The 134,329-nt window shown below is 44.8% G+C and overlaps 2 protein-coding genes across 5 annotated transcripts; one reads left to right on the forward strand and one right to left on the reverse strand.

Annotated features, from left to right (window-relative positions):
- Positions 1-16,614: 16,614 nt before the first annotated feature.
- Positions 16,615-88,285, forward strand: ACSBG1 (acyl-CoA synthetase bubblegum family member 1). Of its 4 annotated transcripts, none has more exons than XM_083183473.1 (15): positions 16,615-16,807; positions 25,946-26,119; positions 27,824-27,918; positions 32,777-32,994; positions 38,086-38,174; positions 59,330-59,450; positions 63,477-63,557; positions 74,658-74,807; positions 80,473-80,649; positions 82,923-83,104; positions 85,038-85,271; positions 85,991-86,208; positions 87,323-87,462; positions 87,536-87,782; positions 87,949-88,285. In XM_083183473.1, exons 2-15 carry the CDS (start codon positions 26,085-26,087, stop codon positions 88,023-88,025), a joined length of 2,064 nt encoding a protein of 687 aa, XP_083039599.1. In that variant the 5' UTR covers positions 16,615-16,807; positions 25,946-26,084; the 3' UTR covers positions 88,026-88,285. The 4 variants fall into 4 exon arrangements, with proteins under 4 accessions (XP_083039599.1, XP_083039600.1, XP_083039601.1 ...); XM_083183474.1 differs by having other exon boundaries at positions 16,615-16,795; XM_083183475.1 differs by lacking the exon at positions 25,946-26,119 and having other exon boundaries at positions 16,616-16,807.
- A 1,038-nt stretch (positions 88,286-89,323) lies between these two features.
- On the reverse strand, positions 89,324-117,662 carry IDH3A (isocitrate dehydrogenase (NAD(+)) 3 catalytic subunit alpha). The gene is made up of 11 exons (XM_083183477.1): positions 117,458-117,662; positions 115,216-115,278; positions 112,776-112,859; positions 109,366-109,480; positions 107,879-108,066; positions 106,529-106,662; positions 105,255-105,357; positions 105,067-105,131; positions 93,689-93,773; positions 91,286-91,438; positions 89,324-91,087 (listed from the first exon to the last, which is right to left on the reverse strand). Exons 1-11 carry the CDS (start codon positions 117,650-117,652, stop codon positions 91,004-91,006), a joined length of 1,269 nt encoding a protein of 422 aa, XP_083039603.1. The 5' UTR covers positions 117,653-117,662; the 3' UTR covers positions 89,324-91,003.
- Between the last annotated feature and the right edge of the window lie 16,667 nt (positions 117,663-134,329).

Here is a 134,329-nt window from a genome sequence, read left to right on the forward strand (position 1 = left end):
GCAGTTATTAATGCAATAATGGAGGCAGTTAATGAAACACCTATTTAACAAATGATAAAAAGCAGTCTTACACTTTAGACTTCAGCAAGACAGTGGTAGGCTGTAAATCACTCCTTTCACAAATATCGATAACATTTTCAGTAGGAAATAAACAGTGTAGCACAGGTACTCTGAGAGCCAGTGACACTGGCTTCCAACAAGTGTGTTTGCTATATAAGAAACTGTGGTACTTGTGAGTTATCCGGGCTGCCGATTTCTAAATCGGGTCGGATCGGGCACATCGCATCGCATCGCATGCGACCATCGGATGCGATGCGATGCGATGCGATGACCCGATTTTTCCATAGGAATCAATGTTAAAATGGACTGAGTCCATTTTAACATGGAATTCAATGGGAAAAAGGGGTCCTTTTCAAACCCCTACTATCCAAGTGGGCATGGAGTTGGATATAAACCTGTGGCGAGCGTAGCGAGCCACCGAGCCCGAAGCGTGGCGAGCGTAGCGAGCCCCGCGAGGGGACACAGAATACCGTCCCCTCGCGGGGCTCGCTTCGCTCGCCACGCTTCGGGCTCGGTGGCTCGCTACGCTCGCCACAGGTTTATATCCAACTCCATGCCCACTTGGATAGTAGGGGTATGAAAAGGACCCCTTTTTCCCATTGAATTCCATGTTAAAATGGACTCAGTCCATTTTAACATTGATTCCTATGGAAAAATCGGGTCATCGCATCCGATGGTCGCATGCGATGCGATGCGATATCGCATCGCATCGCATCTGATTGTATGCCTTAACTTAAGGCATACAATCAAAAAATCGGCAGCCCGGATAACTCACAAGTACCGAAACTGTTAATAAATAAAATAAAGAGGCAGAAGCAGAATCACATGTGGGATAATACAAGTGTGAGTCTGCCAAATCTCTGGACATATAAGTGGGTATCAGATATGCCCTTTGATTTTTGATGATGGAACAGGGTCTGATTTTAAAGTAGGGACACAGATCTAGGAGCTCATTCTAAGTATGAAGCGAGCAAATCGGTTTTAATATTTTATTCCACTTGTATTCAAAAAACAATGTAGTAGAGTGTATATTAATGCAGGTTAAGTATCCTTTATGCAGATATCCGTTATCCAAATTTTTCCAAAAAGCGTTTCCAGAATGTACTTTTTTTTTCTAAAACCACTACTGTGGACACCTGCATCTGTCACTACTGGGGACATGATATGTGACTGGCACTACTGGGGACATGATATGTGACTGGCACTACTGGGCAGGGCCGCCAAGAGAAATCCTGTGCCCTGGTACAACAACTTCCTGGGACCCCCACGGACGGAGCTCCCCGCACACTCTGTTGACCCTTGTTATGCCACTGCTTCCAAGATGGATACAGGGACAAAGATGTACACCATAATGCCTATTACACATGTCACACACCCATTATATATTATTCCACAAGCCATAATGCTCATTACACGTTATGCCACACCGTAGTGGCCAGTACACATTATACAATACACTGTAATACCTATTACCTATTTGACCACATGCCATAATGCCCATTACACATTATTCCACACACAGTAATGCTCATCGCATATTATGCCTCACACTGTAATGTCTATTACATATAATACCACACATATTATGCCACATACTGTAAGTTCCACTTACCTAAATGCTCATTGCTATGGGCTTCATGCTTGATGCCAGGGGTTAACATGCTCAACCAGGGGTTAACATGCTCGTTTCCATGGGTTTACATGCTCTGCCTGGAGTTACATGCTTTGCCAGGGCTAAGCATTCTCTACCAGGGGCTAACATACTCTTTGCCATGGGATTAACCTGCTCTGCCAGGGGTTACATGCTCTGCCAGGGGTTATACTCTGCCAGGGGTTAACATGCTCTGCCAGGGGTTAACTTGCTCTTTGCCATGGGATTAACCTGCTCTGCCATGGGTTACATGCTCTGCCATGGGTTACATGCTCTGCCCAGAGTTACAAGCTCTGCCAGGGGTTAACATGCTCTCCTAGGGGTTAACATGCTCTTTGCCATGGGATTAACCTGCTCTGCCATGGGTTACATGCTCTGCCATGGGTTACATGCTCTGCCCGGAGTTACAAGCTCTGCCAGGGGTTAACATTCTCTGCCAGGGGGTTAACATACTCTTTGCCATGGAATTAACCTGCTCTGCCAGGGGTTACATGCTCTGCCCAGAGTTACATGCTCTGCCAGGGGTTAACGTGCTCTTTGCCCACGGGATTAACCTGCTCTGCCATGGGTTACATGCTCTGCCATGGGTTACATGCTCTGCCATGGGTTACATGCTCTGCCCGGAATTACAAGCTCTGCCAGGGGTTAACATTCTCTGCCAGGGGTTAACATACTCTTTGCCATGGGATTAACCTGCTCTGCCAGGGGTTACATGCTCTGCCCAGAGTTACCTGCTCTGCCAGGGGTTAACATGCTCTCCCAGGGGTTAACATGCTGTTTGCCATGGGATTAACCTGCTCTTCCAGGGGTTACATGCTCTGCCTGGAGTTACATGCTCTGCCAGGGGTTACATGCTCTGCCTGGAGTTACATGCTCTGCCAGGGGTTACATGCTCTGCCCGGAGTTACATGCTCTGCCATGGGTTACATGCTCTGCCCATAGTTACATGCTCTGCAAGGGGTTAACATGCTCTGCACGGGGTTACATGCTCTGCCCAGAGTTACATGCTCTGCCAGGAGTAAACTCCCAAATCATGTTGAGGGCTCTCAGCAGGCCCTGGAGTCCCTCTGTGATGCTGCCCCCATGCCGGCCCACATCCGCACTCCCAATGCCGTTGCTGAAAAGTTGACTACGACGCACTCAGACCCAAGACACTCGTCACCAAATAAGAAAAAACTGTGTGTCCCCCTGACAGGCCTGGGCCTGGGTAAACTGTACCTGCTCCCCCCTCTCGGCACCCCTTCTAATGGGGACATCATCTGTACAGTAACTGGCACTACTGTCTCTCCTCCTAGCAGGCCTAATGAAAACTACCCACAAAAAGTGGCCGCCCCCTAACAGCAGACCATTTTTGCGGATGCTAGAGGATCCTCTAGCATCCTCAAAAAGTGTCTGCTGTAAGGGTCCGGCCATTTTTTGAGGGTTATCTTCATTAACAAGCCTGCCAGGAGGAGAGGCGCCCGGGACTGCAGACAAGAGTATAGTAGATCTGCGGGTCCCGGCGGCAGCGAATAGAGGGGCCCCAGCAGCATTGTAGCACATGATGGCCCCGCAGACCCCCAGCGCCCACACTTAACCAGCGCCTCCCTGCGACCGCAATCAATTACTGTACATGGCAAAATCAACCTGGTTTTGCAGTGTAATTGATTGCTGCTTTAAAAAAAGGGGGGGAAACTCTCCCAAAATCTCTCACTTTCTGAAACTCTCACCTTATTACATTTAGCCCCCTATTTCAAATTATTTTAGTTAGATTGTATAAATCTGCCCTTTAGTATCAACTAGAAAAGTTAAAAACATAAAAAATTATATGAATTTCTGAAAAAAAAATGCCAAACCACTCTTAGGTGGTCGATCCTATTGGCCCCAATGATTTTGCCGTGCAGATCATCGGGGCAGTATTTGCACTTTACGGAACTCAAACAAAACTGCCCGAGTGTGCAGGATGCTAGATAGGGTGCCGTGGCAAAAGCACCTTGCACTCCTGCTGAACAGAGCACAGCATTTACATATACCTTGAACTGATTATAGATTTTGAAGACAATAATATTTTCAGGTGCATTGTATCTGTAGGTACAGGAAATAGAATACACATGTACATTGTGCTCACCATGCTAGAACTGACACTGTCTATCTCCTGCTTCCCCAGGAAACCCTCTGTGATTTTGATGATGTTGGGAAAAGAATCATGGAAGTTGTCCACATATTCCTGAAGGGAATACTCTCTCTCTGTCCACTTCACCTGTGCAGTATCCATCTTTGAAAACTGTGACGGAGTCTCCTATGTAGCCAGAGGTCAATCTCTAACAAAGAAACTTAGCAGGAAGTCTTGAAAGAAAAATAAAATACACTGACAAACAGACGTTACTGTCACATGACTAACTACTGTATTAACCTCTTCATTTCCATATATATTAATAAGATTAAGGGTTTAACAAGGCAGTTCATATTGCACAGTATAATGAATGGAAACTTAAATAAACACAGACTGAAAACATTGAAAACTATAGTTTTTAAAATGTTTGTATATATCCAACCTTTCTGTTTTGGTTATTAACAATACCATACCCTCCAACATCTGATGGGCAGAATTTGGTACACATCCAGAAAGGGGCGTGGCCATGGGTAAAGTGGGTGTGGTCACTGGTATAGGGGGCGTGGCCACCCCCTTTCTGAATGTGTACTGAGCATTTTTTTAATTGTATGACGTTAACACACTGTATTCCCTCTCACAGTCATATACATCATCTGTTGCTCGTTCTAACCCCCTAAGAGGACAAAAATGACGAGAAAGTCAGTGTACACAGAGACATCCCCGCCAGACTCACTGTGATGGATCCGGGATGAGACCCTTCCATGTGAACACAGATACACTGCACACAACATGGTCCCTTCCCGGCAATGCATCGGGTCACCTGACGTCACTACTGGGCGGGGCTATATTAAAGAAGCAGATACCCAGTTGCTGCTGATAATCAGGAGTAGGGTGGACAGGTCCCTGACAGAGCCGCCTGACGTCAGCGCGCCACCTGCTGGCCGCAAGCGATGCACGCTGGCCGCAATGGAGCACTGGGAACGGCTGATCGCCGACCAGAGAAAGAAGGAAATTAGAAGAAAGTACTGAAAAATCGGTACATCGGTACACTTTGATTTTTGCCGGTACAGACCGTTAAAAAACGGTACTGTACCGGCAAAATCGGTACAGTTGGAGGGTATGCAATACTATAATTTTTTGTAACACTGTAATAAAGGAAATAATGTACTTTTAAAGTTGAATCTGCAATTTTATTGGTAAGATACAAGTAAGAGCAAACCATGGCATGGATACAAATTTGAAGTAAGACTCATTAACGTACACATGCACACTCACATCCACCATGTAACATTAATGCATATATACTCAGATTACATGAATACACAAACATACGATTACATGAATGTACAGATACCCTGAAGGTACACACCTAAAGATTTATCTGTCCAATCGATCTGTTGAGAACAACATTTTGGTAATGTATGGGCCATGGGGGCATATGACAATCAACCATATGCTCCCTAATGCTGGAAAACAAATAATAGTCATTCAGACCAATTATGTAAAGCCGTTTGATTTATCAATCTAATCCGAACAATCATTTTTATACATTTTCCAGAGTTTGTGAGCAAATGATCGATTGTTATTTTCTCCAATACATTACCAGGTTCTTATTCCCACCAGACAAATTGGACAGATAAATCAGTACTTGTGTAGTTTCATGACGCCACTTACGTAGTCAGCGTAGTGTCCCTGTCAGCATCAGCATCATATTCCCGCAGCCAGCGTAGTCAGATTGTGTCTGCGACTGTGTGTATGTTATTATTATTATAATTTTATTTATAAGGCGCCACAAGTGTTTTGCAGCGCTGTACAAAGGAACAATACAGGGAGACAAAACTTGGCATAACATTGAATAAATAACAAAAATACAGTACAAATAAAGAGCACCACAGTTCAATACACATTACAGCTTAAATGTAAGTAGTGAGGACGAAATCAACATACAACTAGAGGCTTGAGGCCAATGATGGAGATGAGTATGCAGACGAAGATGGTCACTGAGTGTTGGAGTAAAGGAGAGCTGTGAGTGAAATGTGAAGAGAAGTGGGCTTTGACAACAGGAGGGAAGAGGGCCCTACTCGGAGGAGCTTACAATCTAGTAGGAAGGAATGTTCGCACCTAACCGTAGCTTACGCAAAACTGTGGCAATGCATGCTGGGATTTGTAGTTTCACAACATCTGGAGGGCCGTAGTTTGAGGACCCATGGTGTAGACAGTCAGCGTTGTGTCAGCGCTCATAACATTGTATGGGAGCCATTGAACATTTTTAACCTTCCTGACATGACTGGTGTGAATGTGTTCCTGAAACACCCCCACTATCCACTTCAGCCCGGCCCGGTACGTGTCCTTCCGACCTGTTCATACCCCCACTATCCACGCCGCTGTGGAGTTGAATTTACGAAATATGGTGAGCGCAGCGAGCCACCAAGCCCGAAGCATAGCGAGCACAGCAAGCCCTGCGAGGGGACGTGGAAAAGGTGCCCTAAGCATTGCGAGCACAGCAAGCCCCGCGAGGGGACGCAGATTACTTGACGTGAGTACTGCGCATGCACTCACCACGCTTTGGGCTGATGTGAATAGTAATGGTTTGAAATGGAGGCATTTGTCAGTATGTAACATGAAGCACTGGCAAATGCGTCCTTCATTGTGCATGAGACGCACTTGCGCCCAAAACCCCCCTTTGTGCATGAGACGCGCGTGCTACCGAATCCCTAACCCTGACAGTCTCCCTGAAGTGGACACGGGCGGGGTTGCTGTACCCTGCCGCACAAATTACTGAGACGTACTTGCGTATGAGATGATTGTGAGTCTCAGGCAGATGGAGCGCCTCTCCGCTGGTGCCCGCATGATCACCTTTCTGCCGGTGTCCGCCAGTGCAGGAGATCTGGCAGTTACCGGTGCTGTGTAAGAGGTGCTCACTAGGCTTGCCAGGGACGCCAGGGAAGCTGCAGCTCGTGGGGACAGTACAGTGACTATGCTGCGTGATGGGAACACTATGCAGACTATGCAGGGCTGCCACGGGGACACTACGCTGACTATGCTGGGCTGCCATTGCCCTACACTGACAACGTAGCTTAGCCTATGCTGACAACGCAGTGTAGCGTGGCGCCGTGAAACTACACAAGTACCGATAAATTTTTGTGGATAAGAGATGGCACCTTGGGAGGAGGGCCTAGTTAGTTAGCCTAAACTTCAATCTGAGGGTAAATGGAACATAGTGGGACTGGTATACATACTATCAACCTATTGTTTGAGTTGAAGGTAATAGAACCATGCTGGGGGGCCTAGAACAAATTAAACACAAATGTCCTTGAATGATAACATAGGGGATGGGGAGAAAATTTCTGCTTAGGACCCAATTCCAACATATATCTATATATAACTCTCAGATAGGAATAGTGGTGGTACTGTAGGACTAAATAACCTTAGTAACAAGCAGTAATGATAGTGTGGGTGTTATATCCCCCCCCCCCCCCACATCAAGTATTAATAAAAACTGCCCACCAGCAGGGCTGCCATCAGAAACTGTGGTGCCCATTACTGACAAAAAGAGCTGGGCTATCTGGGAGATAGGCGAGGTGGGTAGAACTTTAGATGATGTGGTTGGGGCTACAATGTGAGTAGGACATCAATTTGCACATTAACAAGGCCTCCCTGCCTGAGCCCCGGGCTGACAGAGAGAGGAAGAGATTGAAAGGCAGGGGAGACGACAATGGGTAGAGTGGCAGAGGGTAACCAGAAGTTGATGACAGGGTAAGGATGAGGGTCACAGTTAAGAGGAAAAGTGACAGGGTGAGAATGAATGGGAGAGGAAAAGAGGGATGTGAAGAGGTCACAAAAAGAGGTACAGTAGTGTGATTCCTTGTCATGTTTGGCGCACGAATAGGGACTCACAGCTAAAGCCCTGGTAAAACAGGTAAAACAGGCATAATATTGTTGATAAAAGGTTATGTAAGTGGCAGCCAGCCTTAACGAGCTGCTGTGTCTAAATAGAATTGTTTACTGTTATGTTGATGAGTAGCCAGTGAAACAGGCAGGTGTGTGAGCTGGTCTGTGTTCTGAGTCTGACACATTCTATAAAGCCTCCTAAATTTGTCCACAAGGTGGCTACACCATGTAGTATCCAGCAATTAATGAAAATGTTTGCTTAACTGACTGTAATACGGCCTACACACATGCCGATATTAAGGCATTTTCTAAGCGATTTTGCTTAGTTTGGCAAAGTCGCTTAGCAAATGCCCTCACATCGGTGTATGTGTGGGGGCTATATCGGCATCCGTGCGCGTCCCCGCGCGTCTTTATCGCTGGCCGAGATTGATGGACAGTGTCCATCAATCTCGGCATTGGCAGTGTTCTCCCATCGGAGAACACTGGCGCTGTCTGCTCGCTTAGCACACAGAGCTGACAGCTCACTCTGTGTGTGAGCTGTCCGCTCTGTGTGCTAGGCGATAGCTGCGCAGCACAGCCCGACCTAGCATAGCTAGGTAGCCCTGCACACATCGGCATGTGTGTAGGGCCCTTAATTCAGCAGCACCTGGCTGATAAAAAGAAATCCCAGATTCAGCTGATGTATGAGGAACAGCAAGTGCAAATTAGGTGCTACATAAGTAATAATCCCGAACATTTTGGGGGCAAATCACGGGATCCCGCCGATCCTGGGATTGGCCACCCTATTTGCAACTGTGAAAGTGATTAGTGGTAAAGTGGTTGCTGCTTTGCCAGAGTGTGCACCATATTTTGTGTTGACAAATTATTTGTTATATTGTGTTACCACCTTACAGGGGAGAAGAGTAGATCAGTTGTTAGTTCACCAAAAACTCGAGCAGTTGGTATTGGGAGCTGCACATACGCATCTGTGGGGTGGACATTTAGTGGTGGAGAATACTCTCCAATGCATTCAGTTGAGGTTCTTTCGGCCAGGCATCTATGCTACAGTCAACAGCTATTGTCAGGTATGCCCAGTATGTCAGAAAACAGCACCTCAGAGTTTAGGGCTCCCCTGGTAAAACACCCTATGATTTATGTGCCTATACCACTGCTTAATATGAAATCTGGCACTATTGCCAGAGAGTTACTAACCCTATATACCCACCTAGGAATACCGAAGGAGGTCTATACAGACTTGCTCATTGAGAGAGAAGCTTGCAGACTAAAGTGTAGCTTGAATACCTAAGTGACTTGTGAGTTGGAAATTGAAGCAGGTGAGTTAGAATACTGAAAAAGGTGAGTTTGAACACAGTCTAAATTTTCATATTCTGTTTTATTGTGATATATTCATCTTCTATCTATCCTATTGTAACCTGTTGCTCAATTTTGAGATTTAATTCATTTTATCTATATTTTTCCAACATTGTATTTAATTTTACTCATTCACGGTTATTTTCTCATATCTTTGCCACACATTTATTGCACTCTGTTTCCCTCTTCACGCTTGCTCACATTTGCTTCCCTTCTTTCCTTCTCTGTTCCTTTCATCCTCTCGCTTGTTGTTGTTTCATACTAAATTGGATTACTCAATCAACCTGATTTTACCCACTTGTCTCCTCTCTGACAGTTGTTCCTTGCCTGTTACCTTCTCTCCTCTTTCATATCCCAAGCTCTCTCACTCTGGGCCTTATTCTGGTTGGAGCGGCCGGGCCGTACGCGTACGTCCCGGGGTTTTTAATGATCTGCGCATGCGTACATTCGCTAATGCGCAGGCGCGAACACTCCACAACGCTTACGGACGGGTCTCTACGTGCGAAAAAACCTATACGCGAGTGTACGGGCATTGGGGGCGGCATAGGGGCGTGATGAGGGGAGCGGCCGAAATAATGAGGGAAAATGGGCGTAAATATGGGCGTACACGGGGGTGTGCACCAAAAATGAGCGGTGCTACTACCGCACGATCGACTAAAGCACCGTTCATTTCGGACACAAAACAGGCGGCCGCCAACCGACATCTCAAACCACCCCTACAGATACCGCATGCCAGCGTGCGCCTGGATTTGCTTATTTACGCTGATTACTACCAAACACATACACCTGAATGTAATAACCAATGCTGCAGTCTATTAAGTCCAAACCATGATTTCACTACCTGCAAGCCACACACAGCACTCAAACACATTGGAAGCTTATCTTTCGAAACTTCTCAACATTTAAAGGTTTGTTTAATTTAAGGTAAGAATCTTTTTAAGACCTGCTTATATATGCTAAGGCAGGTATTTGTTAAACAGTTATACACATTCACTACGTGCTTTCATAGACTTTACACAGTAGCACACTCAATCTACACAAGTCGACATGTGTCAACGTGTTCACTCTAATACAAACATAGGTTTTGTATTTATGATACAATAACATAAACCACATCTAACACCTACAAAGGATGTTTCAGCAATGTTTTAAGCCCATGTCCACTATTCTGCACATTAATTAATTCAATCAATTAATTAATTTTCATCATTATAGTTCAAAGGCAAGATTTGCAGGTCCATATATATGAAGGGTATGTCAGCGTACACGGACGTACGCTCACTCTCACGAGCGGTGACATAAGCTGACTTTTCTATTGAAAACAATAGGGACCCGTCCGTGCAAGCTGGCGTACGCTCAGATAGCCGCAAGAAGTCGTTGGGAAGACGGCCGAGAGACGTCCGTAAACGGTGGTGTACGCTCAATTGTACGCCAGTTGTCGGAGTGTAAGGGCTGGCCCGTCCGTGTACGTTGGCGTACGCTCAATTGTAAGCCACTCCCCTTTGCCGATATTTCTGGCCGTACGTATGCGGCTGAGTTGTGGGTGGACTTAACCCCAACGGCCGCGTACGGATAGCGTACGTTGTTTTGGAACGTACGCACGTTTGGCCGCTCCGATCAGAATAAGCTCCTCTGTTTTCTACCACTTCCTCGCAAATCTACTACAGATACTGGAGCTTATTCTGATCGGAGCGGCCAAACGTGCGTACGTTCCAAAACAACGTACGCTATCCGTACGCGGCCGTTGGGGTTAAGTCCACCCACAACTCAGCCGCATACGTACGGCCAGAAATATCGGCAAAGGGGAGTGGCGTACAATTGAGCGTACGCCAACGTACAAGGACGGGCCAGCCCTTACACTCCGACAACTGGCGTACAATTGAGCGTACACCACCGTTTACGGACGTCTCTCGGCCGTCTTCCCACCGACTTCTTGCGGCTATCTGAGCGTACGCCAGCTTGCACGGACGGGTCCCTATTGTTTTCAATAGAAAAGTCAGCTTATGTCACCGCTCGTGAGAGTGAGCGTACGACTGTGTACGCTGACATACCCTTCATATATATGGACCTGCAAATCTTGCCTTTGAACTATAATGATGAAAATTAATTAATTGATTGAATTAATTAATGTGCAGAATAGTGGACATGGGCTTAAAACATTGCTGAAACATCCTTTGTAGGTGTTAGATGTGGTTTATGTTATTGTATCATAAATACAAAACCTATGTTTGTATTAGAGTGAACACGTTGACACATGTCGACTTGTGTAGATTGAGTGTGCTACTGTGTAAAGTCTATGAAAGCACGTAGTGAATGTGTATAACTGTTTAACAAATACCTGCCTTAGCATATATAAGCAGGTCTTAAAAAGATTCTTACCTTAAATTAAACAAACCTTTAAATGTTGAGAAGTTTCGAAAGATAAGCTTCCAATGTGTTTGAGTGCTGTGTGTGGCTTGCAGGTAGTGAAATCATGGTTTGGACTTAATAGACTGCAGCATTGGTTATTACATTCAGGTGTATGTGTTTGGTAGTAATCAGCGTAAATAAGCAAATCCAGGCGCACGCTGGCATGCGGTATCTGTAGGGGTGGTTTGAGATGTCGGTTGGCGGCCGCCTGTTTTGTGTCCGAAATGAACGGTGCTTTAGTCGATCGTGCGGTAGTAGCACCGCTCATTTTTGGTGCACACCCCCGTGTACGCCCATATTTACGCCCATTTTCCCTCATTATTTCGGCCGCTCCCCTCATCACGCCCCTATGCCGCCCCCAATGCCCGTACACTCGCGTATAGGTTTTTTCGCACGTAGAGACCCGTCCGTAAGCGTTGTGGAGTGTTCGCGCCTGCGCATTAGCGAATGTACGCATGCGCAGATCATTAAAAACCCCGGGACGTACGTGTACGGCCCGGCCGCTCCAACCAGAATAAGGCCCACTGTCTGTCCTCCCAAATCCCTGCTCTCTGTCTGCTTTCACTAACCTACCCTCTCACCTCCTGGTCCTTATGGCTGTTAATCTCTCAACTTCACTTTATCCTGCCGCTCCTCCCCCCTCCCATTCCATACCTATACTGACCACTCGCCCCCGCACCCCCACCCTCCCAACGACCCCCCCTCGCTTCTGCAATCCCAAAAACCTTATCCACATAAATACACAACCCACCCCCCCTCTTTCCTGTGCCCTATGGAATGCCAGATCCATCTGCAACAAACTCCCTGCCATCCATGACCTATTCATCTCTAGCGCATTCCACCTCCTTGCTATCACTGAGACCTGGCTCTCCACCTCTGATTCTGTCTCTCCAGCTGCTCTCTCCCATGGTGGCCTCTCTTTTTCTCACCCCCCCAGGCCTGACGGTCGCCAAGGTGGCGGCGTGGGTTTTCTCCTCTCAGCCTCATGCACCTACAGTGTCATTCACCCTGAACCCTCTCTCCTTTTCTCCTCCTTTGAGTCTCACTCCATCTGTCTGTACTACCCCTACCACCTCCGTGTCGCTGCAATCTACCGCCAACCTGGCCCTATCTCCCAATTTCTTGACAACCTCGCCGCCTGGCTTCCACACTTCCTCTCCTCTGACCTGCCATCTGTCATTCTTGGTGACTTTAACATCCCCTTGGATAACCCCGCTGATCCTGGCACCTCCAAACTCCTCTCTCTCTCTGCTTCTCTCTTGGCCTATCTCAGTGGACTACCTCTCCCACCCACATCCAAAGACACTCCCTGGATCTCGTCTTCTCTCGCTCTTGTTCCCTTACTGACTACACTATCTTGGCTTTTCCTCTTTCTGACCATCACCTCATCTCCTTCTCCCTCACTGTTTACCCCTCTCCCACCCCCCCTCCAAAGCGCATTGTCTCACGGCATAATGTCAACACACTTGATCTTGCTGCCTTCTCAAACACGCTGTGTCCTCTTCTCGCCCCAATCACCGTCATGTCCTGCCCGAACCTCGTCGCCTCCCTCTATAATGACACCCTATCATCGGCATTGGACTCTGCCTGCCCTCCCTCCTCTATCCCCCTTCGATGCTCCAACCCCCAACCGTGGCACTAGCCTATCACCCGATTCCTTAAAAAGTGCTCTTGTACTGCTGAGCGCTTCTGGAAGAAATCACACTCCCTCGCGGATTATCTCCATTTCAAATTCATTCTTTCCTCCTTCAGCTCTGCCCTTGCTCTGGTCAAGGAATCCTACTTTAAGTCCCTCATCCTTTCCCAATCATCCAACCCCCGCAGGCTCTTCGCCACCTTCAACTCCTTGCTCTCCCCCCCTCCTCCAGCTCTTCCGTCCTCCATCGTAGCCGCTGATTTTGCTACCTACTTTTCAACCAAAATCTCCTCTCTCAGGACTGCCATCACTGCTGCCATTACCTCTCCCTCCTCCCCTCCTACATCTCCACTCCCCTCCTTCCCACCCCTGTCCTCATTTTACCCCACCACTGCCGCTGAAGTCCACTCTATCCTTCAATCCGCTTCTCCCTCCACCTGCCCGCTCGATCCTATCCCCTCCAATATTATCCGTCGTCTCAGTCCGTCAGTCTGCTCTTACCTGGCTCACCTCTTTAATCTTTCCCTATCCTCTGGGATCTTCCCTTCCTCCTTCAAACATGCTCTTGTCTCCCCAATTCTCAAAAAAACAAATCTTGACCCCAACTCTCCATCCAACTACAGGCCCATCTACCTCCTTCCTTTTGCCTCCAAGCTCCAAGAACATCTGACCTATAATAGTCTCCTAAGCCACCTTACTGCTAACTCAATTCTAGACCACCTCCAATCCGGGTTCCGCCCTTTACATTCCACTGAAACTGCCCTGACCAAAGTCACTAACGATCTACTTTCGGCTAAATCCAAAGGCCTCTTCTCTATCCTCATCCAGCTTGATCTGTCGGCTGCCTTTGACACTGTTGACCACCCTCTCCTGCTCAACACCCTCCGCTCCTTTGGCATCAATGGCACGGTCTTCTCCTGGTTCACCTCATACCTCTCCGATCACTCCTTCTCCGTCTCCGCTCTGAGCTCCTCATCTCCTACTACCCCGCAGACAGTCGGTGTTCCCCAAGGGTCAGTTCTTGGCCCTCTCCTCTCCTCTACACCACCTCTCTGGGCACCCTCATCAGCTCCTATGGTTTCCATTACCACCTGTATGCTGATGATACCCTAATCTATCTCTCCTCCCCCGACCTATCCCCATCACTCCTGTCCAAGGTCTCCGAATGCCTCACAGCCATCTCAGCCTGGATTACCCAACGCTTCCTGAAACTAAACATGGCTAAAACTGAACTTCTAATCTTCCATCCCCCGAACATCCCCTCTTCTCCCACTATCATGCTAATTTTAGTTCTACCAGCTACAGTATACCCCTATTTATGCTGTATTTTATCAACACACCCTGTACGTTACCTTGTAATTTGTTTTTTGTTTGCTATGTACGGCACTGCGGACACTTTGTGGCGCCTTATAAATAAACGTACTACTAGTACTACCAAGGTACCCGTTTACCACCCGCAAACAGATGGCCTGACAGAAAGGTTTAGGCCAGTGTCTCAAGAACAGCGAGACTGGGATTTACTCCTACCTTATTTGATATTTGCAGCTAGAGATTAACCCCAATCCAGGGCTGGCACCACCATTAGGCAGCATAAGGCATTTTTTGCCTAGGGCGCCGGCCCCTGGAGGGCGATATTAAGCAGCAGAAAAAACAGCAGCAGCGGCAAAGCTCCTGAGGAGAGCAGGAAGAAAGAAGGAGCTCTCTCCCCCCTGGAGCCCATCCCCCTCCCGTGGAGCGCAGCGGTGGCAGCGGCCGCATCACCCCTCTCCGCCCGTGGAGTGTGTGAGCGCTGGGGTGCCCCCCGCCCCCGCCTGCCCCAATCCTCTACAGGGATTAGTCCTTTTGAACTTCTCTATGGGAGACAACCCAGAGGGATTCTGAATCTATTAAAAGAAGGGTGCCAAGAACCTAACGTTGTTCAGTTTGTGTCCCAATTGTATGGCTGACTCATGGATGAACACATGGAAGGGCTCAACAGCTTTAAAAAATTAATTATGACAATTAATTATGACATCAACACAGTCATCCCATCCTTTAAACTGGGAGACAAGGTGCTAGTGTTTGTGCCCACTACTAAAAGCAAGATGTATGCACAGAGGTACAAATCTGCCATATATATCTGTTGAAACCTTGGAAAGAAAGCTCTGTTCTTGTGTAGTTTCATGGCAGCAGTTACGTAGTTAGCGTAGCGTCCCTGTCAGAATCAGCAAAGTGTTCCCATGGCGTAGCGTAGGCAGCGTCCGTGTCAGTATCAGCATAGTGTTCCCACCCATTTGCGGCTAGCCGGAGCTTATGTAGCTAGCGTAGTCAGTCATGCATCGCTTATGTAGCTCGCGTAGTCAGTCATGCATCGCTGTCAGTATCAGCGTTGTGTTCCCACCCATTCGCGGCCAGCCGGAGATTACACAGTTAGCCTAGTCAGTCAGCGCTTATTACATTGTGTGGGAACCATTTACCATTTTAACCTGCCTTACATGACAGGTGTGAATATGTTCCTGAAACACCCCCACTATCCACACCAGCCTGAAGCATAGCAAACGTAGCGAGCCCCGCGAGGGGACGGTAATATTGTGTGTAGGAGACTTTGACACATAGGGCGAGAGGTAATGCGGTGCAAGTCCAGTGGCTGCAGGGGATGCCGGACAAATTCAGAGGTTTTTTTTTGCAAAGGGGCAGTCATTTAATATCCATGGTTTTGCCTTGTAAATGACTGGCCCTTTTAAAATCTTCCAAGTTCAACTTGTATCACAATACATTGGACACATATGGTTTTACATATATGGGAACAACTCTTTATATTCTCCCCTTTAATGAGCAGTATATATCCTGTGGTATGTTGATCTCTATTCATCCATAAGTTGAGATATGCTTGAAATGCATGCAACTTTCTGGTATATCTTGTACTTATGAAGGCCCCGTTTATGCCCATATTTGTGGTGTGTTTGTGGAAAACCAGGGCCCATTGCCTGCATTTGTCCCCTAGGCTAAAAGTTGCCAGTCAGCCCTGCCCCCTGATCAAGGCAATTGTATTCTGCAAAATAACCGCAGGTAACGGATTAATGTTTCCTTTACCATTGGTATAAAGAACAAGGGTTATGTCCATTCTGGCAACTAACTGTGTTAATTACCAACGAAGTGTTAACACTTCAGACTATAAAGTAAAATGACTATTTTTCCATCTGCTGGGTACCAAAACATATTTTTTACTGAAAATAAAAATATCAGTATTGCCCTGATAATAATGAGCACATTTTGGAACAACTGGCTGCAATTCAGCGAAGGCAACTGGGAAAAGATTGTAAGCCTCACAGTCACACAAAGATCTGCTTGTTCAGCGCTCTAAATCTCATCCTAATTCCACTGTGTATCTATTATCCTTACACACAATGACTTATAGAGAGGCACCGATCTCCACAGCTCAGAAAAGATTTCTTATTGGCCAGAATGCAGACAAAGGTTGGATTTGCATGTAAAAGAACTTAAACTTCATTGAAATTCCTCACACGTCCAAAATAGGGAGAAAACAAGAACCTTGAAGGAACGAAAACTTATTTTTGACATCCACCAACTTCCTCTGTGAGAAAGACAAGGGACACTTGTTGTCCATCTACAGTGAATTTCTGCTTTTTGGAATATAAAAATCAATGTTCAGACATCATTTAAGATGATGGTTTCCCAACAAGTCTGAAAGATTCCAGTGAAAAGCGTAAGTGTCCAGGTAAATATACTGGGGGGTTTTGGTGCACACATCGCTATGCTTATATTGTATATTTTGTTTGCAAAAATAATATTTTATTTCCAGAACTTGCAATGCTCAGCATTGTATTTGTGTGACTTGGAGACATGTAGGCATGTAGCACATGTGAACATGCTTTAGGCCAGTTCCTTACAATGTTGTTGTAAACTGGAAATTCGGCATAGTGTGTTAGTTATACTCTGTAATCTTATGAATATATAGTGCAAAGTTCCTTCCTTGTATTCTGTGCAAATGGCAAATTGTTCCATTATCTGCAGGAACAGTACATAACATGACATATTATTTTTGTATGCACCTATATTCAGTAATATCTGGGAACATAGTATAAAAGTGAAGTTCCCTGAGGAAAGTTCACTAAAGCACTGAAATGGTGGATAGACCCAGCTTATCATGGCTCCTTGCTTGAAATACTGAAGTCCCTTGAGTGCAACTTGATATGGCTTTGCTGTGGTTTTCCAGGAAGGCGCCATTTCCATAGTATATCATTCTGGGTGCATGAGTGCCAGTGCCAGTATATACAGTATGTTTTTTATTATACATATAGGGCCAGATGCACTAAGCTTCAAAAGTGATAAAATGGAGAGTGATAAACAGCCAGCCGCTGCTACCTGCCATGTCACAGGCTGTGTTTGAAAAATGTCAGGCAGGAGCTTATTGGCTGGCTGTTTATCACTCTCCAATGTATCACTTTTGAAGCTTAGTGCATCCGGCCAATAATCCTTAAATAAACCTGGAAAATATTACAGTATTTTATTATTTATTTATTTATATAGCACCAGCATATTCCATTATAATTTACAATTGGGAATAAAGCAGTGATAAAACTGGACTGTGTAACAGCAAACAGGGAAAGAGAAGAAGAGGCCCCAAGTTACAAGAATCATTTTATGAATGAGGATAAGTTATATACCTTTCTTTAGCTTCTCTCCGTGAGGAGACGCTGCTGTACATTTCAGGGGAAAGGACAAATGCTGGTGTCAGCAAACTCCTCCCCCATTCTTTAACCCTTCGTGTGCCAACAGCTCTGTGAGAGATGCACAAAATATGTGAGAGATGTGCAAAATATCAGCTAAAAATGCCAACATCGCTCTCATTTGTTATATGAATCCAAATAAATGTTGTGTAAAAAAAGATAATATTTCCTATAAAAGGTAAACATTACAGGTCATTATGATGAAAAAAATGTTTGACAAATTCACTTGGCACTCGAAGGGTAAGAATGCTGCGTTCCGTGTGTGAAATGATGCAAAATGACACAATTTTTATCATTTTAGTTCCGCCTCCTCCTCATCTCCCAGAGATTGGAGGTATTTGTTTCGCTATCCTGCCTGCAGGGGGTCTTTCCATTCTTCTGGGGTGTAGGGGACTCCCCGATAAATCAGTATTTTTCCACAATTTCCTGGAGAGTAGGGAAATGATGCATAAGTGTTATTAGAGTATTTTAATGTCCATCTGTCATACAGCTCTGCTGTACTGTATAAGTTGGAGTTTTACTAATACTACTGATACATTCCATTTCTCATCCTTTCTGTCATCAGCACAGAAATGCTATATACTGTAGTGACTTTAATTGCCAAAACACATATTTGTATAGTAAATGACCTGATTATTTAATCAGTCACTAAAGTCTTATCGTATTATCTTTAGTAAATGATTTCTAATGTCTCTGGATATAACATGTGCTCTGTAGGAAAGTACATCTAGGACAAATTTGCTGATATAATATAATGTAAGTACTGAACTGAGAAATGTAAAACTTACAATGCATGATCTCCTGATTAGGGAAAATAGGGGAAGATGTATGATGTGTCGATATGTGGGAGAAGGGTATCAGCGCACGTTATGTGCACTGATACCGCTTCTCCCCCATGTATGAAGCAGCCGGGATGTATGCGCCCCTGTCCATATCGGCGCTGCTATCAAAATGATAGCAGGCCGAATGTATGAACGGTCAGCATCGCTGACCGTTCCGCAGGAAGCCGGGTTTGGCTTCACCAGCATCAGGCTGGCGAAGCCCTATCTAAACAGCAGGGACAGCGCTGTCCCTGCTGTTAGGTCTGGGCTGCGCTGGGGATCTCGCGTGAACAGCGAGATCCCGCGCATGCCTAGTGCGGCCGGCCGGGGGACAGGAGATAGTGCATTAGTATTAACTGATGCGCTATCTCCAGAAAGGGACATCGCCGAAGGGGGGAGTTAACGCTCCCCCGCTTCGGCAGACAAGATGTTAATACATCTTGTCGATGTCCCTTCCTGCTTCGCCTCGCTATTGAGGCGAAGCAGGAAGTATCATAGCGGCGCGATAAGCGCTGCTATGATACATCTGCCCCACAGTTACATAGGACAGTAGAATATATGGTAGTGACTATATTAAAGTTATAGCAGGGTCATCTGGGACAAACTGTTGAGATATTATGGCTTCTTCTATATTAGCACAGCCCCGGCTGTTGCTGAGATTCTTGATGCATCAGTTGACACTGAAGTATACTGTACATTCTATCAAGTACAGATGGATGTTACAAAGCAGCAGCTGGCAGTGACGTGTCCTTGCTGTGTGTGTGCATTCACTAGTATGACAGTTAGTGAGTCCTTAGAACGACTGAGTATGCATCTAAGCCGCAGCATGGGTGCGCAACCGCACGTACTAACAAAATCAGCTATTTTGTACTCGCAGCCACACTGATTGACAGGAAGTCAGCATTTGTTGGTTGTAAACTGAGGTTTTCGGGGAGTGTTAGGAAAAACGCAGGTGTACACCAGCATTTCAGGGAGAGCGTGTGATGTCAGCTCTGACCTAGATCAGCCTGTGTCAGCCGCAGCGGTGTGAAAGGGTCAGGGTCATGCACGGATTGCACACAGAAAACTAATTCCATGGTGAGTAAGTTGGGAATGGATTTATAGCTGTGCAACTATCTACGATATTTTCCCAAGCTATGTGTATACTTGCTAGGCTGGGATTACACTCTGGCAGGTCAATGGCTACTGCATTTGATGGCAGGATGCTGCGATTTCACACAGCAGAGATCAGGTCTGAATAATGGGCCCCATTTATCAGCAATCACAATTTATGGATTTCCAGATACAGGGATTTTTTGGCCAGATAAATGGATTTTACAATCTATCTGACTTTGCCCACACATTACAGATTTATTTCAGTGATCGGCAGATTTTTCCATCTAAAGATTGCATCTGCATATCTGGAAATTGCCCCAATCGATTGTCATTTCAGCTGTTCATAATGTAAATAGATGAAGAAGACGAATTGGGAATGCCCACACATATAAAAAAGATCTGCAGGTACTTGTGTATTTTGGTGGCGTCCATCGCATCGCATACCATAACGCATGCGATGGTATGCGATGCGACGCGATTTCGTGCCATAGTGTGCGATGGCATACAATTTTCAAATTATATGCCATTGTACATGGCATACAATGCCATACGATGCGATGCGATTAAACATTGTATAAGCACCCTAATGGGTGCTTATACAATGTTAAGCACCCTAATGGGTGCTTACAATGTTAAATGCACCCCCACGCCACCCCCCCACTATAAACGTGAACCCGAAGCGTGGCGAGCGCAGCGGTACGCGTCCTACGACCTTTTCATACCCCCACTATCCACGTCGGCGTGGAGTTGAGAATAGAAAGTGTGGCGAGCGCAGCGAGCCCCGCGAGGGGAAGCGGATACCTTCACAGGTATCCGCGTCCCCTGGCGGGCTTCACAGGTGTCCGCGTGGCGAGCCACGCGAGGGGACGCGGACACCTGTGAAGCCCGCCAGGGGACGCGGATACCTGTGAAGGTATCCGCGTCTTCTCGCGGGGCTCGCTGCGCTCGCCACGCTTCGGGCTCGGTGGCTCGCTGCGCTCGCCACACTTTCTATTCTCAACTCCACGCCGACGTGGATAGAGGGGGTATGAAAAGGTCGTAGGACGCGTACCGCCGCTCCTCGCGGGCTCGCTGCGCTCGCCACGCTTCGGATTCACGTTTATAGTGGGGGGGTGGCATGGGGGTGCATTTAACATTGTAAGCACCCATTAGGGTGCTTATACGATTTTTCATCGCATAGGGGGTCAAAATCGAATCGCATCGCATGCCATCGGGTACATGGCATGCGATGCGATGCGTTCATCGTACAATGCTGAAATCGGGCGCCGCCAAAATACACAAGTACCGATCTGCAGATAATACCAGATTATTATACATGTTTAAAAACCTGATTAAGCAATCGATTGGCGATTTTGATTGGGATTGCCAAAAAGGGGAGCCCACACATCTAAAATTAATTGTGGCAATCATCTCCATATCTGAAAATTGTCACAATTAATTGCTGACCCCCACTGCTTCCTGCAAGAAAATGATGGTTTAGAATTTATATTTGCAAGACTCCATTTCATTTTTTCATTGGTGTGACGTACCTGTGATACTGGGGTACTTAGACCTGAACATTTGGCTAGGTGATAATCAAATGACTGCACATGCTTGTAGTAGACATGATCAAGGCTGTTTGGGGGTGGTAACCGGACTAGGAGTGTCAGGGAAAACTCAGACATGCCCAGGCATTGGAAGGGAAATTGTGTGGAGTCAGCTCCAGCCCCGATCACCCTGTTTGCATCGCACCTGCAGAGTAGGTCCTGGGTTAGGCACAGACTGCACACACTGGATAAATCATTAAGTGGTGAGCGGCTTGCGTATGGCTTTGCTGATAGTCGCTGATCAGTGTCATTTTCGCAAGTTATTCACAAGCCTTGCACAGCAATTGGCATGCTGGCACAGGGTGGGATTTCACTCTGGCTGGGTGGTGATTACATGATCGCAGGGCTCTGCAACCATAGGTGTGCACACATTGAGACTTAAGGGTGCAAAGGCACCCCCTAATGCTGTGCCCACCCTTATGAACACCTCCCTACCAGCAATACCTTTTACCAAAGACTTTTGCTTTTTAGAACGGTATTTCATTGAAAGAAGCACCCATCAATCAATTATGTGTGTTTTGCATTGTTACTTGTACCAGACCATTGTCATATCACTACATACCTGTCATCCATATATATTTTTTACTTTATTTGCATGTATTATTATACTGAGAGACGTTTTATATTGTAGCGAGTACCAATAGTTTATGGTAGACACGCCTGATTGGCGCTGTTAGACACACCCAATGGGCGGTGTTATACATGCCCAATATGTGGTGCTAGGTAGACCCCTTTGACGGTGCACCCCCCAATGTGCTGCGCATGCCTATGTCTGCAACTTAGCAGCCCAGCGATCAGGTCTGAATAACCCCCACAGTCTTTGATTTGGCTTTATCATTCCACTTGAATGGTATTCTATATGTTGTTTATCAGAATAATGGTCAAGATGCGAAGGTAGAAGCATGGCCACCATGTTTTAGGTACCAATGGCTGCGTGTAAAGTCATAATAATCACGTACATCATTTCTGTATTTGTGCAAACGTGTTTTGCAGAAACACATGTAAATATTTGATTCAATGACTAAAATATATGGAACTTATGGCCTGATATATAGAGAACCTGCATGGATGTGTCAGGAATCCACTGAGAAAAAAGTGCTCTCTGTAATCAGAGGTTGGTTTTTCTGGAAGGGGGATGTTATGTTAGTGAGTGAGATGTATTATCGTAGAACTGGTACAATCTGGTACAGTCAGCAGCTCACAGGTACTTTATGCATCTCAAGTGTGCAGCAGTGTAATCCTAGAACACATTTCTACCACACATTTCTAATCACTGAAAACATTATGCAAAATACATGGGTTCTTGTTTCCTAGCACGGCGCCCGTCGGGGTTGCATACCTTAAGTTAAGGTACTTAAGGTATGCGATCAACGCGATGGACGCGATTTTCTGTCAATTACCAGCCTTTATTGCCGGCAAAGAGATAATGGCATGCAATGAGATCAACGCGATCAACGCAATTTTACATAGGGTACAATGTTAAATGGCCCCCAGACCCATTGTATGCCCCCCCCCCCCCCATTGTTAACGCCACCCCACTATTGACGCCAACCGGAAGCGTGGTGAGCGCAGCGAGCCCGCGAGGTGCGGCCGTACACGTACTCTGACCTTTTCATACCCCCACTATCCACGTCGGCGTGGAGTTGATATTATATAGTGTGGCGAGCGCAGCGAGCCACCGAGCCCGAAGCGTGGTGAGCGCAGCGAGGGGATGCATAATACCTGTGAAGTAATGCGCGTCCGCTCGCCACGCTTCGGGCTCGGTGGCTCGCTGCGCTCGCCACACTATGTAAAATCAACTCCATGCCGACGTGGATAGTGGGGGTATGAAAAGGTCGGAGGACGCGTACCGCTGCGCTCGCCACGCTTCGGGTTGCCGTTCATCGTGGGGTGGCGTTAACAATGGGGGGGGCATTTCACCCATGAGGGGGCTATGCAATTAAAATTGGGGTTTCGGGGGCTTTTAACATTGGGCCCAATGGAAAATGGTCTCAGGGACCATTTTACATTGATTCCAATGTAAAAATTGCGTCGATAGCATGTCATACGATTTGGCTGCATGCAATGCGATCGACGCGATTTTTTTGTCCCGATGCTTAAGATAAAAATCGCTGGCGCCGTGCTAGGAAACAAGTACCAATACATGTTATTGTCTTATCACTGGACTGAAACAAATGGAAATGTCACTACTGATAGAGGGCACTTAATAAGTCTGATGGAATAATTGTCTTTATATCTTACAGATGGAGCAGGCTCCATCTTTACAGGAGAAACAAACAAATTGTTCTGTGGTGAGCTATCAAACAGCAGCTGGCACAAGGGTTTGTCACGCCCAATGTATTTTTAGTAAAAAGAAAGAGGGTGTGTGCCAGCGCTGGCTGTAATAAATCTATAATACACGGTTCTCAAAAGTATATAACAATTTATTGATTATAATAATATAATAAAAATAAAAATAAAATAATTTTAAAAGATAAATCACTCTAAAAACAAATAGTCCATAGCACACAATCATGAAAGACTATCTCAGGGGATAATTGATCTTGTTTTTTTGAGCTGTTTGGGAAATAGTAAATGAAAAGGCTGTATATTACCATCCTATTTGTGCCTGGTCGGTTTTGGAAGCCAGGATCTGTGACGGAATGTCCTTAGGTTTGTCCTTTAATTTCAAGGACTCAGGATGTCCCAATGAGTATGTCCTCTTGAATAGACTGGATGATTAGGAATAAAGCTGTATCCCATACGATTTTTGAATCCAGAAATTTTGGAGGATCATCTGTGGGAGGGTGGACACGTCACTTGACAGGTGAGGGATGGAAGGGTTTCACAGCAGCATTAGTCACTTGAGCACAAGTGACTAATGCTGCTGTGAAACCCTTCCATCCCTCACCTGTCAAGTGACGTGTCCACCCTCCCACAGATGATCCTCCAGAATTTTTGATTTCAAAAATCGTATGGGATACAGCTTTATTCCTAATCATCCAGTCTATTCAAGAGGACATACTCATTGGGACATCCTGAGTCCTTGAAATTAAAGGACAAACCTAAGGACATTCTGTCACAGATCCTGGCTTCCAAAACCGACCAGGCACAAATGGGATGGTAATATACAGCCTTTTCATTTACTATTTCCCAAACAGCTCAAAAAAACAAGATCAATTATCCCCTGAGATAGTCTTTCATGATTGTGTGCTATGGACTATTTGTTTTTAGAGTGATTTATCTTTTAAAATTATTTTATTTTTATTTTTATTATATTATTATAATCAATAAATTGTTATATACTTTTGAGAACCGTGTATTATAGATTTATTACAGCCAGCGCTGGCACACACCCTCTTTCTTTTTCCATCTTTACAGGGGCTGGCGATTGTATCGACAGCCCCTGCCAGTGACCGGCTCTCGCCAGGGGCGCGCGCACGAGATACTCACACGTCCCATGGCTACGGTGCTTTCTCCGCCGCCCGCCGCCTCCCCCGGTGCCCCCTTGCCACCCCGCCGTCCCCCTATCCCTGCCCGTCTTCCTGAAGAGGAGATGGGCAGGTTGCTGCCGCTGCGCCGTCCTGAAACTGGGACGCAGGCATGCCGGGAGGGTAGGCAAGTATGCTTTATATTCTATACAGAACTATTAGACACAGTTGTCCTAAATCATACAAATCAAACCTAACATTTTAAGTATATCCTTCATTATTATACAAGCCAAGTGTGAAGTGGCAGAGAGCAATCATGCAGACACCTCCAGCTCACAATGTATTGCTAAACCCAGCCATAGTTAATGCATAGAGAAACTGCTACTGAGAATTATATCCCTATTGTACAATCAAAATGCTAGGAAATCTGTCATCCACATGGCACAGAGACAGCAAGGTCCTGATGACCTCAGTACACTGACTACTTTTCAATTAATAACTAGATTTTTAGAAGTTATATTGGAGATTCAGGAGATTGGGTGAGAAGGTGAGGAAATTAGAAGGATGTTGAGGGATCCCCTGTCCTTTGTATTTAAATCAAGTGTATTTTATTGATTTTCATAAAACTTAAAAATAAACAATAAGAAAAAAAATAACAGTGTCAATTTTGTATGCATTTCTCAAACAAGATCAGTAACGGAATAAAACAATCCCAGACGTGCATATAGCAATAAGTATTGGTAGAGCTAAGGGCTGTAGATAGTCATGTGTGTGAGGCCGGATGGCACACCCCAGAGACACTAAGCATGACAACAATAGCCTATCATTCGTTGTGAGTAATATAAAATTGTGAATCTTGCCAGAGACCCCAAACTTGCTCATGTGAAAGGGTAGTACAGGTCGAGTATCCCGTATCCGAATATCCGTTATCCGAATTATTCCGAAATACGGACATTCCAGAAAGTGAAAAAAAAATTTTTTTTTGCTAAAAACTCACTGGGGACATATGTAACAGCATCACTGGGGACATGATATGTAACTGGCACTATATATGTGCAAGACAATGATTGCTTGGCATTCAAATTCAGTGCTGAGATAGTACACACATTTTGTTTCACGTTTTGAAACCTTGTTTTTTGAACAATTAAAATATGTTTGTGTGTATTTTATGTGGTAATAAAATATATTTGTGTGTATATTATGTGTTTATACAGCATAAATGCAAGATACTTCAAAATACATCATTGAAATATTAAAATATTCCGAAATACGGAATAATCCGTTATCCAAAATTCTCCTGGTCCCGAGCATTTTGGATACGGGATACTCAACCTGTATTGAAGAAGGCAATCCATGCAGCAGGAGTTGGGGAATCAGAACTCATTCAGGTATGGGCAATGCAAACTCAGGCCAAAGTAAGGAGGGTACTTGTTTCCTATCTGGGCGCCCGTCGTGGTGATCGCGGGTACATTTATGTCTGGCCGCGACGCGACCGACGCGATGCCCGCGATTTCCCATTGAAACCCATGTTAAACATGGAAATCGTGTCGGTCGCGTCGCGGCCAGACATAAATGTACCCGCGATCACCACGACGCGATGCTCCCGATTTACCATAGGATTCAATGTTAAAAGGCCCGATGGACCCGATTTTACTGTTAAATGGCTCAATGGACCCGATTTGGCCATAGGAATCAATGTTAAATGGGCCACATAGCCCATTAACCCTTAAATGTCCCCCCAAATTTTTAACGCCACCCCACGATCCACGCCAACCCGAAGCGTGGCGAGCGCAGCGAGCCCGCGAGGGGCGGCGGTACGCGTCCTCTGACCTTTTCATGCCCTACTATCCACTAGGGCGTGGAGTGAGAATAGAATAGTGTGGCGAGCGCAGCGAGCCACCGAGCCCGAAGCGTGGCGAGCGCAGCGAGCCCCGCGAGGGGACGCGGATACCTTCACAGTTATACGCGTCCCCTCGCGGGCTTCCCAGGTGTCCATGGCGACGCGGACACCTGGGAAGCCCGCGAGGGGACGCGTTTACCTGTGAAGGTATCCGCGTCCCCTCGCGGGGCTCGCCACGCTTCGGGCTCGGTGGCTCGCTGCGCTCGCCACACTATTCTATTCTCACTCCACGCCCTAGTGGATAGTAGGGCATGAAAAGGTCGGAGGACGCGTACCGCCGCCCCTCGCGGGCTCGCTGCGCTCGCCACGCTTCGGGTTCGCGTTGATGGCGGGGTGGCGTCAACTACTTTTGGGGGGATATTTTTATGTTCAGGGGTGTTTTTGCCCCATTTCCCATTGTTCCCTATGATAATTTGGGGAAATTGATCCATTTAACATTGTTTCCTATGGTAAATCGCGGTCATCGCGGGTAAATTGAAGCATTTAACATTGTTCTCTATGGGAAAATCGCGGGCATCGCGTCTGGCACATCGCACCCGATTTTTTATCAGCCGCGATGCCCGCGATGGCCCCGATTTTACCCCCGATGACCGCGATTATGATCGTGGGCGCCCAGATAGGAAACAAGTACCGTAAGGAGATTTATAACATATAAGCTGAGGTGGCTGGGAAGGGCCTCCTCCAATTCCAAACCAAAAATACATATGCGAGGAGACAGAAGAGGTAGCTGAATACCCATATCCCAGATATTGGACGTGAGGACATTACCATAGCAGATGCCAGAAACCAGTCCCACCCGTAGAGAATTTGGTGTATGTATCTGATGCAGCAAACAGCAAATCTGGAGCAATTTGGTGGGGGTCCAGTAGACCCTGTGAAGAATATACAGTTGGAGTTGCTGGAATCTGGCATATGCCGTGGTACCTCTAGGGAAAGTAAGCACTTGAGCCCATTCCTCATCCACAAGAGTTCCTAAATCAGTCACCCATTTAGTACGCAATGAACATAAACCCCTCGCCCCAGTATAGAATTAAATTTTTTATTTTTAATGAGACCCATTTATTGCTCCCTTCCTTTTTAAAAAGAATTGTCATATACTTGTCCTATATAAACTTGAATACAATGCTCCAACAAATGATTAAATATTTTATTGTTTGTTTCTATGTGATGCAATGTGTTTTTGCCCCATCAGGCAAGAGGCAAAGGAGCCAATAAATTTGGACTCAAAGTTCATGGACTCTCCCATTGCTGACCCACCACTGGAGATTGCCAGCAAGAAGTCTACAGGTGAAAATAGCTTATACACTGACATGATTTACGCCTTGTTTGACAATGTGATTGTGGAGGTAAATGTAATAAACATGATCATAGATGAATATGTGTAAGTCTTCTCAGAATGATTGTGAACAAGTCCCTGCAAATGTGTGCCAGGTTTCTCTGTGGGTATTATGTGAGGGGATTCAGAGCGGTGTGGTGCCCTATGCCGTCCAGGTGTAGCTTGGCCACTTACCTGGCTCAGAACCCTCTCACCTTCAGGCTGTGATGAACCATGGTCCTGGTATCTCACTTGCACCCAGACACAATGACCTAGGGAGGAGAGAAGGTGAGTACTGTCCTTCCTAGACGCCGACTGATGCACCCTCCATCCTGCAACTTGTCTTCAAAGGGAGCTTCTTGGCCTTAGAGCCCAAATTAACACCTATTGGCACTTGTGCACCTTAGGTGAAAACTTGACCTTGCACCGAAGGCCCACGGTCCGCCCAGAAGGAAGGGGTATAGAAAGCGACAAACACATAGAGACAGACGGACAGAGATGATGCTTACAAGCACTTATTTGCAATTCTTCCACTTCTCCACTTGCAGGTCCCTGTAAGGAGACAATGGCAACGCAGCCGTGCAGGGCCTAATTCTACCTAGTGTGGCACAACTAGCTAAACTACATTACATAGCCCTCAACAGTTCTATATCAAACTATACCCTGCATGGAAAACAACATGCACCACAATATCGCAGTGCAAGTACAAGAATGGGACACACAATCCTTTAAATCCGTCTATCATCTGCTTTACACTTCCCTATCTAAGTAGAACTGGCCAGGTCGTACACGCTCTGGATGTTTCCGCTGCTCCTACTTGGGGATCGGAGAGGTGACGGCCGCACGGCATGTCCACTTCTTAACACTCCTGCCTCTGCTGGTATACCTGAAAAAGGTGACAGCAGCAAAGCCTGTACACTTTTCAGTACCCAGGAAAAAAATTTCACTAAACCTAATAGTTTCACTCTTATATTGGACTCAGGCCTGTGAGCCTGCCTTATAGGGCCCTGTCAGTAGACGGCCTAGTGCCCCAGGCCACCTGTTACTCCTCTACAGGGGCTAAACTGCTGGGCCTAGTGCCCCCTAATTGCCTGCAGGTCTATTGCCTCTATGTGGCCAGGAACCAAGTGTCCGACTATGATAACCATGGGTTATCATAGCTACACTGGGCCCACGGGCCTAATTCCTTGCTAAAATGTACCACGGGCTTAGTGCCCAGTTATAAAGGCCTCTGGATATTGTGGCCACAGGCTGAGGGGGCCTGACTTTACCCCACAGGTCTAATGCCCGATCACCCGGTGGTCTAGGGAGGGGGTAGGTGGCCCAGGGCTTTTTTGCATTCCACCCTTGCTGGCCTCTCCAATCTATTGCCGCTGGCCCGTCCTGGCCTGTGACAGCACCACTTTTTTTCTTCTTCCAGATGGCGCCAGGAATCTTGGTCCTGGCGTCTACTTGCCTCTTCGGTGGCCACAAGAATTCTGGTTGCCGCTCCTGTCATCTTCGGGAGCCACTTTTGGCTTATATCTTTGGGAGCTCTTTAGCATTCTCTCCCAGCCGTCACACTCTCTTCTTCACCTCTCAGTGGCGTCTGACATCACGACGATGCCGGGAGCAGGGCCGAGTACAGTGCTGATTGGCTTGCCATGGCCTTTTCTGATTGGCCGCCAATTCGGGAGCCATGACTGGCCCCCGAATGGCACCAGTTTTTGTTGGTGGCAGCATTTTGTATTGGTGGCCGAATTGGCGCCAAGTTTGAAATTCCACTCGGGCCGTGTCACTCCCCACCATGCACTCAACTCTACCCACCACAATGCCAGCGCTGGGATCAGACCTTTGATCCCAATGCTGTCTGGAGCTGGGTCCCGCTGGGGACACAGTTCCCTCTCCCCAGCCTGCCGCTGCTGCTCCGGTGCTGAGAGCAGAGAAGCTGTCCCAGCTTCTGGCAGATCTTTACAATTATGTATATGTATATTTATGAGACTGGAAGAATGTATTACTGTGTGTTCATGTCAGTGGTTTTTCTTCAGTTTCCATACTGTCTGTGTAGTAAATTCAGTCAGTGTTAGAAATTTAGAGGAGTATTCAGACCTAAGGAAAAAACAAACTGTCCACTATGGACTATCAAGCGCTTATTTGGGCTAGATCACTATCAGGCGCTGATTTGGGCTAGATCCCAGCTGCTGTGTGGGGTGGGGTAGTCAGGCCCACTAAAAGGAAAGAACAAACAAATATGGTGACACTGCGCTGCTATTAGGAGGAATAAATTCTATTCACCACCATCGAATAAAAACATACATTTAATTCATAAATAGCTCATTTACACACGTAGTAATCGTAAACAACAATATATTCTTACTAAAAAACCCTTAAAAAAGGTACTTTAAAAAAAAAATAAAGTAAAAGGCAGCACATGTATGGTACTTTATTTTTTTTTTTTTTATTTTTTTTTTTTGTGTGTCAGGAGTTTTATTTGAAATTAATGAGAATACATTTTGCTGAAGGAGGAGCCGGTCGCAATGTTTGATGTTCCATAGAAAGAGAGAGGTTTTCCAGATTTTAAGACCCCATTGCAGTTCAGTATTGACCTTCTGTTACCATTGCATGCACGGGCTTAATGTAGGTGGTTCTCAGTTTGACTGTTAATGCTCAGCAATAAAGGGGCTTAAAAAGAATCCAGTTTCTACTTGTCATGGAAGTGACTTAAGTATGATAATAGCTGATGTGTATCTCTATGTCTAACATATTTTATTCATATTTATACAAATAACAATGTATAAGATTCTCAATAAATGCACAATTTACAAAAAAAATAAAAATAAAAAAAATAATAATATTAATAATAAAATAAATAATAATAATAAAAATAAATAAATAAGTACAATAATACAAGACAACGTCCTCCATGTTATTCAGTGAACATATCACGAGATTGCAAATTGACACATATATTTTGCTTTTAAAATATTTCCTATACCATTTTGAAAGTGTTGTTACCATATCTACTCTTACATTAATGTTTTAAGTTATTACGGATGAATAATGTTGAAGGACATAGTAAATATAAAATTAATAAAAAAAAAAAAAATTTAAATAAAATATAGCCCGGGGATATTCAATTTGTAAGAGTTCTTCAGAGATGCTTTTTCAAAAGAGTTATCATGTAAAAGGTCAAAATTAAAATTTATAATACTAGATTCACAAGATGGTCATGTTTTTTCCTGCCCTGTATAGATTGTGTGAAAACATACCATGGGTTCCATATTTTAATAAATTTTATGGAGTTGTTCTGTAGAAAAGCTGTTATCTTCTCCATTGAAGCTACAAACCAGATCTTATTTGCCACTGTTTGAACTGAAGGAGGGTTTTCATTCTTCCAGTGTGATGCAACTAGGCATCTTGCCGCACTTAGTATGTGGCTTGCTAATTTTTCTGAAAGAGGGTCCCAACAGAAAAGACCATGGGTCCCTAGTTACTTTAGTTAGTAATACTTTACTTAATAAATTTGCTACTTCTTCCCAATAAGCCACTATTTTAGGACAAGTCCACCATATGTGCAGGAAAGTGCCCGACTCACCACAACCTCTCCAGCATAGGGGGGAAGCTGAACTATACATTCTATTTAGTCTAGCTGGTACTAAGTACCAGCGATAATAAATTTTATATGCATTCTCCTTAATCAGGGTTGAGATTGAATTTTTAGATAATCGCTCCCGAATTACAGGCCAAGAATCTTCTTCTGGTGTATCTCCCAAATCAATCTCCCATTGGCGTTCAAAATTTGGTGCAGGGGGTTCTGATGATGTTAATAGTAAATTATATAAAGACGAGATCATTCCTTTCCTGAATGGTTCATCTAAACATGAGCGTTCCAAAGGAGATTTTAGCATCCTGGAGGGAAAATGATGGGTGTCTATATAGTGTTTTATTTGTAAGTATGTGAAGGCATTCAAATCTGGGAACGAATATTTTTCCTGCAAATCGCCTAGACTAATACAGATTCCCCCCTGGAGGACATCTGAGGCAAATGTATGGTACTTTCTAATTTTAAGGAATATACTGTATTGGAATACCAGTCTCTCTGGAAGCATATGTTAGTGGATAGTGTCCAAGTCCTGTTCCTATGGTGACCTCCAATTGCATGTGGAATATTTCCCAAAGCTGTCCTCATACACTCGCTATCTGCAGGTCCTCACTCGCTGAAAGCTTGTATATAGGCAAGGAGTATCCTGGAGTGGAGTAGTAGCTACAGCACAGGAAAGAGCTTTTGATCCATGGTTGGGGCTCAAAAAGTCCTGAATCAATTGTGCAGGTCTGGTCCGGGGCTGGAATATAACTGTAGATGGATCCAGTAAATCAAGTAAATTCTGATTGGTTACCCATAGCAGCAGCCCATCTGAAAAAGAACTCCCATCTTAGTAAATAAACCCCACTGTGTGGTTCGTTTTCTTCTTTAATATGGTCACGTCTATTATCCTAGATTATAGTATGAAGTACAGTATATTAGTACATAAGTAAATTGTAGGGAACAAGAACAATAGTTAAGGGACATGGGGCCAGATTCTCTAAGCTTCAAAAGTGATAAAATGGAGAGTGATAAACAGCCAGCTAATCAGCTCCTACCTGACATTTTTCAAACACAGTCTGTGACATGGCAGGTAGGATCTGATTGGCTGGCTGTTTATCACTCTCCATTTTATCACTTGAAGCTTAGAGAATCTGGCCCCATGTACTGAAATATTTTAACCAAAAATATGATTCTAGTTAGAAATATAGTTATTATGGAATAGTTGATAAATTCTTCTCATCCTTGTATGAAATGTGTCTGTGCAGATAAATTATGGACCACAGTTGCTGATGGATCAGTCCAATTACGCATTGACTCCTCATGTCCGCAGACTCCTATAACTGTCCACCAGATGTTTCTGGAGTGTGTGGCTAAATATGGTACTCTAGATGCCCTTTCAAGCAAGAAGGATGGGGTATTGGAACATGTTAACTTCATGGAGTACTATAACCTCTGTCGTCGAGCTGCCAAAAGCTTCCTAAAGGTGAGAATATTATTTCAGCCCTTCATTTAAAACAATTTAGCCGCATTCATATTTTTTTACACACACATTCATATTCTAATTCTGTACATAAACATGATCTGGGGAATCACTTCAGTTGGCCACATTGAGAGAGTATTGATGAACACAGCAACATAAGGGTGGTAAGCACTTTAACTATTACCCAGTGCGGACTGCTATTTGTATTATGCCAACAGCAAGTCCTGAATTGATCCCTAAGGTTATTCTTACAAAATGTACTATGATCAATGGACTTTATCAGCTTGCATATATGAGCAATTTTAGAGGATACATACTGTAGGTTTTATTTTGACTAAATATACATAAATTGTAAATGTATGTATGGTTTGGTTTTATTTTTGTTTTTGTGTTTATTCCAATTTATTTTATTTAACAGTTTTTTCCACATAAATCTAGTAGAAATAAGGTACCATCTGCACCACTGGGAACAGACACAGCCCGTGCCTTACCACACCTAGCTAAGTGCTCCAGTAGCATCGCTCGGACACTTATTTGTAACATTTATTTGTAACACCGTATTTAAGGCAAGAGTCATTTAGTATTCATTTGCATTGCACAAAATGAGTACACAAACATCACAGAGCGCAGGTCTCTGCACCCCTGTTTATAGTGATGACTACAGGAGACTAGCCCTCTCCCAGAGACCAGCAGCTGTAACAGAAAACCCCTGGAGGTGAGCGCTATACTAACCTTTACTATGTACAGTAGGTGGATGTTTTTCAGATGGCCACCTGTTGATTCAGTTGCATTCTTACAATTTTAATAAATGAAATGTATTAACGCAGTACCATTATCTTCTTAAGTCTGACCCTTCCACAATTCTGCGACAGATAGAGGCTGTAGGAGGCCAGTGCTGACGCCACACACACTCCATTAAAATGCCTGGTATGCCTGCGCTCTTTCTGAGACTCCCAGAAAACAGCAGGTTACCACCTCAAAACGTCAACTTCTTCTCAGTCAAATTGCGGGAGGATTGCGATTAGTTATTTCTGTGGCAGACACCGCGCTGCCGATCCCCTGGGACCTAAAGCCAGCACATACCTCTGCACATATGGTCATATGTGCTAACAGATACCCCCCCCCCACCCCCACCCCCACCCCCAGCACTATGGGCCAGATTCTCTAAGCTTCAAAAGTGATCAAATAGAGAGTGATAAACAGCCAGCCAATCAGCTCCTGTCTGACATTTTTCAAACACAGTCTGTGAGATGGCAGGTAGGAGCTGATTGGCTGGCTGTTTATCACTCTCCATTTTATCACTTTTGAAGCTTAGCGAATCTGGCCCTATGTGTGGTGTGATCTGCAGCCACCACTCGTCTCCATGCAAAAGAATGCACCCATTGCACTGCCAGGTCACTGGTAACTAATCAGTCCTGTTATTGCCATGTAACATTTATTCTCTACAGATTTAAGGCATATGTAAAAGAATCATGGGATGTGTATAAGAATCGCCAGCTCATAAAAGCCCCAACACTTAATCACTCACATTGGAGGCCATAGACAGAAAATCTGTACCTACCATAGGGCTGATAAAAGTTTCCATTGTGCAATTGATGGGTGATTCTAATGCACCAAGCGGTATTACAGCCTCTAAAGATGCACAAAGATGGCGTCTCAGTCCTTGAGCATACAGACGCAGGCTCATACACCAATGGAAGGGCATTCAGTACAATTAACGGGGCAGAAGATGCGAACGCAGAAGCATGTGTGTCCCTGATTCACCAGCATTTAACAGCAAGAAAATCAGGACAAAAACTGCTATTGTGGTAAAAGTGTTGTGTTTGGCTAATGGAACAGGCTTTATCTGTATCCCCCATAGATAAACAGTACGCCTCACTATTGGTGACATCTCATAACAGTGCTAAGAATACTATATTATACAGTATATATTTTATCCCTTAAATAAAGCAATTTTTATTGTTTCAAAAGTTTGAAAAAAAAAATCTTTTTTATAAAAAAATTTTGTCCAGTTTTAACTGTATTTCCAAAACATTTTAGTATTTCTTAGCTGCCTTTGCAAAATTGTTTTGCTAAATTGCTCCGATTAGAAATACTTTATTGCCCCCTGATAAGTGGCAATAAAAAAATAAGGTACTTGTGTAGTTTCACGGCGCCAGCGTGCTACTTCCTGGTGTACGCTCGCCACGAAATATGTCCAAAAAAGTAACTTAACTTCATGCCAACATGGATAGTTCATACCTCCACTATCCAGGTTGGCATGGAGTTGATTTTAAATAGCGTGGCGAGCGAAGCGAGCCACCGAGCCCGCAGCGTGGGCGAGCGAAGCGAGCCCCGCAAGGGGACTCAGACGCACGGCGCCATACACTACACAAGTACCAAAAATAATTCTAGAGGCCTTTTCTGAAACGTTCTTCATAATATATTAACAACCATATGTGTGAGGCCTAACGTTTGTTAAAGAGCAATGTGCAAAAACAAAAGAAGAATTCCTGTGCTTATTAGTATGACTAACGACAAGTGCCACTGTTGCTATAGCAACAGTCTTAGAATGTCGTAGAGTCAGACTGGAAGAATGTTAGAACTGAGCTGTATGAAATCATTAAGTCAATGTGCTGTAATCTTCCAACAAAGAACACTTATGACCAATTACATTTATCCAGAATTCAATGGCACTCTGACCTGTCTTTCATTATATCATACTATATCTTGATGATAGTTGTCAGCATTTAACATTTATTGCCTTTTCTGCAGAAAAGAAATGATGGACAAAGACAGAGGGCGGTATTCAATGTGAATACCTGCGAGGTGCAGCGAATCCTTTTTAGGATTCGCTGCACATTCGCCACGTTCCGGAGCCGGCGGGCTCCGGTATTCAACGGGCGGTATTCAATGAGAATACCTGCGAGGTGCAGCGAATCCTTTTTAGGATTCGCTGCACATTCGCCGCACATTCGCCACATTCCGGAGCCGGCGGGCTCCGGTATTCAACGTGTCAGGGGCTCGCTGCCCCTGACTGGCGAATATGAGCTCCTGCGGCGATTGCCGCAGGGAGCCTGAGGACGGTGCCAGGCAGAGAGATGGAAGTCTCTCTGCCTAGCCCAGAACGTTTGTGGGGGTTAGGTGGGCTCCCCGGGTGCCAGGCAGCACAGGCTGCCCCCCGGGGATGCCAGCAGGGGAGCGTATATTCACTACACACGATCGTAACGATCGTGTGCAGTGAATATATGAATATGTAATGTGCGGCTCGGCTCCGGCGCCCCCTGCTGGCTGCTAAATATATATTCATGTGCTTACAGCACATGAATAAAAGTAGCATGCCCCTCCTCAGAATAAAATTCCCGATTTTTTGACACCAATTGTAAAACACAAAACACTTTATTTTAAAAGTTCACCTTCCACTTCACCATAAAAAAATAGCGATTGCTACTCGGTGAATCATGGCGAAAAAACCTTCAAATGTATTCGCCATGTGGACATTGAATAGGGTGATTCAACGTTTTTTTTGTCAAAAATTTGCCAAACAGCACAAATTCGCCATAAAAACATGGCGAATCAGGCTCATTGAATACCGCCCAGAGAGTTGCATTAAGCATAAATTGTACTGTGTTTAAGAAAGAAATAACAGGTCACACGATTATCGATGGACTGCACATGCGTATGGACCATAGCACCCGTGTGCAAGTCCGTCCTGTGATAAAATCCTTTTTTGAGTGCTGGCCGTACACAAGTTGATTGACAGAAAGTTGGCATTTGGGGGTGATGATACCACGCATTTTCTGGGAGTGTCAGGGAAAACGCAGGCCCGACGTGAGGGTCAGCTACAGCCTGGATCCAATTGTTTCTATCGCAGCCATTGAATAAGTCCTGGGCAATGCACAGACTGCACACACTAGGAAAATCATTAATTGGTGAGTGATTGCGAATGGATTTCATCTATTTGCCAATCCAGATAATTTTCCCAAGCCATGCTAAGAAATTTTCAGGCTTGCACAGGGCGGGATTTCACTCTGGACAGGCGGCGATTACCTGATCCATTTGGAGCCCTGTCCATGCGTGTGCAGGGTGATACATCCACGTGATAGAATCGCATATTACTGGGCGGTAGTATGTAATCCTTAATAAATGGGCCCCCTAGTAGTTGTAAGAGCGGGCAGCAGTAGAGTTGCTTGCAGGTGACAATATTTAAATTATATTTTATTTTTACACAAATTAAACGGCCGACACTCTCTGCCCTGGGCTTCAGCCCTGGAAGGGTGAAGCTTGGTTGGATAGCCAGGGGATCTTGTATAAAAAAGTGTCCCCTGGCTGTGGCATGACACTGCTGGCTATCAGAGCCTGGTGCTGGTTTTAAAATACGGACCCCCAGAACCAGGACCGGTCCAAGAGCTTGGTGCTAGTTTTTAAATGACGGTGGATACCCACGATCCCCCCCCCATATTTGGGGAACCAGGACCAGCTCAAAGAGCCCGGGGCTGGTTAGGGGGGGACCCCACGCCATATTTTTTAAAAAATTTACACAAATCCGCACACTCTCATTACTAAAAAAAAACAATCTTGTCTAATAAACTGCACACTCCCATTACTAAAAATCGCCAGAAATCGCGTGCGGATTCCGAATTTGGCTAAAAAAAATCTAATCCTATTACATTTCCGAATTTCAACCAAAAATCTCAAATGTGACATGTGCGATATGGTGAGATTTTTTTTTAGCTGTCTAAAAAAAATCGCACCATTTTACATTTCACGCTATATCTGCAATAAACAGACAGAAAGCAGATACTGTGGGCAAATGCTGATGCAGCAAAAGGCCTTTAAGACATCCTCAAAAAATGTCAACCCTATTTATTTTTTACACTGATGCAAAAAAATATTTTGCAAATAAAAAACTCTGAATGTGTACAATTGGAGCCAACAGAATAAACAAGTTTATTACAAAATAACAAATTGTATTATTTTATATAAATAATCATAAAGGTTATAGCTAAAATCAAATTATATTTATTGTCTGCATAGAATTGAGTCATCTAAAATTATGCTACATAGTTGCTCAGCGCTACAGTTACTTACAATATGTCATTTCTTTATCTGCAGCTGGGATTGAAAAGGTTTTATAGTGTTGGAATTCTTGGCTTTAATTCACCAGAATGGTTTATTTCAGCAGTGGGAACAGTGTTTGCTGGGTAAGTACATCAGACTTATTATACAGTACTAGTAAGCCCGCTCAAAGCAAAAGCTTAGAAAGCTGGTCTGCTACCCTCTGTGAGATGTGTTTCACTCTCTGCCAGTAGATGGCAGTGTTTTGGAGACTCACGGACACTAGACCTATATATATATATATATATATATATATATATATATATATATATATATATATATATATATATATATATATATATATATTTGAAGGATAAGGGACAGATGTCCCAGAAACGAAATTGCGCTTAGTGTTTGAGCTGCCCAGTAGTTAGGGTTAGTTGAGGAGAATATTTGCTATAAGCAAAGATGAATACTCGGTGCTTGTTTATATGAGAAAGGATACTACCAGATTTAAGGGTGGGGAATAAAGATGAAGGTTAAGACAACATGGGAGTGATACCTAAAAGTATAGGGTTAAGGAAGCAGAATAGTGAGTAAAAATAATGAAAATAGAAATAAAAAATAATAGTTAAAAATTTAAATAAAAATAAAAAATAAAATAAATAATAAAAGAAAAATAAAATGTGCAGCAAATATGTTACAGCTCTTTTTAGAGATATTGAGAGGGTCCAGGTGGGAGCTGACTAGCTTGCCCTAGAATCTACCTAAGTTCAGATGACTGTAAACAACAGGCGGCTCACTGCAGCATGTGTGCCAGTCAGCGGCTCCGGCTTGTAGCGGCGGCTTCAGGTGACGTCCGTCCTCCCGACCTTTTCAAACTCCACTATCCACGTCGGCGTGGAGCTGATTTTATATAGTGTGGCAAGCGCAGCAAGCCACCGAGCCTGAAGCGTGGCGAGCGGACGCGGATTACGTTACAAGTATTCTGCGTCCGCTCGCCACGCTTCAGGCTCGGTGGCTCGCTGCACTCGCCACACTATATAAAATCAACTCCACGCCGACGTGGATAGTGGGGGTATGAAAAGGTCGGGAGGACGTGTTCTAGGAGAGGGATGGCGTGGATAGTGGGGGGTGCCTAAAACTCATTGCATCTCATAGAAGTGTATAGTAAAGTAAATGGCATCGCACCCTATAAAATCGCATGCGATCGCATGCGATTTTGCGTGCGGTACGATCGCATAGCACCGCCCCCGGCCAGAGAGCAGTGAATAAATTACATAGGAAAATTGCATTGCATGCGATCGCACCGCATGCCAAAAAACGCATGCGATGCGATTTTCTTATGCAGAATCGCCCACTAAGCAATTGTGGGCGCCGTGCTAATACACAAGTACCGACACTATCATGGACAACAATTTACAATCTTGAATGTGGTAAGGCAGCGTGTCCTGAGATACATAGCTACATGTTATTAGTTGGTGTAATATATAAAGCAGACAGTGTTTTCATTTGATAACATATTTTAAATAATTCTAATGAGTGAGTCATAAAAGCACATAACTATCAAGATGAAGCAGAACGTGTTCATTGGATTTGGTTATGTACGAACGCCTCCTAACGTCAACGATCTTTAAAGTGGAAAAGGGTCTGCCCATTACATTTATTTATAAAAATAGTACATTTTGAAATGTAATTAAAGGGACTACTTTGCTAAACCCTCTATTAGCTTTCTTTAGTCTATGACTGGTTAGCTGACCCCAGTAAAAATATTGACTTTCGTGTACCTAACAGTATGTATTGAACTTAGAATAACTTCAAACATAGAGCATCACATAACTAGGACGTAATGTGCTGTAGTGATTCTGTCACTGTGCAGAACCCCACATACCTTCCTCATTTTTGTGTGGGCATCAGTTTCCTGCTGGCTAAATTCAGTTGTAGTTGACACCACTTACGGTAAGTAACAGATCAGCTGTTAATAAAAACAGATCAGCATCCAGGCACATTTTCTTTTCCTAGCCTGTAACATGGCAGTTAGGGGCTGATTGGCTGGTACTTTATTACTCTCCACTTTGTCACTATTTAAGGCTTAGAACATCTGACACCCAGTCAGGTAGTCTCTCTTTAAAGCTAAGTACACACTGGCCAATACATTGTCTGTTCCATTGAACAGTCAATATATTATGGGTGGATCGGGAGGTGTGTACCCCCTCGTTCACAGACATATCACATCAGTCCTGCGGCACAGACTATGACTGATATATCTGGTAATATAGCGGTGCAGTGTACTGTGTGTGAAGGTGCCCATACACTACAACAAATTGGGCTGATTTCACCTGATCCATTGGCCCAAATCGGATGTGTGTGACATCTCACCGGGTCAGACCCTACAGATTGAACCCACTGCACATAAAATTTATCGGATCGGACCCATTAGCGGCATATCGCAGGTGCTTTTTAGCACCCACAATGTATTGGTTCCGTAGGTGTGTGCCAGCGGTGAAGTGGGCAACAGCAGGTGCCGACAAGTGGCAGGGTGGGCAGCGGTAGGTGACAGGCAGCTGGCAGAAGCAGGGGCGTAAAGCCACAGCAGAATTTTAAAAAATATTTTTAAAAGACTGGCCAGTCACTGATTGGCTGAGAGAATTCAGTCAGCAGCCGGCCAGTCTTTTGAAAATTCTGCTGCCGCTTCCCATCCAGCGCCCGGCACCTGCTGCTGGCCACCCAGCAAATCACCACTGCCCAGCTCTCTCGCTCCCTGCCACTGCTGCAGCTCCTCCTCCCAGGGAGCTGTCAGGTCAGCTCAAGGGAAATTTGGTCCAACTTGTCCTAGTGTATGGGGGCTTTTAGTGTATGCTTGCTGCAGAGGTCTCCAGTGACTGACGTCACTACAGGATGAGCACATGTAAATGCCTGCCCAGTTGTGACGTCAGGTACAACTCATTGAACTAACAATGTCAGATAGGTTGGTGGGTTATCTGAACTGATGATCCATCGGCCTAGCTGAGAGCCAACATAATACACCAGCACCGTTTTCTATGTAGCACGTACAACAATTCAAAATATCGTTAGAGCACATTTTGTAAATCCTGGAAAACTACAATTAAACCTGAGACTGAGCTGTCAGTGGGAAATAAGAAGTTTTCACAATCAGTGCTTAACGGGGCTGCACTGTGCCCTCTGCACGGCCTTGCCCTTGAATATGCCCCGATGACGTCATGAAGAGGTATGACCACTTATGTTGGTAAATGCAACACTGCCCATAGTGTCCTCAGAACGCACTAGGGGGGCTGCACGAATGGCAGATTGCCTGCCTGGAACGTCTAAATAATGTTTTGGCTGCCACTGTCGTAGAGATCCGGGCTGCAGGGTTCTGCTCAAGGCAACTTTCTAACCATATGCAGGGACAGAGAGTCACCAAAGAATTCACCAACAGAACCATTAGCTCTGTTTGGCGGCACCACTAGCACACTCATATGTACGGCCCTATTGGGATTGGTTGATAATTCAAGTCTGATCATATAGATTTAAGCATAATACTTGGTGCTTCTTCTCTGCCTTCCTGTAACAAAACCATGTGGTGCTTTTATACTTTGTAAAGTACAAATGAAGTGACTAGTTGAGTTTGTGAAAGGTAAACCCAACCGACCTCATTACGTAAATCAGAGAAAGAATACTGAGAATATGAAGAATTTCCTGTTTTGAGTGTACCAGATTACATGTAGAAAAGAGTGTAGCCAATATTCCTCTCACACTACCATGCCAGACAACATCAGCTGTCCAGATCCGTCCTAATCAACTAGACATATTTAGTTCCATATGTCAATTGTCAGTGCATCAAATTTTGCTTATTTGGATCTACTGTAGTAAAAATATGAACAAAATATATCCATGTGTTCAGGTTAAGGGGCACCTGCAGTCCGATTCTGGCTATGGATGATTTTGACTATATGCACTCGTGATTTTTGACTATGTGCACTTGCAATTTTGACTATGGCCAAATTGGATATGGTCATTTGGTCTACAGCATGTTGGTCGACAAGCATTGGGTCGACACCATTAGGTCAACATGGAGATAGGTCGACATGGTTCTAGGTCGACATGGGTCAAGTATGCAGTAAATAGTTGGCTAAGCGCTCACCTTTATAATAATCAGTATGAGGCTGATATATGTGCAAAAAAACTTGTTTATTTATGCTAAAAAACGTGCAATACATATATTTGCAGAGTTTGGAAGGTGTTGGAGAGGCGGTGTGGGGGGAGGGGGGAATGGGAAGATAAACACAGTCTCGGATGGAGAAAATGGGTTGTGGGGAGCTTGCGTCCCAGTCACCCACAGGAGTACCTGTATTTTCAATTGATCAGATTGTAGAAGTTCCGTCCCTCGGCGTGATGTTCTGTCCTGGTGCGCTCGGATCTTGGTAGATCCCCCCTCCCCCCACACCGCCTCTCCAACACCTTCCAAACTCTGCAAATATATGTATTGCACTTTTTTTTGCATAAATAAACAAGTTTTCTTGCACATATATCAGCCTCATACTGATTATTATAAAGGTGAGCGCTTAGCCCACTATTTATTGCATAAATTACCCCTGTGAGCTTGGACAGCACAGGCATAGCAGCCCCTGAAAACACATAGGAGTGAGCGCAGGTTATCTAAAACCACTACATATGACATGGGTCAAGGTCGACATGGTTCTAGGTCGACATGGCTTTGGGTCGACAGGTCTAAAGGTCAACACAAGCTTTAGGTTGACATGGTCTAGGTCGACATTCTAGGTTGACATGGGGTTTTTCACTGTTTTTTGAGCCGACATGTGCCAACAGGCAGTATTTCATGCCCTACCATCCACTAGGGCGTGATGTGCGAATAAAATAGTGCCCGAAGCATCGCGAGCGCAGCGAGTGATGCGAGGGGATGCGGTGCACTTCAAACTGTGTCCATGTTGACTGTGTCGACATTCGGGTAAAAAAAACTGTGAAAAAACCCATGTCGACCTTTTGACTGTCGACCTAGACCATATCGAACTAATACTTGTGTCAACCTAAAGACCTGTCACGCTAAAGCCACGTCGACCTTTCCCCATGTCGACCTTTCCCCATGTCGACCTTATGGTGTGGACCTAATGCTTGTCGACCAACATGCTGTAGACCAAACGATCCCAACCTGGCCAAATACACTGTATGCAACATAGTAAAAATCGCCTTGCCTGCACAGTCTATTTTTAATTGCGATACCGGCCTTGTGGGCCGCATATCAGTAATGCAAGCAGTACAAACACACTGCGATTTTTGGTTAACGTTTCTTACTATTTTGACTACAGTCAAAATTGGAAACCAAAATTGCACCATGGGGCGAAATGTAATGGGAGGCGTTTTGTTTTTTTTCCCGCAAAATATGCCGTTTTCGCCCATTTCCCGAAAATCGCATATTTTATAGGGTGCGATTTGCGGGAAAAATCGCATTTTTTAAAGGTGCGATTTTTAGTTAGACTAAAAATCGCATCCAGATGTTTTCCCATTAAAAAGGATAGAAGTTGCATATTTAATGGGTTGCGATTTTTAGTAAAGCTTACTAAAAATCGCAAAAAAAAATAGACCAGGTTCTGCCTGGCGCTTTTATCAGAAACATGCACAGATCATTGAGATCTGTGCATGCTTCTGTTGTAAAAAAATAGTTAAAACAAAAAAAAAGAAAAAAAAACGGCGTGCGGTCCCCCTCCTAAGCATAACTAGCCCCGGGCTTAAAAAGCCGGTGCTGGTATAATAAAATCAAAGGAACAATCAAGTTGGGGTTCCCTGGATTTTATAAAACCAGCACCAGGCTCAAGGTCCGGCGCTGGTTCCCAAAATACGGGGGACAAAATGACTAGGGGTCCCCCGTATTTTAAGAACCAGCACCGGACACAACCAGCCAGCAGGGTAATGCCACAGCCGGGGGAAACTTATTATATAAGCTCCCGCGGCCAAAGCATTAACCCCCTGGCTGGTCAGCATGGGCAGGGGTCCTGGGGAAGTGGGGACCCCCCCAATGAAGGGGTCCCCCCCCTCCAGGACTTACCAGCCCATGCTGATAGTCCGGGGCTGTCCCCGATGCCCCTGGGCGGTGGGCATCGGGCTGATGGATTGTGTAAAAAAAAGAATAAAAACTATTGTTTTTTACTGGCGAACTATGAGTCCCAGCAAGCCTACCCCGCATGCTGGGACTTGGAGAACCACGAGTCCCAGCATGCGGGGCATTAAAGGGCCCGCTGGCACTTGTAGTTCAACAGTAGAAAAAATAGTTAACAAAAACACACTGACACACTGTAAAATAAAAGTTTAATACACACATAACACACACACACTGATACTTACCTACCTTGAGCCCGTAGGTCGGTCCCTGGATCCTGGGTCCGGGCTCCGGGGCTCCAGGGCAGAAGAGTCCGGTTCCGGGGCCTTGGTCCTGGTTCCGGGGCTGGTCCTGGGGTTCCGGGGTTCCAGGGCAGAAGAGTCCGGTTCCGGGGCCTTGGTCCTGGTTCCGGGGCTGGTCCTGGGGTTCCGGGGCTCCTGGGCTGAAGAATCCGGGGTCCAGGATCCGAGGTAGTCCCCAGGGGTACCTAAGGAAGCAAATCCTACTCACCTGGTCCCCGGCGACGACCTCGGCATCCTCTTCGGTGACAGCGCTGCTCCCATCTGGTACCCGGCTCGCAGGACTTTGACAGGCGCAGAGATGTTTCCTCCTCGGTGTCTCTGGCCAGAATGATTTCTGGCCAATCAGGAGCCGAGAAAGTCGGCTCCTTATTGGCCAGAAATCATTCTGAATACAGACGCCGAGGAAGGAACATCTCTGCGCATCTAGAGGGGACAGCCCCGGACTATCAGCATGAGCTGGTAAGTCCTGGAGGGGGGGGACCATAGGCGAATCTAGGGGGTGGTCCGGGGGTGCACAGGACCACCTATTAGCCCATTTTGTAGCTGAGGGATGGGGCTTTCCAACAAGCCCAGCTCCGTGTCTCTAGCCCCCTAGGAACCAGAGATACGGCCAGGCAAAGCTGGAACATTTTCCCTATAGGATAACATGGGACCCGCTAATTCCGACCCCCACCCAGTTCAATGGCTGCCAGTTCCCCCTTCGGCATCCCTGAAGCTCGAGTTTGATCTCAGTCGAACCCAAATCGGTGGGCCTTCAATCTGATACCAGGCTGGATCCATATGGGTTAATTGGTTCCAGGGATATTGAGGTCAACCGTTTTTTTTTTTCTTAAATGTAATTTCATGATTGTTTATGTTCTTTGAGGACAGATTTCTCTGGAACCAAACAGCCCAGTTTCATGGGACCAAAATCATTCGAAGCCAACTCAAAAGTTCTTCAATATGATACTGGTCCTATGTAAATGGGTCAGTTGGTTCCGAAGATATAGCTGTTTTTTTTAAAGGGGGGTAGGGAGAGGGGAGTGGTTGTTTCTCCCCCTCACACCAGAAAATGCAGGGACTAGGCTGGTGTATAAGGGGTCAGCCTGGGAATGTCCCTGCATGATCCTGGGACCATATTCCCGGGTAAATCCCTGCATCTTCTGTTGTGAAAGGGGTATTATTTCGGTACGTATGTATTATCTGGACTCCCATGTTAAATGCACCCCATTTTTTCATACCCCTACTATCCAACTACGCATGGAGTTGATTTTATATAGTGTGGCGAGCGTAGCGAGCCACCGTGCCCGAAGCGTGGTGAGCGCAGCGAGCCCCGCGAGGGGACGCGGTCTCATAAGAAAAACGGGAGTCCAGATATTACATAAGTACCATTATTTCAAACAGCCGTGACCTGCAGTGCTCTGAATACAGCCGGGCAGCCCCCTGCTATCTGCCCAGCTGTCAATGACTGTCACCCCTGCAGCTTCCGCTCCAATTCTTCTCCCCGCTTTCACCTCAGCCCGCACCCCCCCCCTTTAATCATGTGGTGCCGGCGCTCACAATATTTCAAATGTCCACTCGGCTAGAGGGGGCACCAGGAGGGGAGTGGGAGCGTGCTCTGCGCTGCGCTCTGCTCCTCTCCCCATAGAAGCAGCTGCACCGCTCTCCATCTCTCCCTGCAGCAGCAGCGAAGGCTCATATAAAAATTTACAGTAAGTGGCACTTTTGGGGGCATTGCTTAAGGGATGCTACAAGTGGCGGTATGTGGGGGCATTACACATAATGTGTGGCTTAATGTGTAAGGGGCATTACGGTGTGCAGCACCATGTGTAAGGGGCATTATGTGTGCAGCATCATGTGTAAGGGGCATTATGTGTGCAGCATCATTTGTAATGGGTACTATGGTGCGCGGCATCATGTGTAATGGGTACTATGGTGTGCGGCATCATGTGTAATGGGTACTATGGTGTGCGGCATAATGGGTATTACGGAGTTTGCTAAAATGTGTAATGGGCATTACTGTGTATGGTCTAACGTGTAATACCACACCCCTTTTTATGATGCCACGCCTTCTTCCCATGAGACCACGCCCCCTTTTGCCGTGCGGCTACGCCGCGCAAAGATCCCCCTGCTGTTATGTCTGGTTCTGGGACCACCCATTACCATAGTTCTAGATTCGCCTATGGGGGGGACCCCTTCATTGGGGGGGGGTCCCCACTTCCCCAGGACCCCTGCCCATGCTGACCAGCCAGGGGGTTAATGCTTTGGCCGCGGGAGCTTATATAATAAGTTCCCCCGGCTGTGGCATTACCCTGCTGGCTGGTTGTGTCCGGTGCTGGTTCTTAAAATACAGGGGACCCCTAGTCATTTTGTCCCCCGTATTTTGGGAAGCAGCGCCGGACCTTGAGCCTGGTGCTGGTTTTATTAAATCCAGGGAACCCCAACTAGATTGTTCCTTTGATTTTATTATACCAGCACCGGCTTTTTAAGCCCGGGGCTGGTTATGCTTAGGAGGGGGACCGCACGCCGGTTTTTTTCTTTTTTTTTTTTTTTTACAACACAGCGCACTGTACTGAAAATGTGCCGATTTTCATGACTGAAAATCGCACATTTTCAGTACTAAAAAAGCGCCCGAAATCGCACCATATCGCACTTTTTTGCCGCAAATTCGCATCTCATTACATATGCGAATTCGCGGCAAAAAATGAGATTTTTAAAGGTGCGATTTGGTGCGATTTTTTTCTTACGAAAAAAATCACACCCTATTACATTTCGCCCCATGTGTATGCACCTTTATGAGAATGCTAATAGCAGAACATGTTATTTTAGAAAATTCTTTAAGGAGATTTTGTAGTGACCTAGAGCCTGTTTCAGAGCTGGACATACCTGCAAACTTCAAATTTTGCACACTGTTACAGATACAACTACTGCTGTGTCTCTACTCTGCCGACGTGCGCAAAGTCACACCATCAGCACCACTGATCACACATCCATTGCACCATCAAACGATTTAGTAGCCCTATGGGTGCTCAGAATACACGGTCTATGGCAGTGACACATCAGAGACATGCATATGTCTCAGTAGCCAAAGGAAAAAAATAGATATAACAATATATCTGGGGCGCTGTGCAGTGGCAGAACTCCCGGAGGCAATGGAGTCATCTGCCGCCGGGCGCCAGCCTTAAAGGGGGCACTGGCTCCATTGCCTCCTGGGAGTCCAGCAGCCCCTATGAGGAAAAGTGCCCCAGCGCAAAGGAGTCGGGACCTCGCTGGACTTGTACGCTGCGCCGGTCCCCACTCATTTGGTACGCAAGGGGTGGGGACCCGATCATTCACTGTGCCGATCCCCGCCCCTTGCATACCTAATGAGCGGGTTTCCCGCAGCGCTGCGATTCAGCTGCAGCACTACTACTACTACCAGTAGTAGCACCGCTCGTCCGTCCCTCCCACTCCCCTCAATTGAACCAAGATGCCCCACCACTGCTAGTCTACTACAAAGAGCAGGAAGTCCCGGCGCAACTACAGTGAGCCCCGGCGCAGCGGCACAGCTACACACAGTGACAGCAGGGAACCCTGGCATCGCTACACACGGCCAGGAGTTCCCAGTCAGTCCCGGCATGGCAGCACTGCTACAGTGAGCAGGGAGCCCTGGCCTGACGCATCGGCACCACCACAATGAGCAGGGAACCCGGCAGCGTTAAACCCAGCCAGGAGTTCTGCCTGATGAGCAGAAGGAGACCCCACTGCTGGAGGTACAAGTGGCGTTTGGATTTAAACACTTTCAAATCCCTGCTCTCCCTCTCCTTCACATCCTCCACCGCCCTTTCCTTCTCTACCCCTACCCTCATGTCTTCTAACCCCACTCATGTCCTCTACAGCCCCTCGAATCCTATATCCCTACCCCCTCACCTCGTCTACCCCTGCCCCTCTCCTCCTCTGCAGCCCCTCACATCCTCTGCCTCCCCTCACCTAAGCCCTTCTCTACCCCTCCCACTCCTCTGTCGCCCCTCTGTCCTCCTCCACCAGCTCTCTCCTCCTCTACCCCCATCTTATCCTTTACCCTCCTCTACCTCTATTCCTCCTCTACCCCCCCCCCCCCCCTACCCTCCTGCACTCCACTCTCTGGTGGTGGAGGGTAGCCCTTTAAACATTTTACTATGGGGCCCTCACAGCACTAGTTACGCCCCTGCAAGACTGCATAATCACCCCAGATCTCAGCAGCAGCATCTGGTGCTGAGGACCAGTAAGGGGAAGCTGAGTGTGCATGCACATCTCTAATATGCATGGGCCAGGCAAGTCATATCAAGGTCAGTACTCCCCTTTTCCAGTCCAGTACGCCCCAGCCGTCCCTGCTACCTTGAACCCCCTCTCTCACCAATCAGCCAACTTTACTATATCCCACTGCCCCCACCCCCACCTAACCCCCAGCCAGCACTTCAGTCACACTGCCCCTCACACTCAGTCACACTGGGGCCCATAAATGTCTAGTTACGCCTCTGCCTCTCACCCTGCCTTCCCCCTCTCTCCCTGCACCTCACCCATAGTCTCACCCATAGTCCTTTCCCAGTACTGTATTTGTATGCTGTGATACTTATACAGGCAAGGGAACGGCAACATAAAAGCACAGTGCTGTCTGCACTGTTTATTTCTATATACTAACAATCAGTGTTGCCATTCCCTTGCCTGTATCTATCAGGTCGTGAAGGGCACCCTAGCATTCTCACTATATATATATATATATATTATACAGAAACCCCCAATAAAATTCCTGGGTTGGGAGTACCACAAAGTTGAAGGAGATGTAGAGGTGAAGCGATGATAAGGGGACAGATATGTGAATGGAAGGAGGGTGTGAGAGGTGAAGGGAAGGAAGAGGTGAGAGGTGGTGACAGTGAGGGAAGAAGGAAGTGAGAGGTGCAGGGGTGACATGGGGACGGATAGTTGCAGGGAAGGAGGAAGTGAGGTGACAGGAGGCCAGAGAGGTGCAAGTAGGTGGAATTGAGAAGTTCAGGGGGACGGAAAGGTGCAGAAAAGGAGTGTGAAAGGGGAACAGAGATGTGGAGGAAGAGAGAGGTGCAGAAGTGAAAGGTCAACAGAGAGGTGCAAGGAGTGAGAGGTGTAGGGTGAGAGGTCAAATGAGATGTAGGCGGGGTGACAGACAGAAGGAGAGGTGCAGGGGAGGAGGGAATGAGAAATGACAGGGGGACGTAGAGGTGAATAGAGTGAGAGATGCAGGGGCGACAGGGCTTGGAAGTGGACGGAGTGAGAGGTGTAGGGCTGAACAGTTGATGGTGAGGCGGTGGGGTGACAGACGGAGGTAGAGGAGCAAGTAAGGAGGGAGTAAGCGTAAGTTAAACCATGAATATATGCTGAAGTCAGTGGCACCGTAGCATATTGCATTATATATAATAAAGTGTGTGTATGGGGGGGGGGCACCAACATTCATCTTGCCTCCGGGCACCTGGGACGAACTTACGCCACTGGCGCTGTGCGATGTGTTACCTTGGGAAGCAGCTGTTACTAAAACAAGGACGCGTCACTCCCCAATAACAAAGTAGATAAAACCAGGTAAGTAACTGCACTAATCACCAGATGTCAATGAAAGCAATTCATCATTTAATACTGTACATAAAATCAACACATAAATAAAATGAAAGAAAATTCAAATCCTATTTTTTAAAATGTGCATTAGCAGTATGGTCACCAGTGATCGCGAAAACCCCCCAAAATTATGGGTCCCTGGGACCCCTCACTTACAAAAATTGGGGATTACTTGACCTTTTCTGGGTCCCCTTCCCCAGCATGACACATACAGAAGCCTTCTCTTCTCCTCCATATGGCATATACCCTGAGCCAAGGGCCAGCCTTAGCCTATTTTTTTTTTTTGTAAGCAAACATAGATTTGGGCACCCCAAAATTGTGGCTATTGTGGGTTGGGGGGGGGGGGGGGTATCAATTGGCAATTTGCCCACTCACATAAAGCAAGATACACATATACTAGAAAAAGGCAAAATGTCAGAATAGGGGCACCTAAGCTGCACCAATTAGGATTCTGCCCCTGTCCATTGTTTCTAGAACAAAAATAAAGGTAATGGCAGCAGGAACAGGAGGGGGGTTAGTGACATCCCAGCAGAGTCTATAGGCTCCTCTCCTACAGGCAGCTCTGCCTGTTAAAAGTTAATTGGTGAGCTGTAGCCTCTCTGCCAGCCATGCAGTGAGGGGAGGAGGGGACAAGTGGGCCATTAACAGCCAGCACTCAGAGCCTGGAGGAGGTGACAGTGACACAACAAGAGAGCAGCACGCGAGGTAGGAGAGGAGGAGGGAAGTCTGCAGCCCAAGTCCTGCTAGCAACAAATCCCCTTACATGATACAGCCAAGCAGCCTGCTAAATGGACCACGCACCCCTTTTACCTCTAATTCATGCCCGGGTCTGCTCCGTCCACACTGTCACACCTCCCTGGTTCTGGCCCCCAATGCTGGTTTCAGTTCCTTGTGCTCCGTCCTCACACCAGTCGCAGCTCTGTTCCCCTGCTGAGCAGCTGCTTCTGGTGTTGACTCCAGCCGTGTGTTGTTGAGGCACAGTGCAGGAGCCAGCTTATGCGGCTTCCATGCACTGCTGTCTAAGACTCTGCGGTGACAGGGACCCTTTCATTTTCGCGCCCAGCAGATGTGTGAAACGTCCGTAAGTCACGCTGTGTCTTCTTCACGGTCGCATCACAACTGAGGGGGAAACAGATCCCTCCGCCCTTGTAACACATATTAACACGGCATGCACGCCAAAATGGGTGGAGCGCATCCCAGGGGACCCAGCCATTCATAAAAAATGAGTCCCTGGTGCTCCAAAGTGGGTAAAATACTCACTATAGCGAGTATTTGCGAACCCTGGTCAACCGACTGCAGTTGAGTCTAGCTGGAACTTGCCAGTGTTCGTTCCTATAATGTCCTGGTGGTATATTGACCCTTTAATGGAATCCTCAAGTATAATGGTCCATAAGTCCTCTGTAGATGTTTCCGTGAGGTAAGTATGACGAGCCCTTCCTCCTTCGGCCTGTCTTTGCACAAGATGTTAATTGGATTGGGTCCTTAATGGAGGTCCTTAGGGCACTGGGGGGGGGGGGGGGGGGCAAAAGTCCTTGTAGACAGTGCCAAAGTACTTGGTGGTGTTCACTTATGTAAGTGACATGAAGTAACTCAGGCCAGATGTCCAATGGGCAAGGAGGCATCCAGGACTGGTTCTTCTTAAAATGGATCCAGGCCTAGTTCTTGTTAAATGCCTACCGCCATTCCCTCTATCTGCATCCAAATTTACACTGCACCCACCCCTGAGTGAGGCCCCCAATCACTTGTATGATTGAGTAAAGGTGCTCATACATATGTCAAATCACCTATGATCCTGAACACCAGATCTTGTATTTAGAACTGAGCTGATTGATAGTGTACAAAGCAGGTGGGTGGTAACCAAAATGAAATGAAATGAAAATGAAATGTGACCATCATCCAATTTGTTGGCAATCACTACTGAAATCATCTGTCTGGCCATCAAAATCACAGCATGTATGGGAAACATTAGCGATACATGTAAAAGGGCAGGCCATGAAAAGGGGAAGGACTGAGGACAAGAAAGAAAACCACAGATATCAAAGCCAGTAGAAAGATGAGCTACCAGAGGTGGATTTTCCATGAAGCAACCTAGGCTCCAGCCTAGGGCCCAGCAGGTCCCAAGGGGCCCCATCAAGTCCCTTTGTTGTTCATTGATAGGATAAAAACTTATTTGGACACACAAAATGGCTTCATCCATTGTATGTGGGCAATCGGTTTACTTTAAATGTGACACAAGTATTAAGCCTACTTCCAAAAGACTTAGAGCCTGATTCAGATTTGGACACAATGCCGATGTTCAGGCAGCTGAGCATTTATTGGTAGACCGTGCAAACGCCAAGGTATTTTAACGATGCCATCTGCAATCAGCAGCAAACTTTAGTTCTATGGATTAATGAGGAGGGCTTCAAACCAGTGTCTTGCTTAGGGCCCCATAAGGTCTAAATGCTACCAGTGCTACTGTCCACACAGGGGCAGATTGGGTCTCGAATCCGGCCCGGGAGCGGGGGGGTGGGGACGGCGGTATGCACTAATGCACCTTGGCGGCAGCAATCGGCGGGTGGCTCACCTGCTGTTGCTGCTGCTAGAACGGGAGCTGGGAGACTGGGAGGTGCTGCGTGCGCATGCGCAGCAGCCCTCCCACGGCCATTTTGGAATTGGACAAAGTGCTGCGGCCACTGCCCGCGGCCCAGCCAGCCCAGGGGGGAGCGCGGCCGGCCCCTTTTTAATGAGTTTTGGGCCGGCCCACCGGGAAATGGCCTGCTTTCCCGGTGGGCCAATCCGCCCCTGTGTCCACAGGTCATGACTGAGCAGATATCACAGTTGCTGCCCATTTCACCTGTTGCCATCTTGTGTAGGTTCTGAAGAGGCAGTAGATAGTAATGATGTTAAGCGTAAGATTAACATGTGACCTGTCAGAATTCTTACATGGATGATATGACTGTTACCGGTTCTTGTAGGATTTGCTTTACCCAGAAAATAGGTGGATAATTTCACAAGGAACCACTGCAAGAGGATTTGAACTTTGTTCTGCCAGATATGCAGGTCTCAGCCAATCAATGGCTTCCTATGCGTTTGTATGGGCTTTTTTTTTTCAAGTGTTCTGCTCCCGAGTCCCGCCGCTGCCCGGCAGCGTCTTCTCCTGCCCGGCTCTCTGGTACTCTGCGCTGCCCCCCCTGCTCCCGCTGACGGCAGTGGCTTCTTGCACGGCTCCCTGCGCCCCAGCCCGGCCAGCTAAGTGCTCAGGGACCCGCCGCCCGCCCCACTGCTCCCCCTGATGAGGATCACCAGCGCCCCCCTGCCCCTCACCTCCTCACTGCCCGCAGCTCCCCGTTACATGTGGTAAATCGCAAGCGATTTATCACATGTAAATTTGGATCATCAAGTGACAAATTGTATGTGAGCCTCCCGGGGAGCTGCCGGGTGGCTCACAGGAGAATTGGGTCTGACTTGTCCTAAGGACAAGTCGGCCTAATGTATGGGGGCCATACATCAGAAAGATATTGTACCCAATCATACAATCTCAATTGATTGTAAGATGGATTGTATGCAGATTGTGTGCACATCGTGTGTACACAATCATACAATCACACAATCTCCCGGCCTCAGGAGATTGGAGGATTGGTCCTCTGATCTGACGTGCTGCACGTCAGATCAACTGGGATTGGGAGCAGAGTGCATGTGCTTTTTAAGCACATGCAATCTGTCTTTAGATGGCTCATACAAGCAGAGTCATGTGACCAGTGTTGCAAGTAAGGGGGTACGGTGTGGTACGGAGTACCTGTAAGAAATATGTTGCAGTTACGCAGTACCACTTACCCCTGATCCACTGTCATTTCTATTTTCATTTTAAGTCTAAATATAATGCATCCGCAGCCCGCCCACCCAGCGTTATGATTGGTGCTGTATGCAGCTACCGGCTACTGCTGATTTAGCCTGTCACACTGACAGGCATCAGCAGCGCCGACAGCATGAAGAGCAGGCTCCACTATTGTAAGCACAAGCTGCCTGGCTCTCCCCCAAGCAAGAGCCAACCCACCCCCAGTCATTCCCAGTTTCTAATTCCCTGTCTCCTGTGTCCACGCCTCTATTGTCATTTAGTCACTCCTCTAGCTTTGTGTGACCACGCCCCCTGATGACACATGACCATGCCCATTTTTGGTGGAGGCTATCAGTACCACCAAGAAAAAAATTCTACTTGCACCACTGCATGTGACTCTCTCTCCCTGACTACTAGAGAAGAGAGGTGCAACTTCCGGGTGGCCTGTGGCAGTGAAGATGCTGGGAGCCACAGAAGTTTCCAAGCAGTAGACGGGCGGGCGGCTGAAGAAGTGGTGGTCCTCCTTTTGCACTGCATTCAGGCTATTTAATAATGCCATAACACAGCAGATGTGAGCAGATAGGTAGTTGCTGGCAACCTGTAAATTAAAAAAAAAAGATTTTTGGTACTCGTATCCTTTTGATCCTAGTAGGCCAGCCCCCTATTTAAATGAAGCTTCAATCATACAATCATGCAGCAGATGGATTGTATGACAGATTGTGATAGTAGTAGGCGCTTGCCGTACAAGCATACAAACATGATTCCATAATTTTTGTTATCAGCCCTTGATTTCATTGCATAGATCACTCTTGCCAATATCTTTTCTCTTTCCATCTTTATGATATGGAGAGTGCAATTTTGGCATTTAATAATAACACAGACATAACATTATTCTCTTTTATCTGTTTGATACTTCATTACAATATTACATTTGGTAGAAATAGGGCAATGTTACTTGTGCTTTAAGGACGAGATGTACTAGGACTTGAAAGTGATAACATGGAGAGTGATAAACCACCAACCAATCAGCACCAGGATGCAGTCAAAATCCCGACGGTCAAAATCCCGACAGGGACAAAATCCCGAATGGGTCATAATATCGACAAGGACAAAATCCCGACAAGGACAAAATCCCGACATTTAAAATCCCGACAATGTCAAAATCCCGACATTTAAAATCCCGACAGGGTCAAAATACCGACATATAGAATGTATAGGTGAAACAGTCAACATGACTTTGTGTCGACAGGTCGCAAGGTCGACATGGTTTTTTTCACTGTTTTTTTGAGCCGACAGGCGGTATTTCATGCCCTACCATCCACTAGGGCGTGGTGGGAGAATAAAATAGTGTGCCCGAAGCATTGCGAGCGGCTGCGGTTCACCTCCAACTGTGTCCATGTCCACTGTGTCGACATTTGGATAAAAAAACTGTGAAAAAACCCATGTCGATCTCGTGACCTGTCAACGGAAAGTCATTATTATTATTATAATTTTATTTATAAGGCGCCACAAGTGTTTTGCAGCGCCGTACAAAGGAACAATACAGGGAGACAAAGCTTGGCATAACATTGAATAAATAACAAAAATACAGTACAAATAAAGAGCACCACAGATCAATACACATTACAGCTTAAATATAAGTAGTGAGGACTCAATCAACATACAACTAGAGGCTAGATGCCAATGATGGAGATGAGTATGCGGACAAAGATGGTCACTGAGTGTTGGAGTATAGGAGAGCTGTGAGTGAAATGTGAAGAGAAGTGGGCTTTGACAACAGGAGGGAAGAGGGCCCTGCTCAGAGGAGCTTACAATCTAGTAGGAAGGGGAGACAGACAGATTACAAGAGGTGCACGCGAGTGGGTGGTGGTTAGATAGCAGGATGTAAAAAAGCAAGGGGTCGGAGAACCAGCTGGTTTATGCAGTGGAAGGGTATGCTTTGATGAATAGGTGAGATTTCAGTGCCCGTTTGAAGCTTTGGAAGGTCGGGGAGAGTCTAATGGAGCGAGGGAGTGCGTTCCACTGAAGGGGTGCAGCACGGGCAAAGTCCTGTACTCTAGCATGGGAAGCAGTGATCAGGGTGGAGGAGAGACGACAGTCGTCAGCCGACCGTAGAGGGCGGGAGGGTGTATGAATGGAGATGAGGTTAGAGATATATGGAGCAATGGAATTAGAGATGGCCCTGTATGTGAGTGTGAGGTGTTTGAAGAGGATTCTGTAGGGGAATGGAAGCCAGTGCAGATTTTGTTGAAGGGGAGTGGCAGAATTAGAGCGGCGGGAGAGGAAGATAAGCCTGGCTGCAGCATTGAGGACAGATTGGAGAGGAGCCAGTTGGGATTGAGCGAGTCCGGTGAGGAGAACATTGCAGTAGTCGAGCCGTGAGATGACCAAGTCGAGCCGTGAGATGACCAATGTTGACTGTTTCATCTGTACATTCTATATGTCAGTATTTTGACCCTGTCGGGATTATAAATGTCGGGATTTTGTCCTTCTCTGCATTTTTTTCTTTTATAGTATTTATTTGTTTCTCTTACAACATACAATCAAATATAAAAGACAAAGACATAGAATACAGCAGACAATACAATACCATACATTTACATAATACTTATACAAGACTAACAAACAAACACAACCTGCATTCCTCGGCCGCTACAATATGCTTACATTTCATAAACCATACGGAGAATCATACACCTTCCGTGTTAGATGGATATGCTTATCGCTGTGAGTCCAGCACGGCCCTATTTTATTGCGTCTGGTTTATTTTGTCTAAATAAAGCAAGGATTTCTATTGTACAAGGGCATTTAACTGTTGAGGGCTCAGAATACCCCCTTTTTCTGGGTTACTGTCGCGTCAGGCCAAGGTTATAATAATAATAAAAAATAAAAAAAATAAAACACCACAGGTGAAAGTGAACAAGTGTCCTAATACTTTTATATTTCTCTTCTAACATTATAGTGTTTATTATATATATTTTATCCTTTTCCCTTTTTTCCTTTCTTTCTTAAGAGGCCATTACCCTGACAATTTTTTTTTATAATTACATATCTTCGTGTACTCATGTGTAAGAGCCCAATCGAGCAATTCTTTATCTTTCCTTCCCTTCCCTCCCTCTCTCCCTTACTTTTATTTTTTATAATATTTAGTGACAAACCAACCCTCCCAAGTTGCGACAAATTTTTTTGTGGTGTTGCGCGTGAAACTAATATGTCTTTCATGTTCACAGGTGAGATTCACCAGATTGATCCAAACTCTCACCTCTGGACCAGTTTTTGCCATCCACGAACGTGCGATAATAACTTTTGCAATAGAGCTCAAATATATAGCCAGTTGCCTTTGCCCAAACGACATTTGATCACTGTGCCAGACTCCTAGTATATATGCCAGGGGCGTGGCATTTTGTACCGGTATGCCACATTGTATCATTATATATTCGATTTTTTGCCAATATTTCCTTACTATTTTACATTCCCAAATTAAATGAAAAAAAAAACACAATTTAACTCATTACATGAAGGACAATTATTAAGATAATCAGACGCAAATTTGCTAATCTTTTCCGGGGTCATGTATGTCCTGTGTAGAACATTAAACTGAATTTGTTGTATTCTAGCGGAGTTTGTTGCGACAGTAGCAGAATTAGGAGCTATCTTCCATGTTTGTATGTCTAGCCCTGCTACCTCTTTTTCCCATTTAACTCTTAGACCATCCAGATCTTCAACCTGAGTAATTTCTAACAGATATTGGTAACATTTTGAGACCATTTTGGCCTCTCCAATCTTATTTATGAACTTTTTTACAGTAGATTCGATTATGCCAAAGCCCTGTTCTCTCTCCTGCACTGAGAGCGCACTCCTCAATTGCAGAAATCTAAAAAACATTTGCCCTGGAATTTCGAATTCTTCCTGCATTTGAGTGAAAGACTTCAGGTGATTATTTGCATAAACTTGACCCATGGATGTCACTCCATATTGGCTCCATTTGCGTGCTACCTGATGCTCTTTCGTTATTTCAGAGTTTTTAAGGGAGAAAAAAAATGTATCCGGATCCGTTCCTTCTACCCCCTGTGTCTTACTAACCCACTGCCATATTTTCCTGGCCTGCTTGATTATGGGCACCTGAACTTTGATTTTCGCTTTCGTCAATAGTATCTGTAAGGGCGTATGCCTAGGTGCCACCATAGCAAGTAACCTGAGCAGCTCTTTAGAGTGTTCATGCCCGTTTATCCAACCCTTTATTTGTGCCAATTGTGAGGCATAGTAATATAGCTTGAAATTGGGTAGTGAAAGTCCCCCCCTTTTCCATGGTCTAGTCAAGGTGGCCATCCTAACCCTGGGTCTTTTATTTTTCCATACAAAGGAAGAGATGATTCCTTGAATCCTGTTAAATACAGTATCTTCAATATAAATTGGTGCATGCTGTAGTGCATATAGCACCTTGGGCAGGATGACCATCTTGACCAGATTGACACGACCTATTACAGTGAGGGGCAATTTTGACCAGCTTTTAAATTTTACTTTAATTTCTGTAATTATCGGGTCTAGATTATTTACTACATATTTCCCCATATCTTCTGCCACAATAATACCCAGGTATTTAAACTGTTTCACCCTTGGTGGATAACATGGTGGCAAAATTACCGAGTTGCCCTCTCCTCCAGTAATAAGCAGCTGCGATTTGCTTAGGTTAGTTGTTAACCCAGAGTAGCTCCCATATTCTTGTATAACTTTTAACACTTTATCTAAGTCTCTTTGATAGTCAGATAGTCCCACTAGTAAGTCATCAGCGTATAGTGAGATGATATTATAGGCATCTGGGCCCCCACGGGTCTCCAGAGCATCCCTCAGTTTACAGGCAAGGGGCTCGATTGCCAGCACAAATAACTGCGGTGACAGCGGGCACCCCTGCCTTCTCTGCATTTTAAATGTCAGGATTTTGTCCTTGTCGGGATTTTGTCCTTGTCTGTATTATGACCCATTCAGGATTTCGACCCTGTCTGGATTTTAACCGTCTGGATTTCATACCGAATACTCAGCACCTACCTGTCATTTTTCAAACACAGCCTGTAACATGGCAGTTAGGTGCTGATTGGTTGGCAATTTTTCACTCTCTATTTTATCACTTTTCAAGCTTAGTATATCTGGCCCTAAGTGTTAAATAAGAACCAGAGACAAGGGTAATGGTGGCACTCATTCTCTTCTATACACTGGCTGCTGATACCTGTCCCTCTGTCTTATTTCTATACCTCATATCTATCTGTATATTATATTTCAGCACTTTCTGTAGTATTGTGTTTTGCCTCATCTTTTTTCTTAACATTTGTAATAATAATATTTTGTAGCTGCTCTTAATCATCTGTGCAGTTTGTGCTCATTTTATAACATATGTAAGTATTTGGCCCTTGAGTCTTCTTCACAAACCAGTAAAACATTATTTAGTGCAGTTATTACAACCACATTTTTCTCTTTGCCATAAAACTTTAGGGGAATTATGACTGGGATATATACAACAAATTCACCTGAAGCTTGCCATTATGTTGCCAGTGACAGCAGAGCAAATATTATTGTGGTTGAAAATCAGAAGCAGTTGGAGAAAATCTTACAGGTACTGTAATACAATATGCTTATTTGTCAGTTTCTTTGTTTCAGTTTAAAGAAGAGAACCATTCAAAACTGGATTATTTCAAATACACACTACCTGCACATAACACAGGCATCAATCACTCATGATCTACAGGCTATAAATCCCAAAACACCTGTTATATCTGTGAGGCATGGAACATAAATTGCCCCATGCCTCAGTGATGTAATTGATAAATATATATACTATATACATACTATATACAGTATACCAGTTTATTGGACCTGGATCACCTCAGTTCTCCCACATTGATTGGCCCTGCCTTCTGCTCTGGTTTTCCCCAGGTGCCCTATAGCTCTGTCCTTCTAGTTTATTGGACCTGGATCACCTCAGTTCTCCCACATTGATTGGCCCTGCCTTCTGCTCTGGTTTTCCCCAGGTGCCCTATAGCTCTGTCCATACTGAACGCCCCCATACACTAGTCTGAGGCACAAGTCGGACCTGATTTCCAGCAAACTTCCCCGGCAGCTCCCCAGGAGTCCTTCATCCGATTTGGTACCATTGGTGCCATTTTTACATGCAATTTATCACATGTAGGAAGTTCAGAGGGTATTCAATCCGGGATTCCGACAGTCGGAACATCCCAATAGACAGAATCCCATCCATTGTCGCTGGCTTTCACCACTAACTCAATGTTCTGACTGTCGAGAGACAGAAAGTCTGTGGATTGGGCGAAAACGGCCACGGAATGTTGGAGAATGGCAGTAGATTCAACAATCCACATTAAATAGGCTAATGCCGATATTTCCACCTGTTGGAAATATCAGCACAGATTCAATAAACCCCTCAGTCTGTAGATCCAATCTGATGTGCACGGGGCAGCAAATCGAATTGGATCTGATTTCAAACACGTACGATTAAGCCGCTTTTCACCTGATTTCTTGGTCCGAACGCCGGAAATGGGAGAAAACAGCCAAAATCACGTAAGTGTATGGCCACCTTTACCCCAGTGACTGGTCTTCCTCTTCCAAGTCGATACAGTTATCCTCACAGTTGGAGCCATTGGAGCGCATACCCAAGCTTTCACTTTATGGGTGTTCAGGAGAGGGCACAGACCTTTGATTAGTATTACTGCCGTACAGCACTGAGGTCATGGGTTCGCCTCCCACCATTACCCTAATTGTGTGGCATTTTTTTTTTTTTTTTTGCAATCAATTTTTATTGAGCAATAAAAAGGAAACGAACAGACATTCAATAGCAACATCGGAACAGTACAATAATGTTTCCATCAAAAGACAAGGTTACAGAGCCCAACATAGTATATGGTTCACACCTTCTCCAAGCTATCGACAATCGAGCTGGACAATCATTTATATTTCCTTATACCTAACTACACGTCCATCTGTATGGTAAAGGTACCTTCAGTGCCGTTTCAATGCCTAACTGGACACCGTGACCGTCAGAGAGATCTCAGAGAAGGAGCAGATGAGAAAGTTGGGTAGTGATCGGCTCATGTGGGAGTTTAAGGATTATAATGAATAGGGACAAAGGTTATATGGAGGGGGGGGGGGGGGGAAAGGTAGTGGCCGGGGGGGGGTTTGGCGACCTATGGGGTTTATGGAGACTGACTAGGGGGCCTAGTTTGGCAAGGAGCTCCCTCCCTGCATCAACAGGCTGTATTCCTGGGAGTCTTTGAAAGCAAGCCAGCTCATCCAGGTGGAGGTGAAGGCCTGCGAGGAGTCCCTCAGGAAGGATGTTAAATCCTCCATGTTCATGTAAAGGTCAACTCTTCTAAGCCAGGAAGAAATTGGGGGGGCATTAGTTGATCTCCAGTAGCATGGGATCACTGCCCTGGCAGCATTTAATAAGTGCCTAATCAAGGACTTTTTGAAGCTGGAGATGGGTAGGTGTATGAGGTTGAATAGCCAGAGCTCAGGGCAGAATGAGAGAGTTGCGTTAGTTATTTTTTCTGATAGCTTGTGAACTTGGCGCCAGTAGGATTGAATGACCGGACAGGACCACCATATATGTAAGTGAGTGCCTGGAGCTTGATTACATCTCCAACATAAGTTCGGTAGTGATCTATTCATCTGATGGAGGGTCTGCGGGCACCTATACCAGCGAGATAAGATCTTATATTGTGTTTCTAGTGTCTGTATTGAAGGCGAGGCGGCAAAGATGTATTTAAAAAATTTTGACCACTGGTCTACCGACAGCTCCCTGGTCAATTCTTTGTTCCATGCCAATGAGTAAGCTGGCAAATCTGTCGTTCGCTTGCTTAGGCAGGTCTGGTATAACTGGGATATCAAATGCCTCGGGGGCTCTTGGGAGAGAATTAGTGATTCAAATGGAGTAGGTTCCCATCCCTGAATCCTTTTAGGGAGAGAGGAGACATAGTGCCTGATCTGTAAGTAGAGCCAGAAGAGGTTTGCCGGGAGACCAGTGTCATTCCGTATATCAGTGAAGGATCTCAATCCCGCTTTATCTGTGATCTGCCCTAAGTAAGATATGTCTATTGAGTATCGCGCGGGGAGGGATCTGAGGGCTTCGCCCGGGGGAAATTCTGGATTGTTGATCAAAGGCGTCAAGAGCGAGACTCCTGTTTTAAAAAAAGGAAGGTTTTTATAATTACGCCAGCACTGGATCGTGGGGGACAGTGTGGGGTGTTGTAGCGTGGGAGGTTTCTCTAGCCAGGGTATCACTCTTGGTGACATGCCTACTGTGTGTCCTTCTATGGCGGGCCAATTGTGTGGCATTTGTATATTCTCTCCGTGCTTGCGTGGGTTTTCTCCGGGTACTCTGGTTTTCCTCCCACAATCCAAAAATAAAAGAGAGAGAGAGAGAGAGAGACTGTGTGTGGGGGTGTACTGTACATGGAGTAGGGAATATAGATTATAAACTCCACTGGGGCAGGGACTGATGTAAATGTCCAAATATTCTCTGTATGAGCTGTAGAATAGGTGTGCACTATATAAATAACTGGTAACACGTAAGAGGAATAATGAGTCCCCCCTAAGCTCACAAGCAGGCATTGTGGAAGAAGGACTGAAGCTGTAAAAAGACAACCTCTACAGTGGAAATGAAATACAGATAAGATAAAATGTACATGTGTATAATATATGCATAATGCTTATTGGAACAGCATTAATTATTTATTGAAGTCACAATTAGTGCTCTCTTGGTGTTTGTACTGTATTTAGTACAGGTCCGAACTAGGGATGCCAATCCCGTGGCATTTTTTTCAATCCCGGGATTCGGGATTGAAAAATGCTCAATCCCGGGATTCCTGGGATTGGCTCCCTATTAACTAAAGCCCCCCCCCAGAGGTCACTTTAAATTACTTCTAAAGCTGCACCCCCGCACATTCTCCCTGTGCCCATCCTCTCTGCCCTGTCACTTACGGCGACGGTGGTGGTGACAGGTCACAGGCAGCAGCAGGACGACTATCTCTGGCGGGTGGGAGGCTAGGGGCGTAACAGCGGGCATCTGTCCAGGTTTGGGACAGTGTGCTGTGCTCACAGGCAGAGCAGCGGCCGGGCTGCGCAGCGTGACGTGATGTCAGGGGTCATGCTGCGCAGCCTGGGCGCCGCCATGCTTGTCAGCACAGCACACTGTCCCTCCCAACTCCCGAACAGCAGCACCGGGGGTAAGGAGCAGTCAGCCGGGCAGCGTCTGAGCCATATTCTAAGGTGCTCAGTGCTGCCCGTCTTTAAACAATAACTAAATTTTTGCATGGGGTTACTAATCCCGGAATCCTGGGATTGGAAGCTTCAATCCCGGGATTCAAATCCCGACAATTTTAGGCCAAAATCCCGGGATCCCGCCGATCCCGATACCGGTATTGGCCTCCCTAGTCCGTACAAGAGGAGCAGCTAACTTGTTGAAAGTAAAACAACTACGGTACAAACAAAGACATATTATTGTTAATGCAGGACAAACAATAGTCTACAAATACAAGTCTTATAGAATGCCCAGTTAAAGACAATAATTGATAATCTTATCAAAGTTTCCAGCATGGAATTTTAGTAACAATAATTCATTTATTTACAGATATGGGACAAGTTACCTAATCTTAAAGCTGTTGTGCAGTACAAAGGCAGTTTGCAGGTCAAGCGCTCAGGTTTATACACGGTATGTAACAGGAAATGCGCATTATGCCATGTTGTTTATTGTAGGATGGAAGCTCCCATATACAGTGTTGAGGGCCTGCTTCTGATCTAAATACAAAAGCCTACAGTGCTGCAATTTCTCCAGGCTATGGACTAGAGAGACACCCAAGTGAATCTGCCGCCCAGAAATGACTAGAGACATCCACCAGGGTCATCGCAAAATCTCAGCAACTGATTACACATTCACAGCATTGCCACAAATCATAGGAACATCAATCCCCCGAGTGAGTCTACAATTTTGCAGAGTGGCAACTAGAGATGCAATGCTTGTGCCATGTTTTCTGCATGTACGATTGTAGGGTAAGCAGAGGCATGCCCCAGAAACTGTCCTCATTACCTCCCCAAAATGGTGTTTGTCAATCATGCTTCCTGCGGCATTGTAGATATGTCAGTTGTTCTATAGTCGCTCAACTGTGCACAAACCTGCATAGCGTACAGGCCCTGTGTCTACTGCAACATGACATTAGAAATAGGATGAATCAATACTGGTGCCTTTAATACAAAATATATATATATTGTTTATACAGAGCCGGTCCTAACCAATTTGATGTGCTGGACAAGATTTTGGCTGGTGTCCCCTAGCACCACACCGTGTCCCTCCTTATTCTCATTACAACCCATTGTATCACTCCTTATTCACATTGCACTCCACCGTATAACTGTTTATTGCAACAAGTGGCTATTCATAACAGTCCAATAATACAGGGCACTCACCAAATGATTCTGCAAAAGTCTCTTTTAGTCCTCAAAGCGATTCGCTGTCCAGGAGTTTTGTGGTGATCTATGCCATGACTAAGGTCCACACCAGGACCGAAACTTTTGCCCTATGCAGTCACCTTGAGGATTAAAAGACTTTTGCAGAATACATACATACATACATACATACATACATACATACATAAAACTTACTTTTGCTTTCTGCCAGTCTAGTCCCTGAATCTGTGATTACGCTTTTTTTGCATTGTAGGGTGGAGGAGAGAGGCTGGGCAGTGCCATGGCTGCAGGAAGGCAGTGTCTTTGCATAGGACTATAGAAGGACGATCGCTGCCCGTTATGCACACTGTAAAATACACCTCTTGCACTTGAAAATATGCACACACGCCTCTATCACTCAATAAGCAAACAAGTTTTTATTGCTCAGTACGCACACACGACTCTATCACTCAATATCCACACACATCTCTATAACTCAGTATGTACACACACCTCTATCACTATATACGCACACACGCCTCTATCGCTCAATATCCACACACGCCTCTATCGCTCAGTACGCACACACGCCTCTATCGCTCAATATCCACACACATCTCTATAACTCAGTACGTATACATGCCTCTATCGCTCAATATCCACACACACCTCTATTGCTCAGTGCGCACACGCCTCTATCGCTCAATATCCACACACATCTCTATAACTCAGTACGTACACACGCCTCTATCACTCAATAAGCAAACAAGTTTTTATTGCTCAGTACGCACACACACCTCTATTGCTCAGTACGCACACACACCTCTATTGCTCAGTACGCACACGCCTCTATCGCTCAATATCCACACACATCTCTATAACTCAGTACGTACACACGCCTCTATCACTCAATAAGCAAACAAGTTTTTATTGCTCAGTACGTACACACGCCTCTATCACTCAATACGCACACACTCCTCTATCACTCAATATCCACACACATCTCTATAACTCAGTACGTACACACGCCTCTATCACTCAGTACGCACACACGCCTCTATCGCTCAATATCCACACACATCTCTATAACTCAGTATGCGCACACGCCTCTATCACTCAATATCCACACACATCTCTATAACTCAGTACGTACACACGCCTCTATCACTCAATAAGCAAACAAGTTTTTAATGCTCAGTACGTACACACGCCTCTATCACTCAATACGCACACACTCCTCTATCACTCAATATCCACACACATCTCTATAACTCAGTACGTACACACGCCTCTATCACTCAATAAGCAAACAAGTTTTTATTGCTCAGTACGTACACACGCCTCTATCACTCAATATCCACACACATCTCTATAACTCAGTACGTACACATGCCTCTATCACTCAATAAGCAAACAAGTTTTTATTGCTCAGTACGTACACACGCCTCTATCACTCAATATCCACACACATCTCTATAACTCAGTACGTATACACGCCTCTATCACTCAATAGGCAAACAAGTTTTTATTGCTCAGTACGCACACACACCTCTATTGCTCAGTACGCACACACACCTCTATTGCTCAGTACGCACACATCTCTATAACTCAGTACGTACACACGCCTCTATCACTCAATATCCACACACATCTCTATAACTCAGTACGTACACACGCCTCTATCACTCAATAAGCAAACAAGTTTTTATTGCTCAGTACGTACACACGCCTCTATCACTCAATACGCACACACTCCTCTATCACTCAATATCCACACACATCTCTATAACTCAGTACGTACACACGCCTCTATCACTCAGTACGCACACACGCCTCTATCGCTCAATATCCACACACATCTCTATAACTCAGTATGCGCACACGCCTCTATCACTCAATATCCACACACATCTCTATAACTCAGTACGTACACACGCCTCTATCACTCAATAAGCAAACAAGTTTTTAATGCTCAGTACGTACACACGCCTCTATCACTCAATACGCACACACTCCTCTATCACTCAATATCCACACACATCTCTATAACTCAGTACGTACACACGCCTCTATCACTCAATAAGCAAACAAGTTTTTATTGCTCAGTACGTACACACGCCTCTATCACTCAATATCCACACACATCTCTATAACTCAGTACGTACACATGCCTCTATCACTCAATAAGCAAACAAGTTTTTATTGCTCAGTACGTACACACGCCTCTATCACTCAATACGCACACACTCCTCTATCACTCAATATCCACACACATCTCTATAACTCAGTACGTACACACGCCTCTATCACTCAGTACGCACACACGCCTCTATCGCTCAATATCCACACACATCTCTATAACTCAGTACGTACACACGCCTCTATTACACAATATCCACACACATCTCTATAACTCAGTACGTACACACGCCTCTATCACTCAATAAGCAAACAAGTTTTTATTGCTCAGTACGCACACACGCCTCTATCGCTCAATATCCACACACATCTCTATAACTCAGTACGCACACACACCTCTATCGCTCAGTACGCACACACACCTCTATCGCTCAATATCCACACACATCTCTATAACTCAGTACGTACACACGTCTCTATCACTCAGTACGCACACACGCCTCTATCGCTCAATATCCACACACATCTCTATAACTCAGTATGCACACACGCCTCTATCGCTCAATATCCACACACATCTCTATAACTCAGTAAGCACACACGCCTCTATCGCTCAGTACGCACACACGCCTCTATCGCTCAATATCCAAACACATCTCTAACTCAGTACGCACACACGCCTCTATCGCTCAGTACGCACACACGCCTCTATCGCTCAATATCCACACACATCTCTATAACTCAGTATGCACACACGCCTCTATCGCTCAATATCCACACACATCTCTATAACTCAGTATGTACACACGCCTCTATCGCTCAGTACGCACACACGCCTCTATCGCTCAATATCCACACACATCTCTATAACTCAGTACGCACACACGCCTCTATCGCTCAGTACGCACACACGCCTCTATCGCTCAATATCCACACACATCTCTATAACTCAGTACGTACACACGCCTCTATTGCTCAATATCCACACACATCTCTATAACTCAGTACGTACACACGCCTCTATCACTCAATAAGCAAACAAGTTTTTATTGCTCAGTACGCACACACGCCTCTATCGCTCAATATCCACACACATCTCTATAACTCAGTACGCACACACACCTCTATCGCTCAGTACGCACACACACCTCTATCGCTCAATATCCACACACATCTCTATAACTCAGTACGTACACACGTCTCTATCACTCAGTACGCACACACGCCTCTATCGCTCAATATCCACACACATCTCTATAACTCAGTATGCACACACGCCTCTATCGCTCAATATCCACACACATCTCTATAACTCAGTACGTACACACGTCTCTATCACTCAGTACGCACACACGCCTCTATCGCTCAATATCCACACACATCTCTATAACTCAGTACGTACACACGCCTCTATCGCTCAGTACGCACACACGCCTCTATCGCTCAATATCCACACACATCTCTATAACTCAGTATGCACACACGCCTCTATCGCTAAATATCCACACACATCTCTATAACTCAGTACGTACACACGCCTCTATCGCTCAGTACGCACACACGCCTCTATCGCTCAATATCCACACACATCTCTATAACTCAGTACGTACACACGCCTCTATCACTCAGTATGCACACATGCCTCTATCGCTCAATATCCACACACATCTCTATAACTCAGTACGTACACACGTCTCTATCACTCAGTACGCACACACGCCTCTATCGCTCAATATCCACACACATCTCTATAACTCAGTACGTACACACGTCTCTATCACTCAGTACGCACACACGCCTCTATCGCTCAATATCCACACACATCTCTATAACTCAGTACGTACACACGCCTCTATCGCTCAGTACGCACACACGCCTCTATCGCTCAATATCCACACACATCTCTATAACTCAGTATGCACACACTCCTCTATCGCTCAATATCCACACACATCTCTATAACTCAGTACGTACACACGCCTCTATAGCTCAGTACGCACACACGCCTCTATAGCTCAATATCCACACACATCTCTATAACTCAGTACGTACACACGCCTCTATCACTCAGTATGCACACATGCCTCTATCGCTCAATATCCACACACATCTCTATAACTCAGTATGCACACACTCCTCTATCGCTCAATATCCACACACATCTCTATAACTCAGTACGTACACACGCCTCTATCGCTCAGTACGCACACACGCCTCTATCGCTCAATATCCACACACATCTCTATAACTCAGTACGTACACACGCCTCTATCACTCAGTATGCACACATGCCTCTATCGCTCAATATCCACACACATCTCTATAACTCAGTACGTACACACGCCTCTATCACTCAGTACGCACACATGCCTCTATCGCTCAATATCCACACACATCTCTATAACTCAGTACGCACACACGCCTCTATCGCTCAATATCCACACACATCTCTATAACTCAGTACGCACACACGCCTCTATCGCTCAATATCCACACACATCTCTATAACTCAGTACGCACACACGCCTCTATCGCTCAGTACGCACACACGCCTCTATCGCTCAATATCCACACACATCTCTATAACTCAGTATGCACACACGCCTCTATCGCTCAATATCCACACACATCTCTATAACTCAGTTCGTACACACGCCTCTATCGCTCAGTGCGCACACACGCCTCTATCGCTCAGTACGCACACACGCCTCTATCGCTCAATATCCACACATCTCTATAACTCAGTATGCGCACACGCCTCTATCGCTCAATATCCACACACATCTCTATAACTCAGTACGTACACATGCCTCTATCGCTCAGTACGCACACACGCCTCTATCGCTCAATATCCACACACATCTCTATAACTCAGTACGTACACACGCCTCTATCACTCAGTACGCACACACGCCTCTATCGCTCAATATCCACACACATCAATATAACTCAGTATGCACACACGCCTCTATCGCTCAATATCCACACACATCTCTATAACTCTGTACGCACACACGCCTCTATCGCTCAATATCCACACACATCTCTATAACTCAGTACATACACACGCCTCTATCGCTCAGTACGCACACACGCCTCTATCGCTCAATATTCACACACATCTCTATAACTCAGTACGTACACACGCCTCTATCACTCAGTATGCACACATGCCTCTATCGCTCAGTACGCACACACGCCTCTATCGCTCAATATCCACACACATCTCTATAACTCAGTATGCGCACACGCCTCTATCGCTCAATATCCACACACATCTCTATAACTCAGTACGTACACACGCCTCTATCGCTCAGTACGCACACACGCCTCTATCGCTCAATATCCACACACATCTCTATAACTCAGTACGTACACACGCCTCTATCACTCAGTACGCACACACGCCTCTATCGCTCAATATCCACACACATCAATATAACTCAGTATGCACACACGCCTCTATCGCTCAATATCCACACATCTCTATAACTCTGTACGCACACACGCCTCTATCGCTCAGTACGCACACACGCCTCTATCGCTCAGTACGCACACACGCCTCTATCGCTCAATATCCACACACATCTCTATAACTCAGTACACACACACGCCTCTATCGCTCAGTACGCACACACGCCTCTATCGCTCAATATCCACACACATCTCTATCACTCAGTACGCACACACGCCTCTATCGCTCAATATCCACACACATCTCTATAACTCAGTACGCACACACGCCTCTATCGCTCAGTACGCACACACGTCTCTATCGCTCAATATCCACACACATCTCTATAACTCAGTACGCACACATGCCTCTATCTCTCAATATCCACACACATCTCTATAACTCAGTAAGCACACACGCCTCTATCGCTCAGTACGCACACACGCCTCTATCGCTCAATATCCACACACATCTCTATAACTCAGTACGCACACACGCCTCTATCGCTCAATATCCACACACATCTCTATAACTCAGTATGCACACACGCCTCTATCGCTCAATATCCACACACATCTCTATAACTCAGTACGTACACACGCCTCTATCGCTCAGTACGCACACACGCCTCTATCGCTCAATATCCACACACATCTCTATAACTCAGTACGTACACACGCCTCTATCGCTCAGTACGCACACACGCCTCTATCGCTCAATATCCACACACATCTCTATAACTCAGTATGCACACACTCCTCTATCGCTCAATATCCACACACATCTCTATAACTCAGTACGTACACACGCCTCTATCGCTCAGTACGCACACACGCCTCTATCGCTCAATATCCACACACATCTCTATAATTCAGTACGTACACACGCCTCTATCACTCAGTATGCACACATGCCTCTATCGCTCAATATCCACACACATCTCTCTATAACTCAGTACGTACACACGCCTCTATCACTCAGTACGCACACATGCCTCTATCGCTCAATATCCACACACATCTCTATAACTCAGTACGCACACACGCCTCTATCGCTCAATATCCACACACATCTCTATAACTCAGTACGCACACACGCCTCTATCGCTCAATATCCACACACATCTCTATAACTCAGTACACACACACGCCTCTATCGCTCAGTACGCACACACGCCTCTATCGCTCAATATCCACACACATCTCTATAACTCAGTACGCACACACGCCTCTATCGCTCAGTACGCACACACGCCTCTATCGCTCAGTACGCACACACGCCTCTATCGCTCAATATCCACACACATCTCTATAACTCAGTATGCGCACACGCCTCTATCGCTCAATATCCACACACATCTCTATAACTCAGTACGTACACATGCCTCTATCGCTCAGTACGCACACACGCCTCTATCGATCAATATCCACACACATCTCTATAACTCAGTACGTACACACGCCTCTATCACTCAATACGCACACACGCCTCTATCGCTCAATATCCACACACATCAATATAACTCAGTATGCACACACGCCTCTATCGCTCAATATCCACACACATCTCTATAACTCAGTACGCACACATGCCTCTATCTCTCAATATCCACACACATCTCTATAACTCAGTAAGCACACACGCCTCTATCGCTCAGTACGCACACACGCCTCTATCGCTCAATATCCACACACATCTCTATAACTCAGTACGCACACACGCCTCTATCGCTCAATATCCACACACATCTCTATAACTCAGTATGCACACACGCCTCTATCGCTCAATATCCACACACATCTCTATAACTCAGTACGTACACACGCCTCTATCGCTCAGTACGCACACACGCCTCTATCGCTCAATATCCACACACATCTCTATAACTCAGTACGTACACACGCCTCTATCGCTCAGTACGCACACACGCCTCTATCGCTCAATATCCACACACATCTCTATAACTCAGTATGCACACACTCCTTTATCGCTCAATATCCACACACATCTCTATAACTCAGTACGTACACACGCCTCTATCGCTCAGTACGCACACACGCCTCTATCGCTCAATATCCACACACATCTCTATAACTCAGTACGTACACACGCCTCTATCACTCAGTATGCACACATGCCTCTATCGCTCAATATCCACACACATCTCTCTATAACTCAGTACGTACACACGCCTCTATCACTCAGTACGCACACATGCCTCTATCGCTCAATATCCACACACATCTCTATAACTCAGTACGCACACACGCCTCTATCGCTCAATATCCACACACATCTCTATAACTCAGTACGCACACACGCCTCTATCGCTCAATATCCACACACATCTCTATAACTCAGTACGCACACACGCCTCTATCGCTCAGTACGCACACACGCCTCTATCGCTCAATATCCACACACATCTCTATAACTCAGTACGCACACACGCCTCTATCGCTCAGTACGCACACACGCCTCTATCGCTCAGTACGCACACACGCCTCTATCGCTCAATATCCACACACATCTCTATAACTCAGTATGCGCACACGCCTCTATCGCTCAATATCCACACACATCTCTATAACTCAGTACGTACACATGCCTCTATCGCTCAGTACGCACACACGCCTCTATCGATCAATATCCACACACATCTCTATAACTCAGTACGTACACACGCCTCTATCACTCAATACGCACACACGCCTCTATCGCTCAATATCCACACACATCAATATAACTCAGTATGCACACACGCCTCTATCGCTCAATATCCACACACATCTCTATAACTCTGTACGCACACACGCCTCTATCGCTCAATATCCACACACATCTCTTTAACTCAGTACGTACACACGCCTCTATCGCTCAGTACGCACACACGCCTTTATCGCTCAATATTCACACACATCTCTATAACTCAGTACGTACACACGCCTCTATCACTCAGTATGCACACATGCCTCTATCGCTCAGTACGCACACACGCCTCTATCGCTCAATATCCACACACATCTCTATAACTCAGTATGCGCACACGCCTCTATCGCTCAATATCCACACACATCTCTATAACTCAGTACGTACACACGCCTCTATCGCTCAGTACGCACACACGCCTCTATCGCTCAATATCCACACACAACTCTAAAACTCAGTACGTACACACGCCTCTATCACTCAGTACGCACACACGCCTCTTTCGCTCAATATCCACACACATCAATATAACTCAGTATGCACACACGCCTTTATCGCTCAATATCCACACACATCTCTATAACTCTGTACGCACACACGCCTCTATCGCTCAGTACGCACACACGCCTCTATCGCTCAGTACGCACACACGCCTCTATCGCTCAATATCCACACACATCTCTATAACTCAGTACACACACACGCCTCTATCGCTCAGTACGCACACACGCCTCTATCGCTCAATATCCACACACATCTCTATAACTCAGTATGCACACACGCCTCTATCGCTCAATATCCACACACATCTCTATAACTCAGTACGTACACACGCCTCTATCACTCAGTACGCACACACGCCTCTATCGCTCAATATCCACACACATCTCTATAACTCAGTACGCACACACGCCTCTATCGCTCAGTACGCACACACGTCTCTATCGCTCAATATCCACACACATCTCTATAACTCAGTACGCACACATGCCTCTATCTCTCAATATCCACACACATCTCTATAACTCAGTACGCACACACGCCTCTATCGCTCAGTACGCACACACGCCTCTATCGCTCAATATCCACACACATCTCTATAACTCAGTACGCACACATGCCTCTATCGCTCAATATCCACACACATCTCTATAACTCAGTACGCACACACGCCTCTATCGCTCAGTATGCACACACGCCTCTATTGAAAATATCCGCACACATCTCTATAACTCAGTACGCACACACGCCTCTATCGCTCAGTACGCACACACGCCTCTATCGCTCAGTACGCACACACATCTCTATAACTCAGTACGCACACACACCTCTATCGCTCAGTACGCACACACGCCTCTATCGCTCAGTACGCACACACATCTCTATAACTCAGTACGCACACACGCCTCTATCGCTCAATATCCACACACATCTCTATAACTCAGTACGCACACACGCCTCTATCGCTCAGTACGCACACACGCCTCTATCGCTCAGTACGCACACACGCCTCTATCGCTCAGTACGCACACCCGCCTCTATCGCTCAGTACACACACACGCCTTTATCGCTCAGTACGCATGCGTACTGCTGCTTGTGAGGAGCTGTGCGCAACGGGCTAGTTCCCGCTATGTACAGCCGCCTTCCGCAGCTTTGTGTAAAAGAGGAGACAGCCCAGCTGCCAAAGCGACACAGCGACACACTCCCCACTCCGCGCACACAACGCCTCCCGTTGAAGAGACAGCCCAGCAGCCGCAGCAGTTAGAGGCCCCACGTGCACAGCGCTGCCGCTGCCTCTGCTGGTGTCGGCTTCTGCCTGCATTGCCTGTTTTGTAGCAGACAGTCCCAAGCCCCTGCTAGACCGGCCCTAGGCAGGATTGGATGCCCCAGGGCATTTACAATGCCCTACAATTTTCTAGCTTGCCTATGCCTAGGGCCGGCTCTGTGTTTATAAAATCTAGGATAGAGGACAATTTGTATTATCATGACAAGTAGAAAAGAGTGTACTGTATGAACACTGCATTGTAAATGTTAGCTTAAATGTTTCTGCTGTTTGTTACCCATTAGTGGGAGGAGTTCATGGAACTGGGGAAGGACTTCAGTGATGAGCAGCTGGATGACATCATAAATTCCCAGAAGCCCAATGAGTGCTGTGTCCTTATCTACACTTCTGGAACCACCGGGACACCAAAAGGAGTCATGCTGAGCCACGATAATGTATGTAGAAAATAAATAAACTTATGAGGATTACCTTAAGCATAAAGGGATGAGGAAACTGTGAGCACATTGACTCTTACAGAAGAACAGGCCAATTCTCAGAGGTTCCAGGTTCCGATGATACCATTTGCTTATGCTTTGTAACATGGCAAAATTAAATTCTTTTAATTTTTTGTAGATTTCATAGTCTGCTCTATGTTGTATAGTTAGGTATATAATAGAAAACATGTTAGAGAATGATATGTGTGGAAAAGTTAAAGTCAAATTCCAAGGGATACTTGTAATATCCCGTGTTCAATATGTGGATGCAAACAAGTATTCCACAGAATAGTTCCATGTCACTCATCTCTCGAGGCAAAATAACATATGAATAATGTCCCAGTACCTTTGTTTAGCATCTACTTTGTGTCACTATTACCTCTTTTAGACAAAAAAACAGATCTGGGCCCTGGGTTGGGCCAGTATCCACAGCTCCTACCATACTTTAACACTGCAGCTTGGACCCTTTCTTATTCTCAGGTCGTCACCTTTCACAATGAACCTGGGACAACCCTTAATAGGGGTTTGCTGGAGGGGCCCTGGTATGACCCCGCCTCACCATACATGTAGGTGTGTGCCACTGCTGCTGCTGAGGTGTGTGTGTGTGGGGGGGGGGGTGAGGGATGACTTAATTAGGCCATGCCCCCAACATTTTACCGGGGCCAGGCATTCCTCTCGGCTGCCCTGCTTGGAGATCATACCCTCCAACATCTGAAGGATGGAAATCAGTATACACCCAGAAAGGGGTGTGGCCATGAGTAAAGTGGGTGTGTTCATGGGTAAAGGGGGCGTGTCCATCCCTCTTTCCATATGTGTACTGGCTAGGCATTTAAAATAAAATAACCAGCTGATTGCTGTGATGTGTGGGCCACATCACTGCTGGTGGCAGGCCTTTGACAGGGGATGGGACAGGGCCCTAGTCACAGTTGGCAGCTGTTGTGTTCCCCCCCTCGGCACACATGAGGGGCCAGGAGGTGTCTTCTCCCCAGCAGCGGCAGTTCCCAGGCATCAAATAGAGACTGACTGTGCCTCTATGTCACCTGCTCCTCCCCATCTCTTACCATATGTGTATGGTAACTTCCACCCACTAGCCCCGCCGGCTCTTACCAGGCCACGACAGAAGGTTGCACGCCATGCTTCCGGCACATGTCATCGGCTTCAAGTTCTCCAAGCTGCTCTGCGTTCTGACTGCCCAGCGCCCAGCTGCTGAGTGGTGTGCTCCCCTTCCAGAGGATGTTGCTGCTCCAGACGCATGCGCCGGCTACTGTGTGATGTCATGAAGAGACGCATGCTAGCCAGGAGCCACTGGAAATGGGTCCAGAGCCATTTGGAAGGACCACATTACATTCTCTAAGTACCGCCAGGCCTGATAAATCATCAACACTTGTCAAGCCGAGGTGGAGAAGCAAAAACTGGTTCAATCGGTACACTTTATTTTAGCCGTTACAGACCATTAAAAAACGGTACTGTACCGGCTAAATCAGTACAGTTGGAGGGTATGGGAGATGAGATCATCTCCTAGCGCTGGCTCTTCCTGTGCTGTAACTGAGTCAAACCCTTCTACCAAGCCGAGTTGAAAGTCTGTGTCACTTGACCCTGGTTATTTTTCCTAGTCCCTCACTGTCTTAGCAAAATCCTGGGTTGCTGTGCATTCATATGCAATAATCAGGGATATTTATTCTAGTCTGAAAGGGTATTATACAGTGCCAAAGGTCCCATCGGGCACATGAAGCACGTGCCTGGGGGCGGTACCAGGGCTGGATTAAAGCAGGGGCAAAATGGGTCAGTACCCCTGGGCCCCCCTCTAGCTAGGGGCCCCCTGTGGTTGGCATGTATTTTAAAAAACTTAGCTAAAGGTTTTGTGCATGGGAGTGGGGTAGTGCTGCAGCTTCACCTATCTGCCAATGTGACAATGATTAATGGTGCTGAGCATGGGGTGCCAAGGCACACTGACTGCACAAGTGTGCAGTGCATTACTGGGAGTTGACTAAGTCCCATGACACTTTGCACAAGAGGGCAGAGGCTGAGAGGTTTGTGCTGAGCTCTGATTGGTGGAGCTCATTACATGCTTCTCAGGCCCATGGAGGACAGCAGCAGCAGCCTAGTCATGGGAGGATTTTTAATCAGAGGCAGCACTGAGACTGTGAGGTCTCCTACAGTCCTACAGAGTAAGGTGCAAAGGGACAAACATGGGCTTTTCATGTGGTGTATATGTGTGTGTGTGTGTGTGTGTGTGTGTGTGTATATATATATATATATATATATATAATACAAAAGGCAGGAAGGCACTCACTGTTTTGAAGAGTGGTTGGTGCAAAATCCATAAAAGGTTATGTAGACTCACACTCACCCCATCCAGGACAGCGGCAGAAAGAGCAAAAACGAATCAGCACTCAAGTTCAAGTGAAATAAAGTGTATTTACAATACAGGCATGTTAAAGCAACAGTGCAGACAGCTGTCCCAACAGCTGTTTCAACCGGGGTGTCCCGGTTTTCATCAGGGGTGACACATAGTAGCTGGGAGGCAATATATATACATAAAGAAAAGGCGCCAGTCCCTCCTTCAATGACCCTGTCAGCTGGTCCCAGCGGCAGGAGAGAAAGGGATTGGGAGACCCACACCATAAGTTTAGTGGTAATAGTTTGTATTGTTTTGTGGGTGGAAGAACTGTCAGCCTGCCAGGAGTTTTATCCAAATACAATTCCTGACCTGCTAGGGTGCAGCCCCCTGATTTAATATTAACACATTTGAAACAAAGAGAAAGAAAAGAAATCAGTTTGGACGGGACGCACTCCTCACCCACAATGTCTATTTTAGACTCTTTATAAAAACATACCTACAATTAGGTGTATACACTGCCGGCAGGGTCGGCAGTGACTGACAGCTGTACTCAGACAGCTGCGTGCTGCGGGGGTGTCGTCATCTCTATGACGAGTATGTGGGTGTCAGCTACTCCTTCTATCCTATGTTAGTGGCTGTCTGCACAAGTGAAGTATCGCAGCTCCGGTCTGCGCAACCTGTGTGGATTGGAAGATGTGTGCGCTCAAGTGTGTGAGATGGATCGCGTACATGGGTTCAATCATGTGGACCCCTCAGAGGAATTAACAGAGGAATTGTCAGTGTGCTATCTCTATGTTCAATGTAGGTGAACAGATCACGTACTGGACAGGAGGTCCAGACGATTGTCTCTATGATGGCTCCAATTACCCTGTGTTACAGATGTTGCTTGCAATATGTGTCTGTAATAATTCTACTAGGGAAAATTGCAAAGTGTGCTGTTTATGGAATGGCTATGCGGAATACTGGGTCACCAATAAGCACCAGGCAACAATAACATGCAATCTGGTCACTACACACCAGGCGATAATTACTTGCAATCTTGCAATAAATTTCTATCATATATTGCAGTGATAATGCATCCAATAGATGACCGATAAGAGGATCGCATATGATAACTTGTGGCAGCATGCATCAAGGCAGGTACAAGCAGCCATGTATCCCATAAAGCCGCTCACATAGGATAGATGGAGTAGCTGACACCCACATACTCGTCATAGAGCTGACGACACCCCCGCAGCACGCAGCTGTCTGAGTACAGCTGTCAGTCACTGCTGTCCCTGCCGCTGGGACCAGCTGACAGGGTCATTGAAGGAGGGACTGGCGCCTTTTCTTTATGTATATATATTGCCTCCCAGCTACTATGTGTCAGCCCTGATGAAAACCGGGACACCCCAGTTGAAACAGCTGTTGGGACAGCTGTCTGCACTGTTGCTTTAACATGCCTGTATTGTAAATACACTTCATCTTTATTTCACTTGAACTTGAGTGCTGATTCGTTTTTGCTCTTTCTGCCGCTGCCGTGGATGGGGTGAGTGTGAGTCTCTATATATATATATATATATAATCAGGGTAAGGGGCGGCGGCACTCAGAAATAAAGAGGCAGACAGGCAGCGTTTGATCCCAACGTTTCAAAACCCGTAGGTTTTTTTTATCAAGGTGCAGCAAAGAACTGGTTTGCTGCACCTTCGTAAAAAAACGTCGGGATCAAACGCCGCCTGTCTGCCTCTTTATTTCTGAGTGCCGCGCCCCCCACCCTGATATAGCACTGAACAGTGTCTACACACTGTTCTTTAATGGAAGGCACCGGATTTTGCTTAATGTCTCTTTCCTAGCTGACAGCTAGCTCTGGCAATTCCTGGAGTGCTAACCTCATGCACATATACATATATATATATATATATATATATATATATACCCTGCAGTTACCCATTGACCAAGTTTATACTGCCTTTACTCTGTGTTTTGACAGTGTATATTCTCCCATGCAGTTTGCGGCCAGTAATGACAAGTGCCCCGGGCCCCCCGAAAGCTTAATCTGGTACTGGGCGGTACATGTTTGGGGGTGGCACTTGGATGTTTGTGATAGTACGGTCAGCCTGAAATGTACTGTACCATATTCCATCTTGAATAGAGAGTAAATGGATAGGACATGCAGATACTGCCCCTGTAAACTGTCCTACCTAGAAAATATGTATACATAATAAAAAAAAAAAAGTCACAGTAAGTGGCTTTTTTATTAATCCATTAAATTGGCTATTATCAAATGAGGGCTTATAAGTAATCAATAAAAATAATACAATTAGGGAGAGGGCATTATGGGGTCATTGTTGTGCCTAGGGGTGTCCTCACCCCTAAATCCACCCCTGGTATTATACAGCAGTCAACTCGGTTTCCACCTGGGTTGACTCTTTTACACAGAGAAAGGACCCAGGGTGACCCAGCTTGCTCCGTCAAATTCTCTGGTCCTTTTTTTTTATCTGAAAGAGGTATAAGCAAAGTAATATTTATTTGGTATACTGCATAGTATATAGTTTTGGTACACAGCAAAATTAAATCACCTTATGAAGTACATTTATCATATACTGTATCACAAGAGTATATTGGACAGAATTTACTTTAATTTGGTAAATGTGAAGTAAAGGCAGTATTAGACAATAATATATAAAAGCCTTTTTGAAACTATACTCAATAATATATATAGTATGTCAAAACTATTTGTATTGGACATGCTGCCCCATTTAATATGCTATTGCAAATATCGATCTCCTCTAATGTACATCACTCAGCTACAGGGAAAACTCTGTCCATGACTGAGTATCTGACTTGCAGCCTCCTAGGTAACACAAATGTTTCATCTAGATGGGGAGGATTAAATGCAGGGTATGGCCAGTAATGTCACTACAAGTGTGATGAAATAGCTGAAATCAAATGCTTTATTAGTTCTTTTATAAACATTGTGATGTGTGTAAAGTGCTAAATAGCCACTTTTCCTGCTCAGATTTGGTATTTTTCCCTCTAAATACTACACTTGATATAATGTATTCCTTTTTTATATACCAGATTACTAATACAGTGCTTGTTTGTACTAGTTGCTAATGAAGCTTGTATTAACACATTTCTTAAGTGTGCTTATTCATTGCACAGTAATCATTACCCGTTTATCAATATTTTGTTCAGCTTAGCACAAACAGCATTCTTCAGTGTTAGAAACAATGTTAAGTACTAATACATATTTATTTGGTAGAATGGCATTTAGTTCTATCTTAGATTACTCTCTCACACAGATCACCTGGACAGCGGATAATGCCAGTCGTGCTGGGGATATGCAGCCTGCTGAAATCCAACAGGAGTCTATTGTCAGTTACCTACCACTCAGTCACATTGCTGCCCAAATATATGACCTGTGGACTGGCATCAAATCGGGAGAACATATCTACTTTGCAAATCCAGATGCTCTTAAGGTATGCAAAAGAAAATAAACTCAGAAAACTTTGGGGATATTGGTGCATTACCCGATACCCAGATGACAGATCGTCATGATGAAGATCATCATTGGAAAGATCAACATTTATTTGAAAACAAAAAGGTTGACAGGTTCAGAACATCGTCAACACAAAGGATAAACATGACATGACTTGACATAGACACAAAGCAATAAAGACCAACTAATAAATGGCAGACATAGATAAAGTAATGTCAATCTAAAGTTACAGTCAACGTCAATACTGTTGATATAATGACCCTGTCGAACTATCATTGTCAATCTGTTCCTTGTCTATTTATCCATTGTCGATCCATTAATCTACATACACTTTACCCAACAAGATGTACATATTAAGCTTGGCTATTATATTGTATCCAGACATGATAAAACAACTATGAAGCCGATTTATCACCATCTGCATCTGAGGATATGGATTTGCTGTGATAATATCAGCTCAACTCGCAATGCCATAATTGACTACATCGCACGGACGTATCAATGAATATGCCTTGCTTATTTTTCAATTGTCTCTATTTTTTGAGATATACATACTGTACGTCCTTAATATTTATGAAAAACGAATTAAACAACGTCACTTAAATGTCCTAGATTGGACGGGAAGTGATCTAAATGTATGTGCAAAAATCATGTTGGAACCTACTTTATAGAAGCATTTTAGCATGTTGCGGACTAATTCCTGATAATTGTCTGGCTTGTAATTGCCTAAAAATTTTGAATGACAGACACATAACTCTTCAGATTCGGTTTCAGTCATAGATGTGGCCAAATTTGGATCCTTCACTAGTTTCCTTATCTTTGGGACATGTCACCGCTACCACCACCATTGGCACCCCCTCCCCGTTGCAATGGCCCTCCACCTCTGATCTTACTCACCACCTGGGGATCAGCTCCTGCAGCACTGCTGGTCTCCAGGGTTTCCTCCATTTGTGAACCCTGCTGCTGTAAAGTGAGCTGCCATTTTGCAGTGTCTCTTTACAGAGGTCACAGAGCAACAGGGAGCCTCAAAGACCGGCACTGATCACTGGACCCTGTGGAGTTGAGCATGACTTTTTTTTTTTTTTTACACAGTGATCAGTTTGTGTGTTCTTTGTTTGAACACACATAGCTGATCACCCTGACCCATCTATAGACTGCTTAGGGACAGAGAAAGCTCTGCAGAACCTCCAATTTAATGTGAGCAGAATGATTTGCCAGCTGAATCTCTAGTTTTTATCACAGGGCTCTCTGATTTTATAATGCATTTAGGGGGTAATAAAATAATTCAAAGGTTGTGAAAACAACCTTTTTTCCATTAATTTAATTAAAATAATGTTAATAAATGGATGCTCAAAGTGTGTTAAAAAATGTGGTTAGGGGGACCCCTAACTACATACCAGTGTTTCATAATTACCTTATACACTTGGGTGCATGCTCAATGGTGTGGTATTTTATTTGCAGTGAGTGGTGTGTAGTAAAAGTTATAATGGTAAGGGGCACTGCAACTGGATACCTCTACTAATGTCTAATCATAAGTAGAATGTGATTGATTGCTATGGGCTTCTAAAATCCTGCACCTTAGTAAATATACGGTACCCCAGCGAGTGGGACGCATGAAGCCTTAGATAGAAAGCAGGTGGGGAAGTTCCCCAAAGAAACCAATTCCCAGTCAAACTATCATTTCACAAACTGTTCTAGAAAACTGACAGAAGCTGTTTGTAAGGATTCAGGGATCAGGATCTGTGGGATCCCAGGCTATAGGGCAATGTTTGCCAGGGTTTCATTCTTGGGTCTGGAGACTCCTATTCTGGGGATTTTAAGATTAAAATGTGCACCTTTTCTACCATGCAGCGCTGAGCACCAGCTGCGCTAGGCTCAGGCGCTGCTCAGCAACTAGGTTGTGCGGCTGTATGACGGGATGTTAAAGGTCATGCTGCACAGGCTCTGACACTACTATGGTGTAAAAAATGAACAACTGCTGCAGAGAAGTACCTCTCTGGAAGCACTGGGACAGGGACCACCACAAAGTTTTGGCTATGTCCCAGCATGTAACAGTATTGATATTTATTACCATATCATAATAGATATGTATAGTCCAGATATCTGTATGGCATTTTGTTCTGGTCCCATTTTGAGCCCTTGGTTTATACCACCTTATAGTTTCTTGGGCCATGATAAATCTGACAGACACTATTTTTTATCTATGAAACTTTTCCTGTTGATAAAATATTTGTCCTGTTATTTGGGCAACAGGGGACACTGGTGGACACACTGAGGGAGGCACAGCCTACATCGCACATGGGGGTGCCAAGAGTGTGGGAGAAGATCATGGAGCGCCTTAAAGACGTGTCAGCACAAGCAGGAGCAGTCCGGAGAAAAATGCTGTCCTGGGCAATGTCTGTTAGCTTGGAGAAGAACCTCGCCCCATCAAGGAAGTATGAGATACATATACTATAACTAAACATTCTACATACATTCATTGTAACATCGTATCCTGATGTATTAAAGGAAAACAATAATAATATCCTTACTTTCTTAATTACATAATAACAAACTTGAAAACAACAAAAGTGAATTAATCTGAACCTTGCACTAGTTACACTTATGATGAGCACTAGTGCTGACCCAAGTTTTTAAAGAAATAGCAATTTATATATAACACAGTCCACCTGCATGTTCAGGACCCCGATGGTCAGGATGGCAGGATTATGATGCTGCTTCCCAACTACTGCCAAACATAAGTATGCCGGGTGGGGATTTAAGGTTAGGCTGGTGGGGTAGGGTTAGGCTGCAGGTATGGAGGGTTAGGCACTTAGACGGGGACAGGTTTAGGTGGCGGCTTCAGGGTTAGGCACTAGCATGGAGGGTTAGGGTCAGGCTTCTAGAAGGGAGGTTTAGGGGGGCAGGGGGAGGGTAAGTATACTTCCCTGAACCTGTTGGGATCCCTTTCTTCGGAATGCCGGTGTCAGTATTTTGAACCCCGGTCATCAGTATGTATTCCACTTTGTAAACTGTGATTGCTGATATTTAGCATAATGAGTAATTATGAGAAAATCATACAACTTCCATATATTACATTTTTTTCTGGAATAAAAATATCTTATTCAATTATATTAATTGCATAAAACTCATTTGATGGAGTGAACCTTGTTTTTTTACATTTGTTGTAACCAATATGCTTATTGTTTGTAAAAATATTCGGTACTTGTGTACAATCACGGCTCCCACGATGTCCATCGTATAGTAAAAAATCGCATCGCATGCGATTTTTAACAGAAATGCATCCAAATGCATTGAAATTAGTATCAAACCTGTTCAATGGCCCCCAAATGTCATTTTTGAGGCTGTACCACCCCCACTATCAACGCAAACCCGAAGCGTGGCGAGCGCAGCGAGCCCACGAGGGGCGGCGGTACGCGTCCTACGACCTTTTCATACCCCCACTATCCACGTTGGCGTGGAGTTGAGAATAGAAAGTGTGGCGAGCGAAGCAAGCCACCGAGTCCAAAGCGTGGCAAGCGCAGCGAGGGGACACTGATACCTTCACAGGTATACGCGTCCCCTCGCGGGCTTCACAGGTGTCCGCGTCCCCTCGCCACGCTTCGGGCTCGCTGCGCTTGCCACACTTTCTATTCTCAACTCCATGCCGACGTGGATAGTGGGGGTATAAAAAGGTCGTAGGACGCGTACCGCCGCCACTCGCTGCGCTCGCCACGCTTCAGGTTCGGGTTGATAGTGGGGATGGTACAGCCTCAAAAATGACATTTGGGGGCCATTGAACATGTTTGATACTAATTTCAATGCATTTGGATGCTAAAAATGCAAATATCGCATGCCACTAAATTTGGCATGCAATGGCATGCGATGGGAGCCGTGAAAGTACACGGGATGCAGTTAAAATCCCGGCGTTCAGAATCCCGACGCCGGAATCCCGACCGCCGAAATGCCGACACATTCTCCCTCCTGGGGTGTCCATGACACCCCTGGAGGGAGAATAAATTAGTGTGCCGAGCGTAGCGAGGCACCGGGCCCGCTGCGTCCCCCCCCTTGTCGGCATTTCGGCTGTCGGGATTCCGGCGTCGGGACTCTGAACGCCGGGATCCCGACCGCCGGGATTCAATACTGAATCCAAGTACACAAGTACCAAATATTCCTTAGAAATCTTCTATATTTGTACCAGTTACTAACAAATTAGCACTTTCCTTCACCAATTCTGCCATTCGTGTCTATGTATGTTCCTATCAACCTAACATGCCACAGAAGATTCACAACCAATGTATTAATAAATACTGCTGATGAATGGTATGCATATTAATTGACAAGTGAATGTTTACTGAAAGATGTAATCAGTGGCTGTCGTGTTCTTAGTGGGGAACTGAAGATCTTTCTCCCAGCTGTGGCGGATTTATTGGTCTTGTCAAAAATCCGCAAGATGCTGGGATTTTCTCGCTGCCAGAAACATTTCTCGGGTGCTGCTCCAATCTCCACGGAAACACTGGAATTCTTTCTGGGTCTCAATATTACACTGTATGAAGCATATGGCATGAGTGAGACAACTGGACCACATGTTATGTCTGGACCTCACGCCCATCGCTTTCATTGGTAAGATTCCTATTTATATTGCTGTTAGATCCTTTTAGATAAAATTGCCTACTACTTTAGCAATGCACTTTTATTTGAGATAGTGCTGGCCATGCCCCACAGCGGAAAGAATGGGGGATCTTATCCTACCTCGCAGGAGTACAATAGTAGGTCATACCCCCTAATTTTGGGCACGTGCCGATGTCCCTTCTCCTCTGCCTTCAGTGTTCGGCGGTATGTATGTGGAATATTGGACATTGTAGTGTGTGGCATATTGTGTCTGGGGCATTGCAGTATGTGGCATAATGTGTAAAGGGCATTTTTCGATTATTATGCAGATTTTTTTTTTTGTAGCTCTTCAGGCGGTTTATTATGTCTCGAGTAGCTCATACCCCAGACCACTGGTGTAAAGTATGCCCTACTTTGCTCTGACTGGGAATGCCACTTGTAGTCTGTTTTGGTTTCAATTGCAAAGGGCAATGGAATGTGTTGGCGTTATATCTATAAAGTGATGTGAAGTGATGTTAATAATAAAAAAATGTACTAACACAAGTCTGGTTCAAAAAACACATAACATTAAATAGCACCCATGAAGGGGATTAGAGTCTCACACTACTACAAGGGTCAGACATGCAGCAGTGTGTTCACAGAACCCTATCAAGCTGTGCGCTGCAGTAAAGCTTTGACAAGTTACATTATTTACTTCTGTACTTTATTCATGAAATAATTTCTTATTACAGTTGTGGTAAGGCTGTTCCTGGATGCCAAATGAAACTTGCCAACAAGGACTCAGATGGCAATGGAGAAATCTGTTTCTGGGGTCGGACGGTATTTATGGGTTACTTAAATATGGAGGACAAAACTAAAGACATTTTTGATGAGGAAGGGTGGTTACACTCAGGAGACATTGGGAAGATGGATGCTGAAGGCTTTCTACAGGTGACGGGTAGACTCAAAGGTACAGTCCTTTTAAAGGTCGGACAGACTTTCAGTGAATAGATAGAGTATCTGGCTTAAGAAAGTTAGAAGTGGTGCAAGTGACTCTGGGGTAGATTTATTAAGCTCAGTGAAGTGGTAAAGTGTCTGGTTTTTATTACCAGCCAATCAGCTCCTACCTGTCATTTTTCAAACCAAGCCTGTAACTTCAGTTAGGAGCCGATTGGCCGGTGATAAAAAAAAAAAAAAAACTATCACTTCACCGTGCTTAATAAATCTGCACCTCTGGGAGATTTACAGTATCAAAGCTTGGAGAGAGATAAAATGCCGGCCAATCAACTCCTTTCATTTATAAAACACAGCCCGTAACATGGCAGTTAAAAGCGGATTAGTTTGTACTTTCTTCTTTATCACTGTCCAAGCTTTGATAAATCTAATGCTGCTTTTCCCACTGCCTAAATGGGTAATTACCAGTTATTTGTAACGGTAAATTGCTGTTTAAATACTGTTTTCACATTCACATTGTACCCGTTTAAACCACAAAGCAACCCATTTAAAGCCATTGTAAACATAGGCTGTCATATAAATGGACTTTTCTTGCCCCACTGTACAGTCATCACATGCAAGGAAGCCAATCATGTTCCTAACCTTTATTATTATTACTAAATACCGTTTAAGAGCCTTTCCCACTGGCAAAAAAACAGCTCTTAAATGGGTAAAACTCTGCTTTATACCCGTTTAACAAATACCAGTATTTGTTAAAGGGGTAAAGTAACCTGGAGCATTCCCACTGCAGCTCTACCCGTTTACCATTTATGAGCTGCAGGGGGAAAGGGGTATAACACACATTAATCAAATGAGTTAAAATTATTTTTTCATTACACTGCTGCAAGTTTCTTTACATAAATATTGACTACTAGTAAGCCTGCAGGAAGCAAAAGCTTGGAAAGCTAGTCTGCTACCTTCTGTGTGCATGTGTGAGAAAGATGTAATTTCACACTCTGCCAGCAGATGGCAGTGTTTCGAAGACTCAAGGACACTAGACATATATATATATAGATGATGTCATGGATTAAATCTAAAATATTACCCAGCATGATGTATGTTTACATATGAATTCTGCTTTGTCCAAGTAGAGCTGATAATCACTGCTGGTGGTGAGAATGTACCACCCATCCTCATAGAAGACGCTGTAAAGAGATCTATACCGATAGTGAGCAATGCAGTACTGATTGGAGATAGAAGGAAATTTCTGTCAATGCTTCTCACCCTCAAGGTATCATACTCCATCTAGCAGCTAAAGCTCGCCATTGATAGCATGCAGTACACCTTACAATTCTTCTCACCAGAGCACTGTGGACCCAGACACTTTGGAGCCAATGGATCACTTGACCCAGGAAGCGATACGGTTTTGTCAGGAAGCTGGCAGTAAGGCCAAAACAGTGTCTGAGATTGTGGTGCAGAAGGACCAGCCAGTGCACAGAGCTATTCAGGAAGGTATAGACAAGGTCAACAGAAAAGCAGTGTCAAATGCCCAGTGTATACAGAAATGGGCAATCCTGGCCAAGGATTTCACAATAAATGGAGGCGAAATGGGTGAGAACATACATTTGCCAAGTAACATTATCCTGTTCTTTCTCCAAATGATGTCTATTACTGGTTTTTATGTTAAGACTCACAGATGACAGAAATGCATTGTATATTATTGTGGATAAACCTAACTGTGCCAGCTTTCTCATGGAGGCGTTTCCATTTATTTTAGGTCCAACAATGAAAATAAAGCGGCATGTTATCTTGGAAAAGTATGGAGACGTGGTGGAGGCATTTTATGCAATATAACAGGGAAGGTGCAGCGTCACTAGGGTGCTGAATTCCTGCCATTCCTTCGGAGTCCACAATCAGCCTATAACAAGGTTAGCAAGTATAATCATCCTCATCAACTCATCTATCAAGAAATAGAACTTTAACTATGTTCAAAACTGCACACTGCTGGAATAAAATGTGCACCTACTGTTTAATAAAAACACAGAAATATCTGGTAGAATCATGTAAACTAAATCTGTTAGACAAAAACCCTAATAATAAAAGGCAAAGAAAATATGTGTCCTGTCTTACTAAAACAACAAAACTGCTTTACATTCCAATCCAGGATTCAAACAGAACAGCCTTAAAGTAACTACCAAACTTTCGATATCTACTGTAGGTCTTCTCAAGACAAAGGAATACAAAAAGAATGGATTTTTAAAAAGCATTGCAGTTGATAGAGCTGAAAAACCATGAGCCATATGAGGGGTGTGGTACCATGGCCCGACAATCAGGATTTCAGCGGTCAGAATACAGACATCGAAATCCTGACCACCAGTACTCAGACAGGTGGTGAGTGGAAAGACACTTGTGAGCTCGGTGGCTTACTGTGCTTGCCACAGGTTCTGTTCTCCCTTTATGGGGGTCGTGAAACCCCAAAAGGGAGAATAGTCCCGGTCAGTCAGAATCCCGAATGTTGGGGATTTGAACAGTCAGGATTCCGATGTTGGTATACTAACAGTCGGATCCAGACTGTCTGTCCGTCATTCGATATGAGGGGTGTTTATATTTGCATGCTGTACTGGGGGGGGGGGGGGGGGGTTAACATTCTGCACCTGTGTTGTAGGACTCATCAATTTTCTTATACACTATACCTCAAAATAAAACTGCAGCCATAACACACACACACATTGAAGTACTATTCTAAAAAGTTTTTATGTGAACATACACATTGGGGCAGATGTATTAAGAATTAACGAGAAATAAATGCAAGGGTGATAAAGAGAGAAACATCCAGCCAATCAGCTCCTTACTGACTTTTTTCAAACACAGCCTGTAACGTGGCAGTTAGGAGCCGATTGGCTGGACATTTATCTCTCTTTATCACCCTTGCATTTATCTCTTGTTAAGGCTTAATACATCTGCCCCATAATGTGTAAAAAGAATGCCGGTAATTTTTTTTTTTCTTTAAAGACTATTTTTGTTTACCCTGGACACCTACTAGTAGGTGTGCAGTAAGTAGATATCATTATTATGTTGAAAAATGTTTTAACATGCTTTATTTAAAATTCAAAATGATATTTAATGGAAAAGTAGTAGTCAGACATGTCCACTGCACTAGAAATGGTTTTATTTACTTCACATACATCTGTAGCAAAACCCAAGCGGTTTATACATAATGCCTAGCCACAAAGCAGAGTCTGCAAATGTAAAGAATAACTGTAAACCCCGCTTCTTACGCTCATCACAAGCAGCGTACTTTTCACTAGTTAGCATACATTCAGATACCTCTTTGGAACACATTACACATTTAATAATTATGCATAAAAAAAAGTGCAATAGAAACGCAGATCAGCAAATAGTTCACAGGAAGTACAGATTGGGTACTTGTGTATTATCACGGCAGCGATGGGACCCGATTTTCGGGTCCAAAGACCCGCACTGTACAATAAAATATTGCATCGCATGCCATTAAAATAGCATGCAATGCGATTTTAAATTGTACAAGCACCCTGATGGGGGATTACTATATTAAATGCACCCCCATTGTTAACGCCACCCTGAAGCGTAGCGAGCAGAGCGAGCCCGCGAGGGGCGGCGGTACGCGTCCTCCAACCTTTTCATACCCCCACTATCCACGTCGGCATGGAGTTGATTTTAGATAGTGTGGCGAGCGCAGCGAGCCCTGCGAGGGGACGCGGATTACATGTTAAGTAATCCGCGTGTGCTCTCCACGCTTCGGGCTCGGTGGCTCGCCACACTATCTAAAACCAGCTCCACGCCGACGTGGATAGTGGGGGTATGAAAAGGTCGGAGGACGCGTACCGCCGCCACTCCCCACGCTTCGGGTTGACGTTGATAGTGGGGGTGGCGTTAATAATGGGGGTGCATTTAACATAGTAATCACCCATCAGGATGCCTGTACAATTAAAAATCGTGTCAAATCGATGCCGTACGATAGAAATCTTGGGCGCCGTGATAATACACAAGTACCACAGATTGTATTCACTCACAGAATTATAATAAATAAAGTTTCTGAAATGAAAATTAAGGCAAGACAAGACATTGATATGGGAGACCTCTGATTTGGACTGTGCTTTTTCTCACAATGGAAAAATGTGCTGCAGCACCCTCTGGTGGTGGAATCAGTAATGAGAGCAGTGACATACTGTACTGAGTGTCACTCTAGAATAAGAGTAGTTTTGATGTTACATTAGATGATACATAAATGGATGTAAAATTAAACTGGACACATACACTAATATATATATTAGATATATGGTTCTATGAAATAAGACGATTGAGTGAAGCCATGCAGCAGGAGTAATATAATGCAGGTTACATATAATTCTGGGATCCGCCAACTTTGATATTTTGACACACTTCCAAGTATTTCAGGGTATGATACAGTGGATTTACCTACATAAATGTATTCTATCGCTGCAGGCATCCAATAAAGCACTCAGCTGGTCAGTAACATTCATGAAGAACTCCGATAACTTGATTATTAGGTCAGTCAATGTTAATCCCACATATTCTCTATTTGATAAACAAGGAAAGTGAGATGCAGGTATAAAGTCTCTCATTCTCATCTGATTTGTAGATTTGCTGTAGTCAACTCATTTCTGTTCCACATGGGGATATAATCGGAATTGTTTCACCATCAGAGAGATCTCCAGCACATTTCCCGCATTTCTGTATATTCCATGCCTCGCGGTCAGAGAAAAGATTAGGTTGTGATGAATGGTGTCATGGTAGCATGTGCGTGTGACATCAGCTGGCCGGTGAGCAGTTTAGTCACTGTCCTGTATCCGACCGCAAATCTCATTTGTAAAATCCGAGCACTTGGAGTTTCCGCCTAAGTCTTTAGTAAGAGTCTGAGGGGAAATAAAAAGCTTAGAAATCATACAGCAAGGTATAGAGGGGAACATTTTTTTTTTAATAAGAGTAATAATACATTTAAGTGATTTACTAAAAAATTGTTTTTAAATACTACTGTACATGACTGATATCAATGATCATATACCTTTCAACAACTACAGCATCACCCTCTCCCAAGTAACTATACCCCTCACCTTTCCAGATTTGATGGTGTTAAAGCACGCCGTCTCTATTTTACTGGCGTGTTCATGCAGCCCCATGTGCCGCAACATCAAGACAGCGCTCATCAGTAATGCAGTGGGATTAGCCAAGTCCTTCCCTGCAATATCCGGGGCAGTGCCGTGTACCTAAACATGGAATAGACTTGGTATGAATGGCTAAAAATGTATTTATTTTTTAATAGTCTTACTAAATACCAGAAATATAAATGAAAACACTACTGAAACAGTCAAAAGTGGCTATTTGTTTACTGGACTGTAATCATGCAGTTGCAACAAAATAATTACTACCATGTATTAAAATAATGTATATAATTCCAAGAATACATGGGTTTAAACTTCCTTTTGGTACTTTGTAGGCTAGTCACACCTCACCCATCAATAATGATACCCACCACACAAATAATGTCTTGGGTTTGTTTGATTTTTTTTTTTATATTTATACTGGAATACTAGGTTTCCTTACATAGCCATTAGTTTGCTTACATCTCCTCAACCGGTAAAAACAATCTACCAGAAACGGACAAAATGTTAATGTATTTTTTGCTTTATACCAGTTTCAATTAAACGAAAAAATGTGTAGAAATAATATGGCCGCACAAAAAAGCATAGCACATTGAAAAATATATATATTAGAATCCTTCAAGCGCTCCCTCAAAACCCACTTCTTCTGACTAGCCTATCTCTCCTCCTCCTAACCTCTTTTGCTCCTCCTATCCTGCCTACCCTACCCCTCCATCCTTCTCCACTTATCCTATTGTTTTTTGTTCGTCCACCCACCTCCTTTTAGTATGTTAACTCTTATGAGTAGGGCCCTCCTTCCTCACCCTACCTCTTCACCGTACCAGTGCTCCTGCCCTGTTCTTCCTCTACTTCATCTTCAGTCTCCTCGACAATTTCGACACCTACTTCAGAACTGATGCTGATTTTAGTTCTACCAGCTATACCCCTATTTATGCTGTATTTTATCAACACACCCTGTACGTTACCTTGTAATTTGTTTTTTGTTTTTCTATGTACGGCGCTGCGGACACTTTGTGAAAAACAGCGATCCTCACTGTTTAACCCGCTCGCCGGCCACTTGTCCTATTCAACGTTCCGAGGGAATCCTCGCCGTCCTCCCCCAAACAGCGAAACCCGCGGCTAATGAAGCAAACCCGCTGCATTTAGCCGCAGGTTTCGCTGCCTCTGCAGCCACATTCGCTGTTTCCCCCTTGCTCCCAAAACGGAGCGAGGGGGAATCTACGAATTAGGGGGGTCAGTTGAATACAGTGGGGGCGAGCGGTGGGGGCGAGCAGGCAGCCCTGCTCGCCGTCACCGCTCGCCCTCGGCATTAAATACAGGCCAATAACTACTAAGGGGTCACATTATTTGAAATGAGTATGCATTTGTTTCAGTCAGGATGGAAGAGATACCTCCCCTATCCTTTAACTTAGGCGGGGCTAAGAACACTCAGTGTCAGTCCGAAAATACGCATCCGTCCGATTCAACTAGAATAAGGGCCATAGTTCAAGTGGCATCACGATTGACTTCTCCCTTCGGGGGGTTTTAACAAGTATAAATCTCAGCATATGAGATCACTCAATATGCTCATGACATTTAGTAATCTTAGAACATTTCTCTTTTCATAGGGCAAATATTGAGATAAGAAGAATTCAGCTGGATTCAATAATAGGGTTATGGTCCATTTTCCTTTTAACCACAAAATTTTTGGCTCAGACAGTCCTATGGTTCACACAAGAGGAAAAAAAATCAAATCATCCAGGTTTTAAGTATATCCATGCTTGTCCTCAGGTGACTAAATTTGTACCCCAGTCAATATGATTTAACCACCTGTGCTGAGCCATGGATATACTGAAAACCTTGACTGTTAGTGCTCATTTAAGGTCTGAGGGCCTTATTCTGTTTCACTCTCAGAGGCAAAGTCTGTCGAGTTGGACAAAACCATGTGCACTGCAGGGGGGCAGATGTAACATGTGCAGAGAGAATTCGATTTGGGTGAGTTATTTGATTTCTGTGCAGGGAATATACTGACTGCTTTATTTTTACACTGCAATATAGATCTCACTTTGAAGTAAAACCCCAACCAAATCTAACTCTCTCTGCCCCACCTGCAGTGCACATGGTTTTGAGAAGGAATTTGCCTCCGAGAGTGAACCAGTATATGGCCCTGAGTTTTGTACACCACTGATCTAGCGTAAAGCATGAAAACGGTTAAGGAATTGTCCACCGAGACTAATGAAACCAAGGATCCCAAAAAATAAACGATGTTAAATTAGATCATGTAAAACAAATAGCAAGTCCAGCTTAATCAGGAATTTGAGTGTACAGGCATTTTAGGTTCAAAATTATTATGAAACAAATGTAAGGTATATTTACCGACTCAAAGATGGCCACGCCATTAGCACCAATATTTCCACTTGGTGTTACCCCCAGACCTCCAATCAGACCAGCACACAGATCACTTTAAATGGAAAGAAGATCAAGAAAGGTGAGATCTTACCAACTTCTAGGACCATTAAATAGTGAGGAGTTAACTTCAAGTCCTTGTACATACAGGCATTATGTGACATAATTAAATGGTGTTCTTGTAACCTATTAAACAGGGCTGGGCAATTGCGGCCCTCCAGATGTTGATGAACTACACACCCCAGCATGCCTTGCATCAGTTTCAGCATGGCCACATAGCAAAACGAATGCAAAGCATCCTGGGATGTGTAGTTCATCAACATCTGGAGGGCCGCAATTGCCCAGCCCTGCTATTAAACATACAGACACTCAAAAAAGGCAAAGAGCATGATCACACACTCGCTTTGTATCAATTTAAAAGTTACCTGAAGCGTTTTAGAAATATTAAGCTTTGTTAAATACAGTTGCTCCCCCAACTTCTTATCCTCTGACATCTCCACCATCATCAATATCGCTATTAGCAGTCCACAATTATTATTAACAGTTTCTTATATAGCGCACACAGATTCCGCAGCGCTTTACAGAGAATATTTGAACATTCACATCAGTCCCTGCCCCAGTGGAGCTTACAATCTATATTCCATACCACACATATACACTCACAGACATTCTCGGGTTAATTTTTGTTGGGCGTCAATTAGCCTACCAGTATATTTTTGGATTGTGGGAGGAAACCGGAGTACCCGGAGGAAACCCACGCATGTACGGGGAGAATATACAAACTCCGCACAGTTAGAGCCATGGTGGGAATCGAACCCATGACCTCAGCGCTGTGAGGCAGTAATGTTAACCATTACACCATCTGTACTGCCACAATCTGCATGCTTTCAAACTCCTATCTCTAACCTCCTCTCAGCCTCTCCTACTCATAAGGAAGGCCACTGACTTGACCTTGTATTCACCAGGCTATGCTCAGGACCAGATGCACTAAGCTTCAAAAGTGATCATAGAGTGATAAACAACCAACCAATCAGCTCCTACCTGACATTTTCCAAACACAGTTTGACATGGCAGATAGGAAATGATTGGTTGGCTGTATCACTCTCCATTGTATAATTTTTGAAGTTTAGTGCATCTGGCCCGTAGCCTGATTTTAACACTCCCTTTCCTCTCTCTGATCACAATCTCATTACCCTCTCGCTCTCCCCCATTACCCCAAGCTCACTGACACTGAAATCATGCAAGCCTACTGTAACCTGCAGAAATACTAACACTATTAACTTTCCACCTCTCTGCAACAACAGCTCTCACCTATTTCTACATTTACCTCTCCTGACTCTGCTGTTTCTCACCTGTACCAGACTCTTGCAACAGCCCTTGATGAAGTGGCTCCAGCTGATCACTACACCCCATGCAGGTTCATGTAGTGTACACATCAGAACGATCATGATTGTGAGCAGATCGTGAGACGATGGTCGCACGATCTGTTGAAGCACACGATCTGCATACGATCCGATCACAATCTGTACCCAGTTGAAGGGATCTTTTATAAATCCTGACTGCGGCAGGTAAGATCTCCAAAACGACCAATTGACCAGCTGGGACATGCATCGGAATCTGATCTACAACATGCCGAAACATGCCCAATTTACATACAATCGGTCGAAATTACATTGAAATTGATGGGATTGAGGCCAAATCGTTCTGGTGTGTACCCAGCATTAGATGCCAGCCGTGGCACATCAAATTACAAAACAACTACAAAATCAGTCACAAAGTAGAATGCCAGTGGCACAAATCTCGAAATCTGAGTGATTTCCTCACATAAGACTGTCTACCACTCCTACCGCAAAGCTTTGTACACTGCCAAACAAACATACTTCCAATCTCTCATCTCTTCTCATGCCACCAACCCTAAGCGACTTTATAACACATTTAAGTCTCTTCTGTACCCTTCCCCCTCCTCCACCACCGGCTACCATCAGTGCACAAGAACTTGCCTCCTACTTTAAGGACAAGATTGTTAAAATTCTAGAAAAAATGGTATGCTCAATACTCAATTCTCCACCTGAACCCTCTGGCATGTTCTCCTCATTTGAGCCCACAAAAGAAAGTATCCACACTCTTGTTTATCCTACTACTCCACTACCTTTCCTCTTGATCCTATACCTGAACAAGTCTTTAAAACTATCTGTGCTTATCCCAGCCTTAAATAAAATCTACAATCTCTCTTTTGCTACTGGTAGTTTCTTCTCTGCTCAAACATGCAGTGATTACTCCCATTCTGAAAAAACACAATTCTGACCCTAACTCGCTCTAACTACCATCCTATCTCTCAGCTCCCATGCCTCTCCAAGCTACTCGAGAGACTTGTCTACTCTCGACTCACACACTTTAACTCTCACAACCTATTAGAGCCACGTCAGTCAGGCTTTCGTTCCCAACACTACACAGAGCCAGCACTGACTAAAGTGGTGAATGATCTGGTTATTGCTAAGTCTAAAGGCCTTTTCTCACTACACTACACTCAGTAGGTCTTAATGATCCAGCCCTTTCCTGGTTCTCATCTTACTTATATAAATCGCTCTTTCAGTGTTCGCTTCTCTGACTCCACCTCCTCTTCACTAAAGGCCCCCATACACTATGCGATTTTCTGCCGATTTCGGCCCTTTGGGCCCATAAATCGGGTGAAATCGGCCCAAAATCGCATGTGTTTGACATCTGATGCGCGGTCCCGCGCGCATCGGATCACGGCATCGGACCTACAGAACATAAGATATATCGGAATCTGAGCCATCATGGGTGCTTTTTAGCACCCACGATGTTCAGATCCGATATATATCTTTATATACAGCCCCCCCCCTCCGCGCATTGACGGCTCCCGGCAGAGGTAGTGCAGACGGGGACCGCAGGCGTTGCAGAGCAGAGACTGTCGGCGCGGCGGGAGAATAGGAAAGAAACCTATTCAAAAGACCAGGCGGCCGCTGATTGGCTGAGCTCTCAGCCAATCAGCAGCCGCCCAGTCTTTTGAATAAGATTTCTTTCTATTCTCCCGCCGCGACGAAAGTCTCTGCTCTGCGACGCCTGCGGTTCTTGCCTGCACTACCTCCGCAGGGAGCCGTCAATGCGCGGGGGGGGGGGTGCTGCGGGGGACACAGAGTTGACAGTAACAGGCCTGGGCAGGAAAAGCTGTCAGCGCTGGGAAAAAAAAAAGCCGATACAATGAATGGGCAGCCTGTGATTGGCTGAGCGCTCTCTCAGCCAATTGCTGACTGGCTGAGAGAGCGCTCAGCCAATCACAGGCTGCCTATTCATTGTATGGGCTTTTTTTTCCAGCACTGACAGCTCCCGCCTCCCCCTGCCCGGCTCTGTCACTGTCCCCCGCAGCGCCCCCCACCAGCAGCCCTGTTCTGCAGCCCCCCCTGCTCCCCGGGTTTACATGCGATAAAGCGAGACGATTTATCACATGTAAAAAATGGCACATCAAGTGCCAATCTTATCAAGCTCCCCCGGGGAGCTGCCGGGGAAGCTCAGGGGCGACTTGTCCTCAGTGTATGGGGGGGCCTTAACTCTGTCAGAGCTCCACAAGGCTCAGTTTTAGGTCCTCTACTTTTCTCAATATATACCTCATCTCTTGGCAAACTAAAGGTGCCCATACACTAGTAAGATTTATCTTCAGATCTGGCTGGAACAAAAACATGGTTATGGATAAGTGACAGTTTGTCAGTTTCCAGAATTTCCAAGCAAATGGTCAACTTTCATTTGCTCTCATCCATAACCATGTTTTTGTTCCAACCAGCATGATCTGAAGATAAATCTGCATGTGTATGGCCACCTTAACACAGATTTCACACAGCAGTGGCCGAATAAACTGGTAATTACCTGGCTCTTCAAGCGCCAGGTTAAAATCGGCCGTCGCGGTCAGACACAGGAGAGGAAATCTCAGGGTCTAAAATTTATAGAGATTTCCTCTATTACACAGGTTTTTCACCTGTGTGAAAGGGTCGATGCGCATCTTAAACTCTGGGCCTCCTACCCTGGTCTTTTGCAGGGTCGGAGACGTGGATTTTAAGATCCGGATTGATCCTTTCACACAGAAAAAGGACCGTGTATTTAATGAAATTCCTGGGTCACCTAGGAATTTAATTTTCTGTGAGAAAGGGGTATGAATCAGCTCGTTCGGATTTCATTATCACTTGTATGTGGACGATACGCAAAACTCGCTCTCAACCCCAGAGTTGTCACCAGTGGTGTTGGGCCAAGTCTCTGAATGCCTCTCTGCCATCTCATCTTAGATGTCTTCTCGCCACCTCAAACTCAACATTTAAAAACTGGAATAAATTATATTCCCACCAGACAAGAGCAATTAATATCCTGATATTTTTATAACTTGACAACTCCACAATCTACCCTACCCCACAAGCTCGCTGCCTAGGGGTCACCCTCGACTCTGAACTGTCTCTTGTTCCCCACATTCAATCTGTCTGCAAATCAAGTTACATGCATCTAAAAAACATATCCAAAATACGACCCTATCCTACACAAGACACTGCTAAATATTCCGCATTGATTACTGCAATGGTCTCTTTTCTGGTCTTCCCAAGATCAGACTCTCACCACTGCAATCCATTTTTAATGCTGCTGCTAGGATGATCTTCCTAGCAAGATGTTTATCATCTGCTGACCCGCTCTGCCAGTCCCTCCATTGGTTGCCAGTATTTGACCGTATTTAATACAAAATACGTCTACTCACACAAAAGCTATTATTAACCATTCTATACCAACTTATATCTCTTTACTGATCTCTAAATATCTGCCAATTCGACCACTCCGCTCTGCACAAAATCTGCGTCTGTCTTCTGCACAGATTACTAGCTCTCATTCACTATAACAGGACTTTCATCAGGCTTCCCCGCCCTATGGAATGCCCTTCCACGCACAATAAGATGCTCTACCAGCCTCAAAACTTTCAAGCGTTTCCTGAAAACTCACCTCTTCAGGCAAGCCTATCATATTTATGTACCACTAACATAACCCTCTGAGGCACTTATGTATTATATAGCTTCCCTTCTGTACTTGCAACAAGGTGGGACTGCTATGCTATTACTGGTTCATAAGAAATGGGGAAAAGGGGAAGTGGAATTTGTTCCGCACTGAATTCCTTTTGTACGCCTAATATTAATAAATTTTATATCTGCTTCCTCTCTATATTAATATATTTTTAGATAGAAATGTTTTTAGATCGCTGTTTCAAAAATGGGGGTGGTGCTACCCGTCTCCTATCGTTAGATAGCATGTATGAAAAAAAGAAGAGAAGTGGAGACTATGTGGGTGCACACGGCAGATAATTGTATTAGGCGTCCAACTGATATGACTCACTTAAAATTTAACTTTTATTACTATTAAATTAAAAAAGGAGATGTGCTAATTACATCTTCTCATTAGAATGATAGTGTGTGAATAAAGATAAGAAAAAGTGGTTTAAAAATATCGTGATATAGATGTTCTGTTTTGAATGAGGTTGACTAGCTTTTGGTATTTCTTCGTGTGAAATGTATCAATTAATCACACTATATCCCCTTAATTCTGGGGGACTATCTCGTTGTGAATTTTATTTATAATATTAAATGGCGCTGTTAATACGTCTCAGTGCGTTGGAGTTTGCTGAGGGCACACCAAAAATTGTGTTGAGGGCACACTTCACTTTTTTTAGTTCATAGACTGTGTGTGGGTATTAGACCTTACAGATAGTGATATTTATTGAACTGGTCCACTTGTTGGACGTGTGGTTAGGTCTCTCGATTCTATGCACTACTTAGTCATGGGATGGTGGTACACTTCATTCCTAGGCTCTTATACTGTCAATAGATTTTACACAGTGCAGATGATGATTTTTAATAAAATAATCTGCTTCTTGAGCGTGCGGTTGGATGTGATACACACACCATCCAATCTAGAAATATGAATTCCTGCAGATTTACTCTGTCAGTTCCACAGTTCCACACTTTCACAGTTATCCATGTCAGACATAGGTAATATTCTTATGTTTTATGTGGTCCTCATAACATGTACAATTCTGATATACAGTATTACTTCGTGTTATTGTGGCAACTGCTACTTTCCTGTGTGTTTGTTGGTGTGCCTCTAATAAGCGATCTCTAGTGATAGTGCGCTATCACAGACTTATGTGCCTTATTGCGAGCAAACAATAAATGATATTCCGCTGTATATATCTGCCGCTCTCTTATTGTATTTTCAGTTAGCAACCACTGATTCCCCTGAATGGGGGTACATTGTTACAGGTTAAATATATTTCCTGTGACCATTAACGTATAATGCTGTGCCGTTTTTTACACTGTTTTGCATTAGTGGTTACTACTGTGATTCCCCATGCCTATGATCTCCTAGGTCAATGGGGATACATTGTTGCGGTTAGGTATTGAATTTTGTAGCAAGCCTTAATCACTTTTATGCTGCCCGTGTGTTCTCAGCGTTTAGCTGTAATAGCCGCTTGTTATATATCTGACAAATAGCGGTCACTAGCTCCCTGGACTGGGGGTACACTCTTTTACACTATGTAGTTATATTATAACATTAGGCAACCATCAATCTGTGTCGGCGCGTGTATGTGCATACCCGCTGCCCGCTTCTGCCGGCACTGGTGCTGCGGTGCCTTTAATCAGAATTATGTTGCCCGTGTACTTTCAGTGTTGTACACCATACAGTTATGTTTAAACATTTAGGCAGACGTCAGTTTGTATCGGCGCCGTATATGGCCACCGTTCGGCAAGTGTATAAACACACACGCTGCCCGCTTCTGCTAGCCCTAGTACTGCGGTGTCTATTAACCACTGTTATGCTGCCCGTGTGCTTTTCAGTGTTTATTATTGTGGCCGTTTGTCATATATTCAACAGTTTGCAGTCGCTGACTCCCTGCGCTGGGGATACACTTCTTAGCAGTGTGTAATTATTTTTTAATGCTCAGGCAGACATTAGTCTGTATTAGCGTTATGTACAGCCGCCATTCAGCATGTGTGTAGAAGCACACGCTGCCCGCTTTTACCGACGCTGGTGCTGCGGTGTCAGCGCGCGTGTCTCTATCACACTTGCTTATGCTCACAATATTTCAAGGTAGTCAATACATTTTAACATTCATTGGGTACATTCCTAAATTTTTGTTTAGAACTAATCTATATCACGCAAGTGTGATAGAGACACGCGCGCTGACACCGCAGCACCAGCGTCGGTAAAAGCGGGCAGCGTGTGCTTCTACACACATGCTGAATGGCGGCTGTACATAACGCTAATACAGACTAATGTCTGCCTGAGCATTAAAAAATAATTACACACTGCTAAGAAGTGTATCCCCAGCGCAGGGAGTCAGCGACTGCAAACTGTTGAATATATGACAAACGGCCACAATAATAAACACTGAAAAGCACACGGGCAGCATAACAGTGGTTAATAGACACCGCAGTACTAGGGCTAGCAGAAGCGGGCAGCGTGTGTGTTTATACACTTGCCGAACGGTGGCCATATACGGCGCCGATACAAACTGACGTCTGCCTAAATGTTTAAACATAACTGTATGGTGTACAACACTGAAAGTACACGGGCAACATAATTCTGATTAAAGGCACCGCAGCACCAGTGCCGGCAGAAGTGGGCAGCGGGTATGCACATACACGCGCCGACACAGATTGATGGTTGCCTAATGTTATAATATAACTACATAGTGTAAAAGAGTGTACCCCCAGTCCAGGGAGCTAGTGACCGCTATTTGTCAGATATATAACAAGCGGCTATTACAGCTAAACGCTGAGAACACACGGGCAGCATAAAAGTGATTAAGGCTTGCTACAAAATTCAATACCTAACCGCAACAATGTATCCCCATTGACCTAGGAGATCATAGGCATGGGGAATCACAGTAGTAACCACTAATGCAAAACAGTGTAAAAAACGGCACAGCATTATACGTTAATGGTCACAGGAAATATATTTAACCTGTAACAATGTACCCCCATTCAGGGGAATCAGTGGTTGCTAACTGAAAATACAATAAGAGAGCGGCAGATATATACAGCGGAATATCATTTATTGTTTGCTCGCAATAAGGCACATAAGTCTGTGATAGCGCACTATCACTAGAGATCGCTTATTAGAGGCACACCAACAAACACACAGGAAAGTAGCAGTTGCCACAATAACATGAAGTAATACTGTATATCAGAATTGTACATGTTATGAGGACCACATAAAACATAAGAATATTACCTATGTCTGACATGGATAACTGTGAAAGTGTGGAACTGTGGAACTGACAGAGTAAATCTGCAGGAATTCATATTTCTAGATTGGATGGTGTGTGTATCACATCCAACCGCACGCTCAAGAAGCAGATTATTTTATTAAAAATCATCATCTGCACTGTGTAAAATCTATTGACAGTATAAGAGCCTAGGAATGAAGTGTACCACCATCCCATGACTAAGTAGTGCATAGAATCGAGAGACCTAACCACACGTCCAACAAGTGGACCAGTTCAATAAATATCACTATCTGTAAGGTCTAATACCCACACACAGTCTATGAACTAAAAAAAGTGAAGTGTGCCCTCAACACAATTTTTGGTGTGCCCTCAGCAAACTCCAACGCACTGAGACGTATTAACAGCGCCATTTAATATTATAAATAAAATTCACAACGAGATAGTCCCCCAGAATTAAGGGGATATAGTGTGATTAATTGATACATTTCACACGAAGAAATACCAAAAGCTAGTCAACCTCATTCAAAACAGAACATCTATATCACGATATTTTTAAACCACTTTTTCTTATCTTTATTCACACACTATCATTCTAATGAGAAGATGTAATTAGCACATCTCCTTTTTTAATTTAATAGTAATAAAAGTTAAATTTTAAGTGAGTCATATCAGTTGGACGCCTAATACAATTATCTGCCGTGTGCACCCACATAGTCTCCACTTCTCTTCTTTTTTTCATACATGCTATTACTGGTGCCTGTCCTCCTATGTCCCTATAGATTGTAAGCTTGCAGCAGGGCCCTCTTACCTCCAAGTCTGTCTGTTACCCAGTTTGTTTTATCACTGTCTACAATTGTAAAGTACAATGGAATCTGCTGCGCTATATAAGAAACTGTAAATAAATAAATAAATAAATAAATAAATAATGGTGTCCTAGTGGAACACCATTATTTATTTATTTACAATTGTGTTCTCTCATTGCTATATCTAAGCTTACAGCAGCATAGTGTACAAAGCCTGGATAACATACAAGGTTTTGTTGATAATTTACAAGGTTCTTTTCCATGGATATGAACACTTGGCGAGGAGTTTTAGTACAGCAGTATTAGGACTGGAATTATTACTCCTAGGCTGAAGAGCTGGACAGGACTATACCAGGTCACTAAAAAGCATCAAATCTCACACAGGCTGAACAGAAATTAAGCAGGCCAAAATGTACCATTAATTTCAGTCATTTAATGCATCCTACTTTCCTTGGCATCAGGCCAATGTGGTCTAAAACATAGGTAGAAACATCTGCTTTGTGTAGAAAGGAACCATCTTAAAGAGGAGAGGCAATACGATGGTATCTGCATCTTGCAGGACAGTACATGTTCCTCTCTACGCCTTGATGTCGACAAAGATTTCACAGGTTGGGAGTTTTCAAAAATTAAATATATCAAATATAAGCATAACCGGGCATTTTTGATGAGGGACGTGCTTAAGCACAATTGCTCGGCACACATCACGGGAGTCTCGCGATGCTTTGTGCTGAGCGATCCTGCTGAGCGTGGCTTTGATTATTTTTAATAGGCAAATCCTCACGATCTAGGTAAAGCCAGTGCAAACACTAGTTTTCCCTTCTGGCGATAGCAACAAGCGGGACCGCGCATCCCCATCGATGCAGGGCATACACTTGTGGATGGGATTTAAAATACACGGACCTGACTGTTTTGTTGGGACGCTTCTCTGAGCATTAGGATGATGCAACCACCCATTTTGCCCAAGATGGCTGCCTCACCTGGTGCCCTGTGAGGGTGGAATATAATGCCGACACCAACCCTGGATTATGCTTACTCAAGGTTCTTTTTTATATGTCTATGTGGCTTGTCTACTGCTGTATCAGCTTTGTTAGCAAAGCAAAAAAATCTTACAACTAGGCAAATCGTTTTGCCCTGCCGGTAGGGCTGGTGCAACTTTGCTGAAAAAATTTAGATTTTTGCGGTTTGTAAAGTGAAATCTAAATTTCAGTGTAGAAATAAAGCGGTCTTATATCTAGGCTACATGCAGAAGCAGACAGTATTTACCCTGCACAGAAACAATATAAATGCATTGGCTCCCCTTGCATTGCAACATTACCGAATCTTTCCCTATGTGCATTGTTTTTGATGTCTGTAAAGCTCATTGGGGCAGATGTATTCAGCCTGGAAAAGAAATAAACTGGAGATAAAGTGGAAGGAGATAACGCAGTCTTTTGACTGGTGTGTTACCACTTTATCTCCAGATTATCTGTTTTCCACGCTTAATACATCTATTTAAAATTATTATTAATATAAGAACATTAATACATAGTAGTGTGAAGTAATTAAGATAACAAAACATGCCTTAAAAGCAATGTAAAGTTTATTTAAACAAAAAAGATTAAAAAAAAAAAAAAAAAACTATACTTTTGACAAAGACAGCAATGTCAAGTAGTAATAAATAGGACATTAATCAATTAAGCAAATAATTCTTACTGTAACCTTTGGTATGGGTAAACATTTGCAGAGTGATATAGCCCACATTGTTAGCATTAACAATGAATAGTTGTAAATGCTGCTGCTGCCAGACAGAGGAAATACTATTAAAATAACACAAAATAAATGATCAGTAAGAAACTGAGGCTATTGCTTGTCCACATGAATGGGTAAATGCTAACAAAGTATACATTGATCTTCACGATTTCTAGAAGGAAACATGCAATGTGCAAGTGACCACAAGGAAAGGGTGCAAAGACCACCGATTTCATGCTTCCAGTGTAAACAAAAACACCAAAGGATCCCTTGTCAGCTATGTACTCACTCTGCATTATGTTTGGAATGCAAGGCAAAACTCTGCCTCAGGCACAGAGAAATGTCAAAATATTTCTCATAAAAGCATGTTTAGATGTGAAAACCCCAGAGCTACAGCTGGGGACCAACATAAAGGGAAAAAGAATGGTTACTAACACATACCACTGGGCTTGTTCTCACTAACTCTCATGCAACACAGGAAATGTTCCGACAGGTGACAGTCTGAATTACGTATGAAACTGCGTAAGGACAGTGAAAACACTAACCTCAAAATGTCACCATACAAGTTTGGCATAACAAGCACATCAAATTGTGTGGGATCCTGGACCATCTGTAGACAGACATAAAGAGTAAATGGTAAGCACTAGATGGACTGGCAGGTGTGGTGAACTGGGCAGATTAGTTTGTGTTACTAGAGGATGCAAGATCTTTTTGTATGAGGTTACCAACTTACATTGAGACACACGGTATCCAAATACATTTCATTAAACTTTATGTCTTTGTAGTTTTCAGCAACCTCTCTGCATTTCTTTAGGAAAAGCCCATCAGACATCCTCCTGAAAATATAGACAGTGAAATGATCACAGTATAAGCCATACAGATTACTGAATGCTCGGGAAACATGTACTTTGAGTTCACCTTAAATAGACTTTCCAGAACAGCGCACAACATAATGCTTAGTTTGCAAATGGTGTGTAAGTTGTTGGGTATCTTATATGGCATGGCTTGCCATCGATACTTCTGCTATTAAAATGGATTACAAAAAAAACCCCTCACACCTGATACCCAGCATCGGTGTAACACCAGCAAATGTTGTACTGGGGTGTGGTACAGGAGTCTGACAGTCAGGATCCCGAAATTCATTAGGCCGACCGGCCGGACCCAGACAGCATGGTGAGCCCAACTAAGCCCCAAGCAGGCTCGCTACGCTCGCCACGCTGTGGGCACGGTGGCTCTTGAGCCACCTATTCTATTCTCCCTCTATGGGGATCGTGGACCCCCACGAGGGAAAATAGCAGGTGGCCATCGGGAACCCGGCTGTCTGTGTTTTGACAGTCGGGATCCCGATGTCGGGTAAATGCCTGTCGGGATCCCATCCGGCACCCGTTGTACTGTACCTGGTATGCAAAAGGAAGTGCTCCAAGATGTGACCAAGAGGGGTTTATCTTAGGGACACCAATTCCTATGAAACTAACAGGGACAGGTTCAATAATTTTTGACAATATTAAATAAGCCCCTAAACATCTTGAACACTTTAAGACAGAGTAGGCTGTAAAATCTCACTCAATGAGTTGCGGGAATCCCATGCACTAATCCCTGGGAGGCATTTCCTTGCAGCCTCAGGGGCTGTGAGAAAAATCTGTGTCAAAATCATTTAACAAGCAGGAAGCCCCACTAAATTCCATATTTTACACAGAATCGGTGGATTTCCGCACGTTTACAGATATTTTACAGTGCAGTGAAAAGCTAATTGCCTTTGAAGCATGATCAATTAGCTGCGGGTACACTCTGCAGCGAATTGGATTTCCCCCTAAGTGTCTTTTTTATCTGGGTGTGCTTAAAGTGGACCTGTTAAAAGTGCATCTACTTAAAATGTATGATCCATATCATTCATTCAATAACTGATATATGAAAGGAAGTTACATTTCCAAGCACACCAACCTATTAATAGCATACATATGCATCAGCCCTAGAATTTTTTTATCTTTTACACAGATAAAAACTTACATGATATTAGCTTTGTGCACAGCGGTCACTGTGCTTCTTTGGTTGTTCCTTGCATACTCAAAGGCAAACTCTGCTATCCTGTGGCTGGCTTGCTCTGTTATCAGCTTAATGCTCTGCACTACTCCATCCACAATCTGCAAGACAATCACATCTAAGTATTCCTTGAAGAAAGTTTATGATTACCATTAACAAGAACACAATTTACACTACAAGTCCAATTATATTTTGAAGCCCAGATTAAGAAAGAAAATGAGAAATTAAGGATAAACCCCAACCACACATTGGATTATACATAGATACAGTGTGGCAGCCTATACAAATTTTGACATAGTAACGCTTCACTGGTAATCCCGAGAATTTTCCAGACTATGTCTTAATACCCAGACTGGCAAGCCCGGAAAATTCTCGGGATTGCCAGTGATCAGCGCTGTTGAGTTCATCCGCTGAACTCAGGCAGCTTCAGCTGCTGCCCGGCTCCCTCCCCTCTGCCGCTCCCCCGCTGTTACATTACAGCCTGCGGTGCCGGCTTATGACAAGCCAGGTCCAGCATGTAGGGACGGGGCGCCGGGCAGCAGCTGATTGACGGTTCAGCAACGCTGCCTGGACCCAGGGAGACAGTGCTTGGGCTTTTTTTAGGGAGCACTCCCAATAAAAAAAAAACTTGCCCAGTGTGGAGAGCTCCCTAAAAAAAAATAAAAAATACCACCACTGAAGGGGTTAAGCCCACAATCATTAGGATAATCATAGTCCTGACAACTAGAATTGTGAAGGCATTGCATTGACCAATGCTTGTGCTGGATGGTGAACAGAGTTTAAAGATCACCAATATCAGTCATCAATATAAAATTCTAAAAGAAAAATGAATAGATATATTAAAACAACCTCTGACCACTATGCTCTATAACGTTAGATAAACTCTAATAAATCTAAAGCCCCGTACACACGATGCGTTTCTAGCCAATATCGCCCGGGATATGGTGGCTGAGCGACCATATCTCAGTGTGCACGGTGCGACGGTAACCGGGGGCAAGCTCCCGCGACCAGCCCTGACGTGATCGCTAGTCACAGGAGCAGTGTCTTGTATTTGGACACTGGGCAATATGCTGGCTGAGCGATATATATCGTTCGGTGATAGTCGCTCAGCCAGCATATTGCCCCGTGTGTACACAGCTTTAATGTTCTCATTTAAACAGTATATGTAAAATATGATGACATTTGCCTGGACGCAACACTACAAATAAACCCAGGTGTTATGTAAGCCCAAATCATATTCCCATGCCATAGAAACCTAATAGAGAAGCCAGATGCACAGATACAAAGAGCCCTTGCAAACAGCACAGACTCACGCACCACATGCTCAATCCCACTATATTCTCCTTCAGTGTTCTCACGGATGGTAACCAGGTCCACATCTGTGTAAGGAGTCTTGTAGCCCTCTATGGTCACACAGGGGCGCACATTGGCATAAAGATCAAAGGTTTTTCTAAGCAATAAGTTCATGGATGGATGTCCAGCTGCAATCGGTGTCTTCAAAGGTCCTGTGGTATTAAGCAGTCATAATATCATATATATATGTACAATCCATATAAAAGGTAATTGTATAAGGCAGGCATTATCAACCTCGGTCCTCAAGGCACACAGGGTCTAATTCAGACTTTATAGCATAGCATATTTTTCTCAAATCGACAAAACCCATGTCCACTGCAGCTGGTGCAAATGTAGCATTTAGGTGGGGTGTGTTTAAACTGAAATTTAAATTGCAGTGTGAAATAAAAGCAGCCAGTGTTTACCCTGCACAGAAAGAAAAAATAACGGTACTTATGTAGTATCTGGGCTGCCGATTTTTTGATTGTATGCCTTAAGTTAAGGCATACAATCAGATGCGATGCGATGCGATATCGCATCGCATCGCATCGCATCGCATCCGATATCGGATGCGATGACCCGATTTTTCCATAGGAATCAATGTTAAAATGATTCCTATGGAAAAATGGGTCCTTTTCATACCCCTACTATCCAAGTGGGCATGGAGTTGGATATAAACCTGTGGCGAGCGTAGCGAGCCACCGAGCCTGAAGCGTGGCGAGCGAAGCGAGCCCCGCGAGGGGACGGTATTCGTCCCCTCGCGGGGCTCGCTTCGCTCGCCACGCTTCGGGCTCGCCACAGGTTTATATCCAACTCCATGCCCACTTGGATAGTAGGGGTATGAAAAGGACCCATTTTTCCCATTGAATTCCATGTTAAAATGGACTCAGTCCATTTTAACATTGATTCCTATGGAAAAATCGGGTCATCGCATCGCATCGCATCGCATCGAATCGCATGGTCGCATGCGATGCGATCTCCCGATCCGACCCGATTTAGAAATCGGCAGCCCAGATACTACATAAGTACCAAAATAACTTACCCCAATTAAGTGGCATACACACTGGCAGGTAGATCGACACCCCATAGGCCAGCGTGTACCATCAATATATCTACACAGTGTCATTCATATATACACATCGTGCTATGTGTATGGGCGAGCTGCAGATCACCCGTACAGCTGCGCTGGGAGCCTGATTGTCAGCTCCCAGCATTTGGGATGTCAGTCCTGATGGGTCAGATAGCGTGTATGGAGAACACACTGTCCAATGTGTCATAGATATAGCTGCAGATCGATTGGGTGTGTATCCAGCTTAACATCTGCCCACTAATAGGTCAGGTGACTTGTTTAGTACCTCAGTTATTTTGATTTAAGCCATCTGTGCTGAAGATAAGAGATCTGTAAAACCATCAGTGTGCCTTATGGACCAAGGCTGGGAATGCCTAGAATAAGGAGTCAACTCTGACATTACCTTTAAGTCCCATCTTGTTTTTATCCATAGATTCTTTGGCTTCAGGAGGGATCATCCACTTGCCGCCGGGTCCTTTAATGGCTGTAACATTTCTCTCCTCCCACTGGATAGGCGCCTGCAATAACCACAGTCTCAGTAACAATATCAGGCCAATTACTTAACTTCCCTTATGCTCAATATAACCCTTAAAATATTTTAACTAGATATTACACTTCAATAATAACAATGTATAACAGATATAGGGCCTTATTCTGGTTCACTCTCAGATGCAAATTCCTTCTAAGATGGACAAAACCATGTGCACCAGAAGGAGTGAACTAGAATAAGGCCCATAATTTGGGTTCTTTTGAAATATACACATTAAATGGGACTGTATAATAAAAGCAGTAGGGCTGAGGCTAATGAACCTTGGCAGCTTTGAATGATGTGTGTGTGTGTGTGGCATTGGTGTAGAGACTTCTGTTGTGTAAGACTTAACAAAATCTGGCCTTACACTGGGGTCCCAATTGGTGGCTGGCCTCTCCTCTCCTCTCCATAATAAATGCCATAAATCTATTTTGCATCCGCTACCACAAATCAGCACATGTGTGACTGATACCAGATACCCATGTCTGTACGGACCACGAAAACAGCTGTAGAACTTTAGCACCGTGGATTGAATATTCTGCTATGTAGATCACATAACTATAGCAGTGGGGGATGGGGGGTGTGTGTGTGTGTGTGTGTGTTTATGTAGTAAGTGTTGGAGAGGGGCTATGTAATGTGCATGTGGTAGTTATTAAAGTGGGTCATTACCAGGGTTAGTATTGCAATGTGCAGGGTTTTTATTAAAGGAATACATGGAGTTGGGGCTATAAGTGTATTGTGAGAGTTGGTGGAGGCAGGTGTGTAGTGTAATGTGGAGGTATTACCATAATGTAGTTGAGGCTTTAATGCAATGTGGCCTCAACTGATGGGACCTATTGATTTCATACGTGGTCTGATCTATTAATATAATGTGGAGTTGAAGTGGCTATTACTGTATTGTTTGGTGTAATTATTATGTTTGGTTAGATAGGCCAATAGTGTGCACTTGTTGCTCAGCTTTCAAGGGAGTAGGTGTCCTAACAAGAACCCAACAAGCAGTAAGAGGAAATGGGCCTTAAACATTGGCTATCCATAATTTCACACAGTTAATGTCCCACAGGTATTAGAACAGTTCCGAACTGAATGTTAGGTAAAGTTGGGAACACACATTTTAAAGTACTCAGCTGAAACCAGTCCCAAGCAGGAAGAGTGTTATGTCCCCAGCTTGACCCCTGTGATGTGCTAGAAATAGTTCAGTATGTATGTGCTTCTATGCTATTAGGAGGTCGGCCCGTCAAATATTAAGGAGAACATAAGATATCACCTTACGATTGCTGCAAAAGCGTTATAATACATGAACGGGCAGAGGATTGTACAGGTGTGTAACCAGCCACCCCTTTCAGCTACTATGCTGAGATAGAGGAAAGCACTGGCAGGAAATAAAAATAACACTCCCTACCTAGCCAAACTAGCTGCTAGACCGTAGGAAAATACAAGGAGGTAGGGGAGGAGTTAGGTGATATACCACAAGGTGGGAGGTCCCTAGAAAAACATCCTGCCCAACTAGAGGAGGGAGAGGATATCCCAGTGTGATGGCTGCCATGAGGATCATAGAAGAAACTTGTATATCACACAAGAGAGGCAGGGAAATGCTCAACCACACCACTAGTGCGTACAGCATAAACACAGGTGGATGATGTCTATTACAATTTATGAATACAAGAATTACACACACACAATATATATATATATATATATATATATATATATATATATATATATACACACACATACACATACATACATACATACATACATACATATATGGAGCACAGAATATCATGGCAACTGCTGGGTAGTTATACACAACTGCACATTAAACAGACCACTAGTATGTTAGAATTTCAGAACTTCCTCTATATATACACATTTCCATTTGCACATTCAAAGCTATGTATATTCACCAGCATTAAAACACATTGGGGATATTTGATAAAATGGATACATTAGTAGACCATCGTTTTGTAACCCCATAAAAAAAAAAATCATTCTCCAGCTGTTAATGGCTTCTTCAGGGTCAAATACTAGTCAGGCATTTATTTAATAACATTTCTAGCTCTATGTCAAGGGTCATTTTTCTGAAGTGAAAAATACAAAGTGATTTCATACAACTAGTACCATTGTACACAATGCAACTTTTATTTTGTTTCCAAGAGCAAAACGTTAATATTACATTTAATCAATTATAACCATAAAATCCAAATCATACCCCTTTTACACCAAAAATCCCGGATCCAACCCAGCATTTGGAACACGGATCCACGCCAGGTCGGATCCGGGATTTTCACCGTTTACACTGCGGTGCCTACCTGCAGTTGAAGATGGAGGCGGTGCTTGGAGATGACATCATCTCCAACCGCCGGACAGCTATCATCCTCACCGATCGCCACGCTGGGGACAAACCCAGCACCAAGGTAAGCTGCTGGACTGCCCCCAGCCCCCGTCCAGGAGGTGAATGGATGCCGCACACAGGCATCCCTTCACCTCCTCTGCTGCTGTCTGCAGAGTATAGCAGACAACACTGGAGGCTGTGTGTATCCCCCCGTCCAACCTGCTGTCCACAGCTTGGGATGAGTCGGCGTACCCGTTTACACTGCCCTCTACCCAGGTCCTAGCCGTGTTCTACCTGGGTAGAAGTCCCGTGTAAAGGGACATGGCTTGACCCATTTACACCGCCGCTGACCCGGGTTTTTGTGGCGGTGTAAAAAGGGGTATTAAAGAGTTAACTTTCTCCATATCCAGCAGATTTGAAACAGACCATTTTGCTTTCACTTTCTGTTAACCCTAGCTGGTGCACAGCTGTAGTCATTACTGTCACACTTTCAAACCTGCTGCATTCATTCATGCTATAGATACACAGGTTGCCTGAAAAACAAACTGTTGGTAGATCATGAGAACAGGTTTGGACAACCCTGGCATTCCGGATACAAAAGTGACTGTGGCTCTTCTGGGTGCGATATTCATCACATTGCAATATGCAACCACATTGGGTGATTGTGCTGGTGATGTGCTGTAAGGGCAGCAGGGGAGAATTACATGCAGAATGTGTAGCCCATAGGGTACTGTCATCTTCAAATGCTTTGTGACTTGGAAATTGGTCAAATTGGGCAGCATTGCATCCCCTATAGTGCAAGCAGCAGGTGGCAGGAATTAATATATTGGGTTAAAGCCTCTTGGTAAGTATGGTTGATGGAAAAAAAGTCTTTAAATACTGGGTAACAAAAAATGATTATTTAACAGAATGAACAATAGTTAATTATCATTGTTGTATTTATAACACTCACTTTGGCTGCTTCAAAAATCTTCATAACAGCAGTTGATATCTCTGGCCCGATGCCGTCGCCGGGTATCAGTGTGACCATCTGTACCTGAAAATGAGATGTGTAATTAGAGATGTGATCCAGCACCCTCTTAGCAGACAAAGGGATCAGTTTCCTAGCCATACTGCCGGCTGCTACCTTACACAAGTGTTTGCTTGATTATCTAGACTTTACCCTGAAAAGTGCTATTTTTGAATACTCCTCATATCTACTGTGTACCCTTTATGTGGTGAATAGAGGGATCTTCCATAATTTGAAGCCAAAAGCATTTTCTACAGTATGTGCGTGCAGCAAAGCATAACTCAGTCCATTCTTATGAGGGCTGTACCAAGCCTTGGGGAGAGAAGGTTGCCCAAATAAAAAACAGCTTCTGTCATTTATCTAGCATCAATTTTGCTATGTAGTTAGAAACTGATTGGTTGCTATGGGTAACTACCCCACTTTATCTGTCCTTAATGGAGTACATCAGATCATTTCTATTCAGATCTAATGAAGAAAAAAAGATGGAGTAGCCCATAGCCCAATACCGATCACAGTTAATAGAGGAAGGGCACCGCTTATGTTTAAACACTAGACAAAGCTTATAACCATCAAAGTAAATTTGTGACTATAGCAGAGCTGGATTAATGGGCAGTCACGGTGGGCCAGCACCCTTCAGGTTTTCATTATAGCTGCAGATTCAGGACTGCATTGCTATCTATAGAAGGGGAGGTGGAGTCTAAGCAGGTTGTGGCTCTACATGGCAACATGGAAGGAGAGGTTACAGGTATTGATGAGGACTATCCAGCAGCCAGCCTATAAGGTAAGAGTGACTCAGGGAGGGAAGGCACTATATTGGCAGGTATTCAATGGGTGGAATCGCGGGTGGCAGCAAATCCTGTGTAGGATTCACTGCACTTTTCGCTGCAATTCTCCCTTCAGGGAGATTCGCCCGGCAGCCGCCATTCTGCCCTATTCAACGCCTCAGGGGCTCTCTGCCCTGGCGACGAATTTTAACCCCCTCGGCGAATGCCACCGGGGAGCTGGGGGACGGCTGCAGGCAGGGAGATGGAAGCCTTCCTGCCTGCGCCGGACACTGTGGGGGTGAAGGAGGGCTGGCACTGACTCAGGGAGAGCCCCCCTAGAGCAGGCAGGGGGCTGGGATAGGAGCCGCTGCACTCACTGGTCCCGATCCTGCATATGTAATGATCGGGACCAAAGTGCAGTGAATATATGAATATTATATAGCTCCCGGCTCCTGCTGGCGAATGTGTAATAAAAAATTGTTTAAAAAAAAAAATAATAATAATAATAATAATAATTAAAAATATATTCATGTGCTGCAAGCACATAAATAAAAATAGCATGCCCCCTCACAGAAAAAAATCAGATTTTTTGACAAAAAAAAATAAATAAACGCTTTCTTTTAAAAGATCACATCCCAGTTCACCTAAAAAAGATGATGGATGTAAAATGGAGAATCATGGCGAAAATCAATGGAGAAAGCAGTTCTCCATTTGAGCATTGAATACACTCTCGGCGAATCTCAGTGAAAACCCCATTGAAAACGGAGAACTGGCCGGCATTCACTGTTCGCTTTCGGCAAACAGTGAACATTGAATAGGGTGAATCAGATTTTCAGTGAAAGAAATTCACCGCAAGGAGTGAAAACAGCCTGATTCGCCGAAAAAAAAACGGTGAATCGGGAGCATTGAATTCTGGTCATTGTCTGCCTGTAGGTGTGAAAGTATGTACTGTAACTGTACAGTAGGTGGTATAGTTATGTGACAATATATAAATGTGTGTGTGATTGTATGTATGCATACCCCCAACCAGTCCTGCTCTTCAGATATTGTGCTGCCCATGGGCTCTCTATTGTGTGGAGGAAAGGCAAAGATGGAATGCTCCCACTTGCCATGTATAAGGTGCTGGGTGCAGCCCAACAGCAGTATAAAGCTAGGTACACACTAGGCACTATGTTCACATTGGCACTTTGAGCAGCACCGCCATAGTAGTTAGCGATGTATTCTGGTTGGCCCTGCTTCAAGACCAACCAGAAGACATCTCCAGCAATGCCATGCGGAATCCCACATCCCCTCCCTGCAGTAGTTAAGTGTGTATGCAATTGCTGATACAGGTCCTATCTCCCATTGTATCAGCTGTATACACATATGTTTTAGTGTGTACCTAGCTTAAGTGATGTACATGCCACATGTGCATTCTGAAGACTTGCAAACAAGAACTTGATCCAAGAGTCTCAAATGTTGCACTGTAGGGACCTCTGATTTTAAGACCCCCAGGTCTCCCAAAGCTGTATTCCACCTCTGGGCCATAGCCTCGTCACCCATAATGTGAACGGGATCAGCTTGAAAAGTTACCAAATGAAAAAACTAAACAATAATTGAATATATGCATGTGTACTTACATGATTAGAAAATGGTCGGACTCCATTCTGAGAGACATTGACTGCCCCCGTCAAACGACAGATCTGTGCAGTAAATCACAATGTGAGTATTCAGCTACTAACAAGCTTTATAATGAAATAGAACAAGGAATATATTTTTCTGTGGAACATGTTATCAGCCAGGAAGTTAGAGACATTACAGTAGAAACAGAAATGAACAGTAATGCTGTGTACACACGGGGTAATATGATTGCTGGGGATATATTGCTAGCAATATATCCCCAGCAATCATATTGCTCAGTGTCTCCTTTTCATCAGCAATGAAAAGGAGACACAGCTACGGGGCGGAGGGGGAGAGCAGCAGCAGCAGAAGCTGCTGCTGTCACTTTGATGGGAGGAGGGAGGGAGCAGCGGCACGGGGCTGGGGAGATCAACGCTGATCTCCCCGGCGCTGACCTCCCGGCACAGCGATCGCCAGGGAAAGCCGCTGGTCGCAGGAGCATGCTCCTGCGACCAGCGACCATTAGGCAGTGCATACAGGAGTGCGCAGCTGGCGATTTGTCGCCAGCTGCGCTCCAAATCACTGGCAATATGGTCGCTCAGCGACCATATTCCCAGCGATTTTACATTAAATTGCACTCGTGTGTACTCACCTTTAAGCTGTGTACACACGGGGGAGATATATTGCTCTGCAATATATTGCTGAGCAATATATTGCTCAGTTTCTCCTTTTTATCAGCGACCAGAGATGGTCGCTGATGAAAGGGAACCTCTGCTGGCGGAGCAGCAGAGGTAATCAGCTGGTTGCAGGAGCAAGCTCCTGCGACCAGCGATCATAAGGGGGATAAAAACGGGAGCGCGCACCCGGCGATTTATCGCTGGTGTGCACTCCAATCGCTGGCAATATGGTCGCCAGCGACCATATTGCCAGCGATTTTAGCCCCTATCGCCCCCCGTGTGTACACAGCTTAAGCTATACCCTGCGACTTGCATGTACCAATGAGTTCCCAACAAGTCTGGCTGATGTTTTAAGGGGACAGTTATTTAAAAAGCCATACCATGCTGGTTTTGCTTTTGAAATGACTGTCCCTTTATAATATATTACAGACTCACCAATCCATACAATTCATAGGCTACTACATTCCCCAATCTAAACATGATCTGTTGGCATCTGTACACCTTGTTCTGCTGCTATTTCAATGTGGGGAACAAGTTAGAGGATACACGTTTAATTCTTGGTGGAAAATTCAACTATTGTCCTGTCAGCTGTTACTAATGGGCACCCTCACTGAGCAATTCAATTGTTCATGCTATTTGGAGCTCATGCTGTGGGAGAACATTGTGCTGGCAGAATCCTGAAGGTGGCAAGCAGATGTACAGAATCGCTGTTCTGGCACCCCTAACCAAACGTTTACATTGGTTTAGCCGGTACTTATATGTTAGTTGGGCGCCCACTAAGCTCTTTGCTTAGTTTTCCACGTCCCATTGCTGGGCTCGCTATGCTCGCCACACTATATAAAATCAACTCCATGCCGACATGGATAGTGGGGGTATGAGCGTACTAACTATAGTGGGTGCACAACTAACATATAAGTACCGTTTAGCCACTATACAACTAAACCCAAACCAATTTATTTGGGCACGCAATAATTAATTTGCACCCAGAACACATACATTTCTCCATTGGACAAACATTAATGGGGAAGCCTGGTGAATGTGTAACTAGTAATGGAGTAGGAGTATTTGACATTTCAGATTATTTTTATTAATGTGTAATAAATACTCGTGGCAACCCCCTGCATCATATATCTTCTGTGCAGGGATGCCTGCTCTGTTTGTCATTCTGTATTTCCTGGTGCGGTTTATAGCTGCCAGAGACGCTGCCATGCCAAAATCAAGTAAGGCTGGCACACCATCAGCGGTTGGCACCTCCCTCCTGCCTGGGGGCATCACATTACATGATTGCACAATGCGATTATTGCCGCAGAACGTCATGTACCCTCGAGCATCCGCCCACCACCGGGCCACCTGGCATTGTAGGGAGCTATGGGGGCCCATCCTAATAACCCCAATAACCTTGCGTTCTGGCCGGCACATCGCCTGTTCAGCCCCCCACTCACACTCGGATCCGGTTACAGTCACCCGGGACACCACAGAGCCCGGCCGGCGTGCCCCGGAGACCATCGGTCACTTTTACGCCACACACAGGCCGGCAGCAGCCGCACGTGTGTTTGCCGGGTGTCCGGGCTCCCTCATCACTCACCAGTGACCTCCAAGCGCTGCCAGCCATGTTCATGCGGGAATCGGAACGGCGAGGGGGCGGGGCGGTTGACGTCAGTACGACACGCCTACTCTCTGGCGGAAGCCTTTCTTTTACTGCCGCCACTGCCAGAGCCAGACGTGCTGCTAGGTTACCGTTACCGTGGTATCGGTGCAGAGCTGCTGTATGGTACTGCATGGCTGCTGTGAGTCGGTGCTCAGTGTGCGACTGTCATATATCTCCCCCCCCCTCCCCCGTACGTATTTGTAAACACATACGATACTACTGTACACAGTATAATGAGTACGTTCCATATATCATCAACAAGCCCTTGTATCACTACCATCTTATTATATGTTCCTCAGGGGCTGGTTAGAAAATAGCTACATTTTCTGAAATCAGTCTTAATATTGACCCATTTCCCAACATGGAAGCAGCTGCCCGTATATGTTAATGATTACACTTGGGTGGAACAGGACAGTCGAGGCCTGCCAAGGCCTGGCACAGGATACGTGGGAATAGCCTTAACAACAGCGTACTATTGAGTTGAGGTAATACCGACGAGGCTGAAGTTGGCTTCTTATTCGGCCAGCTTCTTATTCGAGCTCCAGCTTCTTATTCGAGCTCCAGCTTCTTATTTAGAAAAATCACTTTTACAACGAGGCTGAAGTTGGCTTCTTATTCGGCCAGCTTCTTATTCGAGCTCCAGCTTCTTATTCGAGCTCCAGCTTCTTATTCAGAAAAATCACTTTTACAAGGGTTAATGAATCATGGACCACAAATTTGACTGCAGAAATCAACACAGGGGGGTTGCCTACATATGACCCACTTGCAATTTCTTTTGACCAACAATGATTTGGGCAGAAAATGGGCACAAAAATGGGCATGGGTCCCAGATATCATTTTGAATAAGTAGCTGGTGTCCTGCAAGGGTTAAACAGCGTTGGTCAAAAAATGTTACACTTGGAATCCACACAGGGGGGTCAGATACATATGACCCACTTGCCATTTCTTTTGACCAACAAGGATTTGGGCAGTAATAGGGCAGTAAAGTGGGCATGGGTCACAGATGTCATTATTTTGAATAAGTAGCTGGTGTCCTGCAAGGGTTAAACAGTGTTGGTCAAAACATATTACACTTGAAACCCACACAGGGGGGTTGCCTACATATGACTCACTTGCAATTTCTTTTGACCAACAATGATTTGGGCAGAAAATGGGAACAAAAATGTGCATGGGTCCCAGAATCATCATTTTGAATAAGTAGCTGGTGTTCTGCAAGGGTTAAACAGCGTTGGTCAACAAATATTACACTGGAAACCCGCACAGGGGGGTCACTTACATATCACCCACTTGCCATTTCCTTTGACCAACAAGGATTTGGGCAGAAATAGGGCAGTAAAGTGGGCATAGGTCCCAGATGTCATCATTTTGAATAAGTAGCTGGTGTCCTGCAAGGGTTAAACAGCGTTGGTCAAAAAATGTTACACTTGGAATCCACACAGGGGGGTCAGATACATATGACCCACTTGCCATTTCTTTTGACCAACAAGGATTTGGGCAGAAATAGGGCAGTAAAGTGGGCATAGGTCCCAGATGTCATCATTTTGAATAAGTAGCTGGTGTCCTGCAAGGGTTAAACAGCGTTGGTCAAAAAATATTACACTGGAAACCCGCACAGGGTGGTCACTTACATATGACCCACTTGCCATTTCTTTTGACCAACAAGGATTTGGGCAGTAATAGGGCAGTAAAGTGGGCATGGGTCACAGATGTCATTATTTTGAATAAGTAGCTGGTGTCCTGCAAGGGTTAAACAGTGTTGGTCAAAACATATTACACTTGAAACACACACAGGGGGGTTGCCTACATATGACCCACTTGCAATTTCTTTTGACCAACAATGATTTGGGCAGAAAATGGGCATGGGTCCCAGAATCATCATTTTGAATAAGTAGCTGGTGTTCTGCAAGGGTTAAAAAACGTTGGTCAAAACATATTACACTTGAAACCCACAGAGGGGGGTTGCCTACATATGACCCACTTGCAATTTCTTTTGACCAACAATGATTTGGGCAGAAAATGGGCATGGGTCCCAGAATCATCATTTTGAATAAGTAGCTGATGTTCTGCAAGGGTTAAAAAACGTTGGTCAAAACATATTACACTTGAAACCCACAGAGGGGGGTTGCCTACATATGACCCACTTGCAATTTCTTTAGACCAACAATGATTTGGGCAGAAAATGGGCACAAAAATGGGCATGGGTCCCAGATATAATTTTGAATAAGTAGCTGGTGTTCTGCAAGGGTTAAACAGCGTTGGTCAACAAATATTACACAGGAAACCCGCACAGGGGGGTCACTTACATATCACCCACTTGCCATTTCCTTTGACCAACAAGGATTTGGGCAGAAATAGGGCAGTAAAGTGGGCATAGGTCCCAAATGTCATCATTTTGAATAAGTAGCTGGTGTCCTGCAAGGGTTAAACAGCGTTGGTCAAAAAATGTTACACTTGGAATCCACACAGGGGGGTCAGATACATATGACCCACTTGCCATTTCTTTTGACCAACAAGGATTTGGGCAGAAATAGGGCAGTAAAGTGGGCATAGGTCCCAGATGTCATCATTTTGAATAAGTAGCTGGTGTCCTGCAAGGGTTAAACAGCGTTGGTCAAAAAATGTTACACTGGAAACCCGTACAGGGGGGTCACTTACATATGACCCACTTGCCATTTCTTTTGACCAACAAGGATTTGGGCAGAAATAGGGCAGTAAAGTGGGCATGGGTCCCAGAATCATGATTTTGAATAAGTAGCTGGTGTCCTGCAAGGGTTAAACAGCGTTGGTCAAAAAATATTACACTGGAAACCCGCACAGGGTGGTCACTTACATATGACCCACTTGCCATTTCTTTTGACCAACAAGGATTTGGGCAGTAATAGGGCAGTAAAGTGGGCATGGGTCACAGATGTCATTATTTTGAATAAGTAGCTGGTGTCCTGCAAGGGTTAAACAGTGTTGGTCAAAACATATTACACTTGAAACCCACACAGGGGGGTTGCCTACATATGACCCACTTGCAATTTCTTTTGACCAACAATGATTTGGGCAGAAAATGGGCACAAAAATGTGCATGGGTCCCAGAATCATCATTTTGAATAAGTAGCTGGTGTTCTGCAAGGGTTAAACAGCGTTGGTCAACAAATATTACACTGGAAACCCGCACAGGGGGGTCACTTACATATCACCCACTTGCCATTTCTTTTGACCAACAAGGATTTGGGCAGAAATAGGGCAGTAAAGTGGGCATAGGTCCCAGATGTCATCATTTTGAATAAGTAGCTGGTGTCCTGCAAGGGTTAAACAGCGTTGGTCAAAAAATGTTACACTTGGAATCCACACAGGGGGGTCAGATACATATGACCCACTTGCCATTTCTTTTGACCAACAAGGATTTGGGCAGAAATAGGGCAGTAAAGTGGGCATAGGTCCCAGATGTCATCATTTTGAATAAGTAGCTGGTGTCCTGCAAGGGTTAAACAGCGTTGGTCAAAAAAGTTACACTGGAAACCCGCACAGGGGGGTCACTTACATATGACCCACTTGCCATTTTTTTTTGACCAACAAGGATTTGGGCAGAAATAGGGCAGTAAAGTGGGCATGGGTCCCAGAATCATGATTTTGAATAAGTAGCTGGTGTCCTGCAAGGGTTAAACAGCGTTGGTCAAAAAATATTACACTGGAAACCCGCACAGGGTGGTCACTTACATATGACCCACTTGCCATTTCTTTTGACCAACAAGGATTTGGGCAGTAATAGGGCAGTAAAGTGGGCATGGGTCACAGATGTCATTATTTTGAATGAATAGCTGGTGTCCTGCAAGGGTTAAACAGTGTTGGTCAAAACATATTACACTTGAAACACACACAGGGGGGTTGCCTACATATGACCCACTTGCAATTTCTTTTGACCAACAATGATTTGGGCAGAAAATGGGCATGGGTCCCAGAATCATCATTTTGAATAAGTAGCTAGTGTTCTGCAAGGGTTAAACAGCGTTGGTCAAAACATATTACACTTGAAACCCACAGAGGGGGGTTGCCTACATATGACCCACTTGCAATTTCTTTTGACCAACAATGATTTGGACAGAAAATGGGCACAAAAATGGGCATGGGTCCCCGAATCATCATTTTGAATAAGTAGCTGGTGTTCTGCAAGGGTTAAACAGCGTTGGTCAACAAATATTACACTGTAAACCCACACAGGGGGGTCACTTACATATCACCCACTTGCCATTTCTTTTGACCAACAAGGATTTGGGCAGAAATAGGGCAGTAAAGTGGGCATAGGTCCCAGATGTCATCATTTTGAATAAGTAGCTGGTGTTCTGCAAGGGTTAAACAGCGTTGGTCAAAAAATCTTACACTTGGAATCCACACAGGGGGGTCAGATACATATGACCCACTAGCCATTTCTTTTGACCAACAAGGATTTGGGCAGTAATAGGGCAGTAAAGTGGGCATGGGTCCCAGATGTCATTATTTTGAATAAGTAGCTGGTGTCCTGCAAGGGTTAAACAGTGTTGGTCAAAACATATTACACTTGAAACCCACACAGGGGGGTTGCCTACATATGACTCACTTGCAATTTCTTTTGACCAACAATGATTTGGGCAGAAAATGGGCACAAAAATGTGCATGGGTCCCCGAATCATCATTTTGAATAAGTAGCTGGTGTTCTGCAAGGGTTAAACAGCGTTGGTCAACAAATATTACACTGGAAACCCGCACAGGGGGGTCACTTACATATGACCCACTTGCCATTTCTTTTGACCAACAAGGATTTGGGCAGTAATAGGGCAGTAAAGTGGGCATGGGTCCCAGAATCATCATTTTGAATAAGTAGCTGGTGTCCTGCAAGGGTTAAACAGCGTTGGTCAAAAAATGTTACACTGGAAACCCGCACAGGGGGGTCACTTACATATGACCCACTTGCCATTTCTTTTGACCAACAAGGATTTGGGCAGTAATAGGGCAGTAAAGTTCGCATAGGTCCCAGATGTCATCATTTTGAATAAGTAGCTGGTGTCCTGCAAGGGTTAAACAGCGTTGGTCAAAACATATTATACTTGAAACACACACAGGGGGGTTGCCTACATATGACCCACTTGCAATTTCTTTTGACCAACAATGATTTGGGCAGAAAATGGGCACAAAAATGGGCATGGGTCCCAGATATCATTTTGAATAAGTAGCTGGTGTCCTGCAAGGGTTAAACAGCGTTGGTCAAAAAATATTACACTGGAAACCCGCACATGGGGGTCACTTACATATGACCCACTGGCCATTTCTTTTGACCAACAAGGATTTGGGCAGAAATAGGGCAGTAAAGTGGGCATAGGTCCCAGATGTCATCATTTTGAATAAGTAGCTGGTGTTCTGCAAGGGTTAAACAGCGTTGGTCAAAAAATCTTACACTTGGAATCCACACAGGGGGGTCAGATACATATGACCCACTTGCCATTTCTTTTGACCAACAAGGATTTGGGCAGAAATAGGGCAGTAAAGTGGGCATAGGTCCCAGATGTCATCATTTTGAATAAGTAGCTGGTGTCCTGCAAGGGTTAAACAGCGTTGGTCAAAACATATTACACTTAAAACCCACACAGGGTGGTTGCCTACATATGACCCACTTGCAATTTATTTTGACCAACAATGATTTGGGCAGAAAATGGGCACAAAAATGTGCATGGGTCCCAGAATCATCATTTTGAATAAGTAGCTGGTGTTCTGCAAGGGTTAAACAGCATTGGTCAACAAATATTACACTGAAAACCCGCACTAGGGGGTCACTTACATATCACCCACTTGCCATTTCTTTTGACCAACAAGGATTTGGGCAGAAATAGGGCAGTAAAGTGGGCATGAGTCCCAGAATCATCATTTTGAATAAGTAGCTGGTGTCCTGCAAGGGTTAAACAGCGTTGGTCAAAAAATGTTACACTGGAAACCCGCACAGGGTGGTCACTTACATTTGACCCACTTGCCATTTCTTTTGACCAACGAGGATTTGGGCAGAAATAGGGCAGTAAAGTGGGCATAGGTCCCAGATGTCATCATTTTGAATAAGTAGCTGGTATCCTGCAAGGGTTAAACAGCGTTGGTCAACAAATATTACACTTGGAATCCACACAGGGGGGTCAGATACATATGACTTACTTGCCATTTCTTTTGACCAATAAGGATTTGGGCAGTAATAGGGCAGTAAAGTGGGCATGGGTCACAGATGTCATTATTTTGAATAAGTAGCTGGTGTCCTACAAGGGTTAAACAGTGTTGGTCTAAACATATTACACTTGAAACCCACACAAGGTGGTTGCCTACATATGACCCACTTGCAATTTCTTTTGACCAACAATGATTTGGGCAGAAAATGGGCACAAAAATGGGCATGGGTCCCAGGATCATCATTTTGAATAAGTAGCTGGTGTTCTGCAAGGGTTAAACAGCTTTGGTCAACAAATATTACACTGAAAACCCGCACTAGGGGTTCACTTACATATCACCCACTTGCCATTTCTTTTGACCAACAAGGATTTGGGCAGAAATAGGGCAGTAAAGTGGGCATAGATCCCAGATGTCATCATTTTGAATAAGTAGCTGGTGTCCTGCAAGGGTTAAACAGCGTTGGTCAAAAAATGTTACACTGGAAACCCGCACAGGGGCGTCACTTATATATGACCCACTTGCCATTTCTTTTGACCAACGAGGATTTGGGCAGAAATAGGGCAGTAAAGTGGGCATGGGTCCCAGAATCATCATTGCAGAACACCAGCTACTTATTCAAAATGATATCTGGGACCCATGCTTATTTTTGTGCCCATTTTCTACCCAAATCATTGTTGGTCAAAAGAAATTGCAAGTGGGTCATATGTAGGCAACCACCCTGTGTGTGTTTCAAAGTGTAATATGTTTTGACCAACACTGTTTAACCCTTGCAGGACACCAGCTACTTATTCAAAATAATGACATCTGTGACCCATGCCCACTTTACTGCCCTATTACTGCCCAAATCCTTGTTGGTCAAAAGAAATGGCAAGTGGGTCATATGTAAGTGACCCCCCTGTGCGGGTTTTCAGTGTAATATTTTTTGACCAACGCTGTTTAACCCTTGCAGGACACCAGCTACTTATTCAAAATGATGATTCTGGGACCCATGCCCACTTTACTGCCCTATTTCTGCCCAAATCCTTGTTGGTCAAAAGAAATGGCAAGTGGGTCATATGTATCTGACCCCCCTGTGTGGATTCCAAGTGTAACATTTTTGACCAACGCTGTTTAACCCTTGCAGGACACCAGCTACTTATTCAAAATGATGACATCTGGGACCTATGCCCACTTTACTGCCCTATTTCTGCCCAAATCCTTGTTGGTCAAAAGAAATGGCAAGTGGGTGATATGTAAGTGACACCCCTGTGCGGGTTTCCAGTGTAATATTTGTTGACCAACGCTGTTTAACCCTTGCAGAACACCAGCTACTTATTCAAAATGATGATTCTGGGACCCATGCCCATTTTTGTGCCCATTTTCTGCCCAAATCATTGTTGGTCAAAAGAAATTGCAAGTGGGTCATATGTAGGCAACCCCCCTGTGTGGGTTTCAAGTGTAATATGTTTTGACCAACACTGTTTAACCCTTGCAGAACACCAGCTACTTATTCAAAATGATGATTCTGGGACCCATGCCCACTTTACTGCCCTATTTCTGCCCAAATCCTCGTTGGTGAAAAGAAATGGCAAGTGGGTCATATATAAGTGACCCCCCTGTGCGGGTTTCCAGTGTAAAAATTTTTGACCAATGCTGTTTAACCCTTGCAGGACACCAGCTACTTATTTAAAATGATGACATCTGGGACCTATGCCCACTTTACTGCCCTATTTCTGCCCAAATCCTTGTTGGTCAAAAGAAACGGCAAGTGGGTGATATGTAAGTGACCCCCTACTGCGGGTTTTCATTGTAAAATTTGTTGACCAACGCTGTTTAACCCTTGCAGGACACCAGCTACTTATTCAAAATCATGATTCTGGGACCCATGCCCACTTTAGTGCCCTATTTCTGCCCAAATCCTTGTTGGTCAAAAGAAATGGCAAGTGGGTCATATGTATCTGACCCCCCTGTGTGGATTCCAAGTGTAACATTTTTTGACCAACGCTGTTTAACCCTTGCAGGACACCAGCTACTTATTCAAAATGATGACGTCTGGGACCTATGCCCACTTTACTGCCCTATTTCTGCCCAAATCCTTGTTGGTCAAAAGAAATGGCAAGTGGGTCATATGTAAGTGACCCCCCTGTGCGGGTTTTCAGTGTAACATTTTTTGACCAACGCTGTTTAACCCTTGCAGGACACCAGCTTCTTATTCAAAATCATGATTCTGGGACCCATGCCCAATTTACTGCAATATTTCTGCCCAAATCCTTGTTGGTCAAAAGAAATGGCAAGTGGGTGATATGTAAGTGACCCCCTACTGCAGGTTTTCAGTGTAATATTTGTTGACCAACGCTGTATAACCATTGCAGAACACCAGCTACTTATTCAAAATGATGATTCTGGGACCCATGCCCACTTTTGTGCCCATTTTCTGCCCAAATCATTGTTGGTCAAAAGAAATTGCAAGTGGGTCATATGTAGGCAACCTCCCTGTGTGGGTTTCACGTGTAATATGTTTTGACCAACGCTGTTTAACCCTTGCAGGACAATAGCTACTTATTCAAAATGATGACATCTGGGACCTATGCCCACTTTACTGCCCTATTTCTGCCCAAATCCTTGTTGGTCAAAAGAAATGGCAAGTGGGTCATATGTATCTGACCCCCCTGTGTGGATTCCAAGTGTAAGATTTTTTGACCAACGCTGTTTAACCCTTGCAGAACACCAGCTACTTATTCAAAATGATGATTCTGGGACCCATGCCCACTTTAGTGCCCTAATTATGCCCAAATCCTTGTTGGTCAAAAGAAATGACAAGTGGGTCATATGTAAGTGACCCCCCTGTGCGGGTTTCCAGTGTAATATTTGTTGACCAACGCTGTTTAACCCTTGCAGAACACCAGCTACTTATTCAAAATGATGATTCTGGGACCCACGCCCAATTTACTGCCCTATTTCTGCCCAAATCCTTGTTGGTCAAAAGAAATGGCAAGTGGGTCATATGTAAGTGACCCCCCTGTGCGGGTTTCCAGTGTAATATTTGTTGACCAACGCTGTTTAACCCTTGCAGGACACCAGCTACTTATTCAAAATGATGACATCTGGGACCTATGCCCACTTTACTGCCCTATTTCTGCCCAAATCCTTGTTGGTCAAAAGAAATGGCAAGTGGGTGATATGTAAGTGACCCCCTACTGCAGGTTTTCAGTGTAATATTTGTTGACCAACGCTGTTTAACCCTTGCAGAACACCAGCTACTTATTCAAAATGATGATTCTGGGACCCATGCCCATTTTTGTGCCCATTTTCTGCCCAAATCATTGTTGGTCAAAAGAAATTGCAAGTGGGTCATATGTAGGCAACCTCCCTGTGTGGGTTTCACGTGTAATATGTTTTGACCAACGCTGTTTAACCCTTGCAGGACACCAGCTACTTATTCAGAATGATGACATCTGGGACCTATGCCCACTTTACTGCCCTATTTCTGCCCAAATCCTTGTTGGTCAAAAGAAATGGCAAGTGGGTCATATGTATCTGACCCCCCTGTGTGGATTCCAAGTGTAAGATTTTTTGACCAACGCTGTTTAACCCTTGCAGAACACCACCTACTTATTAAAAATGATGATTCTGGGACCCATGCCCACTTTAGTGCCCTATTTATGCCCAAATAATTGTTGGTCAAAAGAAATGGCAAGTGGGTCATATGTAAGTGACCCCCCTGTGCGGGTTTCCAGTGTAATATTTGTTGACCAATGCTGTTTAACCCTTGCAGAACACCAGCTACTTATTCAAAATGATGATTCTGGGACCCATGCCCATTTTTGTGCCCATTTTCTGCCCAAATCATTGTTGGTCAAAAGAAATTGCAAGTGGGTCATATGTAGGCAACCCCCCTGTGTGGGTTTCAAGTGTAATATGTTTTGACCAACACTGTTTAACCCTTGCAGGACACCAGCTACTTATTCAAAATAATGACATCTGTGACCCATGCCCACTTTACTGCCCTATTACTGCCCAAATCCTTGTTGGTCAAAAGAAATGGCAAGTGGGTCATATGTAAGTGACCCCCCTGTGCGGGTTTCCAGTGTAACATTTTTTGACCAACGCTGTTTAACCCTTGCAGGACACCAGCTACTTATTCAAAATGATGACATCTGGGACCCATGCCCACTTTACTGCCCTATTTCTGCCCAAATCCTTGTTGGTCAAAAGAAATGGCAAGTGGGTCATATGTAAGTTACCCCCCTGTGCGGGTTTCCAGTGTAACATTTTTTGACCAACGCTGTTTAACCCTTGCAGGACACCAGCTACTTATTCAAAATGATGATTCTGGGACCCATGCCCACTTTACTGCCCTATTTCTGCCCAAATCCTTGTTGGTCAAAAGAAATGGCAAGTGGGTCATATGTAAGTTATCGCCCTGTGCGGGTTTCCAGTGTAATATTTGTTGACCAACGCTGTTTAACCCTTGCAGAACACCAGCTACTTATTCAAAATGATGATTCTTGGACCCATGCCCATTTTTGTGCCCATTTTCTGCCCAAATCATTGTTGGTCAAAAGAAATTGCAAGTGAGTCATATGTAAGTGACCACCCTGTGCGGGTTTCCAGTGTAACATTTTTTGACCAACACTGTTTAACCCTTGCAGGACACCAGCTACTTATTCAAAATGATGACATCTGGGACCTATGCCCACTTTCGTGCCCTATTTCTGCCCAAATCCTTGTTGGTCAAAAGAAATGGCAAGTGGGTCATATGTAAGTGACCCCCCTGTGCGGGTTTCCAGTGTAATATTAGTTGACCAATGCTGTTTAACCCTTGCAGAACACCAGCTACTTATTCAAAATGATGATTCTGGGACCCATGCCCACTTTACTGCCCTATTACTGCCCAAATCCTTGTTGGTCAAAAGAAATGGCAAGTGGGTCATATGTAAGTGACCACCCTGTGCGGGTTTCCAGTGTAACATTTTTTGACCAACACTGTTTAACCCTTGCAGGACACCAGCTACTTATTCAAAATGATGACATCTGGGACCTATGCCCACTTTCGTGCCCTATTTCTGCCCAAATCCTTGTTGGTCAAAAGAAATGGCAAGTGGGTCATATGTAAGTGACCCCCCTGTGCGGGTTTCCAGTGTAATATTAGTTGACCAATGCTGTTTAACCCTTGCAGAACACCAGCTACTTATTCAAAATGATGATTCTGGGACCCATGCCCACTTTAGTGCCCTATTTCTGCCCAAATCCTTGTTGGTCAAAAGAAATGGCAAGTGGGTCATATGTAAGTGACCCCCCTGTGCGGGTTTCCAGTGTAATATTTGTTGACCAACGCTGTTTAACCCTTGCAGAACACCAGCTACTTATTCAAAATGATGATTCTGGGACCCATGCCCATTTTTGTGCCCATTTTCTGCCCAAATCATTGTTGGTCAAAAGAAATTGCAAGTGGTTCATATGTAGGCAACCCCCCTGTGTGGGTTTCAAGTGTAATATGTTTTGACCAACACTGTTTAACCCTTGCAGGACACCAGCTACTTATTTAAAATAATGACATCTGTGACCCATGCCCACTTTACTGCCCTATTACTGCCCAAATTCTTGTTGGTCAAAAGAAATGGCAAGTGTGTCATATGTAAGTGACCCCCCTGTGCGGGTTTCCAGTGTAATTTTTGTTGACCAATGCTGTTTAACCCTTGCAGAACACCAGCTACTTATTCAAAATGATGATTCTGGGACCCATGCCCACTTTAGTGCCCTATTTCTGCCCAAATCCTTGTGGGTCAAAAGAAATGGCAAGTGGGTCATATGTAAGTGCCCCCCCTGTGCGGGTTTCCAGTGTAGTATTTGTTGACCAATGCTGTTTAACCCTTGCAGAACACCAGCTACTTATTCAAAATGATGATTCTGGGACCCATGCCCACTTTAGTGCCCTATTTCTGCCCAAATCCTTGTGGGTCAAAAGAAATTGCAAGTGGTTCATATGTAGGCAACCCCCCTGTGTGGGTTTCAAGTGTAATATGTTTTGACCAACACTGTTTAACCCTTGCAGGACACCAGCTACTTATTTAAAATAATGACATCTGTGACCCATGCCCACTTTACTGCCCTATTACTGCCCAAATCCTTGTTGGTCAAAAGAAATGGCAAGTGGGTCATATGTAAGTGACCCCCCTCTGCGGGTTTCCAGTGTAATATTCGTTGACCAACGCTGTTTAACCCTTGCAGAACACCAGCTACTTATTCAAAATGATGATTCTGGGACCCATGCCCACTTTAGTGCCCTATTTCTGCCCAAATCCTTGTTGGTCAAAATAAATGGCAAGTGGGTCATATGTAAGTGACCCCCCTGTGCGGGTTTCCAGTGTAATATGTTTTGACCAACGCTGTTTAACCCTTGCAGGACACCAGCTACTTATTCAAAATGATATCTGGGACCCATGCCCATTTTTGTGCCCATTTTCTGCCCAAATCATTGTTGGTCAAAAGAAATTGCAAGTGGGTCATATGTAGGCAACCCCCCTGTGTTGATTTCTGCAGTCAAATTTGTGGTCCATGATTCATTAACCCTTGTAAAAGTGATTGTTCTGAATAAGAAGCTGGAGCTCGAATAAGAAGCTGGAGCTCGAATAAGAAGCTGGCCGAATAAGAAGCCAACTTCAGCCTCGTGTAATACCGGTAGTTAGCAATTTCACAATAAGGTTATATAATAAGTGCAAGGTTGCCCTGGTAATGTATGATTGCTATCACCTGTGGGGAGCTAGGTAATTGATAAGGAAGCTGTTTCACCACAGCTGCTGGCAATCATACATTACCAGGGAAGTCCAGGAACAGAGCATTTTCACCCTAAAGGAAAGGGGTATGGGTAAAATCCGGACCAGGACAAAACCGCCGGACCAGATATCAAACTCTGCATTTTGGAGCTTGTAGCGTCCGGTCCGGGGGGTGTCCTGTCTGGGGGTGTCCTGTCCGGGGGGCTGCCTGTGACACCTGTCTCCCTGTATGGTCCAGGCATGTAGCAAAAACCGGACGGTCCGGACCACACGGGGAGGCTGTAATCTCCCCTCTCCCATGTCCCTGGTGATAGCTATCACAGGGACCCCCCCCCCCCAGACAAGACACCCCCCGAACAGGACACCCCCCGGACCGGACCCTACAAGCTCCGGACTGCAGATTTTGATGTCCTGTCCGGCGGTCCGGAGTCTAGTCCGGGTCCGGTGTTTACATAGTCCCGAAGGAAAGGGTCCGGTAGGCAACCCTGTTATATACTGTATAGGTATTATCAGTATGGTGTGTGTGTGTGATCAGGGCCAGTGCAATGCACCGGAGCTCCCCAGGCGACTCGGGGTGGGGGCGCCCCGGTGCCGGGGGGTACCTGTTGCGCCGTCTGGGGAGCGGGCAGGGGGTCCATGCTGGCGTCTGACAGGAGCCTGCAGTGGTGTCCTTGCCACGCGGGTACCTGCGGCGCTGTGTATAAAGCTGGCAGCGGGTCCCTGCAGTGAATAAGAAATAACTAGTGCTATGCGGCGGCGCGGGAAGCGCTTCTGTTTTGAAAACACTGGCCGCACGCTTATTGGCTGAATCTCAAACCTCTGTTTTCAAACCCGGCAGCGCTTCCTGCACCACCGCATAACCCGGCGGATAGCGCTAGTTATTTCTTATTCACTGCAGGGACCCCCTGCCGCCGCCAGCTTTATACACAGCGCCGCAGGTACCCGCGCGGCAAGGACACCACTGCAGGCTCCTGTCAGAAGCCGGCATGGACCCCCTGCCCGTTCCCCAGACGGCGCAGCAGGTACCACCTTTGCACGGGGGGCGAGGGGCGAACTGCTGCCCTCCAGTGGCCGGTGCCCTAGGCAAATGCCTAAACCTGCCTAGTGGTGGCGCCGGTCCTGTGTGTGATCATCTGTGCTGAGCTGTAATTACTCCTCAGTAGCAAGGCTGCATCAGCACACACAGTAGGATTGCCTTGAGAATTAAAAATGTTTTAAATAATTAGACAGGGATATAGTGACACTATGTTATGTAAAACAAAACAGGAAAGTATCCAAAAGGTGAAAACCCCTAAATAAGAGAATTATATATATTATTTTCTATTAAAGATAAGCTCCACCCTTAGTTAATTACTCCCTCCTTCAGCTTCCTTACCACCTGTATTGTGCACTGAGAATTGTGGTGCTAATTGTTACTTGTTCTCTGTTTATGCTTTGTCTACTGTAATGTTATGTTCTGAGTACTGTTCCATGCACAGCGCTGCGGACCACTTGTGGCACCTTATAAACAAAATGTAATAAAAATATGCAAAAAAACTCGGATTGTTTTTAATTGAATATCATTGGTCTTGAGAACATACATAACCATGATCATCCAAAATTGGGCACGAGGTCCGCAAATACCTTGCACCCAATTGAATACCCTCCATGGAGTTTAATGTTTCCTGCATTGTTTATTGGTGGCTACAGTGGCCCCTGTATTTAGTATCGGTCACCAGGCCCACTGAGAGGTGTGCCATGCCCCTGGAAAATATAGGAGGCATGTCCCTTAGCGGAAACCGTTTCAAACCTCTAAACAGTCGAGGGGGGGGGGTTGTTATCATCACACCCCCCCCCACCCAGCAGCACAGCACACACCTACCCTGTCAGTCACTAGAATAGTCTTATATTATTCAGATGTGGCTGGTAGGTGATGTCTTTTTTATAGCTCTTTATTATTTTAAAAACTATGCAAGCCACACCCACAGTAAGCAAAATACGCCCACAACACAGCTTGCCATGCCCATTTTTCTGTTGCGTTGAGCTAGCAAAAAGTTGGCTTGGGTCCAACGGAGCAGTGGTAGCAGTTGGGGCTTGGGTCCAACGGAGCAGTGGCAGCAGTCACAAGCCTGTTGTCATTGCTGGTTTTAGCTTTACACTACACTGTTCTATTTCATTATTATACTAGCAAACCTTCCATTCATTTAGACTTGCCATTTGCATCTGTATACATTTGATTTTCTTTTTCTTCATTCATTTGCTAACACATGCAACTGTTTTCAGTGCACGCCTGCAGCAGTTATTCCACTTTTGAACGTATATAAAAATTTGCATTTTTAAATGCATATTCGCATGATGTTTGCTTTTGTGATTTTTGACACAGTGAAAAGTAAAAAAAACTGGAAAAAAAGTAAGAAATACTAGACCTGATATGCACTAGAACAGCCTAAACTAGGCAAGTCCAAACTATGGCCCTCCAGCCGTTGTAAAAGTACAAGTTTAAATTCTATAAAAATAACTTAAATGAGGAGGCGTTCGCCAAATACAAAATGCAGTATTCAATGAGAAAAGTTCTCCGTGTTTTGTGGAGAACTTGTGCTTTGTTCGCCTTGGACGGAGCATTTTGCTCTCCAAAAGCGAGCAACCCTATTCAATGTGAAATGTTCTCCGTCTTTCTAAGTGACTTTCTCCGTGTAGCAATTCTCCATCTTTTGATGGAGAGCTGGAATGTGAACTTTTAATTTAAAAGGTTTTTTTAAGAAATTTTGGTGTCAAAAAATCAGTTTTTTTTTTTCTGTGAAGGGGCATGTTATTTTTATTCATGTGCTTATAGCACATGAATATATATTTAATTTTAACCCCTTCCCGACATTTGACGTATATATACGTCATGGCCGGGATGTACTTCCCGACACATGACGTATATATACGTCATGACTTGAAACTGTCCCCGCGTCTATAGACGCGGGGACAGAGGGACGATGTCTGCTGTCCCTGACAGCAGACATGTCCCTGCATGCCCAGGGGGGGCTGCGATGCCGCCCCCCCGTCGGCGATCGCTGTGATTGGCTGTTCAGTGTGAACAGCCATTCACAGCGTTTTCTGTGTCACCGGCGAATAACGTTCGCCCGTGACACAGGGATCGGAGGTGATTGGTGCTGTAAAGTACAGCACCAATCACCGCGGGGTGTAAGGGTGACACTGGTGTCACCCCACCTCACCCCGCCCGCCCCCAAAGGCCGTGATTGGTTCGTCGGACCGACGGACCAATCACAGCCATGGAGGGGGGTTTAAACTAATGGTGACTGCACTGCAGACGCCATTCCGGTCTGGAATTGCGTGCAGTGCGGTCACCGTGCCTAGCTGCCGCGGTATACTGACCTGAACCTTGCCAAATACTTACCTGATCACTGCCTGGATCTTGCTATATCTTGTGACTTCCTGTGCTGTGTTGTGCTGTGTTGTGCTGCTGCAGTATCATTGAGTTATAGATAGAGAGATAGAGAGAGAGAGATAGAGAGAGATAGAGAGGGCTAGGGACAGAGAGTGCTATATTTTGTGCTGCTGCAGTGTGATAGAGTTATAGATAGAGAGATAGAGAGAGATAGAGAGATAGTGACAGATTGTGCTATATATTTTTTATATAACTGACTGCTGCCCCCCCTTTTGTGCTGATCAGTATAAATTAACTGATCAGCAATTTTTTGGGGGCGCAGGTTTTTTTTTTATATATATATACCTGTCAGTGCTGCTGCTGCAGTGTCATAGAGTGAGAGATAGAGAGATAGAGAGAGATAGTGACAGAGAGTGATAGAGACTGCTATATTTTGTGTCTGCTGCCCCCCTTTTGTGCACCCCCAGCAACTTTTTGGGGGTGCAGGGGTTATTTTTCATATATATAACT

Source organism: Crinia signifera, chromosome 4, assembly GCF_055691185.1.
Source record: "Crinia signifera chromosome 4, ASM5569118v1, whole genome shotgun sequence".
Taxonomy (NCBI): Eukaryota; Metazoa; Chordata; class Amphibia; order Anura; family Myobatrachidae; genus Crinia; species Crinia signifera.

Coding starts and splice junctions, on each gene's coding strand:
- ACSBG1 (XM_083183473.1), top strand. CDS start 26,085: ATGCAGCAGGAGTTGGGGAATCAGAACTCATTCAG. Junction 38,175..59,329: donor GTGGGAACAGTGTTTGCTGG/GTAAGTACATCA, acceptor ATAAAACTTTAG/GGGAATTATGACTGGGATAT. Junction 86,209..87,322: donor GGTGACGGGTAGACTCAAAG/GTACAGTCCTTT, acceptor TTGTCCAAGTAG/AGCTGATAATCACTGCTGGT.
- IDH3A (XM_083183477.1), bottom strand. CDS start 117,652: ATGCAGTACCATACAGCAGCTCTGCACCGATACCACGGTAACGGTAAC. Junction 108,067..109,365: donor AAACAAGATGGGACTTAAAG/GTAATGTCAGAG, acceptor TTAATACCACAG/GACCTTTGAAGACACCGATT. Junction 105,358..106,528: donor GTGCACAAAGCTAATATCAT/GTAAGTTTTTAT, acceptor CTATATTTTCAG/GAGGATGTCTGATGGGCTTT.